The 125,823-nt window shown below is 55.7% G+C and overlaps 3 protein-coding genes, 1 long non-coding RNA gene and 4 other non-coding genes across 17 annotated transcripts; 3 read left to right on the top strand and 5 right to left on the bottom strand.

The window, feature by feature from the left end:
* Window positions 1-10,709: 10,709 nt before the first annotated feature.
* Window positions 10,710-14,472, top strand: LOC119877306. The gene is made up of 3 exons (XR_005374468.1): window positions 10,710-11,176; window positions 13,333-13,445; window positions 13,784-14,472. It is a non-coding gene; the product is annotated as an uncharacterized LOC119877306 (long non-coding RNA).
* An 11,544-nt stretch (window positions 14,473-26,016) lies between these two features.
* Window positions 26,017-39,113, top strand: TNFAIP8L1 (TNF alpha induced protein 8 like 1). Of its 4 annotated transcripts, none has more exons than XM_038567714.1 (2): window positions 26,017-26,130; window positions 36,793-39,113. In XM_038567714.1, exon 2 carries the CDS (start codon window positions 36,798-36,800, stop codon window positions 37,356-37,358), a length of 561 nt encoding a protein of 186 aa, XP_038423642.1. In that variant the 5' UTR covers window positions 26,017-26,130; window positions 36,793-36,797; the 3' UTR covers window positions 37,359-39,113. The 4 variants fall into 4 exon arrangements, with proteins under 4 accessions (XP_038423642.1, XP_038423645.1, XP_038423643.1 ...); XM_038567717.1 differs by lacking the exon at window positions 26,017-26,130 and adding an exon at window positions 34,573-34,777; XM_038567715.1 differs by lacking the exon at window positions 26,017-26,130 and adding an exon at window positions 35,454-35,767.
* On the bottom strand, window positions 37,099-37,211 carry MIR8804 (microRNA mir-8804). Its single transcript, NR_128744.1, has one exon. It is a non-coding gene; the product is annotated as a microRNA mir-8804 (primary transcript).
* A 1,578-nt stretch (window positions 39,114-40,691) lies between the features above and the next one.
* Window positions 40,692-53,182, bottom strand: MYDGF (myeloid derived growth factor). Its single transcript, XM_038567718.1, has 6 exons — window positions 52,976-53,182; window positions 51,876-51,926; window positions 45,628-45,689; window positions 43,746-43,827; window positions 42,414-42,486; window positions 40,692-41,180 (listed from the first exon to the last, which is right to left on the bottom strand). Exons 1-6 carry the CDS (start codon window positions 53,147-53,149, stop codon window positions 41,101-41,103), a joined length of 522 nt encoding a protein of 173 aa, XP_038423646.1. The 5' UTR covers window positions 53,150-53,182; the 3' UTR covers window positions 40,692-41,100.
* A 3,605-nt stretch (window positions 53,183-56,787) lies between these two features.
* Window positions 56,788-99,817, bottom strand: DPP9 (dipeptidyl peptidase 9). 7 transcript variants are annotated; one of them, XM_038567709.1, is made up of 23 exons: window positions 99,704-99,816; window positions 98,778-98,829; window positions 96,868-97,013; window positions 96,340-96,430; window positions 92,303-92,556; window positions 87,116-87,228; window positions 85,741-85,914; window positions 85,488-85,656; window positions 84,687-84,800; window positions 81,513-81,641; window positions 80,464-80,525; window positions 78,894-78,994; window positions 77,255-77,432; window positions 76,920-77,082; window positions 73,756-73,835; window positions 70,491-70,643; window positions 69,885-70,020; window positions 68,146-68,291; window positions 67,031-67,177; window positions 65,383-65,535; window positions 64,561-64,703; window positions 62,612-62,723; window positions 56,788-59,882 (listed from the first exon to the last, which is right to left on the bottom strand). In XM_038567709.1, the coding sequence occupies exons 4-23, from the start codon at window positions 96,393-96,395 to the stop codon at window positions 59,790-59,792; spliced, it is 2,676 nt and encodes an 891-aa protein (XP_038423637.1). In that variant the 5' UTR covers window positions 96,396-96,430; window positions 96,868-97,013; window positions 98,778-98,829; window positions 99,704-99,816; the 3' UTR covers window positions 56,788-59,789. The 7 variants fall into 7 exon arrangements, with proteins under 7 accessions (XP_038423637.1, XP_038423634.1, XP_038423635.1 ...); XM_038567706.1 differs by lacking the exon at window positions 96,868-97,013; XM_038567707.1 differs by lacking the exons at window positions 96,868-97,013; window positions 99,704-99,816 and adding an exon at window positions 99,073-99,091.
* Window positions 74,537-74,644, bottom strand: LOC119864827. Its single transcript, XR_005375310.1, has one exon. It is a non-coding gene; the product is annotated as a U6 spliceosomal RNA (small nuclear RNA).
* Window positions 99,818-100,127: 310 nt separating the features above from the next.
* On the top strand, window positions 100,128-100,199 carry TRNAG-UCC. Its single transcript has one exon. It is a non-coding gene; the product is annotated as a tRNA-Gly (tRNA).
* A 162-nt stretch (window positions 100,200-100,361) lies between these two features.
* On the bottom strand, window positions 100,362-100,434 carry TRNAV-CAC. Its single transcript has one exon. It is a non-coding gene; the product is annotated as a tRNA-Val (tRNA).
* Window positions 100,435-125,823: the final 25,389 nt, after the last annotated feature.

Here is a 125,823-nt window from a genome sequence, read left to right as displayed (position 1 = left end):
AGGGGTGGAATCGTGTCACCGGGTTTCGGGTCCATCCAGAAACCTGCCCTCGTCCCCAAGGCTCAGGGTCGCTCCCAGCTCGCACCCCGCCCCCCCTTCTCGGGTCCTCCGGGTTCCCCCCACCCTCCTCCCCACCCCCCCCAGTCAGCTGTGTCCGTATTTATAGCGGTGAGGACCCACGTCGCTTTACTTCCGAAAGGGATCCTGTCCCTCGCTCCTGCCTTCGGAGCCCCCACACCTGTTCCCGGCACGAGCCACGCGGCAGGGGGCGGGGCGGCCTCGCTTCTGGAGCCGCGTGGGGCAGGGGCCAGGACCCCCCCGTCCGAGGCCCCGCCCCCTCGGAGCCCCGGTCCCGGGTCCCCCGGCCTCCCCCGCCCCGAACCCCCGTCTGATCTCAAGGCCCCCTCCCTGCACACCAACCCCGAGCTGCCCGGTTCCCAGGCCCCCGAGGCCCCCCGGCCCACCCGCCGCGGTTCTCCTCTGCCCCGCGCTTCGTCCCGGCTGCGGGCGCGGGGGCTGGGCGGGCAGGGGTCCGCGGGAGGGCGTGGGAGGGCGTGGGAGGGCGGGCAGGGGTCCGCGGGAGGGCGCGGGAGGGCGGGCAGGGGTCCGCGGGAGGGCGGGGGAGGGCGGGCAGGGGTCCGCGGGAGGGCGTGGGAGGGCGCGGGAGGGCGGGCAGGGGTCCGCGGGAGGGCGTGGGAGGGCGGGCAGGGGTCCGCGGGAGGGCGTGGGAGAGCGTGGGAGGGCGGGCAGGGGTCCGCGGGAGGGCGGGGGAGGGCGGGCAGGGGTCCGCGGGAGGGCGGGGGAGGGCGGGCAGGTGTCCGCGGGAGGGCGGGGGAGGGCGGGCAGGTGTCCGCGGGAGGGCGGGGGAGGGCGGGCAGGGGTCCGCGGGAGGGCGCGGGAGGGCGGGCAGGGGTCCGCGGGAGGGCGTGGGAGGGCGGGCAGGGGTCCGCGGGAGGGCGTGGGAGGGCGTGGGAGGGCAGGCAGGGGTCCGCGGGAGGGCGGGGGAGGGCGGGCAGGGGTCCGCGGGAGGGCGCGGGAGGGCGGGCAGGGTTCTGCGGGAGGGCGCAAGAGTCCCCCCCCCTTCCCCCGCGGCCACTGGTCTCTGGGCAACACTGGCCAACCACGAGCAAGCAATGCGGCCCTGCGAGCCTGGACTGAGGCGGCGCTGCCCCCGGGAGGGGCCTTAGCTGGGGGACGGGGTCTTAGGCGGCTGGCGGACCCCGCTGCCCCCGGATGGAGAGAGGTGAGTGAGCCGGAGCCCTGGGAAGCCTTTTCTGGGCGCTGTCCCCACTGTGTCCCCTTCGGACCCCACACCCGGTTCCCTGGGGCCCCCACAACCTGACTGCTGGATTCTGCTGTGAAGCCCACACCATCCTTGGGGAAACCTCTCCCCGCCCTCCCCAGCGTTTGGAGACTAGGCCCTGGGGCAGGGGCATTTGGAGACCGAGCCCTGGGGCAGGGCTGAGGACTAGAGCCCCAGCTCTGGACCACCCCCGAGCGCGGCCCCACGGCTCTACGGCTCTACTGAGCCTCTTTCCTCGTCTACACAACACGCAGGTAGCAGGACCCATGGGCTGGATTGTTCTGTGGGTCCCGTGGCTCCCGCGAGGGAAATCAGGGAAATCAGACGCTTAGCCCGGACGGGGTCAAACTCAGGGCCGAGGTCCGGGACCAGGTCACTGCTCCAGGCCTTGGTTTCCTCCTCAATAAAATGGGGATTGTCACAGTGTGCACTTCCCCAGATGTTTTTTTTTTTTTTAATTTTTAATTATTTATGATAGTCACAGAGAGAGAAAGAGAGAGAGAGGCAGAGACACAGGCAGAGGGAGAAGCAGGCTCCATGCCCCGGGAGCCTGATGTGGGACTCGATCCCGGGTCTCCAGGATCGCGCCCTGGGCCAAAGGCAGGCGCCAAACTGCTGCGCCACCCAGGGATCCCCCCCCAGATGTTGAAGCAGGTAGTACACACACCCGCTGGCCCCTGGTGACCCCGCATCAGTGGTAGCTGTGACTTTTATTCTTCATGTTCCTTTTATTTCCCTCTTAGTTTGGGTCTTTATGGGGCTCAGAGGGGCTATGGTGGGGGTCATGTTCCCAGGGCGTCCCAGGCCCCCCGGGCTGGAGGCAGGGGTTCGGGTAGGTTTGTGTGGGACTGCTGAGTGGCCGAGCAGGCTTCCACCTCACCCCCTCCCTCCACCTGTCCCCGCAGCCCCCACGGTGGGTGCCCCTGCCAGTGGCCACCTTCCCGGAATGCATTTTCCCGATATGGGGGTCAGGAGTGCCCCATCGGAGCAGATTTGGGCGGGGGCAGGACAGAGAAGGGAAAGTGGGAACAGTGAGTTTAGACAGACCTCTCAGAATTTGATGATAAAGAGCAGAAAAACAGAGTGGTCACTGGAGAGGAACGAGAGATAAACACAAGGTTGTTTTTTTTTTTTTTTTTTTTTAAAGACGCAAAGTGTCTTGAACAGTGTAAACGCTCACCGCCGCTAAATATACTTTTATTAGATAATAATTAAAATCATTATCCTAATGACGGTTATTACCAGTTCCCGACGCTTTGGGCAAATCCCAGACGGCACCGAAGTCTGTCATTCCCTTCAGCCCACAGAGGAAGGGCTCAAAGTGACAGCAGGTGCCAGGGGCCCGAAGCCCAAGGTCTAGACCCAAGGGTGTCCATGTGGAGGCGTCGTTTCTATTTTCATGCTTTGGTGGCAAAGCCCAGGAGGCTGCCAATTCTTGCCTCTCTGACGGTGTGGAGCAGGAATGAGCCTCTCCAGGGAGGGTGAAAGCTGGAACCAGCTTCTAGAAGCTGGTCAAGTGGGGAAGGCCCCAGACCAAATCAAGGTAGGGAGCTGGGAGGTGCCAGTGGCCACCTTCCCCCCCCCCCCCACCGTCCCCACCGTGGACAGTTTGCAGGCTTGCAGGCTATGTCTGAGAGGGGCTGCTCCCATAGTTGGGTCTGAATGCTGATAGTTTCTGCCAATGCACATTTATTGAGTACCTACTGTGTGCCAGGCCTGTCTGGGGGCTCTGGGAACTCAGGGCCGGTTGTGCCAGGTATTAACGAAGAAGCTCCCAAACACGACACATACAACTGTGACCAAGAGAGTTTTAAGGAATCAGAGACTCACAAGGGGATGAGGGAGCCAGACTGAGGAAGAGACACCTGAGCCAAGAACAGAAGCATGGGCAAAGGTCCTGGGGCCACGTGCCCTGAACTAGCCCATTGTTTTCCAGTCTCAGAACCTCCTCCTCTACCCCATGTGTGAGATGGAAATAATCAGGCCTGCGTGCACTTGCGGCCACCCGTGCCCTCCCGGCATGCTCCAACGTTGCCTTTGTTAGGCTTTACCCTCCTCCTCCCCGCCCAGGGACCAGCTTGCCTAGGACATGCATTTGTGCAGGTTCACGTGGCAGGGATGGCCAGTCCACAGGTGGGCGGGGGCCCCAGTCCTGGGGGCCGGAGACCCGAGAGAGAGGAGGCAGCGGGGCCTCCTCCTGCGAAGCACAAGGTCCAGCCCTCAGGCCTTCCTTCCTCATCTAGAGCAAGGGGCCCCCCTCCCACCCGCCGTGGCCTGGCCCCCGCCCAGCGCCGACCTCGAGAACTCGAGTCCCCCCGGGGATGCGGGCAATCAATTAGAATTGGCAGCCGCTGCCTAAGTAAAAGGCTTCCTTTAAGGAGGAGGCAGGAAGAGCTGCTGCGGGCCGCAGCGGCGGACTGAGCCAGGGCTACAGGGTCCGGGCTGGGTGCAGGGGCACAGCAGGGCCAGGACGCACGGCCGTGCCTGTCCAGGGCCTCGCAGTCCCGTGGGAGTGACACACATGACACCAGGTAACCCACATGGGGTGTGATGGGAACGCACGGGCAGCAGCAGGGACCAGACAGGACATCGGGGTGGCGGGCTTCCCGGAGGAGGTGATACATAAGCTGAGCTCTGAGGGACACATAGTCGTGAGTCCTGAACGGAGAAGGGAGAAGGCACATTGCGGCTCGGTTAGGAATTATCCCGCGCCTTCTGGTTGTCTAAAGCGGCAACAACCAACTGCAGGTGACATGATCACGCTCCCCCGGAGATGTCCGTGTCCTGATCCTGGGGACCTGTGACTGGGTTACCTGACCTGGCAAAGGGAGCCTAGGCTGCGGGTGGAATTAGGGCTGCAAATCAGTTGAGGTTAAAACGGAGAGATGATCTTGGATTATCCGTGGGAGCCCAGTGTCCTCGCAGGGGTTCTTGTAGAGAGGAGCAGAGGAACCCGAGGGAAGCGATGCGAGGAAGGCGCGGGGCCTTGCTGGCTGTGAGGCAGAGGACGGAGGAGGAAGGGCCGGAGCCCAGGAAGCTTGGCCTCCAGATTCTGGAAGAGGCTCCATGGGGTTCCAGAGCCTCCTCCTGGAGGACCAGCCCTCTCCCCCACCCCCCACCCCCGGATTTCATCTGGTGAGGCCCCTGCCAGACCTCTGGCCCCAGGACCTAAAAGTACTAAATGTGTGTGGTTTGAAGTCATAACTTTGAGGCAGACCTTGGGGGCCCCTGGCTTGTTGCCGTGACGCCCCGGTGTCTGCCCCCCGTCGTCACATGGCCAAACCTCCATGTGTCCAAATCTTCCTCGCTTTTCTCAGAGACCCCACTCCCGGCTCACTGGTGCCGGAGATCCTCAGCGGATGGCACCTGCGAGGAGCCTGCTTCCACATAAGGTCTCATTCTGAGGTTTCGGGATGGGGGGGCGGGGGAGCAACAAACTTGACTTTTTGTCTGCTTCCTCCTGTGAAGTGCCAACCCCAGGAGGGCGGGAGCTCTCCGCCCTTGGATCCCACAGCGTCCCCTATGCCTGGAATACTGCCTGGCCCACAGTAGGCACTCCGTAAGTGTGCATTCGTTCGGCAAGCGGTTATGAGGCGCCCATGGTGTACGGGGCCTGCGGGCCCTGGGACTGATCCTAGGGAGCAGGCTACGGGGCCTTGGTCTTTCCACACCTTCTCTGCAAAAGGAGGAAATGTCCAATTCTTCAGTGATGCAAGGGTCGGAGGCAAAGAGTGAGGGCTGGCGAGAGCTTGACCTCTGGGTCTTCTCTGTACAGCCCTGGATATGGGGGACTGGGAGGTGGAGGGGGTGGGCAGGGTGCTTCGGCAGGAGGAGTGAGCCCCGCTAGGGGTCGGGCCAGGATTGGGGGGCAAAGGTGGATGGAAGGGGTCTCCCGCAGGAGCTGAGGACAGAGGCTGCACGAGGGGTCCTGGCTTCACTGCAGTGGCCAAGACTATCTGGGGGCCCTGTCTCCATGGGGCTCCCAGTCCTGTAGGAGTGATGGACTCAGCACCAGGGAATCACAACTTAGGATGATGAGGGTCATGATGAGGGACCCCCCCCCAGGTATTTTGGGGATGTGGGTAAGGCACCTGGCTCAGTCTGGGGATCGGGGAAAGGCTGCCCACAGAGCAAGGGTGATTGAAATTGGGACCTGAAAGCTGAGTAAGAGTAGGAAGCAGAGAGAACCTGGCCCAGGTGGGGGTTCAGCATGTACAAAGGGCCTGGGGTGAGAACCAGAGAAAAGAGTCTTTTTAAGAACTGAAGATGGAGGGGATCCCTGGGTGGCGCAGCGGTTTGGCGCCTGCCTTTGGCCCAGGGCGCGATCCTGGAGACCCGGGATCGAATCCCACATCGGGCTCCCGGTGCATGGAGCCTGCTTCTCCCTCTGCCTATGTCTCTGCCTCTCTCTCTCTCTCTCTCTCTCTCTCTCTCTGTGACTATCATAAATAAATAAAAATTAAAAAAAAAAAAAAAGAACTGAAGATGGGGTACGCCTGGGTGGCTCAGCAGTTGAGCGTCTGCCTTCCGCTCAGGTTGTGATCCCAGGTCCCATATCTGGCTCCTCGCAGTGAGCCTGCTTCTCCCTCTGCTATGTCTCTACCTCTTTCTGTGTCTCTCATGAATAAATAAATAAAATCTTAAAAAAAAATAAGAACTGAAGACAGGAATATAGTAGATATGGTGGTGAGGGTCCACTTATACAGGGGTGAGTCTGGTTTATTATTTTGAGGTCTTTTGGGGAGGTTCATATTTGCCTGGTGAATCTTTTTCTATTCTTTGACTTTTAAGCTTATCTGCATCATTCTATTTTTTTTAATGTTTTATTATGGAAAATTTCAAACATATATAAAAGTAGAGAAAATACTACAAGAATCCCCCGGCTGCTCATAATCAATGTCAACATGGATCAATTCATGACTGATCCCATTTCACCTCTTTTGGTATTACTTTGATGAAATTTCTATTTACCACACAATTTCTCCATACATAGAACAGTTTGTATCTCTAAAAGATAAGGACATTTGGTTAACAATTTAGCAATACATCCCCCCAAATCATCAAATATCCCATCAGACTTTAAATTTCCAACTATGTAAGAAATATTATACCTTTTCCTCCTACAGTTTGTTTAAGATTTTATTTATTTATTCATGAGAGGCACAGAGAGAGAGAGAGAGAGAGAGAGAGGCAGAGACACAGGCAGAGAGAGAAGCAGGCTCCATGCAGGGAGCCCGACGTGGGACTCGATCCCGGGACTCCAGGATCACACCCTGGGCCAAAGGCGGTGCCAAACCGCCGAGCCTCCCGGGCTGCCCTCCTCCTACAGTTTATTTTTTATTTATTTATTTATTTTTTTTTTTTTTTCCCTCCTACAGTTTAAAGCAGGATCCAAATAAGATCCGCACACACACAATTGGTTCATTCAAGTCTCTTTTATTCTATAGATTCCAGTCCATCTCTCTTCTTCCTCTGCAATTCACTTGTGGATGATGTAGCATTTGGTTTTAGGTGCGTGCCTTCAAAAAAACATAAGAGACGGATTTTGTTTATTTATTTTTTTCCATGTGTCCAATCTGAGAGTCTGGGTCTTCCAAGTGGTGAGTTTAGTCCACTTACATTTATTGCATTTATGGACATATTTGGATATATTTTCATCACCTTCTTTTCCTGTGTTTTCTGTGCAACATGATTTTTTTCTGTTGCTGCCTTTTTATTTCCTCTCTCACCTTCTGTTGAGTTCACTGGATTTTCTTTATTTCCTTCGTATTCCCTCTAGAGATTTGGAAATTATCCATTCTCTTCCTGTCCTCTGGGCAGTCACCCTTGTACCTTTCAACCTGCACTCTTTGTGCATCGTTGCAGAAAGTTGATCAATGTCTCTTTGTATCTACCAGCAAGACGAGGTCTAAGGATTTGTGCCCATCTCTCTCTCTCTCTCTCTCTCTCTCACACACACACACACACACACACACACACACACCTGCCTCTTCTCTGCATGCCACTCTTGTCTGGTATTTGAGTCCCACTGGGGCACCCCCAGGGATGGAGAGGAGAGTGGGGCACCCACGCGGGTATTCACTAGAATGCCAGAAGTAGAGATGGATTCTGTAGACCCTAACTCTCTGCGTGACTTTGGGAAAGCCTTGCTTTGGGCCTCAGTTTCTCCATCTGTGGGAAAGCATTATGGAGTCCCTCCTGTGCTCACACCTGGATTTTGAGCCCTCTACCGTCTCCTTCGTTTCCACCACCCAGGCAAGAACTGTGTAGGCAACTAGAATGTCATTTTGAGATGAGGGGGCTTCAGGAGCTGAAGGAGAATGCTAATGTCATTATTTACTTCACTGAGCTAAATAATCTCGGGAATTGCTCATCGGGGTCTGATAATTCGATTGGGTTTCATGCACAATTAGGTCTTCAGAGCTGAGGCATTTGTACACGAGTTCAGGGAAGAAGCCAGTCTCCCTGCCAGAGAGGCTCAAGGTGAGGGCGAGGCAGTGGCGGCCTCTGCCCCGGGCCCAGGAAAGGGTCAGATGTGCAGGCCAGCAGGAGGCCTGGATGTCCCGAAGTCGGCAGGTACAGCTGGAGCTGGAGCGGAGACCAGTCAGGTTCAACTTGTCATTGCTCGTTTATTACCTGACTTCTATTTGGAGATTTTTTTTTTTAAACCAAGTCCGAAAAAAAACAAAACAAAACAAAAAAAAACAACCAAGTCCGGAGAACAGTATCACGTAAAGACCACCTCAGCTCATGAATATAGGTGATGTGTTGTTGTTTGTTTGCCGGAGGTTTGTGTTTTTCTTCTCATGTGGAAGAATTCAGAAAGATCAATTTAAAACGGACGCCTGGGTGGCTCAGCAATTGAGCGTCTGCCTTCGGCTCAGGGTGTGACCCCGGGTCCTGGGATCGAGTCCCGTGTCAGGCCCCCTGCATGGAGTCTGCTTCTCCCTCTGCCTGTGTCTCTGCCTCTCTCTCTCTCTCTCTCTCTCTCTCTGTCTCTCATGAATAAACAATAAAATAAAAATCTAAGCCAGATTTATCCCTCCTCTGTCCATAGCCCTCCAGAGCTCCCCCCACCCTGGAGGTAAAAAACCCAAATTTTCCCCTCACCCGTGCTGCCCTGCTGGACCTGCCCTGTCCCCATCCTGTCCTCCCCGCCTCCTTCTCTCCCCCTCACTCACTTGGCTGTAGCCACATGGGCCTCCTTGCTGTTCCTCCCATATGCCAGGCCTGGTGCTGCTGCCCCAAGACCTTTGCACCAGGTGTCCTCTCTGGAATGCCCTTCCTCTAATCTTTTTGGCCTAGAGATTGGTCACCTATCCATCCTTTAGTGCCTTTGCTCTGAGTCCCTTTGGGTGGGAGATGCAGCCTTCACCCTCCCACCCAAAGCAGAGCCTCCTCTCTCCCTCTGCTCTACACAACCCTCCCCAAGCAGCTCCAGCTTCCTTCCACCCCAGCCTGGGCACCAGGGCCAGAGAGTGGTCGATGGGGGAACCCCCTGGGCATGAACACCTGCCTAGGCACCCAAAATCTCTGAAAGAATCCTGGACAGCAAATGAAACACGCATGATCCAATGTCACCGTGCGCCTCTAAGGCGGCCCCGGCTGTCCCGGATCCCTGCGCGTCTGTCTGCAGCACCCCTTATCTGTGCGTCTCTCTCCCCTCTGTCTCTGCCCCTCCCTCATCTGCCTCCCTCTCTGCCCTCCCCCATCTCCCTCCTTGTCCCCCTCTGCCCTCGCCCACGCTGCGTGGGCCCCACACCCTCTATCACCTCCCTCCATCAGCGCCCCCTCCTCCCTCTTTGCCTCTCCTCTCTCCCCTGATGGTCTGTTTCGTGCTTGTTCACAGGGATCTCAGATGTGCAAGGTGTCTCCTTCTCTGCTGAGGTGGAGTCCCCCCTCTATTTCCTCGTCCCTCCCTCCATCTGCTCCCTGCCTCCCCAGGTACTCAACTTAGAGCTGGGAGGCAGAATTGAAATGTATCCTGTGGCCTCACCTTCTCCTTTGCCTGGGGAGTGGGAGGTGGAGGGACCAGAGAGGGAAAGGAGCCTCCCCAAGGTCACACAGCAACTGGCCTGAAACCCCCTGTGCCACTCCCAGTGTCCCTGCTTGCTGTGTGACCCCCCCCACCTCAGTTCAGCTTCCTCATCTGTATGGGGACAGCAAGAGGGACACCGAACTGGGGGACAAACAAACAAGCCAGGACAGGGAAAGTGACTAAACATGTGAAAGATGGTGTCATGGAGACCTGTGTAGAAGGGGACATTCCCAGGAAGGGTGGCTGGGGGTGCACAGGCTGGGTGCTGGCAGGCAGACGGGGCGAGCTGGTCGGTCCTGCCCCAGATGGGAGTGTGGACTGTGGGGGCTGGGCAAGCCAAGAGCATTGCGTTGCCTGGCAACGAAGATGAAGCTGACAGACTGGGTCAAGACCACTGATGTCCCAGCATCAGGGGTGGGGGTGGGGGCTTTTAAGAAAGGGGGGTGGGCATTTGGGATTCCGCTGGGAGGGGCTGACATTAATTAGGGAGAGAGAGAGAGACCGAGAGAATTCATTTGTGCCACCCTTATGCAGCACCGACTGCGTGCGAGGTGATGAAAACACCAGAGTAAACAAAAGACACAAAAGTCTCTGCCCTCATGGGATTGTTATTCAGGGGGCCAGGGATGAGTAGGGTGGGCGTCGGGGAGGGGGATTTTTATTTTATTTTTTATTTATGATAGTCACAGAGAGAGAGAGAGAGGCAGAGACATAGGCAGAGGGAGAAGCAGGCTCCATGCACTGGGAGCCCGACGTGGGATTCGATGCCGGGTCTCCAGGATCGCGCCCTGGGCCAAAGGCAGGCGCCAAACCGCTGCGCCACCCAGGGATCCCGGATTTTTATTTTAGACCGAGAGTGGTCAGGGAGGGCCTCTCCGAGGAGGTGATGCTTGAACATAGGCCTGGAGGAGATGAAGGAGGAGGCCATGCAGAGAGACGGAGGAGGAGCATTCCAGGCAGAGGGCACAGTATGTGCAAAGGCTCCAAGGCAGTTACTGGATGATAAGGGATGACTATATATATATATATATATTTTTTTAATAGTAACAGGATAATATTCTAAATCCAAAATCCTCTATCACTTTTAACTGCTGCATAGTATTCCATGGCATGAGCATAAAGTAACATCCTGAATAAAGCCCTGATTCTAGAAGGGCCCTCTGAGGACGCCCACCTCCTGCTCTGTCACACCCTTGGGTAATCCCCTCCCATCTGGGTCGGCGGGGAGGGGGGCGGCCTACGACTCATTTTAACCAGTAAAAAGTAGCAGAAGTGATGGCATATTACTTCTTTTTGTTTTTTTTTAAGATTTATTTGTGTATTTATTTATTTATTTGACAGAGAGAAAAAGAGCACAAGCAGGGGGAATGGCAGGAAGGAGAGGGAGAAGCAGACTCCCCATGGAGCAGGGAGCCAGACGTGGGGCTCCATCCCAGGACCCCGGGATCATGCCCTGAGCCGAAGGCAGATGTGTCACCGACTGAGCCCCCAGATGCCCCGGAATGTTACTTCTGAAATGAAATAGGTGACAGATATTGTAACTTCTGTTTTTCTGTTTCTCTCCCTCCCTCCTCTCCCTCCATCCCCCTCCCTTCCACCTCCCCCACTTTCTCTCTCTCTCTCTCTCTCGCTCTCGCTCTCGCTCTCGCTCTCACTCTCAACTCTGCTTACCTGCCTGCCCCGATGGAGAAGTCCACCTGGCAAGAAACCAAATCCTGCCAACATGCATCGGGCCTACTTGAAGCTGAGCCTGCCCTGGTCACGCCTTCAGATGAGACCACAACCCGGTTCCTCCTGGAAGGTGGCCTTGTGAGACCCTGAAGTGGGACGCTCAGGTAAGCCACACCTGGGCTGTGGACCCACAGGAACCATGAGTAGTCACGTGTGTTGCGTGAAGCCTCTAGATTTGGGGTCATTTCTTACGCAGCCAGAGATGATAAAGGCAATAGGCAGGGTTTCTTCCTTGGGGTCTGTTTCTAGAAGGGGTGGGAGCAAGGTGGGGGGAAAGGGAGTGGCAGAGGCTTACAGGTGGGACAGGCTGGGAGGGGCTTGTCTGGGGCTCCGAGAGTAGGAGTTTGGGCTTGGGTCGCACGCAGGGTGGTGGGAGCCACGGGTGATCCTGCGGCAGTGTGGGATGGGATGAGTCTGGCTTTGGGATTGGTCTCTCTGGTGGGGGCTGTGTGGGGACTGAGCTGGCAGGGTGAGGGCAGGCCTGGCGACCCCAGGAGGCCCCCGGCCAGCAGCCTGACTCTGAGATCGGCTCTGACCACATCTGCCTCGTCCTCCAGCTACCCCCAGCTCGCCCTGCCCTGCTCCCTCTGCCGCCCGTGAAAGAGAATGGAATTGTATTTTTATAGCTTGTGTTGTTTTTCCCCGAACTGAGTTCCATGTGCACTGGGCTAAATTTAAAATCAGTTGGATGTAGGGTGATCATGTTCGCTGTCGCTCCCCCTGGGGAAAAAAAACAACCGCCTCCATTCAGGTGCTGCTTCTCTCGGGATGCTGGGCAAGGGGTGCCTCTGGCTGAGGAGCTCCAGGGCGGAGTCTGGGAAGTTCACACCTGGACCCCAGCTCCCTCCTCCCTGAAGCCTGAAGCTGACCCCTCTGTCTGAGCCAGGGGCCACCTCTGGGGTCCCCAATAACAGTGCTGGTCACACCCTGTCCTGGAACCACCCATTTATATGTTTGTCATCTCCTTGGGAGTTTCCCTTTGCTGTCCCTGTGCCTGGCACACCTCCGCTACACGTCCTAGGCCTGGCTCACCCTTTGATCTCAGCTCCAGTGTCCCCTTCCCTCGGAAGCCCTCCCTGACCACCTCAGCTCAGCAAACTGTCCACTCCCTTTCTTCTTGCATTTTTTTTTTATACATTTCCCTGGAATTCTCCTAGGCTCATGACGGCAAGTCATTAGGTACAATTACAGGAACTGGACTTTGCCCATCCCCTTTGACTTCTCAGTCGCCCTCCCCAAATAGTTCATTTACCACTCAGCAAACATGTTTTAAGTGGCTACTGCACTAGACCGTGTATTCGATGATTCCCAACCCTGTGCACGTGTTAGAACCAGCTGGGGAGCTTCTAACTCTGTCCCCCTCCCTTCCACCTGCCCACCCCTTGCAACGTGAGAGATTGGGAATTGCTGCGCCTGGAGCTGGGAGCTGGGGTCGTGATCGGAAATGTGCCACCACCGGGTAGAAGTTTCCAGGCTTCCTCCTCCCCCACAAGGCCATGCTCACTGCTGCCAGCAGGTCTTCACTGAAGCCAGCCCCTTTGCCCGACACACCCTCCCACTTCTGCCCCCAGCTATTTAAATCGTCCACAATTTTCTCTCTTCATTATAATAATGTATTTTTAATTTGGGAGAAAAAAATAAAACTGACGTGTAAAGATGAATTTAGCAGACACCTGTGTGTCTCCTAGCCAAGACGGAAGATGAAGGGTTAAGGCCTGCCCTGGTTGCTGCAGGTCCTTTTCACCTTAGAAAGGAGCCAATTAAAACCTTAGAACTAAGGGGGGAGGGGTGTCTCAATTTGAGCCCCACCTTCATGTGTGCGCACCCTTAGGCCCTCAAAGCGAGGGTTATTTCGTGCATTAAAAACGCGTGTTAAAAAAAAAAAAACGCGTGTTGGTTCGTGTACTCACGTGGTGTATAGAATTCTGCAAGTAGCTTTTTTCCTCCTCCTCAAAAAAAAAAATGCTCTTTAAATATTTTACTCATTGGAACACCTGAGTGGCTCAGTGGTTGAACAGCTGCCTTTGTCTCAGGGCGTGACCCCGGGGCCCCGGGATCGAGTCCCACATTGGACTCCAAACGGGAGCCTGCTTCTCCCTCTGCCTGTGTCTCTGCCTCTCTCTGTGTCTCTCATGAGTAAATAAGTAAATCTTTTTTAAAAAAATTAAGATTTTACTAATTTATTTAGAGTACGGGTGAGCGGGGGAGGGGCAGAGACTCCCTAAGCAGACTCCACGCTGAGCGTGGGGCCCGTTGCCAGGGCTCAACCTCCTGACCCTGAGATTCATGCACGACCCGAGTCAAAAATCAAGAACCAGACGCTTCACCTACTGCACCCTCGGCTCAACTCTGTGACCACACCCTGCCCCTCCGGTAAGTGGCTTCTCCTTTGGTCAGGGACCTTATCACCTGCCATTTCATTATGTGCTTTATTAGATAGTGTATTGTCGTCCCCATGAGGGCAGGGGACTTTTTGGTCTGTCTTTCCGCCCTGCTGTACCCTCGGTGCTCAGGACAGTGCAGGTGCACAGTGGGCACCCATGGAGCAGACGCTGCCGAGTGGGCATTGGGCTGCGATGTGGCTCTGTGGGGTCCTGACACTTCTCTTCCCCGGGGTTCCGGCCCGCGCTCCCAGGGGCGGTCTAGGCGTCCGCAGGATGGCCGTCCTTCTGGAGGCTGCACAGGAGAGCCCATTTCCTTGCTCTTTCCAGCTTCTAGAAGCTTCCTGCACCCCTTGGACTTTGCTTCCGTGATCGGTTCTTCTCAGACTCTGGTGCTCCCGCCTCCCTCCGGTAACAACCCTCATGCTGCCCGGGGGATCCACCCTCGCCTCCCCCGCTCCGGGCTCCTCATTCGATCCCATCTGCAGAGGCCCTTTAGCCGCCAAAGCTTCAGGGGATTAGGACTCCGAGGGGGAGGCTACAAGGAGACCTGGACACGGATGCATTCATTCAAGCTTCAAACGCTTATTGAGCGCCTCCTGTATGCCAAGCTGCTCTGAGCATTGGAGACACAGCGGGGAGCAAGGCAGTGGTTCTGGCCTTCGTGCAGCACAGATTGTAGGGACAGGAAACACAACCGGCAGAGCGCAGTGTCTGTGGTTGGCTGTCAGCGAGGCTCGGCCTGGGAGGGTGACAGCTCGGCGCCCGGCCCTGGACACTGGCGGCAAGCCTTGCCCACAGTGCCACACGCGCCTGGTCTCACGAAGGGCAACTTCGAGGCTGCTCAGCGGGGCATGAAATAACCTCAAGGTCCATCTGCGAAGACGCCCCTTAAATGTCATTTCCATCCTTCTCAAGTCTCCTGTGGGGGTGGGGATGGGGGGAAGCTGTGACCCCTCTCCCACCTGCCGACCCCGCCACCGGCCACAGGACCCGTGTCTGCAGCCCGCCGCAACCAGCCAGATTCAGATTAAATTGTATTTCCATCAAAAAATTAAAATTAAAGAATTAAATAAATTTTAAAAATTGTATTTTCAGTGAGCTCCCATCTACGACAAGGAGGCTGGTTTTCCGCCCATCTCTGTGGTTCAAAAAGAAAAAAAAAAGGCTTTTAAAAACCAATGCATGTATTCATGTTCCAGATGTGAGTGGGGTTCAAGGAAAATGTTAATTAAACAATCGTGGCTATAGGGAAATGTAAAAGGGAAGAAGCCATCGACACAGGATTGGGACAAGTGATCTGTCCGTTTTACAGCTGGGGACACAGACTCCGGGAAAAGGAAGGGCTTCCCATGACCACCAGCCACTGATGGACTAAAGATCTTTCTCCAGGAGGAGAGGAGAGGAGGGGAGCTGCGTGTATTCCAAACTCCCCACCCCCTCACCAATCTTTGAGCACGAGTCTCCCCCAACCTCCTCACCCTCAGCTAATGAGAGGATGATGCTCTGTGATGATATCCATGCAATAAGCTCGTGCAAAGGCCCTGGGGCAGAACCCACCTGCCAGGATGGAGAGACAGTGGGGAGACCCGTGGCTGGAGCAGATTGAGGGAGGAGGAGAGAGAGGGAGGTGGGGAGGGCAGAGATGGGACGGGGCAGGGCCTTGGGGACCACAGGGTGGATTGGGGCTTTTATTCCCAGGGAGGTGGGAGCTCTGGAGGGCCTTGGGCAGAGGAGAACAGGACCTGACTCGGAGGCTCAGTAGCCTGAAGGGGAGGGCCATGGTTGAGGGGAGACCAGTCCCGGCTCTGTGTCTCACTCGCTGTGTGTCCCCAGGCAAGGAAATTCCCTCTCTGTGGGCTCAGCTTTCTTCTCTGGTAAAGAAGGATCTCCCAACGCCTCCCTCCAGGGGCCTCGGCAGGGACTCTGAGATCACACGTGATGGTGCCCGCTGCCCTAGATTCTGGCTTTATGGTGTCAGGGCTCTGCTCACACACCCGCCCCAAGGTGGGAGGATGAGGTCAGCTGCACCCCCAGCTCAGGCCCCGATGAAGTCACTTAGAGGGGTGGGTGTGAGGACAGCCACAGAAATAGACTTCCCACCTGTGCCCTGGGCCTCTGGGAGAGGTGAGGATGAGCAAACGATGGGAACGTCACCCCTCACAGGCTGTCGGATGCCATCCCCAGCGCAGCTCGTGCTGCCCAGGAGCTCCCTCCTGCAGGAAGCCCTCCCAGATTGCCTTGACCCTTCGGGGGTTTTGCCTGAGGCTGTTGGGAGGACCTGGCAGGGGGGGGATAGCGGGGCCCCAGAGAGGGTGACAGACCAAGCTATGAGAGGGAAAGGTAGCCAGAAAGGACAGCAGAAGTGCCCAAAGGGCAAAGGAAAGTGCTGAGCCGGACAGGGAGTCAGGCAGGCGTGGGTCTGTATTTTGGCTCAGACCCTCACTGCCTTTGTGACTCTGGAGGAGTCTTTCCTGGGCTCTGCTTTCTCAAGTCTCCTTAGCAGTCGCCCCCTCAGGTGAACCCCCGGGGAGTGAATGGTTCTCTGTGCAAAGAGGTAAGGAAGCGTGGCGGGGGTAGGTGCAGCCCCGACAAAGGTGAGCGAAGATGTGAGAGAGAAGTTCTGGGTTCTGGAAGGCTCGGACCCCCTGGAGGAGAGCCCCGCCCCCCCCCCCCCCCCCCCCCCCCCCCCCCCCCGGGCTGGGACTGCTCCGAGCCATTGGGCGGATTACCCAAGAAAATCATCCCGGGGGTGCCTGGTTCACAGCGGCAGCCCCACTAGGTGCTCGTTTTACCGAAGACGACGTTGAGGCTCAGAGAGTACAAGCCATTTGTCTAGAGGAACACAGCAGGTCACCTGCAGAGCGGGGATTTGAACCCATCCAGGAAAGTCTTACTGATGGAATAAGTAAGTGATTAGGGTTCATAGTCGGGCTCAACATCCACTGGAACTCCTTGGTGGCTGCCTTTTGTGTTGGGATTAAGGCTCGGGTCCTGGGATGTCTGGGGGGCTCAGCAGCTGACTGTCTCCTTTTGGCTCAGGGCGTGACCCCGAAGTCCTGGGATCGAGTCCTCCAGCGGGCTCCCCACAGGGAGCCTGCTTCTCCCTCTGCCTGTGTCTCTGACTGTGTGTGTCTCTCAGGAATAAATAAATAAAATCTTAAAAAAAAAAAAAAGACTCAGGTCCCAATCTTCACAGTCCCTCTGGATCCTCCAACTCGAATTCCATCTCTCACCTGCCCACCAGTTGCTGTTTTCATACCTCTGAGCCTTTGCCGTGGTATATTCCCTCTTCCTGAAACACTCTCCTTCTCGTTGCCAGACTACTTCTTCCTGGAAAACTCCTATTCAACCATCAAAACCCAGGGTCCCTCCTCCATGTAGCTTGCTTTACTGGGACCCTCCCAGGTAAACTCTTTCTCCCTTCTGCTCCCTGAGCTCTGGGAACTCCCTGTGCTCTGAGCATCTGTGTAGAGCTCCGTTTCCCCAAGACCTGAGGCCCAGCTCTGGAGGATGAGGTCCCTGGGTCCCTGATCTCCCAGCACAAAGCTGGGCACTCAGAGGGCTGGCGGGGGGGGGGGGGCGCGGTTGGGGCATAAAACTGATCAAGAACCACAATCTTAAGGTTTTTTTTTTTTTTTAATTCTGTGTGAAGGGGGATCCCCGGGTGGCCCAGCGGTTGAGCACCTGCCTTGGGCTCAGGGTGTGACACCAGGGTCTGGGGATCGAGTCCCACATCAGGCTCCCTGCATGGAGCCTGCTTCTCCCTCCGCCTGTGTCTCTGCCTCTCTGTGTCTCTCGTGAATAAATAAATCTTTAAAAAATAATAATTCCGTGTGAAGCTATGGAGCTTCTTTCCTGACTCGGAGCAGCCCCTGCGCTCCACACACATAACCCCTGCACGCGTGCTGCAAGGTGCTGTGGAGGTGTCCTTGCTCAAGCCACAGAACCAGAAGCTGGAAGTCTGGGGACTTCAGGCACAGCTTGATCAAAGAGCCTGGGAACCCACTCTCGGTCTCCATCAGAACTCAGCTCCGCGGGCCCCCGCTGGCTTCTGGGGCGAGAGCACCCGCCGGTCAGACCGGCCCTGAGCACATCCCAGCTGGTGTTGCCCATCTCCGGCCTCCTTTCCTGTAGTTCTGTCTCAAGTCGCAGGGCTGGCTCCCCCGGGCTCACGCAGAGTCACATGCCGTGGCAGGTGCTCCCGGGGTGGGGTGGGGGCCCCCATCTCTGAGGCTCTCGCCAACCCCCACAGGGCTCTGCCTCGGGCGCGCTCCCTGCCTGGAGCCCACGTTCCCGGGAGCAGCCCTCTGCTCATCTGCTCGAGGGTTGGAGGAACCCCCAGCTCCCTCGCCCTTGGGCTGGAGCAGTGCTGGGGCACAGGCCACCCCATCCCCTCCTGGGGGGTCCTCAGCACAAATGATGAGCCCCAAGAGTCCTCGGTGGCAGCTGCCCCACCGGCGAACGACATGCCACGTCCTGGCTGCCTTGCCTTCCCTCGTGGTTTTCCGCTCCCCTCCCGGGGCTCAGCAGCCCCCAAGGCAAGTCAGGGCTGCAAATACCTCATCCAGGAGGTTGTGGTGTTTTTTTGTTTTTGTTTTTTTTTAGATTTTATTTATTTATTCCTGAGAGACACAGAGAGAGAGGCAGAGACACGGGCAGAGGGAGAAGCAGGCTCCCTGCGGGGAGCCCGAGGTGGGATTCGATCCCCGGACCCTGGGGTCACGCCCCAAGCCCAAGGCAGGTGCTCAACCACTGAGCCGCCTGGGCATCCTGGTTGTGGTGGTTTTAAAACACGCCCACAAATTCTGCGGACCCCCCCTCCTTCGAGAAGTGACGTCTGACTCCCCTCCTCTCTCATGCGGGGCTGGGCTGAGTGACTCATTCCCAACAGAAAACGGCAGAAGCGACAGTGGGTGACTTCGAGGTGGAAACGTGCAGGCACCGGCCTCCTCCTTGCTCTCCCGCTCCCTGTCCCGCTCATCGCCCACGCGGGGGAAGGCCGGCCACCGTGCTGGAAGGACGCTCGAGCAGCCTGTGGAGGTGCCCACGTGGCAGAGGCCTGAGCACCCCCCGCCCCCCAACAGCCGTGCGCGGGAGGCCGCTTGGAAGCACAGCTCAGACGTGGGCACATGCATGCCAGCCGCCCGAGGGCACACGCACGGGGACACATAGGCCACATCCAGCCTCGTAACTGCCCTGTCGCAGAGATGATTAATGTATTTAACAACCAAAGGGCCAGGGCATCGACTACCCGGGGCAGGGGCTTGGGGGGCAGGGTCTGGAGGTCCCAGAGGAGCACCTGGCATTGAAAGGACTTGGAATAAAGGGAAACTGCCAGGGACAGCTTTCCCTGAGCATCAAGAACGTGTTTTCTACCCCACTCTGGTGCCACCCACCCCCACCTCTCTGGCTTCCTTCACCCAGGCCTCTGTCCCTCAGCCCAAGAGGAACACCCGACCCCAGGAGGCTGCAGACCCCCACCCGCCATGGAAAGGGCTCCCGCCACATTATCCTTCCTTCCGTTGCATACACCATGGTCTGCCTCACCGCAGGACCTTTGCACATGCTGTTTCCCCATCTGGAACTCTCCTCCTGCTTCACCTCACCTACTGAAGCCCACACAGCTGATGACTCTCAGCTTTAATGCTGCCTTTCCTGAACACCCACCTCCTCATCCCCAACCACGTCGGCTCCCCCTGTTTTTTTTTAAGATTTTATGTATTTATTCATGAGAGACACAGAGAGAGAGAGAGAGAGAGAGAGAGAGAGAGGCAGAGACATGGGCAGAGGCAGAAGCAGGCTCCATGCAGGGGGCCCGATACAGGACTTGATCCCTAGACCCCGGGATCACGACCTGAGCCAAAGGCAGACACTCAACCAGTGAGCCACCCAGGCGTCCCAATCGGCTCCCCCTGTTAAAAGCACTCACAATTCCCAGTTCTTCACCTTTCTCCCTCTTTGGGGGCGATTTTAGATTTACAGAAAAGTCACAAAAAGCCAGCTCTCGACTCCTCACCCAGCTTCTCCTAATGTCAGAACCTTACACAACCACCGTATCTGTCCCAACCAAGAAGCCAACCCTGGGCACCATATGATGGATTAAAACTCCGGACGCGTCGGGATGCCTCCCGCCTGCCCACCAGGGCCCTTTCCTCTGTCCCAGGGTCCAGCACGGGGCCCCGCACGCCCGAGCCCTCGCTGCCTCTCCGGGCTGCATCATTATAACTTGTAAATGATTGCCTCGGCCCTGCTTCGTGCCCCCCCACCCCAGACTCGGCTGCACGAAGGGGCAGTTTGCTCCCAGCTGGGCCCCGGTGGCCACTGGGCACTTGGCACGAAGCTCAGTAAATTCCTATGTGGAACACGTGACGGCCCGGGGGCGGGGTGGGAGTGCCCCGGGTGGGAGAGGCCAGCCCCCCCCCCCCCCCCCGGAAGTCTCTGCGGGGGCTCCCACGGACACCTGGTGACGCGCTGCAGGTCATGGCACAGGCCCGCACGGGCTGCCCCAGCTGGTCCCCGATTGCCCTCAGCTCAGGTGGGAGGGACACGGAGGCCGGGGGCTGGGAGAAGAAACGGGCTGAGAGACAGATGGAGCCTCGGCGGAGCCCGAACCGGTGCTGCTGCGTGTGGCTCAGGAGCAGAACTGGCTCCTCCTCGGAGCAGCCATCGGGCCCCTAAACTGAGGTGTGCGAGGTGGGGCGAAGGGCTGGGGGAGCCGAGGTGTGGCAGCGCCTTGAGGACCAAGGAGAACGCTTTGTGGGCGGAGGGGGGGGCATTGCAGGCTTTGGAGCGAGCTCCCATCTGAGCGACCTCAGCAGTGTCTCAGGCTCTCCCTGAGTCCCTCTGGATCCGGGGTGGGGGGGCGGGAAGGCAGCTCCTTGGGGGTGGTGCAGTGACACGGCCCTGTGGGGAAGCAGGTGGCCTGAGGGGATCTGCCTGGAGAGACAAGGCTACCCCACCCTAGGGAGTGCCACTGGGACAGGCTTCACGGGGTACCCCCTCTTTCCCTACACCCCTTCCTCCCTGGCCTCCCAGCTCCAGTGTTGCCCACTGCTGGCTACTAGAGGAATTTCCCAATACCCTAATCTCTCTCGGGCTCTAATACCCTCCATGGCTCCCCACTGCCCTCAAAATGAAGGCTGGATTTTTATACCCAGCCTTTGCTGTCCTGAGGGTCCCTGTGGTCTGATCAGGACACACAGTTTCCTGTCGGCGTCCGGAAATTCCCAACCTCTGCACACTTGTTCGGCGGCTTCCCTTTCTGGAGCACCTTCCCTCCATCCACACGTCCGTCCTTTCCACAATGTCCTTATGCTCCTTCTCACAGCCTGGGAGCGGTGGGCCAGAGGAAGACTCTTCCCCCAAATAATAATAGCTGGTCCTCAGGGTGGGCACTCACAGCGGGTTAAGGATTTTCCTGCATCCTCTCTGCCAATTTTTGCACCTGCCCCAAAAGATAGGTATCATGGGTCTGATTTACAGATGTGGGAACAGAGGCTCAGAGAGGACCCATGGTCTGCCAAGAATAAGCCAGGAATAAAAAGGGCCCTTCTGGGATGCCTGGGTGGCTCAGTGGTTGAGCGTCAGCCTTCAGCTCAGGGTGTGCTCCCCTGTCCTGGGATCGAGTCCCACATTGGGGGTCCCTGCAGGGAGCCTGCTTCTCCCTTGGCCTGTGTCTCTGCCTCTCTCTCTCTCTCTCTCTCTCTCATGAATAAATAAAATCTTTTTAAAAAGTCTCAGGTCAGTTGTCACCTCCCCCTGGAAGTCTCCCTGGATTTCCAGTGGGGTCAAGGGACCAGCCTGGGCTTGTGCTCCCCACACAGCCCTGTCGCTGTGGAGGCGGTCCGTGGAGGCACAGGTGCCAGGGCTCTGCTGAGTTTTGCAAACCTCTGAATCTGTTGCTGCGACTGCCCCCATCTTCCAGATGATGCGCGGAGGCTCCAGGAGCCGCAGAAGGAGCTGCGGCTCAGGCCACGCCCTCGGGACCCGCCCGCACCTGTGCGCACCTGCGCGCACCTGCACGCACCTGAGCGCACCTGCGGTGGGTCCCCGCCCCCGCGCGCCTCCCACACGCGGGCGGCCGGCGTCTGCGAGCGCGACGCTCGTGCATCCTCCGCTGCGCTGCTGGGGCGGGGGAGGCGCGGGCCGAGAACCCAAGCTGCTGTCGCTCCTCCCGCCCCACCTTCCTGCTCCCTCGCTGGGGGCCCGGGCCGGGTCCGCCCCCTCCCCGCGTGGCTCCCGGGACTGCCACCCCCGTGGGGGGCCTGTGCGGGGCTAGAGCGCGGCAGGCGGGCGGGGGGCGCAGGTGGACCGCGGCCCGTGGGAGCTTTACCCGGGGCTGACGGTGTGGGGGGGCTTCTGGCCCCCGCGTCCGGTCTCCCGAGGCGCCCAGAGGTGGTGGGGAAGCCGCGGCGGGGCGGGCCTGGAGGGCTTCCTGGAGGAGGCTCGCTGCCCCCACTCACCCCACGCCCCGCCACCTGGGCCCATCGCGCAGACGCCAGGCAGGCGCCCAGACAAGTGGGTCGTTTGTTCTGGGTCGCACAGCCCAGAGGGGTGCGGGGCTTGGTCTCGGGCTGCAGGTGACGCTCGATGCCGGTAGGTGACTTGGACCTAGCACCCTGCTCCTGCATGAGATGTCAGAGGTCACGAGCCCCCGCCACCCATCCCCGGGAAAGCGGAGGAACCGCGGCCGCGGAGCACGCGCAGAGCACGCCCCCTGCCGGCAGCGGCCGGAACCCGCGCAGCCGCGACCCCGCACCCGCGGGTTCAGTGGGGAGAGGGTGCAACTCTTGATCTCAGGGTTGTGAGTTTGAGTCCCACGTTGGGTGTGGAGGTTACTTTTTTAAAGATTTTATTTATTTATTCATGATAGAGCGGGAGGCAGAGACTCAGGCAGAGGGAGAAGCAGGCTCCATGCAGGGAGCTCGATGCAGGACTCGATCTGGAGACCCCAGGATCACAACCTGAACCCAAGGCAGATGCTCAACCACTGAACCACCCGGCGTCCCTAGAGGTTAATTTAAAATAAAATCTGGGGATCCCTGGGTGGCGCAGTGGTTTGGCGCCTGCCTTTGGACCAGGGCGCGATCCTGGAGACCCAGGATTGAGTCCCACATCGGGCTCCCGGTGCATGGAGCCTGCTTTTCTCCCTCTGCCTGTGTCTCTGCCTCTTTCTCTCTCTCTCTGTGACTATCATAAATAAATAAAAATTTAAAAAATTTAAAATAAAATCTTTTTTTAAAGATTTTATTTATTTATTCATGACAGACATAGAGAGACACAGGCTCCATGCAGGGAGCCAGACGTGGGACTTGATCCCGGGTCTCCAGGGTCACACCCCGAGCTGAAGGCTGCGCTAAACCGCTGGGCCACCCGGGCTGCCCCAAAATAAAATTTAAAAAAAATTTAAAGGGACGCTTCGGTGGCTCAGCTAGTTAAGCCTCTGACTCTTGGTCTCAGCTCAGGTCTTGATCTCAGGGTTGTGGGTTTGCCCTCACTGGGCTCCGTGCTGGGCATGAAGCCTACCTTAAAAAAAATTAAAAATAAAATAAACCCAGCTTTATAAAAAAAACATGTAATTCATACACTACACATACACTACATTTGCACCTACAATTCAGCGGTTTTGGTATATTACATTATTCATTTCCTAAAATTGTGGTAAATATATAACAAAGTTTACCGTTATAACCATTTCTTGGTGTACAATTCAGGGTCATTAAGCACACTAACACTGTTGCAACCATCCTCATCATCCATCTCCAGAAATTCTCCATCATCCCCAACACAACTCTGCATTAAACACTAACCATCCTCTCCCCGGGGCCCCTGGTCACCTCTTTTTTTTTTTTTTTTAAGATTTTATGTATTTATTCATGAGAGACACAGAGAAAAAGAGAGGCAGAGACACAGGCAGAGGGAGCAGCAGGCTCCCTGCGGGACTCGAACCCAGGACTCCAGGATCATGCCCTGGACTGAAGGCGGTGCTAAACCGCTGAGCCACCCGGGCTGCCCCCCTGGTCACCTCTATTCTACTTTCTGCCTCTATGGATTCCCCTGTTCTAGATCCCTCAAGAAAGTGGAATCAAACAGCACTTGTCCTCTTACGACTGGCATCTTAAACTTATGTTTTCAGAGTTCATCCACGCGGATGAACCAGAACTTCCTTCTATGGCTGATAATATTCCAGTGTAATAATATGCCACTTTTGTGTATCTGTTCGTCTGTTGATGGACATTTGGGTTGTTCCCCACCTTTTGGCTGCTGAGAGTAGTGCTGCCTTGGACACTGTGCAAATATCTGTTCCAGTGCCTGCTTTCAGCTTCTTCAGGTAGATACCTAGGAGGGGAATTGCTGGGTCACAGGGTCATTTCGCTTTTTTAGGATCCACTGAACTTTTCCACAGTGGCTGCACTTTTTTACAATCCCACCGACGATGTACAAGCGATCTGGTTTCTTGGCATCCCTGTGGGCGCTTTATTTGTCCTCATTTGTGGACCCGTAGGCCTTCCTAACCCCATGCCACAAATGCAGACAACTGATGCTTAGAGAGGCGAACACACGCGGGGAGATCATGAAAAAGCTGGGTTTGAACCCACCTTGGTCACACTCCACCCACACCCACCCTGGACTCATAGAAGCAATTTGCTGTGGTTTGATGAGATGCTAAAAACAGTTTGCTCTGCTTCTGTGGTCTCATTAGCTACCACCCGGACCCAAAGAAGGGGTCTTCACCGTCTGGCGCAGAGGCAAGAAGCGACGGATCGCTAACAGCGGGTCTCAACGGGGTGATTCTGCCCCCTAGGGGACACTTGGCAATGATTAGAGACTTTTTTTTTTTAATTTTTTTTAAAATTTATTTATGATAGTCACAGAGAGAGAGAGAGAGAGGCAGAGACACAGGCAGAGGGAGAAGCAGGCTCCATGCACCGGGAGCCCGATGTGGGACTCGATCCCGGGTCCCCAGGATCGCGCCCTGGGCCAAAGGCAGGCGCCAAACCGCTGTGCCACCCAGGGATCCCGAGACTTTTTTTTTTTAAGTGACCACACAGGTATATGTGAGGGAGGGAAGAGTACATTGCCTTTTTTTTTTTTTTAAGATTTTATTTATTCATGAGAGACACAGAGAGAGAGGCAGAGACACAGGCAGAGGGAGAAGCAGGCTCCCAGCGAGGAGCCTGATCCGGGACTCGATCCCAGGACCCCGGGATCATGACCAGAGCCAACACCACAGGCTCAACCACTGAGCCCCCCAAGTGCCCTGAATTAGAGACATTTTTAATTGTTGGGACCTGCAGGGAGGTGGTGGTGCTGCTGGCGTCCTATGGGTGGGGGCCAGGGAGGCTGCTCAGCACCCTGCAGGGCCCAGGAAGGCCCCACAGCAGGATCTGGATGCCAATAGCGCAGAGGATACACAGCCCTGGACCCGGAAGAGGGCAGGACCTGGCTGAGGGCAAGAGGAGGTGGGACCAGCACACCTGGGCTTGAATCCTGGCCCTGCCCCGTGTGTCTGTGTGCCCTTGGGCATGTCACTGGCCCTCCCTGGGCCTCAGTTTCCCTCTCCAAAATGGGATAAAGACACGTTTCATTTATTTTTGCCTCACGAGCAAAACCCCGTGGCAGGCTTGTGTGTGCCCCGTGTGCACACAGCAGGAACTCCACAAACACTTGTTGTCTGGCCTGCTCTGGCCTCCCCTGGCCCTGGCTGGAACTGGGACCCAGAGCCGGGCTGCAGGGAGGAAACCGAGCAGCAGGGGAGCTGGGAGCCGCTCCTGGGCCCAGTTCCCAGGACTCACAGCTGCATCCTCCTGGGGGGGCCCCAGCTGGCCCAGCCACCTCACTCTCTGGCTCCTGCGTGTTCTGCTGGCTCATTCCCACGGAAATCGAGTCTGGATCTGGGAGTCCTCTGGTGGGGCTTCCAGGATCCGTCCACCCAGCGACTGTCTCAAATCTCACCTGAGAATTTACCTGAGCCCAGGAAGATTTGTCTTCAACCTTGGGTCAGATTCAGCCCATCTGGGGCTACAGGATTTTCTAAAGGGCTCTCAGGTGATTCTGATACAAAGGGTTCCTCCGGGCTGTACTTTAAGAAACACGCTTCAGCTTACGCAGGTGGGTAAACTGAGTCCCGGAGGGAGCAAAGGGGCTTGCCCAGAGCCAGAGTTGGTCTGTTTTTCCTTTGGGCTCTCTAGCCTCTTTCTCCCTGCCCCCTCCACACCGGGTCTCTGTTTTTGATTCTGGATCTCCTTCCTCTCCTTTCTTTCGCTCACGCCCCCCTCTGCCCCGCTCAACAGCGCATCCGGCCGGGTTCACCATTCCGGAGGAATCCCCCGAGCCTTTGGCCCCGCCCCAGGCCCCGCCCCCTCCCGATGGCGTGCTCCCATTGGCCTCTTCGTACGCCGCCCGCCCTGCCATTGGCTGATTCCACGCCCGCGGCCCGCCCCCCTCCGCCGGCCCCTCTGCAACCTTTCCGCGGGGGCGGGGCGGAGGGGGCGGGGCCGCGCCGGGGCGGGGCGGGGCGACGAGGGGGCGTGGCCGAGCTTCCCGCCCCGCCCCGCCCCGTCCGGTCCCTGCTCAGTCCTCCCGCGCGAGTCCCGCGGCCGCCGCAACGGCCCCTCGGAGGCGGCTGGACGGAGCCTCGACGGTCGGACCGACGGACAGGCCGCGGAGAGCAGGTGAGGGGGCGATGCCGGGGCGCCGTCCACCTGGGCGCGCCTCGGGGGCCACCTGGACGCCCTGCCTGCCTGCCCCGTGCCCCCGCGCCCCTGCCCGTCCGTAATCCTGCGTGTTTCCCTCCGTGTCCCCGGCACTCTCTTGCTCTTGGCTTAGGGGACGGCAGATTGGGTCTGAACTGCCCTCCCGAGCGTGCGGCTGTGTTCTGGGACCAGCGTGCCCCCACCCCCACGGGGACTCATGGACTCTGCCCCTTTCACCGTGCAGGGTGCCAGGTGCTGGGGCCTTCTGCCAGAGTCAGGAGGGCATTCCAGGTGGTGGGCAGCCTGGCCAGAGGTGTGGTCACGGGGATGTGTGTGGCTTCTGGCTGGTTCCAGGCTGCAGGAAGCGCCACTGCCAGGCCCACCCAGACTGGCCACCTGGGAGCTCCCCGGTGGCCTGAAGCCTTGGCCTCAGTGTTGTCGTCTGTGAATTGGGACTGTAGCTGCCGAGGTAATTGGCAGGTGACCTGACCCAGATCTGCACGCATCAGGACGTCCTCTGTCCTGGGGGCTCTCCAGGAGGAGGGACAGCCCCAGCTGCAAACAGGCCTCTGGGCTTGCTTCCCCAGCATATCTGAGTCCAGCTGGGGGACTCGGACGCCCTGGGGGGCCATGGTGGAGGGAGGGCAGTTCAGCCTAGTGGTTGGGGAGTTCAGACCCTGGAATCAGACAGATCAGCTCCTGCTCCCCCACTCCCGGGCTATCCAAAACAAGTCATTGGATTCTCTGAGCCTCATGTCCTTTTCCTTTCCTTTTTTTTTTTTTTTTTTTTTTTTAATTCATGAAAGACTGAGAGAGGCAGAGACACAGGCAGAGGGGGAAGCAGGCTCCCCACCAGGAGCCCGTTATGGGAATCAATCCCAGACCCTAGGATCGATGCCTTGAGCCAAAGGTAGATGCTCAACCGCTGAGCCACCCAGGTGTTCCTCATGTCCCTTTCCTGAATGGGAAGGGACATAACTCCTGAGGGGGTGGGTGGGGGAGAGGGCTGTTTCCAAGTTAAGTGCAAGAATGTTGGCCCTGCCTGTCTCCTCCTGGCTGTCCCTCTCTCCCCCTCCCTCACTCTGCTCCAGTCCTACCAACCTCCACCTCCCCCAACGCGCCAGACATGGTCCTGCCCCAGGGACTCCACTGCCACGCCAGGTCCGTGGGCACCAACTTTAAAGCATAACCAGTTGCTAGATGGGCTGGGCCACGGCCTGCCAGGCAAGGGCTGGGTGGCTGGGAGGAGCGGAGAGGGGCCGGCCCAGGGACGCTGTGCCTATGGAAACCAGAACAAAGAGTTGTCGCCCCAGCCACGCAAACACCTGGGCTCTGCTTCTCCCCCTTGGCAGGCCTGGTGGCCTGGGATGCTGCTAGTGGGTGAGTGCCCAGACCCCTGGGGGTGGGGCAACGGTGGTAGTGGGGGGCTTGAGCCCTGCTCTGATGAGGGTGGGAGGTCCCTAAGCAAATAGATGAGTCAGACAGGTGCAGACTGGGGGCTCTGTGGTGTCCCCTCCTGTGGTGTGGTCTTGGGCAGGTCAGATGCCCTCAGGACCTGTTCCCTCATCTGAGGCCTGGGTACAACTGGGGCCTTTCGGTTGCTTGGTGATCTGATATGGTGGGTTTGAGAGGCTTCAGCGTCCCTGTCTGTCCAAGGGGCCGGGAGAGGGTGCCTGAGGACAAAGCTCCAGCTGTTGTGGGGGAAATGTCCCCGCCCAGAGGCAGATGCTGAATAATGGCTGAGGCTTGTCTGGGTACAGCCCCAGGTGTTAGGGAGGTGGGGGAGGGTCCTAGAGATAAGCAGCACGTGCACCTCCCCTGGGGACCCCTCACCCCCACCTCCCACCGTGAGACAGCTCCCTGAGATCCCCCACCTGAGCTTTCCTGGAAGCTCCTCTGGCCAAGACCTTGGGATCCTCTAAGACTCCGTTCTCTGGGCCTCATTTTCCACTTCTGTCCAATGGGCAGGAAACATAGGTGTTCGTGCAGGAACATCATTCTGCTTAATTGTAATGGCGTGAAGGTGACGGAGAGACAGATGGATGTGGAAGTTAGCCTGGGGCATCTGGGAGGGACTCCTGAGGAGGTGACATTTGAGCTGAGGCCTGCAAGACAAGAAAAAAACAGCCATGTGGAGACCTGAAGGGAAGGGTCTTCCAGTCAGAAGACACAGCTGGTGCCAAGGCCCTGAGGCAGGCCGGGGAGGGGGGCGGCACCTGGAGTTTTGGAGGAATAGTGAGGAGGCCCATGTGATTGGAACCGAAGGAGTGAGGGGAAGAGGGTGCGGGGCAGGTCGTGTAAGATCCTGTGGGCAATGGGAAGAATTTGGGCTTTTACCCCAGAAAGGGGAGTGGTGAAGAACTGGGGGCTGAAGACCTGGGTCCTGCCGCAGGTGCTCACTGGCGCCCCCTGATGGCTTCTTCGGGGAGGACGGATAGGGAAGTGTGAGAGCAGGAGCCCGGAAGGGAGGGCCCAGGTGTGTGGGGGAGGGACTAGGAGGACTCAGGTAGGGGAGAGGGGAGCGATGGGTGCAGCTGGGGCTCACCGAGGGGCTGCGTTCCTGCCGCGGGACCCCGAAGCCTCCTCCACTTGCTGCTAAACATCTTCTGCTTGGCCTGAGCCTTTTCCGTGGGCTGTGCTCCCCCAACATTCACGCTTGGCCCCCAAGCCCCGCTTCAGTGGAAGGAAGTCTGACCATAGGTGACTGTCCCAACTCTGAGACAGGTGGCCAGACCCTGCTCGTCCTTGGGGCGGCCCCCCCAGGGCTCTGGAGAACCCAGTTTGAGACCCACTGGTGCCCCCAAGCCCCTCAGACAAGCAGGTTCCTCTCTTCCTTTCGCCACATCCAAATCGGGCACCGACTGTGAGGTCCCAGCAGTGGTTAATGAAAATGGGATGCAGGGGAGGCCCCGGTGTTGGCAGGGGGTATCCCGTGGGGGCGTTTGCTGCTGTGGCCACCCCGGGCCACCGTGGCCAGGGTTCGGAGAGGTGAGATGGAGTGGCGGTCCGGGCCCTGCTGAGCTGGTGCATCAATTATTGACACCCTTTGTGTGGGACATGAAGAATTCATGCGGTGGGGACGGGCTGCCTCGGAGGACGCCCCAGGGCTGCTGCAGCTGCTCGGCCTCGCGGAGCCACCGCTGCCTTGTCAGGAACTTTCCGGGCGGGTTGATGAACAGCCATGATTACAGATGACAGGCTATGAGCTTAGGTTATATTTAAAATGAGGGTATAGACTATTATTTGGCCATAAAAAGGAGCGAGGAGCCCACACATGTCGCCCCAGGGATGGAGCCCTAGCCCAGGACGCTGGGGGGGGTGGCGGGGAGCAGACAGGAGAGGCCCCAGGGCGTGGGAGTCCCCGGGTGGGACACGTCCGGGACGGGCTCCTGCATGGACGGGGAGGGGGCCTGGGGGGGCCGGGGGAGGGGGCTGCTGCTGTGGGATGGGGTTGCTTCTGGGGAGACAGAACAGCCTAGAACTGGACAATGGTGAGGGTTGCACAGTCTGAGTGTTGAGAGGCCACTGGGCTGTACACTTTGAAAAGCCACATTTTATGGCACGTGAATCACACGCTGATAAGACTCGGAAGAAAACAAAAGGTCATGAATGGTCAAAAATCCTAGCTTTCCCCTTTCCCTGCCATGTTTTACTACGATCTGTGCTCCCGAGGTCGTTTTCGCCCGTCGCGTGTTTGGTGGGAAGGGTGGGCGGCTGTCCCCTGGCTGTCCCCGCAGCCTCCGCTGACATCCACGCGGAAGGCTGCGCTGGCCGGGGCGCTGGGGGCCTTCCCGCCGGGGCCGGGCCACCGCTGCGCATCCGGGCCTCGTTTATTCTGCTGAGCATCTGGCCCAGGCGTTGGCCAACTTTTTCTAGGAAGGGCCCGAGAGCAAATATTCTGGGGGCCCCATGAGCCGCCCGGTGTCCCCCCCGTCTGTTCCAGGCTGGCGGCGTCGCGGGGAGACGGCAAGACTCACTGCAGGCACCTTGCGAGAATCGGTGGCCTGGGTGGCATCTGCCCCAGAGGGTCTGGGTGGCTTCTTATGTTTGCAAATTGGGTGGCACACCCCCTGGAGCTCAGGATAAACACGCGGATGTGCGTGTCAGCGTCTGTTTGCTTTTCTCTGGAGAGCGGGCGGTTTATAGGCCGATTGGGCTCGTGGGGAGCGGGATGCGGCACTGACGGGGCCCTGGGGGCTGAGGACCCCGGGGAGCAGGATTTCCTGCCCCCCCACCCCCCCGATTGCTGTCACCCCCGAGCCGGTGTGTAGAACCAGGAATGTGTGGGTTGGGGGGCCTCCCGCGGGACGGTGTCCTGGGAAGGTGCAAGGACCAGGGCTGGGAGCGGTTGCAGGCGCTGGGCTCCCGTGGGATGGGGGGCAGGGGGGTCTCCCACCCCCACCGCCAGGGCCTCCCCCTCCCGGGCCCGGGCCGCCGAGTGCGCTCGGGAATCGGTTAGTCACTCAGCAGTCACGCAGCCAGGCTCGGCCGCCGGCGCAGGGCTGGGTACTGTGCACCCCGGGCCTGGCATTGGAACCTACGTCCTGCACCAATGGGCCACACAGGGGACTGTCACAAACAGGGTGAGCGGGAGGGGACCGGGAGTGAGTGATGTGGGGTGTCGGGGAGCCCCTCGGAGCGAGCCCCCTGCTCCCGACCCCCGCAGAGCACCCTGAGTGCGGGAGCCCACTGAGCCACCGCCGGCCTGGAGGACGGGTCGCCACCGTCACCCCGGAGAGCTTGGACCGGCTGCTGGGTTTGGGGGCCGAAGGGACTGGAAAGAACAGGGTCCACAGGGCGGGGTGGACCTTTCCTGCTGCGTGCCCCTCACCTCTCGGGGGAGGCCCGGGGATGGCCCTGCCTCCCGGCTTTGCCCCCACGGGTGGAGGATGCCGGGACAGCGCAGAGGGCAGCTGCCAGGGTGTTTGGGAGCTGGAGGGGCCAAATGGGGACAAGGACAAAGTTCCTGGTCCCAAAAGGTGAAGTGGGGTTGGCAGGGGAGGTGTGCACTGGGCTCCACAGTCCTGGGGAGGGTCAGGGCACAAGCTAGCAGGGCCAAGGACTCTGTACCTGGGCACCCAATTCTCAGATGGGAGAGCTGTCCCCAAGGGCGTGGGGCCTGCCTGGGGCCCCTGTGGGGAGATGTCAGGGCTGCAGGAGGACAGGGACAGTGGCCTTCACTCTCTCGCTGCTCCCCTAACACACCAGGCGCAGTCCTGCCCCAGGGCCTTTGCACCAGCTGTTTCCTCTGCCTCACTCACCTTTCCCCCAGGCCTCGTCCTTCCTGTCCCAGCTCCGGCAGCTCCACCTCAGTGAGGCCTTCCTGACTGTCCCAGCCAAGGTCCCCTGCTGTCCCTGGCTGTCACCCCCCCACCCTTGGCCCTCATCTCTCCCTGAAACTGTCCTGTTTTTTGTGTTCACTGGTTTCTGGTGTCTCCTCCTGCCAGCAAGGAAGACGCCTCTTAGGGGGCTGCTCTGGAAATCTGGAGGGCTCTCTCTCTGCTCGCGGTGACAACAGGATGTCCCGGCGTCGGGGGCAGGGAGTGGGGACACTAGGCATCCAGCCATGAGCCTGGGGTAGCCCCTGACCCCACCACTTCCTGATGTGCCACCGGAAACAAACTGTTGAGCAGGGTTTTGCACGGTTTGAATATTCAGTGACTGTTCCAGAAATGCAAGTCCTGGTTAAGTTGAGGCAAAGGTGGCCCTTTGTGATAGGAATTGCAGCTGCTTGCTCACTGCGGCGGTGCCGCACGTGCGACCTCTGCGAGATGCACTCTATCCTCGTGCGGTGGGCGCGAGCTGCTAAGGTGGGAAGTTCTTTCTGGCCAACCATCCGTTATCAGGCACCCACTATGTGCCGGGCCAGGTAGCAGTGATTCGCGAATCCCACCCTGCGTGATCCTTTTATTTCTGTTTGTCCTACAGTTTGGGCCAAATCCTGATTTTTCAAATGTTAAATTTGTTGAGCATTGTAAATGCAAGGCATAAAAAAATGAGGCATAAAACATAAAGGGCATGGGGGTATAAAAATATATTTTTTATTAAAATATTTTATGTATTTATTCATGAGGGATACAGAGGGAAAGGCAGAGGCACAGGCAAAGGGAGAAGCAGGCCCCCTGCGGGGAACCTGATGTGGGACTCGATCCCGGGACCCTGGGGTCACGCCCTGGGCCGAAGGCAGATGCTCAACTGCTGAGCCACCCAGGCGCCCCTAAAATATCTATACTTAATGTATACATAGTGAGTGTTCAGCTTGATGACATATGACCCACATACCATAGAATTCACCGCTTTAAAGTATTCAACTTCCAGAACGTTCCCTCTCCCTAAAAAGCAACCCCACCCCATCAGGTGTCACATCCCCTCCCCCAGCCCCCAGCCCCCAGCCCCCACAAGCCTCTTTCCCGTCCATGGAGGAGCCCGTCCTGGACGTGTCACACGCACGGACTGACACCCGTGGGGCCTCCTGTGTTTGGTCCCTCCCTGAGTGTCGTGGGCTCGGGGTCCGTCCCCAGGGTGGCGTGTGGCGCCTCGCCCCTGTTGACGGCCGAGGGACGTGCCCGTGCGTGGAGCAGAGGCGTTATATTTGTCCCTTCACCGTTGATGGACACTGGGTTGATTCCAGTCTGGCCGTATGAACCATGCTGCCGTGCACGCGCGTGTACAAGTTTTTGTGTGGATCTGCGTTCTCATCTCTTTTGGGTGGCTACCTGGGAGCGGAATCGCTGGGTCACGTGGTGAGTCTGTGTGTTGGAGGAGCTGCCAAAAACTGGCTTTCACAGCAGCTGCCCCACTTCCCGTTGCCCACAGTGGGGCTGGGGCCGCGGTTTCCACCCGGCCTGGTGGGCGCTCGTGACGCCCGTTGCTGGGCCAGCAGCCACCCGTCCTGGCATGAGGCAAGGCCTTTATGGTGTTGACTGGCATTGCCCTAGCGGCCAGTGATGTTGAGCATCTTTCCAGCTGCTTGTTGGCCATTTATGCCTCCTTTGGAGAAAGATTCAAAATTTTTTATCGAGATATAATTCACATTCCATAAAATTCACCCTATGAAAGTGTACAATTAAAAAAAAAGTGTACAATTTGCTGGATTTTAGCGTAATCACAGAATTGTACGGCCAGTTAGCTTGATGGCTTTTTACATGTGTGTAGACCTAGATCAAGATGCAAAGCGTGGGATGTTCCAGACCCCTTCCCTGGTCAACCTGCCTCACACTACCACCTTTATACATTTATTTGTTTTTAAATATTTTTAAAAGATTTTATTTGAGAGAGAGAGAGAGAACGAGTAGGGGGGAGCTGCAGATGGAGAGGGAGAAGCAGACTCCCCGCTGAGCAGGGAGCCCAACGAGGGGCTCGATCCCAGGACCCTGGGATCATGACCTGAGCCAAAGGCAGACACCCAACCGACTGAACCACGCAGATGCCCCTGAAGATCTTATTGGGTGTAAGTGCATTGGGTGTAAGTAATCTTCACACCTGACATGGGGCTTAAACTCACAATCCCAATATTAAGGGTCACACGCTCTACCCACTGAGCCAGCCAGGCGCCTCTTATTTTGTGTTTAATTGATGGGTGCAGGCAGACAGTGGTGTCTGCGATGCCATTTCATTCAATTGAATGAATTGGGACCCAAATCATTGCATAATAACCAGGTGGCTTGGGTCTAGAAGGCTGGAGCCCCCCAGAAGGCAGGGACAGGATCTCTTTGGGTCATTGCAGCGTCCCCAGGGCCTGGGACAGTTGGTGCTCCATAAATGCTCACTAGTGACTGGATGAGTGTTCTAGCCCAGCCCTGGACCCTCTGCCGGGCTCCTTTAGCTTTGACGACAGTGGGACGCTCCGGCACTGGGTGGACGGGGACCCGAGCCCCTCGGCGGCTCCTGGACGGCCGTGCCCCAGAAGGGCTGGCTGACGTGGCGCAGCCTGGCCACCTCCCGGCTTGCCGGCCCTGACCTGGGCGAGTGAGCAGGAAGGAAGGAAGGCCGGGGTTTATTTTCGTCTGCGGCCTGCTCCCCCGGGATGGGAGTCATCTCCTTGTCTGCCTGCCTGGGTGGGGGGTTTCTGGCCGAACAATGGGTCGGGCGGGGGGGGGGGGGGTCATGCAGCTGGGCTGGCCCAGGTGTTAGCAGGTCTGGGGCCCGCCGGAGGGGTTAGGAGTACGGAGGCCCGGGGGGAGGCTGCAGCTGCCTCCGCCCACCCCCCCCAACCCCTGGCCTTCTGGGCGCAGGAGGGGGGGCCTGCTGGGGGCCTGGCCCCCCTCCGGAACCAACACACTCAACCAGGACTTGCAGATTGGGAGGCCAAGGCCCAGAGAGGGATGGAGCCGCCCGGGGTCACCCAGAGGCCAAGGCAGGCAGCAGGCCCCGGGCTCAGGGGGGTCCGCTTCCTCTCTGAGCCTGTTTGTCCATCTGTAAGTGGGGGAGGCTGAGCCCAGGGCCCTGGGGGGTTCCTTCCCGTGTGTGAGGTTTGTGGACATCCTTTCCCTCACACATTCAGTGAGCACTTACGGAGCGCCTGCTGTGTACCGGGCCCTGGGCTGACCACCGGAGGCGCCGTGTGAACAAGGGAGACCCAGCCCCGGCCTCCCCGTCAGGCGAGGGGGCGAACAGCGAGATCAAGGTGTGCAAGGCCAAGATGGAGCATGGCCAGGGTGCCATGGGAGCCAAGGGGCAGCTGGCCCAGCCTGGGACACCCAGGACGGCCTCCGGGAGGAGGTGACCATGACGCTGGCACTTGGATGAGCAGTTAACAGGATGAGTAATAGGGAGGTGCTGGGGCAGGGAACAGAATAGAACTTTCTAGAGAGAGTGGTGGGAAGGCATCTGGGAGGCATAGGTACTCCTTGTGCCAAGTGGCCAGCCTGAAAGTTAAATCCAGGCAGGCCACCCAGCCCCTCGCCCAGGGAGAGCTCACAGCCTGGGGGGCATTGGGGTTGGCCGCAAGCTCCAGCCCTAGGACAGAGTTAGTTTGGACTTTCCCCCACTTTGCAGATGAAGAAACTGAGGCACGGCGTAGTCGTGGTGCTTGACCAAGCGGCCAGATCTGGGAGCACGCCCTAAGTACTGGGGACCTGGCACTGAACCAGCTCCCGGCCCTCAAAAACTCGAGCCGATTTGCAGGCGTCACGTGGGGAAGGGCAGACAGGCGCGCAGAGGCAGGCCGCTGCCACCGCCGTGTGGCCTTGGGGACGTGTCTCAGCCTCTCTGAGCCTCGGTAACTTCTTCAGCAAACTGGCAGCCAGCCTGCTACCTGGCGGAAATGACGAATCGGGCACCCGCTGCCGGCCCAGGCCTGCCGCGTGGTGCTGAGTCAGCGGCACCCTGCTCTGGCCCAGGCCCCCGCGCTCCGGGGGCCCGCGTGGGAGGCACGGAGGGCGGCCCCGTTATCCCCGTGCCCACCCCGACCTCTGAGGCCAGGCCACGGGGCAGCCCCGGGGGTGGGCCTGGTCTCGGGGCGGGAGCGCTCACAAAGACGGGCTTTGTAGGGGCTCTGGGGGCTGGGTGGGCACCCACGTGGCCTTCCTGGGCTGACCGGCCTGGGGCCGTGGGTGAGGGCGGGGGGTGGGCCTCAGGCTCGCCTCGTTCACTTTCCTGACGTCTCCAGGCCACGGTAGGTGAGGAAGCAGGCCCCTCGCCTCCCCTGTGGGCCGGGCTGCTGCAGGCCAGGTGGGGAGAGGGGCCCGCTGGAGGGGGCAGGGCAGCGATGGGGGTGCCTGGGTGCCGCGTGGCCAGGGAGCTGCCCCGTCGCCGTCGGGTTGTTCATGGATGGCCTCCTAGAGGAGGTCGCAGCCAAGCCGAGCTGCGGAAATGGAACTTCGAGAAGAGGCAGGGCTAAGGGGCCGGGGCTTTGGGGGATGAATAGGAGTTTGCCAGGGAGGCTGCAGGCCCCCGAATGAGGCATGGGGCCGAGTCCTGGGAACTACGGGAGCTGCCAGCGGGCGCCCAGATGCCCGGGCGAGGAGGCAGTCGGGCACCGCAGGAAGGAGGCCGGAGGGGCGGCTTCAGAGCCCGGGCCCTCTGCAGGCGGGCCATGGAGACGGGTGAGAACACAGCCCGCAGCCGGAGGCCCGGTCACGGCGCCCGAGAGCTGGCCTGCTGTGCCAGCCCTTCCTGGGCGGGAGCTGTCCCTGGTCAGTGTCACCCTATCGGGAGGCGTCGCTGGAGCAGTGTTTCTAGAAACCTCACGCGTGGCCCCCTGGCCCAGGCGGCTGCCCACCTGACCCGTTCCATGTCCGCTGTGAACTCCAGGGGAGAGTAAGGCCGGGGGATCGGAAGTAACGGGGCTCGTCCACACTAACAGCCCCGGGGCTGGGACCCCGTCCTACTGAACTGCAGGATGGCGGCTGGGGAATGACAAGCTGGACTTGGGGGGCATGGAACCTGCCCGTGAGAACTCACCCTGAGCCCCTCCTCAGCCCACAGCGACGATGTGGCGGGTCTGGGGGGCTGGGGCCAGGGCCCGCAAGTAGTCGGCTTCAGAACGTGCTGCCCAGGTTGCACCGTTCACCATTAGGCATTAGTCACGTGTCCCTGCCCCGCCCGGGCCCTGCACCCGGCCCTGGCGCCCGGCAGGTGCTTCCCCGCAGGCCCCTGGGACCGTGGGGACTGACGCCCGTGCGCCTTTCCTCCCGGCAGGGCCGATGGACGCCTTCAGCACCAAGAGCCTGGTCCTGCAGGCCCAGAAGAAGCTCCTGAGCAAGATGGCATCCAAGGCCACCGTGGCCGTGTTCATCGACGACACGAGCAGCGAGGTGCTGGACGAGCTGTACCGCGCCACCAAGGAGTTCACCCGCAGCCGCAAGGAGGCCCAGAAGGTGCTCAAGAACCTGGTCAAAGTGGCCGTGAAGCTGGGCGTCCTGCTCCGCGGCGGGCAGCTGGGCGGCGAGGAGCTGGCGCTGCTGCAGCGCTTCCGCCACAGGGCGCGCCGCCTGGCCATGACCGCCGTCAGCTTCCACCAGGTGGACTTCACCTTCGACCGGCGCGTGCTGGCCGCCGCGCTGCACGAGTGCCGCGACCTGCTGCACCAGGCCGTGGGCGCGCACCTGACCGCCAAGTCCCACGGCCGCATCAACCACGTGTTCGGCCACTTGGCCGACTGCGACTTCCTGGCCGCGCTCTACGGGCCCGCCGAGCCCTACCGCTCGCACCTGCGCCGCATCTGCGAGGGCCTCACCAGGATGCTGGACGACGACAGCATATGACCCCGGGCCCGGGTTTCCTGCGGGGCGGGGGTGGTGGCAGTTCGAGGATCTCCCTTCTCCCATCCCACCTGGCCAAGGCCCCGGGACACGTCCCCTCGGAGAGGATGCTGATCTGCGACAGCGGCGTAAGGCCCCAGGGTCCCTTCCGCCCCAATTCCGGAGGAGCCCGGCCCGCCCCTCCAGCCACTGGATGCCTCTGAAAGCTGGCGCTCGCCACTTAACCACCTTAACGATGTTGCCTGTTCCTTCCGACAGGGTAACGATGAACCAGAAGCCAGGTAGTGTTAGGGGGTGAGCTGCATCTCCCCGCAGTCTTTGAGGTCCTAGCCCCCAGGATCTCTGAATGTGACCTTATTTGGAAATAGGGTCGTTGCAGATGTACCTAGTTAAGACAACACCACGCCGAGTTGAGCTGGGTCCCCTGGTCCTTGTAAGAAGGGGGCGTTCGGACGCAGATAAGGCCGTGTGAAGATGGGGGGGGGACGCTGCAGGGTTGTGTCTACAAGCCAGGGACCCCCCGGGACTGTCAGCAGCCTCTAGAAGCCAGAGGGACGCCTGGAGCGGCCGTCAGGAGCCAGCCCCGCTGACACCCTGACGGCTGACTCCGGCCTCCAGAACTGAGAGGGAACACATTTCTCTTGCTGCACCTGCCGAGGGGGGCAGCGGGTGCACTCGGTTCCAGCAGGGAAGGTGTGTAGGGAGCCTAGGAAAGTGCTGGGGTGGCTGCTATCGGTAAGGACGCCTCAGTGGGGTTGGAATTGCAGCCCTGACTCCCACGGGGAGGGGACAGTGTGCCCCCGACTCCGGGCTCCAGCGTAAGGCCATCTGAGATGCACGCCCACTTTAAGATTATTTCATTTGCGTTCAGTCGGCCAACTGTTTTTACGAGACCTCAGAAAGCAAACCTCAACAGATTTTGGCTTTGGGGACACCCAGAGAATGCAGGGATTCTCAAGCTCAGGGTGCAGATGGACACACGGGGTGTGAGCGTGTATTTGTGATTCTTGTCTGTCAGGAGGGCCGTGTGTTTTAGCAGGCCTGCGGCAGGTGGGCCGAGGCAGGGGTGGGAAGGTTATTCGGGGCACCCGTGGGACTGGGGAGGAGGGGCATGACATCTCCTGACGAGTTTTGCAGACCCAGGTCTGTTGGGCAAAGCTTTCACAGAGCCCTGCAGGCCTTTTTAGGCAAGACGACGGGACTGGTCAGCCCTGTCGCCCGAGGCAGCGGCATTATTCAAAAGCAAGGACACTGCGTACCAATCCAGGTGTGGAGCTCGCCTCCAACACTCGCCTGAGCCCGCACCGCCCGCTGCCCCTCTGGCCGCCGCAGTCCCCACCACACCCTTTCGCCTCTGCTGCCCCCGCTGAGCTGGCTGACGCGGCGCTACTGCCCCTGCGGCAGGACGGCCTTCCTCTGGTTTCTGCTTCCCCAAGGAAGCCAAAGTTCTCCTGCCTAGGAGCCAGCTGTCCCACCTCTGCCCCACCCCAAGGAGAACCTGCCCCCCCATCTTCTGTCAGGAGACAGATCTTCACGTTCGAGAACAAACGTGCACTCTGAGCACCCGAGAGGCCCCAGGGGCTTGGAAAGCCTCCGTCCTCAGCTTGGCACACCGAATGCATCAACGTGCGTAACACTCTGTTCTTGTGTCCTGCTGGGCTGTCCAGCCTGTCTCGACTCTTCATACGTTTGAAATTTAATTTAGAAAAACCAAAGCGCTACAGAACTATTTAAATAAAAGCACGTATCTTCCATTTGCATTATGTGGAACTAGCGATTAAATTGCTGGTGCCGCCTGACAGCTTTCCCTCGCCCTCCAGGGGCTGCTGCCTCTCCGACTGAGCTTGTGGGTAACGTCATGCGCCTGTGGTCCCTGCTGACAGGTTCAAGTCCTGTTCCCCGGGGCGCCAGGGGGGAAAGACTCACGGGCCTGCAGAGCTGGAGCTCGGCCTGTGCACGCCCAAACCAGGTTCGGTTCAGCTCCCCATCATGACTAAAGCCCCCGGGGCCAGGGTGGCTGCCTTCTTGAGTCTACCTGAAAGCTACCTAAAGACGCACACAGATGGCTGGTGTGGGCATGGGCCACTGTGTGTCCAGATGTCCTGCCACGTCCCGGGACACAGCACCCACGGGCTCTGCATCCTTGATGGGCCCCTGGGATTCAGAAGTGGTAAATGGTTCCAGGCTGACCGTCAAGGGTCGGGCCCATGTGACCCTCAGCACCCCCGGATATGACATCACTGCTGCCGTATTTCCACAGGGGGCCCCGGGCAGCCAATCACCTCCAGGGTGCTGTGGAGACACACTGGGTCCTTCAGTCCACTGAACCCCAAAGCCAGGAGCAGCAGAGGCCTCCTGGCCCTCACTGGGGTCCCTGTGCTCACCTGACCTCAAAGTGCATCCGTTCCTGAGTGGGATGAACACCGCCCCACTGTGGACGTGTGTGCCCTTGACAACTTCTCTCACTAGATGGCGTGGCATGTGCACGCGTGCTGGACAGGGAAGGCGGGCAGACTTTCCTCCCAGTATCTCCAGGGTCGCAGGGGGCTCTGAACTTGTTATGCGCTGTGAGGACAACTGTTCTTCAGGCTCCCGAGTCAGTAGCTGCCACAGGTGTGGATAGGGTGCAAGTCCCACTCCATTTCCGACACCCACTCCACTTCCGACAGGTGTGCAACCTGGAGCAGGAACCCTAACACCTGCTGCTTCTCTGACAAGTGGGATCACCGCAGGGCCCTGGTCCTTGGACTGGCACAAGGGAGGCCAGGGGAGGGAAAGGGGAGGAGAATCCCCCATCGATCCAACACAGTGATTCTGATAAGCAAGGACTCTGGTTCACAGCTGAGGGCTTCACAGTTTCTTCTCCCTTCATTTGCTTGCAAGAAGGTCCGGTCAGAGGGCAGGCCAGGGTCACACGCCCAGGCTCCACTGTGGGGAGACCAGGGCCCGTCTCAGTGGCTGGAGCATTTGGGAGTTGTATTTATTTACCTTGTTTGCCTCTGGGTGTTTGTGGTTGGAGGTGTCTCAAGTCGCCACGTGCAATCCGGCTTCAAAAAGATAAGCCAAGCCAGCCAGGTGCAAAAGAGGATTGCCTTGGAGCGCTCACCCTGTGCGGGGCCACCCGTGTGACCTGCTGGGTGCAGCCAGGCCTGCCCCACGGGCTCAGGGAGATCCAGGCCTTGGGACCCAGTGCTTCTGTGCCTGCAAGACTCCAGGTGCCTGCGGTGGCACAGGTTGGCCGTCTCCAGCAGTGAAGGCGCGTGCGGGCGGCCAGCCCCTGCTGCTGCCCCTGGGCCCCCCGCCCCGAGTACCCAGACAGGCAGGCACCAGTGCCAGTTGCCAAGTCTGTGTGGTTGCTTTTCAACCATCTTATTTAAATGTGAAAGAACATTTAATTTCTTCCCAGTTAGTCTGGAAGAAGGTCCCCTGGGAAAACTGTAAGAAAACAGTTGGCTCGGGGTCAGGGCAGCAGGATTCCTCTCCCTGGGAGTGACCTGGAGCCTGGCCTGCTCCATAGGGAGACGACGCACTGGCTTCAGAGAAGCTGTGATTCCCCCCGGGAGCCCCTTCACAGGCCCCAGCGCCTCTTTTGGCAAGAAAGACGGGCAGTGGGTCTCAGACCCTTGCTCCATGTTCTGAGAACATCAACCAGTCCCCCCTAGAAAACCAGTAACATGCCAGCTCTCCCTGGGCCCAGCTCCTTCAGCAGAGATGAGGAAGAGCCGCCCCCGGGCGGGGCTCCTGGTCACAGCTCACTGCGGGCTGCCTTGGCCACGATCACCAGCTTGGACAGCTCGGCCTTGAACGCCCCGGGCCTGTGGGACACTGCAAGAGAAGAAGCATGCGGTCAGGCCCTCGCTACTCCAGATACTCTGGGTCCTGGGCAGGGCCGGGGAGCAGTCCCCAAAGTGGACTCAACATAGTAAGGTCCCCAGTCCTGAAAGTCTTATGGGTGAGGGACCAAAGAAAAGAGAGGTTGGCAGGCCTGTTATGAGGGCAGCAGGAGGCCTCAGGAAAGTTGAGCGTGGACAAGCACTTCTGCCGCGAGGATGGGTGGGGGTCAGGGTGGAGCTGCGCACCTCCTGCTCCCACTGGCAAACTCATCTGAGGCCCCATGGCACCTTTCCAGCAGGACCTGGGAATGCGGCCCCCACCTGCAGTTCCCCAGGGGCTCAGCCCTGCCCCTCTGCTGTGCACCCTGAACTCAAGGCTCTGCTGGCCGCCCCATCTCCTGTCCTGAGAAACTCTACTTGGAACAGTCCCCACACCCCTGCGGACCTGCAGGGTGGGGCCAGGCTCCTTCCAGACCCAAGGCCCCTCCTCCCAAGAGCCCCGCTCACTGCACCCCCAACGCCATCCCCATGCCTGGTGATGCCCACAACCACAAGGATCCTTCACCTCAGGACCCCCAGGGCTCCCCGAGACATGGCTCCACTCCCACGTCCATCGTCAGAATCACTCACCACCCCCTTGCTCTCACGCAGAGAGCCTCCCACCCATCCATCTGCTCAGCAACTGCCTGGCAGGGCTGACCATGGCCCCCCAGACTTCGCAAGCATCGGAGCTGTTCCTAGTCACAGAACCCAGGATAGCCAGGCTGTGTGGATGTCACAGCCCCCTCGCCCCCTTCCAGGAGCAATCCTGCTGAGCGTCCCCAAGGGCCCCAGGAGATTTCACGCCCACAGGTCCCTGGCAGGAGTTGGCAAAGTGTGGCCTGCGCCACGAGGTAAGGGTGGTTTCTACATTTTAGATAGCTTTAACCAAAGTCAGTATTTTGTGACATGTAATTCTCCTTTCCGTGTTCATAAAACAAAGTTTTACAGGAATGCAGCCATGCCCATCCATGACCTGTGGCTTATGGCTTTGGCCCTCCCAGGTTGAGTCGTCTCAGCAGAGGCTGTCGGCCCCACAAAGTGGCAAATGTTTACCAGGGGCCCTTCACATAATCAGTTTGCAGGCGCTAGGGGCCATGACCCGGGGCGCCGGCCCTCTAATGGGGGTGCGGTCCTTCCGCGCCTGACGACCCAGGGTCCATCTCCATAGGCCTTCCTTACATACCTGCTGTCTTGGTCACTTCAAATTCCTCGCTTTTCAGAGGGACATCGCTTTCTCTTTCAAACGCAGCTTTAGACTGAAAGAGAACAAGCAGAAACTTCTCTACTTGGGAAAGAACACGATTCGGCCGCTCTTCTGCTCCGGGGCAGCACAGGCTCCAGGGACACGCTTCTGCTAAAGGAGCACGCGATGCTCTCCTACACACTAAGAGAATCCAGCAGAAGCGGTGGTTAATCCACTTAAGGGATTGTCAACTGGCTTAAAGCTCCATGCCCGCGCTGCCGATCCCCGAGGAAGCTATTTTCCCCTTCAGCGAACATATGGGAACGACACGGGCAGGGCAGTCGCTGGAATGCAATTTTTAAAAATCAGAGTTGTGTCTCTTTCAAATCAGCTAAATATGAACTCTAAAGTAACACGGGAGCCCAGAGCACCATCAGATGAGGGGTGTGGGGGTCGGCGGCGTGAGGGCTGGAGTGGCCACACTCCCCTGTCCTGTAGGCAGGCACCCGCTGGGGGGAAGGGACTCTGCAGACGTGACAAAGTCCAACAGGAGCGGACTTTCGGGAGGTCATCCTCTGTGACCTTGGTGGGCCTGATGCAATCAGTGGGAAGGGCCTTCAGAGCAGAGCCAGGCTTCTGGGAAGGAGAGGTGCCCCTAGGGGCGGTGCCCCCCCACCCCCTTGCCGAGGGGCCTGGCTCGGGCTGTGGAACCAGTTCCCCTGGGGTGAACCTAGTTCCTGGCAACAAATCTCTTAATGCCTATCCCTACGGTTCTGCTTCTTGGACTGATAAAGTAGTTTCCAATCAGTTTCTGACCCAAATGCAGATGCAGGGCCTGGGGGAGGGGCCCTGCCCTGTGGCAGGATCCTGGTGCGGGCCGTGGGGGGCCAGAGTGTGGCAGAAGGTGCTGCGGGGGCTGTGAACCCTAGGTTATGGGAGCCAGCCCCCCCCCACCCCCCCGCCCCGTGAAGAGGCTGCCTGCACTCCTGGGTCCCCTCCTGCCCTTGCTGTCAGTGCTAGTGTCCTGGGGCCCCTCCCCTCTGCTTCCTGCCGACCTTGTAGCAGGGGGCACATGTGCGAGGCTGGCAGGTGGTAGGATAGGGAGCCAGGTGTTCATCTCCTGCTCCGCCTGCCAGTCTCTAGGGGTTGGCTGGGGCTCACTCTGGGCTCGGTGCCACCCCAACCCTGGCACCTCTAGGCCCGGGGTCTGCGTGGTGTCCCATGTCCTGTCACAAAATCCTGCTTTAAGGCTTGGTGTCCATCTCCTCACTTCCCCAGCCTCCCCGCCGCTGCCCCAGGGCTGCCCCCCTTCCACACACGCCCCACACTCACGTAGGCCATGCCGTACTCGATCTCGGCGCCCCGCACCTCAGCCTTGAACTGCGTGAAGTACAGGTAGGACTTGCCCTGGGGCCTGCGAGGGAAGGGCAGGCAAGGGGGTCAGCCCTAGGCTCCTCGACATCATCTCTTCTTCCCTCTTTACTAGAACATTCTCTTGGCTCATTTACATTCGTTGCACCTTCTGAGTGCAAGCTATTCTAGGACAGGGACCTCGGGGTCACTCACTGGATGCTTTTTCCAGTGCCAAAGACATTCCAGGTTTTGTGCCAGGGACCAGGGAATGGCAACATCCCGGGGGGGCAGGAGTACAGGAGTTATCTAGGCAGAGGAGGGACAGAGCTGTCCTTGGAGAAGGGCAAAGGTCCTGTGGAGAGTACCAATGGGGGCATTTAAAGAACCACCAGGTCAGCATGGCCAGGGCAGAGAGGAGCTGTGGAGGACAACTGGTGGCAGCAAGGGGATGACTGTGTTCGCGGTGGGAGCCCCACGTGGCCACGTGCAGAGAGCAGTGCTGGGGGCAGGGGTGGGAGGCACCAGGGTGACAGGAAAGCCGTGCTTGGGGTGCCCCAGGAGGGCGGGCGGGGGGGCAGGTCGAGGGAGACTCCTAGACCTTCTAAGCCCCAGCAGCTGCCCTGGGCCTGGTCAGTGAACATCTGAAACTGGGAGAACAGGGATCCCTGGGTGGCGCAGCGGTTTGGCACCTGCCTTTGGCCCAGGGCGCGATCCTGGAGACCCGGGATCGAATCCCACATCAGGCTCCTGGTGCATGGGGCCTGCTTCTCCCTCTGCCTGTGTCTCTGCCTCTCTCTCTCTCTCTGTGACTATCATAAATAAATAAAAGTTAAAAAAAAAATGAAACTGGGAGAACAGCCCATATAGGCATGACCTCTCGCTGAGCAGGTGGCCCTGCAGTCAGCAGGGCTCTGGGACTGAGCATGGCCTGAGGCCTGTGTGGCCTGGGTCTGTCCACCAAGAGGGCTGGTGCTCATGTGCCCCATGATTAGGGCGACCCCAGGGGCTCCCTGCCTCCAGGGTGCTTCTCTCGGTGGCCAGGGGTCAGCAGACAGGGTCTCCTCTCTGCGGGGCTGGGAATGGCCCGACTGAGATGCCCTGCTCCTGGCCCCTGGGGCTCCTGCCTGCTGCCAACAAGGGCCAGTCCACGGAGTGGATGAGAATGTCCCCCAACACCGCCTAGGAAGCACCTGCTGTTTATAAAGCATCCAGCAGAAGACTGGGGTGGTGCCTACAAGTAAGATTAGAACGTGTGTGTCCTTTGAGTCCAAGTTGCTGCCACGGCCTCCAAGTGACCTGTCCCCCTATGCTGACCCCGACCCGAAGGTGGAGCCACAGCTTAGACTTCTGTGTATCCCTCAAAATGCCTGCACTATGCCAGATCCACACCCAACGCTGGAGGGCTTGGTTCCAGGCCGTGGAGCCTAGGGGAATGGGGATATGATGTGACACTGCTGCGGCGCCCACCTCCCCCCTGGGCTGGGCATCCCCTGCCCTCTGTTCCCTGTCCCTTCTCGGGTCCAGCACTCACTCATGCCGTACTCCAGGTGGTGAGGTGATGACGGCTGGGCAGGGAGGCTGAGGTTGATGACGTCAAGGAGTCCAGCCCCTGCCCCTGGTGCTGCTCCCACTGCCTGGACAGCACTCCTCACCTCCCCCCGCCCCCCAGCAGTGTCACACCTCCTCTCCCACCTGTACCTGCGTGATGTCTGCCCCAGCCTGCGCCCCTCAGGGATGCAGGACCCTGTGCTGTCTGGCCCCCTCTCCTCTGCTGCCTGGGGGTACCACGAGCAAATACCCCAGCAGACGTCATGAAGCGCCACTTCCAGTGGTGGTCCAACCGCTGGGACCCCAGGCTCACCTCCAGATGGTACAGGTGAAGTGCTGGTGGTCTTCGCTGGTCCCCAGACTCATCTGCCACTTCTGGGGAGAGAAGGAAGATACAGGTCAGCCCAGGACCTGCAGGCTCCCCGAGAGGTTCATGTCTACTTCCTTTCCTGGGCCTCCCGGCTGGAGCCAACCTCAGGGCTGGGGAGACTACTCTGCGTGACACACAGTGGCAGGTACGTGTCCTCATACATCCATCAGAACCCTCAGGGGATGCGGCACTGACCGTGAGCCTGAATGTCAGCTACAGGCTTGGAGCAGCCATGACATGGTAGCGTGGTTTCAGCGACTGTCACAAACGTCCTGCTCTAGATGGCGGCTGTCAATGACAAGGGGAGGCTGTGTGTGGGGACCCAGCGGTATATCAAAATTTGTGCCTTCTGCTCACTTATGCAGTGAATCTAAAACTGCTCTAAAAAATCAAGTCTATCAAGAAAAATAAACACTAACATTAGATATTTAGGTGTTTTTCTCTTTCAGATATATGAACGTGTTAGCTTTTTAAAAAACAAACTAAAAGGATTAAAACATTCAAAGACTTGGGACGCTGGGTGGCTCAGCTGGTTAAGCGTCTGTCTTCGGCTCCAGTCATGATCCTGGGGTCCTAGGATGGAGCCCCCCATTGGGCTCCCTGCTCAGCGGGGAGCCTGCTTCTCTTCTCCCTCTGCCCCTCCCCACCCCGCTTGCGTGCTCTCTCTCAATAAATAAAATCTTAAAAAAAAAAAACTTTTAAAGACTGACTTACTTGAGAGAAAGCACGCATGTGCTCATGAGCAGGGAGAGGGAGAGAGCATCTCAAGCAGACTCCCTGCCAAGTGTGGAGCTGGATCCCACACCCTCAGGATCATGATCTGAGCTGAAACCAAGAGTCGGAAGTTCAGCTGAGCCACCCAGGTACCCCAAAACGTTAAAACTTTTTTTTTAAGTGATCCCCGAACATACCACTACCAGTTTCTTCTCATTTTCAAAGCCTCTGAAAACCTGGCGAATGGAAACAGACAGCCACTGTGGGTTCTGGGGTGCCTCAGGCATCAGCATGATTTGCTAGTAACGTGAGAGTGTACAGTTCCCTCCCTGGAGTAATCATATACTCCTGGCACTGGTACTCTGGGTTTAACATCAGAGCCTCTTTTAATAAGAACAAAACCATTTTTAGGTTAATTACAATGGGAGTAAATGGTCACCTAGATGTTGTCTGCCTGCAGCACAGATGTGGGAAGCAGTGATTCTAGAATGACAAAGGGATGGATGAGGGCCACACCCGCGCACTCAGGTTTTTTTCCCTCCCTGTCTAAAAACACCTGTCTGTGGCTCCAAGGCCTGTGAGCACCTGGAGACAGTTTTATGCTAGGAGACAGAGGAGAGGTTTTTCTACACCTCTGAAAAAGTTTTTTTTTTAAAATATTTTATTTATTCATGAGAGACAGAGAGAGAAAGAGAGGCAGAGACACAGGCGGAGGGAGAAGCAGGCTCCATGCAGGGAGCCGGACAGGGGACTTGATCCCGAGTCTCCAGGATCACGCCCTGGACTGAAGGCGGTGCTAAACCGCTGAGCCACCTGGGCTGCCCTCTGAAAAAGTTCTTGAAAATGAGGCAAATATTTAAACGTTGTTTAAAAAATGACGAATGCAAACAAATTTAAAACCAAGAGTTTCTTAGCAATAGGGTCAACATCCCTCTGAGTGGCCTTCAGTTACATGAACTTGAGTGTGGTCTCGTGGCTGCAGGGCGTGGTGGCAGATGGTAAGGCTCAGGTTCGGGCATCAGACATTCATGTGAGATCCTGGGGCCATCCTGAACCCTCAGGGAGCTTGGCACAGATGACATGTAACTGGTAGCTGCGATTAGTTCTTATTAAGATATAAATGACAGTGGGGAAATGCGCCCGTTCTAGTGACCATTCTAGGAGCTCTGACAGATGCTTCTAGTTGCACGTCCACCACCCAATCAAGATACGCACCAATTCTCTGTCCCTGGATCCCTGGCCCCTTCCCTTTGCAGTTAACCCCTTCCTGCAAATTCCTGGTAAGTGCCGACCTCATCTCAGTCCCCAGCGTTGTGCCTTTGCAAAACTGTCACCAGAGTGGAATCAGACGGTGTGGAGTCCTCCTGGGTGTTTTCACCTAGCGTGGGGCACTGCTGCTGCCTATGCCCACAGTTCATTTATCCAAAAGCTTCACTGAAAAATATTTATATCTACAAATTCACCCATGCATAGTATACGATTCTGTGCTTTCTAGTGTATTCAGAACTCTGCAACCATTACCACCATATAGTTCCCGAACATTCCAACACCCTAGAAAGAAGCCCCATCCCTTCCCCTCCCCCAACACCCACAAGCCCCCTCCCCGTCCGTGGAGCCTGTCCTGGACGTGTCACACACATGAACTCACACACTGTGGGGCCTTCTGTGTCTGGTTCCCTCCCTGAGCGTCATGGGCTCAGGGTCTGTCCCCGGGGCAGCACGTGTGGGAGCCTTTCTCCGGTTCACGGCTGAGGGACATGCCCACATGTGGGGGATACACTGTGTGTGGCTGTTCACCTACAGGGCTGTTTCCACTCGCTGGCCACTGCGATCCTGCTGCTGTGAACGATCACATACAAGTTTTCATGCGGGTGAGTTTTCGTGACTAGTGGGTAGATGCCAGGCAGTGGAAGTGCAGGGTTATGTGGTCAGGGTATGTTTAACTTCCTAAGAAAGGGCCAGTCTGCATTCCCACCAAGCACGGCCAAGCTTTCCAGCTGCTCAGCCTGCTAGCGGGCACTGAGAAATCATGAGTAACCTTGTGCCTACTAACGCCTGACGGCACTGGCTCTCGGGTGACCCTCTGCAGAAACAAACGATTATGGAAGGAGCAAGAGAGGCTGCTCTCCCTCAGAGGCCCTGGCTCCAAGCTGTGTGAGTGGCACACCCGCACACCCACACCGGCCACAGGTCGTCCTGGGAGCCGACTGGGAGCTGGGGTTTCTCCTCTCTGATGACAGCTCTGCAGAAATGCCACCGGGGCCTCTTGGGACTTCCCTTCCAGATGCTCTGAGGGCCATCTAGTGATGCCTCCCTGTATGTCTCCAGGCAGGAGCCACAGAACGTCTCAAACCCTCCCTGCACATTTGCTGAGAACCTAGCCTGTCATTCGCCTCTGAGAAGGCAACAGGGAAGCGGCCAAAGAGCCCATGGGTTCCGGGCGCCCCATCAGGCTCCCGCAGCACCACGTGCCCCAGCAGTCAGCTACCTGTGGTCTCTGTCACCGTCCTGGATGGCTGCTGCCAGACCAAGGCTGTGCCACAACATGTCTGCTTTTCTTAGGTGACATCCTCAGGATGAACCTCCTCTTCCAAAACAAACGAATCCAGTCTCTTGCGGGAATTACGACACAATTGCTATTCCGAGACAAGGCTCCAGCCTGTAGTCGCCCCAGCCGGTGTGAATGAACTTGGCTCTCCCTCCCGCATTGCAGCAGCAGACGATCCACCTCCAAGTTTAGTCCGGGTTTGGGGTGAGGGAGGGGGGTGTATGTGCTCTCTTCAAAGCTGCTGGTGACACTGGGTTAGGAGCAGAGCAGTGGTTAGGGTTCCGTGCCCCCAGGACCTTGGTCACTTCCCAGCTAAGGGAGCCTGGGTCTCCGTGTCCTCATGTATGAAATGATGATGCCAGAACCTTATGGCCTTCTTGGGGTTGTGGAGAGGGAGAAATGAGATGTGTGCGTGGCTTAGCACAGCGCGGGGCACCTGATAAACGTCATGGTAGTGCTGCTATTCGGTTTACTGTCCCATAAATCTATCTACACAGCAGAAGAGGCATCCAAAGGCACCCACGTGAAAGAAGGTCCCGGGACTGGTTCTGGGTGCTTGGGGGAAGGCTGGACTGATGGGCTCATGACCAGGACCATCATTTGGCTTCATCGGATAATGGAGAGGACTATCTGGAGACACGGTGAGGCTTGGAGTTGTGGAAGGAAGGCGCAGACAACTGGAGGACGCCTGCTGTCCTGCCGACGGGGCAGGGCTGCTGTCCCTGGCACTGCTGCCAGGGGTCATTGCTGTTTTGCTACATTTTGTTAAAATACTGTCACCAGGAACCATTTACTTCCAAACAAGACGTATCTAAAACAAGTCACTCTTGCCCAGAGGTTTCCAACTAGGGATAATCCTGTTCCTCAGGGAACACTTGGCAATGTCTGGAAATGTTTTTGGAAGTCATGACTGGGGTGCTCCTGGCACTGAGTGGGTGGGGCCGGGGAGGCTGCTCCGGGCCCCAGCGTCTGGACAGCGGCCTCAGAGAATGGCCAGCCCCAAACTCGGATGTTAACGGGGCCGAGGAGGGAGAGAGATCCGCCCTCTGTCCATTTCAACATGCTGTCCTGAGTGGGAAGAGAGAAGGGCATAGAACTGACCTGAAGTTCTAAACACATGAGAGGTTCCCAAGCAGCCTCTGTCTCTACAACTCTACACTGTCAGGCCACACAGACTGTTCTGGAAAGAGAGCAGCATTTTCTAAAGTCTGGCTGTGGGAAAGCAAAGCACAATTAGGAACAAAAAGATCGGGGGCAGCTCCTGGGGGGCTCAGTTGGTGACATGTCTGCCCTCAGTTCAGGTCGTGATCCTGGGGTCCTGGGATGGAGTCTTGCCCTGGGCTCCCTGCTCAGTGGGGAACCTGCTTCTCCCTCTGCCCCTCCCCCTGCTCATTCTCTCTCTCTAAAAGACGAAAAAATCTTCAAAAAAAAAGATGGCTTTTACTGATTTTTATAGTGATGAATTCTTTTCATTTTTCTTTTATTCTTTCTAACAATCTTGAGCAGGAAATTCATTTGTGCATCTTCCCAAACACTTGCCGCTTCCCCTTCTGATAAGATCGGGCAACAACATCGAGACAGAACTCCACGCCAGCACTTTACTCTCAGAGGACTTCGTAATGGTGCGTCACTGCTGCGGCGGCCATCACACCACAAACCTGCCACATCACCACCACTACTATGTCTTCTCTCCCAATTCTGGAAGATGAAAGTCCAGACCAAGGTGTCCCTGGGCTGGGCTCCTTCCGAAGGCTCTAGGGCAGGACCCCTCCTGCCTCTTCTGGTTTCTGATAGCTCTGGATGTCCCTTGGCTTGTGGCCGTGCCCCTCTGCCTCCACACGCCTTTTCCTCTGTTTCTTCTCTGTCTATCGAATCTCCCCCAAGTGTCTCTTGTAAGAGTAGCTGCCACTGGATTTAGGGCCCACCTGGATAACCCAGGATGATCTCTTCAAGGCAAAATCCTGAACTTACATATGCAAATATTTTTTCTCTAAATAAGGTTACATTCAGAGATTCCAAGAATTAGGAATGTGAAACCATAACTTTCAGGGAAGGGGGGTCCCGTTCAAGTCACTACCCTGTGTGATAAATGGCCACAAATTTAGCAGTTCAACTGCCCACTAATCAGCCCTCAGTCCCCGAGGTAAATGCTGGCCATGGCGGGTCCTCCGCTCAGAGTCTCACAAGACTGGACTCAAGGTGTCAGCAGACCGCACTCACTCCCGCCTGAGGCTCAGGGTCCTCTTCCAACTCCTGTGCTTGTAGCAGAACTCAGTTCCTGTGATTGTAAAACAAGCCTTGCCACCAGCCACGGGCTGCCCTCAGGTACGAGAGGCCACCTGTGCTCCTCACCACGAGGCCCCGCACAGCCAGCAATGGGGAGTTACGCTTTTCTTATGCTTTGGATCTCTCTTATTTCCTCTCTGCCACCAGCTGCAGGAGAAAACAGCCACCAAGAAATGGGGACCTCAGTCCTACATGGGAAGGAACTGAATTCTGCCAACAACTTGAACAGGCCTGTAGATGAGAGCCCCGCCTGTTGACACCTTGATTTTGGCTTTATGAACCATGCAACTGAGCTGACTGTGGCTTCTGACTTCCAGGATTGTGAGATAACAGACGGGTGTTGTCTTAAGCTGCTTAGTTTGTCACGATTTGTCACACAGCACAGAAGGCAAATAAAATACCCGTCACAGAGGCTCATGGGCACAGCACATCCGCATCCCATGTGCCTCTTTCCATCCAGACATGTTCTCTCTGTGGAATTACAGGGGGAATCTGCCATCACTAGTTACCCAGAGCCCTATCTTTTACCGGTTAGGCAAGAATAGCTCAACGAGCATAAGTTAATGCAGGTATGTCCCACACTGTTCCCCTGAGAGCACCTCTCCGTGCCATACAAAACCATGTGGAATTTTGAACAACTCACCTCGTTGGTCCCTCCTTGAGAAGCATAGGTGAACGCGCAAGTGTATTTGTCCTGGAGGATGGAAGGTGGAAAAAAGCTTGTTAGGAGGTAATCCTTAGTGCTTTCAGCAGAGGGTCTCAGGACGTCCTTCTAAGATCCAAAATCAAGATCTGGCTTGGGGATCTCAGGGGCAGGAGGCAGAGCAAGACTCCTGGGTGACGGAGGCCAGTCCCACAAGCCCTCCTGGCCTCCCCGACAGTGAGCTCCTGACTCAGGTGGCTTCTGGGGGATGAAGACCAGGAAGGAGTAGGTCCCACAGCCTCCAAGCACGCATCCATCTAGGCACACGGACTCTGGAAGCAGGACACCAGGAGGCCCATCTGTGCTCTGCTGCGGGCCTCAGACAAGTGAACACTTTCCTTTTTTAAAAGACTTGATTTATTTATTCATGAGAGAGACACACACACACAGAGAGAGGCAGAGACACAGGCAGAGGGAGAAGCGGGCTGCCTGCAGGGAGCCCGACGCGGGACTCGATCCCGCGACCCCGGGGTCACGCCCTGAGCGGAAGGCAGACGCTCAACCGCTGAGCCTCCCAGGCGTCCCTAGTGAAGCTTCTCTGAGCCTGTCTTTTTCGTCTGCGAAATGGTCCTGGCAAACCCAGCACTTGGCTCAAGACCCGGCTGTTAGAAATTCCTCAAGAGACAGCAGCTATTGCCATGGGTTACACAGACGGGAAAACGAAGACGGAGGGGAAGGGCTTCTCCCACAGGCTGTGCTGGCCTCACACCTCCACGAAAGGAGGACCTCGAGCAGTGGAGGCCCGTCGGAGCTGCGGCGGGGCCCAAGGGCCTCCAGCCTCCCCGGCCCCGGGAGCTGGGGCCGCCTGGGCTGGGCCGGTGCGAGGAAACAGGGACTGAGGCCGCGGCCCCCGCCCCTCCGCTCCCAGTCCCCGACCCCAGGAGGCCGGGCTCTCCGAAGTCCAGCCGCCCCTCGGGAGGGCCGCGCCCCCCGAGTCCCTCCCCAGCTCAGCCTCCGCCCCCGACGGTCCGCGCCCCCTTCTCACGACCCGCCCCCAACGGCGCCACCGCTCGGGCTCCCGGGGCGGCGGCGATACGTACCCCCGGGCCCACGCTCTGGGAGAAGGAGTGCACGACGCCGCCAGGTCGCACGTCAAACGCCACGGTCGTGGGCTCGGACACAGCCCGCGCCGGCCTCAACGCCACGGCCGCCAGCAGCAACGCAGCCCACAAGCTCGCGCTCCCGCCGTCCCTCCTTGCGCTGGGCGCCGCCATCTTGGGAACGCTCCGCAGGGCCGGGGCGGCGACGGGACGCGGCGAGGGACACGTGGGGCGTCCGCTAGAGGCCACGTCGGCGGCGCCAGGCCACGTGACCTGGCGCGCCCCGCCTCCTCCACGGCTGGGCCGCCATGTTGGGGCGGGGCCTGGACTTTCAGGGAGGGGCCCTGGGGTGAGTGGTCCTGCGGTCCGTCAGTGGGGCAGTTCCTACCCCGACTGACCCTGCAGCTCTTCCAGTTAATAAACGTAGGAAGATCCGTCAGGAAGGAGGGTAATGGACGATGACCAGTGGGCAAACAGCTCATAACTGTTGCAGCCGAGATCCCTGGAAGGATCTAAAAATTAATAAACGGGACCCTCGTTTAGAATGAGTGGAGAGGCCGGCAGGGAAGGCTCTGCACCCTAGAACTTCCGGTCAGCGGCAGCCCCAACAGAAACCGCTACCTCACTGCCCTACCTGTAGGAAACAAGTTTTCCCCTGCCCAGGCAACAGCCCAGCCAATGAGAGCTCGTCACAGTCACAGCCCAGCCAATGAGACACAGCCACAGCCACATCCGCAGCCAATGAGAGATAGTCACAGTCCAGCCATTGGGAGACGGTCACAGCCCAGCCAATGAGACACAGCCACAGCCACAGCCAGCCAATGAGAGATAGTCACAGTCTAGCCATTGGGAGACAGTCACAGCCCAGCCAATGAGGCACAGCCACAGCCCAGCCAATGAGAAGCCACCACACCTGGCCCTCCTGGGTTAGGGCAGTGGACTTTTTATTACAAGCCCCTCCCACCTTCCTTGTTCCTCTGTTAAGAGAGTTGTCCTCTCCTTTGTTCTGCAGGTTTGCGTGGTTTGCTGGTCCTAAGATGCAGTTCTCTGCTATTCCTAAGTACACCTATTTTTACTGGTAAAATAACTGCAGTGTGACTATGTTAGGTTAACAGATCTAAAAATTGGTCGTGGAACGTATGATGAAACCCCGGGTATTTCCATAGTCTCACGTATCCACCCCCACCCCCACCCCCACCCCCGCAAAGACGTTCATTAGTTGTAAAGGGAAAAATAGTAATTTTACAACGAAGACACCATCTTTAGCCCAATGACCAAAGTTAATGTCACCAGTGAGACGGCAATAACATGGAGCTGCTTGCAGGTGCCCCAAAGAAGGACCTCTGCGGTGGTACCTCTGGACTCCTGCCTCAAGGGCGTGACTTCAGTCTAATTATAATAAGCAAGTATCATACAAAATCCCAAGCTGAGGGACATCCAACAAGATACCAGGGCGGTACTCTTCAGAAACGTCATGAAAGACAAAGGCTGAGGAGCCAGCACAGAATGAGGAGACCAAGACAACAAAACACAGTTTGGGATCATGGATTGGTTCCTTGTCTGAACTCAGTCTGTTATAACAATAAAAACAACAACAACAACAACAACAACAACAGACCGGGCAACTTATGAACAAACACGTTTATTTCTCACAGTTCTGGAGGCTGGAAGTTCTAGATCGAGGTGACGGTACATGTGGTGGCTGGTGAGGCCTGCCTCCTGGTTCAGGGGTAGCCCTATGCTCAGTTTCCCACTGGGGCCTCTCATAAGGGCTCTCATCCCATTCATGGGGCTCCCCACTCATGACCTCAGCCCCACCCAAGGCCCTGCCTTCCCATACCATCACATTGGACTTGGCTTTCAACGTAGGAATTTTGGAGGGATGTGTTCACAATCCTGGACCAAAAAACGGCCTCTACGTGGTTTTGTTTGCTTTTGTTTTTTAGATTTTATTTATTTATTTGAGAGACGACAGAGTGAGCAAGAGAGGGGTGAGGGGCAAAGGGAGAAGCAGACTCCTGGTTGAGCGGGGAGCTGGATGTGGGACTTGATCCCAGGACCCTGAGATCATGACCTGAGCTGAAGGCAGATGCTTTTCCGACTGAGCCACCGAGGCGCCCCCAGCCTTTACTTATTAGGTAATAAGGTTGCATTGGTGCTAATTTCCCGGCTTCAATAACCTGATTGCACCATGGTTAACATAAGATGCGAACATTAGGGGAAGCTGGGTGAAGGGTATCCCGGAACTCTGTACTATTTCTGCAGCTTTTCTGTCAGCCTAAAATTATTCCAAAATATATGAAAAAGAAAATAATCCCTACCTCAGGGAGTTGTTAGGAAAATGAACTGAGGACACGCAGGTGAAATTTCTAGAAGTAAGAATTCTTAATACTAGCTTTGGGGTGTTTTCTTTTTTGTCACAAGTTGCTTGAATTTTCAAGAAAACATCAATGGCGAGGTCTGGAGTGTCCGGAGGTAAGCTTGTTTTCCTAGTCCTTCCTGACTTCAAAGAACAGAATCCAGAAAGAAAACTGTTAGCAGCAGTGCTTGGCCACTAATTGGGGCACACGTAACCCCAAAGCTGGGCTCTATCGCAAACTTTCAGGACCTCAAATCACTCTAACCCCCTCGCATACCAAGGATGAAGGCCAATTTCAGGGAGGTCCGGAGGATCCTCCAGGAGGCTGACAGCTCCGCAAATAACCTTAACTCCAAAACTGATGCCCTTCTGCTATGGGCAGCCTATCCTAAATTGGGATACCTGCTCGCATTAAAAAATTCCGTTTTCTGAGTTGCCTGGGTGGCTCAGTGGTTGAGCATCTGCCTTTGGCTCCAGTTGTGATCCTGGGGTCATGGGATCGAGTATCTCATCAGGCTCCCCGCAGGAAGCCTGCTTCTCCCCCTGCCTATGTCTCTGCCTGTCTCACGTGAATAAGTAAATAAAATCTTTTTTAAAAAAAGAAATTTCTTTTTCCTTGCAACTACCTGCTCTGGACCATTAGAAATTGGCTCCATAAACTGGACGATCACAGCCTTATTCTGTGTTTCACACTGCATGGTTCTGTTGATGTCTCTCCCATTACCTCACCTGCTGTGTTTGACCTTCAGTCCATCACTATGAAGGATTCAATTAGTGGCCAAGCGCTGCTGCTAACAAGATATTTCAGTTGTGAGCTGTTTGGGCCTCCCACTGAAGGTAGGTAGGTCTGTGTGTGCATGTTTTCTTTTCAGACTGAGCCCAAACATCTTTTGTTTTTTCCTTTTTTGCCAAAAAAAATAAAAAAATAAAAAAAAATAAAAATAAAAAAATAAAAAAAAAACCAAAACAAAAAAAAAAAACAAAAAAAACCACACAACCCACACTGGAGAGATTAAAAAAAAAAAAAAATCATTCCAAAGATCCTGCTTTTTAATCATGATGTGAAATCTAGCAGTCCTTAAGGAAACTTAATGACATAAATATCAATAGATCTCTCTCTCTGTGTTCGGGTCGCTACAAATGGGGTGGGTGTGGGATACAACAGGATTGCATAGAGGAACTCCTTTCTCAAGAATAAACAGTTCTGGATTAGGGCTGTGGTGTTGGTTCCAGGAATCTATACAGGTGACAAAATGGAATAGACATCCACACACATCCACACTCACTGGTGAGGACATGTAAAAGCTGATAAAACCCAAATAAGGTACGGAGTCTAGTTAATTGCATTGCACTCAGTTCGGTTTCCTGATGTTGAACTAACAGTGTACTATGGTTAGGGTAAGATGGAAGCTGGGTGAAGGGCCCATGGGACTCTCTGTATTATTTTTGTGAATATGTGTCCAGAGTTTTTTTATTCATTGAAATACCATAAACATGTTTGATAGACAAATGACAGACCGAGAAGTCTCTGCACCCAATATGACACAGGCATATGGGGGTTCTTGCCAATTAGGGAAGAGATGAGCTTTTCCAACGGGAAAGCCGGCAAGCATATGCACAGGCAACCTCCAACAGTGCTGGGGACCCCCACACTCCACCAGTGGTGAAGAGTGGCCCACGTCACAGCCTGGAAGAAACAAATGCCTCCACCTGCCGCCTCTGAGACCTTGACCTTCTGCCAACAGACACTTACTGTTTTGGAGTTGCCCATCATGCATCCTCCTTCCTGTTGGCACCCCACTTCCATTTCTGGGCCTCATCGTCAGGGTAGGAATGTGACCAACTGAAGTTAGGCCAATGGATGCTGTTTCGTGACAATCTACTGAGTGAGTGAGGCAGGAGTAGAATGTCCTGATGAAGAGCTCCTGCTTTGAGACAAATGCAGGTTCTAGCTGCCAAGGCTCCTGGAGCAAACCCAGTGCCCTTTGCCACCTGTTTCTGTCCTCCTGTGACTTGTGACTAGTTTCCTCTTCCTCTTTATTTCACAGTGGTTTAACTGAAAGACATCTTATTCCCAAGACTGATTTTAAACATTCCTTCGCTGAGCTTCCTACCTGTAAGACACACGGAGATTGACGACATTGTTCAGTTTGCAATATGGATGACAAGGGGCTGATTGCCTTCATATATAAAGGGAGTCCACAATTCAATGAGGCCAATAGGTCAAAAGAAAGGTGGGCGATGATTACTAGAAAACAAGAATCTTAAAACATGAAAATATTCCCACACATGGAAGAAATGGGAGTTCAAACGACAGTGAGATGCTACCTTTGACCACTAAGATTGGCAATGATAAAAATATTTGATAGCAGGCAGTACTGGTTAAGGAATGGGGTGGGGGGGACAGGCACACTTCACCCTCCTTGGAGAAGTTTACATTGAGGTGTTCTCTTTGGAAGGCAATCCGGCAATCCTCTGTGAAACTAAAACAAGTATGCCTTTTGATAATTCTAGGAATTTACCCTATAAACTCAAACATATGTCCAAAATATGTATAAGACTATTTGTTGCCATATCACTTGTACTGGGGGTTGGTCAATTTCAGCCTGTGGGTTAAGTCTGGCCGCCTGCCCGGTTTGGTAAATAAAGTTTTATTGGCACATAGCCAAACACTCATTTACATATCATTTGTGGCTGCTTTTGAACTAGGTGGGCAGAGTTGAGTAGTTGGATTCTCAGGCTGTCTGGCCCACAACGCTGAAAATATTTACTGTCTGGCCTTTTACAAAGTAAGTTGGCTGACCCCTGATTTATACTGATTTAAACAAGAGGCTCAGAATAACCGGTTATCCCTTGATAGGTGCCTGGCCAAATAAATTCTGGCACATTCACAAGGAGGAACAGAATTCAGGTGTTAAAAACAGAGACTGGGATGTGATCACCTCTCTGGAGGGAAGGCATCTTTTCTCTATATATCCTTTTAAAAGCACTACAGTTTTATTTGTTAAGCCATTAAAAATAAAAGCGGAACTTCCCAGAGTATGGAGAGGGTGGAGGTGCCAGGAGAGGCCATCGTGCTGTTGGGAGCTTCAGTGCCAGAGTACCATCTGCTCAGGCAGCTTCCAGTCTCCCTAGGTGTCGGGTGCTAGGGCAAATGTGAAAAGGGAATGGCCTGCCCTCCTTGGTGGGCGATCCCGGATCCTGGAACCACAGAGTCAAGCCTCTGGACAAGCAGAGATACAAAGTAAAGGCAGCCAGTGCAGAGGAACCAGCCAGAAGGACATGCATCTTGGCTGATGCTGTCACCCTGAGGAAGCCTGCAGCGAGGACCGGGCCAGCCATGACATCCTGGGCTGGGTCCCTAGGGGACTGACGGGGGCTGCATCAGGTCACCGCGACGTCCTCCCTGAGGCCCTCGCAGCCCCAGTAGCTTAGGGCTCTGGCACCTCCTGGGACCCCACCAGGTCAGAGGAACCCCCACCCCCAGCCCCAGGCTTGGAAGGAACCTGAGGCAGGCGGCTGCGCTTCCATCTGGAATTGTTTACTGAGTCCACTTCTTACACGCATAATTATAAAAGAATAAGAATCGACAAAAATATTTTCTTTCCATAATATGTAGAGGTGGTTCGTTTCCGGTGGGGTGTTTTTTTTTTTTTTTTTTTTTTTTTTTTTTTCTTTTTTTGCTTCTTTTCTTTTTCTTTTTGCCCGCCCCCGGCAGAACTCTTGGCGGGAGGAACAGGGAGGAAGGATAACCCTGAGGCGGGGATGGGTCCGCTCCGAGGCGGGAGCCCCGGTGTGCGGTGTGCGTGGGGGCCGTGCGCGGGGCGGGCCGGCCGAACACTGACCCGCGGGGCTCAGGCCTGAACGCTGGGGGGCGGCGGGAGGCTGGCGGCCCTGCGCACCGCTCCCCCCACCCCCAACTGGGTGCTGGCGGGGTGGAACTCCGCGGCCCGGCAGCGGACCCCATTCTAGGTTTAGGCACCCTATGCTTTGTCTTAAATAATCATCAAAAACGCCCCCCAACAAAACACAATATGAAGTGGGCGGGTCTGGAAGGGACGGCAAACGCATGCTTCCTTGCGGCCAGGTGCGGAGGACCGGGCGCCCTGCCCAGTGTCCTCGGGCCTCCCGGGGTGCCCGGTGGGGTGGAGGCTCCAGCTCCCAGACCTCATGTAGGGGAGGGGATGGCCTGAGGAAGTGCCTCTTGGATGGGGGCCTCATCCCTCCGTCCTGGCAACTGGGAGGCAGCAGGCAAAAATCCCAGGAGCATTACAAAACTGAGAAAAGGCGTGGGGGGCAGCGAAGGCGAAGGCTGGGGGAGGGGGTGCTGTCCAGAGGGGGCGGCGGGAGGAGGCGCCGCAGGCCCTCCCGCCTGCTCCCCCAGTGGCAGCGGCGGCGGCGGCGATGGCGGCAAAGCCACTTGTGCTCTGAATGTGCAGCCCCTGCGGCGGGGGCTCAGAGGTATTCCTGTAGAAAGTGCAGCAGTGTGACTTCATAGTGCTCGCCGGACTCGGGGCAGCGGATACTGTGTCTCTCGTTGGGGTAGATCTGGGTGGACAGAGAAGGCAGGGCTGGTGGCACACAGGGACCTGCCCAAGGTGTTTGCCGCCTCCCCCATTCTAACCCCTCCCCCCCATTCTCCACCCCCTTTCCCCCATCTCCCACCCCCCAACCCCTACCCCAGGCTCAGGGCTGCTTCTGGAGGGTTGTGGAAAGAGCAGGCTCCCTGGCCGGATAGACCTGGGCTCCAAACCCCTCTGCCCCTGACTTGCTTGCTGTGTGACTGTAGGCCAGTGACCACCTCCCTGACTGCAGCCACCTTCCCTTTTGGAGAATCAGACCTCTGCAGGCCTTTTGGAGGGCTTGCCGAGCTAGTCTCTCAAACACAGCACTTGCACATACAGAATGGCACATTCAAGGGACTGTCTCTCCACCCCCCAAGCTAGGAGCCGCTGCCAAACCTGGGGAGGTACAAATCTGTGGGACCTTTGGTACTTGTTCACTGGTGCCACTTGCATTTTACCAAAAGGCTATGAGGACTACACATGCCATGGCTCCCATGACAGGCCTCCCACCCCAGGCTCTCAAAGTGTTTTCTGGGTTCTCTCTTACCCACCTGAGGGGGGTTGTCCCCAGAGAAGACAAAGGACTTGTTGGCGACACCCAAGGAATCACCCAGTCCCTGAGACCTGGCTGAGTGACATCTAGGCCCTTGGGTGATGGTGACAGGAGGTTAGGTCTTGCCTCTGACCATGAAATGAGGGCTCTGGCACCCTAGTAGGTCTCAGATAGACACTGGGGGTTCGTCGGTCAGGATTGAAAACCTGCTCCACACTCTCCCAAATTACCCGACCCCAGTCTCAAGCTGGGTGGGGCTGGCTGGTATCAGGGCTGGGGGCCCATTCCTTATCTCTTCCTGCCAGCAAGATGATTTGTGAACTAAACCATTCCTTCCTCTCCAGGCCCACAGCCACTGCCCCAGTTCACTCTGGAATACATTCAAGTGCTCAGAGGTCTCTCCTCCTCCTCCTTTGCCTTCTTTTTTTTTTTTTTTCTCCTTTGCCTTCTTTAATCCATTTTGAATGAAGCAAGTCTGCAAGGACTTTTCAGTCTGTCATCAAGACCCTGCCTCCTGGGTCCTGCTGCCCTGCAGCCTCCCAGGCCTCACTCCTCCCCACCAGCACTGCCTGGGACAGACCCTTCCCACCACTCTGGGTTCTGGCTGCCTGTTTACTTCTTCCTCCTTTTGGCTGTGAGGGCAGAGAGAGGGTCTTGAGGATCCCTGCCGTGCTCTCTGCCCTCAGCCCTCAGGTCCGGGCTGTGAATGGGCTGTGAACAAGGAGGACCTGGGGCCACCAGCCTCCCAGTCCATCTGTTCCAGGGTGGCTGGAACAAAAGGCGGGGTACGCCCCACCTCCCTCACAGGCTGCCCTGCTCCCACCCTCAGGTGTCATCTCACCTCCAAATTCTCATGGGGAGGCAGGGGTGCAGGACTCGGGGCCCGCCTTGTGTGCTAACCCTTCTCCCGAGAGAACCCATTTGGCCCTGGAAGACTCATGGCAGGTAGGAGTTATCCTGCCCGTTTCACAGATGAGGAGGAGAGGCCGAGGTTAATGGACCTACCGCCTATGGCCAGGTGCCGAGCGAGCGGCTCTCCCAGCCACCCCAGCTCAGACTGTCTCGCTCATCGGGGACATTTCAGGTTCCATCCTAGCCCTGCTCACCCTGATCTGCAGCTGCCTCTGGCCTGTTAGTGCGAAGCATGTGTGGCTGGGGGGCCTCCATCCTGCCCTGTCTGGAAAGGTCCCTGAGGTCTGTCCCTCCTGCCCTGTGACCCTCAGTTTCTCTGTCTGCTTAATGGCAACATGGTACTCCCCTGAGGACAGAGCACATGGAGGCTTCTGAGAGGCAGAAACACTGAGGCTGGCAGGATAAAATTTGTCCCTCCCACCTCTCTCACTTGGCTGGCCCCTTTCCTGCTATAGCTGACTATGGCTCACATCCCACTGGGTCCTCTGGGCCCTTGTCTAGAGGGCATCCGAAGCGAGGGGGACCAGACACCGCACCCTTTGAAGGCCCCCAGCTGCGGCCCCGCCCCCACCGCTGAGGCCTGTCCTTCATCACCAAGGCACCGCCCTTCACCTCCAGCATCTGCCCTCATGAAAGACCCACCCCTTTTTGTGGAGCCACGCCCCTTGCCCAACGCCCCACCCCTGCCCAAGGGGTCCCACCCATTGCCTGGCCTTGGCCCCCCAACTCCTCTCCCAGCTCACTCCATCCACCCTGGCCTCCTGTCTCTGGGCTGCTGCCTCCAGCACTTTCCTGTGCCTGGTGTCTACCCCCAGCCCCGCAGCCTACTACAACCGGGCTGAGCTGGATACCCCCCAACTTTCCAGCATCCTCACACTTCACCTCTTCAGGGAACCCTTCTCTGATCCTAGTCACCCTGAGATGCTCTCAGCGCCCCATACCATTCCTTCCAGGTAAATTTCTTGGCTTAAGGTAAAATAGTGTGGGCGCGATAATTTCCATAACACTGACCTCCCTCCACCAGGCTGAGCTGGGGAGGGCTGGCCTGGCCCCCAGTGTGCCCGGTGTCGAGGGCACCACCCACGATCAGTACATGATTGCTGACTGGAGGTGGGGACCCGAGGGCCTGGGGAGGGGCCTGGGGAGCCATGGAGGCAGAGGTGCGGGGAGCCTGCCTTGGGGGCCAGCGCAGAAGCAGGTGACTCCGCCCCCGCCCCCCTGCGGACTCCTGGGGAGGCGCCACCCACCTGGAGCTGGTAAGGTTTTCCTGCTCGGATCAGCTGGGAGACGAGAAAGTTTGTGTGGAAAAAGTGCACGTTCTCATCCAGGAAGCCGTGCAGGATGAGCAGGCGGTTGGGCCTGGAAGACAAAGTTGGGTGAGGGTCTGAGGCGGGACCCTCTTCTCCCGCCCAGCTCCAGCAGCAGCCAGGACAGGCAGCAGCTCAGCAACGCAGCACGCAGCACGCAGCACGGTGGAGCACGCAAAGCCTGAAGGCTGGAAGTGCCACAAGCACGTCTGGAGACTCCCTCGCTTCCTTTCAGGCAAGGAGGGGATGGAGGTGTGGGTGTGCTGTGCCATGGTATGCCGAGCTACAGAGAAGCTTCTAGAGCAGTGCTGCCCCTACCGCACTGTGGGATGAGGGAATGTTCTAGACTGGCCCTACCCAATGCAGTCACCACCATCATCACCACATGTGGCTACTGAGGACTTAAAATGTGGCCAGAATGGCCGAGGAACTGTAGTTTTTAAAAATCAGATTTTTTTTTTGTAAAGAGAGTGCACATGTGTGGGAGGAGGGGGAGGGGCAAAGGGAGGGGGGTAGAGTGAGTCTTGAGCAGGCTCCATCCCCAGCGCTGAGCTGGGGCTCCACCTCACCACCCTAGGGATCATGACTGGAACTGAAATCAAAAGTTGGAAGCTTAACCAACCCAGCCACCTCGGTGCCCCTAAAAAAGTGATTTTTCAAAATAATTTATTGAAATGAAATTCACATAAATAATCTAAAAATACCTCATTGCGGGCTCAGTGGTTGAGCATCTGCCTTTGGCTCAGGGCGTGATCCTGGGGTCCCAGGATCCAGTCCCACATCAGGCTACCCGCAGGGAGCCTGCTTCTCCCTCTGTCTATGTCTCTGCCTCTCTCTCTCTGTGTCTCTCATGAATAAATAAGTAAAATCTTTAAAAAATAATAATAATAAAATAAAAAATAAAAATAAAAATACCTCATTGCAAACTGAAGGATTTGGGGGCATTTTGTGGATTCCCAATGCTGTGTGACCACCACCTCTATCCAGTTCTAGCAAAGCCCCCTGACGTTAGCAGTCTCCCTGGCCCCCTGGCAACCAGCAGACAGTCTGTGTCTGTCTCGGCCCAGTTATTCCGTCAGTAGCTGTGAACCAGTGTGAGCTTCAATTTGGGGGTCACTATGGCTCCTGGTGCCCAGACTAGATGGCACAGGCCCAGAGTGCTGGCTTTCAAGCTTGGCTGTGTTGTGTGTGTGTGTGTGTGTGTGTGTGTGTGTGTGTGTGTATGTGTCCGTCCCCATACACACCCCCCCTCAGCATCTCCAGGGAGCCCAGGGCCACACTCCAGGTCACAGAGAACAGCTTCGCCGGGAGAGGGCCCTGGGTGGGGTCAGCATGCATGGAGGGCCCAGCACTAAAGGTGTGGCCCAGGGAAGTCCTTCACCAGATCGAGCCACACCAGAGGGTGGTGACACCGTTCTTTCCTTTAGACAAAGGGGCCCATACCAAAGGCTGACACGGGACGTCTAAGCTGGTCCCACAGACTCAGATGCTACAACCACGTGGACCTGTGCCCTGAACCATTGGATGTCAAAAGCCCACAAAAGAGGGGCTGATCAGGTTCGAGACCCAACGATGGCCCCACAGCTTATTAGGGATTGAGGGAGGCCCGCATGTGCAAAGCAGTGAGATTCTAGAGCCTTCCTTCCAACATTCCAAGGGCAGGGCACCCTGGGGGCCTGCTGCTTCCGTGAGGAGCACTGACGAGGGAGGCCTCAAGGGGGTGTGAAGTGCAGGCAGAGGGAGGCTCGGTGGCCACAGGAGTACAGCGCCAATACGGGAGGCCCAGCCTTGCAGGCGGACACAGAAAGGGCAGGGGGCAGGGGGACAGTGGCAGCAGGGAAATGGGCGTCTTGGCGACCCTGAGAGCTGAGGGCGGGTGGGGGCCTTACTCATTGGGCAGCTTCTCCACGTGCAGAGCTACAGAACCCGCCTCGTAGCCAAGCTGGTTGTTCTCCGGGACATCCATGTAGCGCTCAGTGTACCCTGTGTCGTAGGCCATCCAGACTGTGACCGGGGCGCCCGCGATGGCCACCTGAGGGCCACAGTGGACAGAGTGGGGTCAGGGAGACAGAGAGAGAGAGAGAGAGAGAGGGAGAGAGAGGGAGAGAAGGAAGCAGAGGGAGCGGAGAGGAGAGAGGAGAGAGAGAGATACACACATGAGTCAGGTCTCAGGAGCCCTCACTGGCCTGCCGGCTGTCCCGGGGCCTCCCCCGAAGGACGTGAGGAGCGGACATGCACACGGGGACTGGCAGGGGAGGGGCCCTCAGACCGTGTCCCCCGTGGATCGTGCGTTGTCGAGGGAGGGCGGGTGAGCTGAACGAGTGCGTTCAGGCCGGGCTCGGCCCCTCCCTGGTCCCACTGCCTTCCTGCCTCCTCCTCCTCATCGCCGCCCCGCGGTGCCCTGCCAGTGGGGCCGGCCTGGGGGCCCCTCCCCCGACGCTCTTCACACCATGCCCCACCTCTGCCCATCCGAGGCCGGGGTCCCGGGCTCAGCCTCCCACAGAGAGCTGCTGGCGGGGTTTTGTGCAGCCGGATGCCATCCTGGGGTCAGCAGTGGCGGGCAATGAGGAGGGGGGCTCGGCCCCATGGGGCTGCTGCGGGGAGAAACAGCCACGTGGCAAGGCCCCTGCCGAGATGCCTCTCCGGGGGGGCGGGCTCCGAGGGGCACAGGCGGGTGCCCGCAAACAGGAGGGGGACGGGGTGGGACCCACCTTGAACACTTGGGGCTTATGGATCAGCCCCATGAGCGAGAGGAAGCCTCCGTACGACCACCCGTGGATGGCAACTCGGCTCAGGTCGATGAAGCCATACTTCTCGGCCACAAACTGCAAGCCCTCCACCTGGTCCTCGATCTCCACCTGGCCCTGAGGGATGAGGCCAGGCACCTCTCAGAGGCCTCTTCCGTGTGCGAGCCCTGCTGTCCCACTTCTGTCCCTTGTATACCAAAAACAGCTCTCTGGAAGGTACCCATCTCTCCAGACCCTGTCCCAACCTGCTCTCGGGGGCAGTGGTCAGACAGGCCCAGCACCAGCCCCGCCCTGCCACCTCCTGGCTGACCCGGAGAAAGTCACATCTCCCCTCCTGGGCCTCAGTTTCCTCATCCCTAAAATAGGACGTCAACATGAATGGGACCACTTTACAGTGGGCATGAGGAGGAACCGAGGTGGTGAGTGTCCTGTACTCAGAGGCCTGGCACATGATAAGGCTCGATAAACAGCAGGTGTCATCACCGTCATCATCCTCATCACCTCCATCCTCACTATTATCACTGTCCTCCACCATCATCTCCATTCTTATCACCTCCACCATCATTGCCACCATCACCACCATCATCTCCATCTTCATCACCACCACCACCACCACCACCACCATCATGCCCATCATCACCACCATCATCCTCCACCACCACCACTACCCTCCACCATCATCATTCCCATCATCACCACCGTCTCCATTCTCATCACCTCTACCACCATCCTCCACCATCATCTCCATCACCACCACAATCATTCCCACCATCACCACCATCTCTTCTCATCACTTCCACCACCATCATCATCTCCATCCTCCTCATCACCACCACCACCATCATTCCCATCACCACCACCCTCCATCATCATCTCCACCATCACCACCATCACCACCACCACCACCACCACCATTCTCATCATCACCATCATCTGCATCCTCATCACCACCGTCTCCATCCTCACCATAACCACCACCATCATTCCCACCATCATCACCACCTCTCCTCATCACTTATACCACACCCTCCATCTTCTCCATCCGCATCACCATCACCATCTCCATCCTCGCCCACAACCACCACCGTTATTCCTGCTATCACCACTATCTCTTCTCATCACTTCTTCCACCACCCTCCACAATCATCTCCATCCTCACCACCACCACCACCATCATCTCCATCCTTACCACCACCACCACCACCACCACCATCATCTCCATCTCCATCCTCACCACCACCACCATCCTTCACCATCATCCTCATCTTCATTACCACCACCACCACCATTACCATTAGTACCACTTCTACAGCCACCAGTCCCTGTCTGTTCCAGCTGTTGGGACTTCCTGCTGATGGCACCTATACTGTTATGTCTGGCTCATCTGGGCCTCAGGCACCAGGTGGGATGTGTGGATACCTGTCTCGCCATGGGCTGTGGCTCAGAGCAGAGCATCAGAGTGGACATTTTCCTTGGTTCCAAGAGTCCGCCCTACTAATGCCTGCCATCCGGCCAGGAATGCCCTTGAGGAGGTGTTCCAGAGCTGCCCCCAAGCCCCAGGGCTCCCCTGACCATACAGGAAAGGCCCAGAGAAACTGTGAAGAGATGTTACCATTTGGTTTTTCAGGGCCCCTTCGAACCGAAGCCCTCGCTGACACGAGCCCCTGCCATCGATCACGACCACGGCATAGCCCAGGGACGCCAGCGTGTTGAGCCGCAAATACTTGATTCCTTTGAAGGAGTTATTCACCAGCTGCACCTGTAAGGGGAAAGTGAGGAGAGGACATGGAGCTTTAGGATGGGTGGCAAGGATTCCAGTGTGAGATACCAGGCAGGAGGGGCTGGATGGGCCAGAGGCAGGTGGGATGGGGCCGGGGGTCTCACAGTTTCATCAAGACTCTTGTCCTTTACTGTGAAGGCTATGCATGACCCTGGTAGGGTTCTAGCCACCTTGTAGCCTACGTCAGGCAGGGGCCCACTCTGTACCAGGTCTGTGCTTAGGATGGGCTCCCTCCTCAGCCGGGACCTCTGCCATGGGCCTGTCTGGAATTACTCCCTTATTTTTTGAGACACGTTTTGCCTCCTTTCTACTGCAGTTTTCTCTAAAAACAGATAAAAACCAGTGGTGGCAGGCAGTTGTGTTCTCGGAGTTACCTTGACTTAAAGCAGTTCCTCACTTTGGCACTACTGATGTTTGGAGACTTATCAGTCTCTGCCATGGCAGGTACTGCAGGGGGTTGACTGTCCCAGGCCCCCACTGTGGCCATGAAGACTACAAATGTCCCTGGACACCGGCAAGTGTTCCCTGGGGTACAGAATACCCCCGGGTGAGAAACTGCTATCTTAGATGGTCCCCAACCAATCTGCCTGCCTGGACCTGTCTTGTCTCCTCAGAGAACTGGGCCCAGGGTCCATGGCTTCTGCTATCCCAAGATCAGTGATCAAGGGTGACAGTGGGTCACTGCTGGGCAGGTGGACCAGATGGGATACCTGGGGGCTAGGGGAGGTTTCCCAGAGGGACAAGGGAGCATCAGCAGGGGGAAGGGAGTTGTATGAGAGGGTGGGGTGTATAGAGATTCAGAGGCAGGAGGGCTCGGACCCCAAGAACCCTGTGTGATCAGTGAGGAGGGGACCCCCCTGCTTGCATTAACCCTTCTTCTAGCCTGGATGGCACTCAAGTCTTGGCATGAAAGAAGGGGGTGTGTGGGGAGCAGGGCTGGCACCCACCTGGGGGCCTCCATACACAAAGAGGACAGTGGGGTGCTTCTTTCCTGGCTGCACAGCGTGGGGCTTGTAGATCATGCCGTAGAGCCGCACGTCTGACCGCGTGTGGAAATGGAAGATTTCCGGGGGCACGTAATCCGGGGGGCAGCCTGTAGAGACAGAATGGCTATGGCTTTTTGGGCCAGAGTGCCCCAGGGAAGCACATCTGGCTGAAACCCACAGTCCACTGCCTGGCCTTTGACTGCAGAGAGTAAACAGGAGGCACTGCCTTCTGTGCTTTCTGATGGTTTAAATCTGAATCCAAGGGCCACAAAAGTCTCTGGTCCCAGGAGTGTGTGTGTGGCAGGCTGCAGTCCCCAGCAGCCCCCCCGACACCTGCTGATCTGATCTCCTATGGGGGTGGCAATGCCTCTGGGATTTGAGTAACAGCCAGTCTTATCATCTGCTTCTGATGTTCACCTTTATTTCTGCCAAGCAATAACATTGGTTTTCCAATCATGACAGTGCAGAAGTCTTTCTTTAAGCTTATCTTGAACGTTTATTTAGGTAAATGGAGGAAGTCACTTTAAAAGAAAATTAAGTTAACTGTCAAGTGGGTTGGGAGTCACTTATACCACAACTGCCATGAGTTTTGTCTGCATCTTAACTACATGGCTTTGCTGCTGGGGCCCCAGTGTAGCCGTTGACAGTACCTAAATGACCGGGAGTGGCCAGGCGTGGCACGTAGGCCGTGTTGGCTGACTTCTTGTAGAGGTGATCTACAAACACGCCAAGACTGGGAGTGTCCGGACGTGGTGCCTCGGTCCACCTGCCTGCAAGCCCAGAGCTGGGCACCAAGACACCGCACTTCCCACCGCTGCCCTCTTGCTGGGTGCCTGGGTAAGACCCACCCTTCTCTTGGTTTTATCTGTAAAACTGGGACCAGGGTTCCCGCTCTGTCATGTCCTGTGGTGATGTGGGGAGAGTCCTAGACTGAGTGAGCTTCTGGCTGGAGATTTATACCAGGTCTCAGAGGGCGATGATGTAACAAGATGCTTTCCAGCCCACAAACGCCAGGGATTCTTATTTCCTAGAATGTTCTGGAAATCTAGCAAGTGGCAACTCTGGGGTCAGGGAAGGGTGTCCTTTTTAGTGCATGATTCCTGTGTGCCAGGCACTGTACGGAGTGTTCAGTTTTCATCCCACAGACTGCCTGCCATGGGACTGTTTCATAGAGGACACACTGAGGGAGACTAAGTGACGTGCCTATGGTTCTGGAGCCAGCAGTGGAATCTGGGGTCACCTGAGCAGAGTCCAGGCCACCCTTCAGGCTCCAGGACAAATTGGCAAGTTGCCTCTAGTTTCCTGAGGCTGTGCTCATGCCCAACCCCCCTGGCTCCTTCCACAAATGCATCGGAATATGTGCCCTGTGCAGATGCCCATGGAGACAGCTGCCCAAGGATGAGGAGAGGCCCCCTGTAGGGACTCCCTGTGTCAGGCAGCTGATCATGAACTGCATCTGTGCTGTGTCACACCGTCCTTAACCACAGCACAGGAGTTAGAGACTGTCCCAGGTGGCAGGGCCTACAGGACAGATGGGGCCACTGGGCCACTTGCTGCCTTGAAGCTGCTAGAACGGCCCCTGCTTGCCAGTGCTTTTTAACAGGGCCACACCCCATTTTACAAACAGGCAAGTGGAGGCTCCCAGGGATGGTGGGCAGGAGAGACTCGGTCAAGGTCCCCAGGGGTGCAGGGCTACTCACTGGCCGCCTCCATCATGCTGGCCCAGAAGCGGGGCTGCTTGTGCAGAGGGTCATCATCAGGGCCGCTCAGCTTATAGACGTGCACGCAGGGTGGTGTGCCCACGCTGCTGTAGTGGCTGATGAACATGTCGAAATTCTGTGGGCAGGACGGGGCGCTGAGCACTGCACGATGCGTCCTTCCTGACCTCCCAGTCTGCTTTGGCTCCTTCCGCCCCCATCACCCACAAACCTATGTACTGTCTACCCTGTGTGCTCACTTGTTTAAACTTCAATGCTCTTCTACTCACATGGGTGCTAGTACCCCCCACCATTTCACAGATAAGCAAATGGAGGCCAAGAGGAATCTGTTCCCTGGCCAGGGATCCCCCACTTCCCCCCACCCGTCACCCTCGATGGTAACTGACCAAACCAAGGTTATACCCTGATCCTTCTGATGTCAGAGCCTGCTCACGTTGCTGGTTCTACAGTGCACAGACTGCTATCAAATGCTTGCCCTGGACTGGAAGTAGCCTGGTGCACATTCGCTGCTTGACATTCTAGAATGTTCTGACAGGCTAAGGGTGGGTGCCAGAATGGTGCCATCAGGCACATCTAGAGAGTGCCCACCTGGCTCATGGAGCAGCTGTGGGAGAAGCCGGGTGTGGTAAGGCGCACGATCTCGCCTGCCGACTCATAGCTGACCACGTAGAGGTGGTGCTCCAGGGGCGTGTCCTTTGTACCTTGGAAGTACACCAGCTTCGTCTCCTCGTTGACCCAGATCTGTGGGGGCACAGGGGCTCCTCGTGAAGCAGCCCCAGGCCCGGCCTGGCATTTCCCATGCCTTTGCTCCCACAGTGGCTGGGGGAGGAGGCGGACACCCAGTGGAGGGACCCAGGCCTTTGTTCCTGTCCCCACAGGGATGGCTCAGAGTTCTGTGGCAAGATTTGATCTCTCCACTGGCTTTAGCCCACTGGCAGGAAAAGTTAGCTGGGAGAGAAGCGCTCCTCAGCCTGGGTGGGGCGGGTGCGGACGGCGATCTAGCTGCGCTCACTGCAGTTCCCCTGGTAGGACTTAAAATCAGAAGGCCAACCCCAGACAGCCCTTCTGGGAGTGCTCAGAGCTGCGAGTGCAGAGCAGAGGGCTCAGTGCCTGGGACCGAGGCTGAGGGAGGGACTGGCCTATGCTGGAGGACCCACCAGCCCCTTGCCCTTGGTCCCCAAGAGGTCAGCCCACCCTTCTGACCCGGTGCTTGGGGCTCAGAGGCGGCAACTCCCTGTGCCGGCTGCTTCTTGGGTGAACCCCCGTCACAGTGTGCGGTTATGTGATGAGCCCTCGGGAAGAACAGGAAGGAAACCTGCTCCGGGGATCAGAAGAGCCACTGCCTTTCTGGGGCCAAACTGGCTACACAGAGGTAAAACACTTAAAGAGGGTATGTTCTCTGATGCAGCAATTATGTTCCAGGGAACTGTTCCTAAGGGCTTCGCTTGAGGGGTGACTTCAAGTGGAAGGACAAACATGCTGTGTTCTTATTGTTAAACAAAAGTGATGACTTGAGGGATCCCTGGGTGGCGCAGCGGTTTAGTGCCTGCCTTTGGCCCAGGGCACGATCCTGGAGACCCAGGATCGAATCCTACATCGGGCTCCCGGTGCATGGAGCCTGCTTCTCCCTCTGCCTGTGTCTCTGCCTCTCTCTCTCTCTCTCTGTGACTATCATAAATAAATAAAAATTAAAAAAAAAATCTTAAAAAAAAAAAAAAGTGATGACTTGAGAATGTCCAAAAAGACAGACTGGCTTCAAAATTACAGCCCAGGGATCCCTGGGTGGCGCGTCGGGCTCCCGCTGCATGGAGCCTGCTTCTCCCTTTGCCTATGTCTCTGCCTCTCTCTCTCTCTCTCTCTCTGTGACTATCATAAATAAATAAAAATTAAAAAAAAAAACCACACAAAAAAACCCCCCACAAAATTACAGCCCAATTCTCTAGCTCAGTTGGAGTGTGTGACTCTTGATCTTGGGGTTGTGGGTTCGAGCCCCATGTTGAGGGCAGAGATGACTTAAGTAAATAAATAAAATTTAAGAAACAAAATAAAAAAACTCCAACATCCTGTGGAGATGTGTGCAAACAAAAACACTCTGCTGGGGTTGTCGCGGGGTTCAGCCACCTCTGACGGGAAGAGTCTTCAGGAGCCTGGAGTGGGGATATCCCTAATGTAGGGTTACCTAGAATGGTTCAGTTTGTACAACAAACGCTGATGTATCCTTTGTTGCTGTCCTTTTAAAATGAATGCAGGTTTTCTAGAAACAGAATGTTGCTGGAAAACCAACCACACACGGTCGCTTGCAGTTTTGTCACAAGGACCATGTGAGAAGATGCACACGTGGAAGGAGGCGCTCCCCAGGTGCCTGGACCCCCCCCGCCCAGGACCCCAAATAGTGCAGGTGGCTCAGAGCTGGAGGGGACATGAGAGGCCAGTCTTTCCCCTTGTAACGTTTAACATGTTGCTGTGTTGTCAATGATACTTCAGTTAAGAATTAAAAAAATTTTTTTAAATGCTGCTGTGGTTTTTTTGACTTTTGTTCTTTAATGTCTGGATAAAAACCCAGGTGTGTAAGAGCCACAAGGCCCACAGTGGTTGAGAAAGGGCAGAGTTCTAGTTGGTGGGTCTACCAGATGTTACACTGGGGGCTTCGGGTTACTCTAAGGTAGGGTCCTCATCGGGGCGGTCCTGCCCACCCCCTTCCCCGCCAGGTACATTTAGCAACATCTGGGGACATCTGTGGTTGTTATACCTGGGATGGGTGGGATGGGGAAGGCTGCTGCCATCCCACAGTGCCCGGGACGCCTAGATATGGGCAGGGCTGAGGGGGAAGAGACTGCCATGAAGATGGGATCAGAGCTCCCCGACCACCCCATCTGACAGATGAGGAACGGGAACGGGAGCACAGCTACTGAGGGGCAGGGCTAGGCTGTGGGCTCAGGGGTGCCTCTTAGCAAGAATCAACCACAGCAGAGCAAATGAGGAGGCAACCTTTAACCTTTTGGTACCCGATCCTCCGGCTCGCCTCACAAATAGGAGGTGAACGTGAAATCTAACAGAATCACATCTCACACCTTGCTTCTGTTCCAACAATTCACAGGGACATCTTTCCAAGTCAGTGACAGGGCACTCTGTCAGGTGTGGTTATGCTATACTCAACACCTGGATCTGTGCAACCTGGACATACCGAAGTCACTCCTTGAGGGCTCACTCTAGTGTTCACTGACCACTATTTCCCACTGCATAAACAGCTCTATGATACACACATGCGTGCTAACATCTCTAACGTCTGTCTTTGGTCCAGGAGGCATTTATGCTGGTGTGAGGTAGGGATCCGGAAGTCTGATTAAGAGCTCTCTCCATAAAATTTGGAATTTTGTAGAATTGGACCCTGATGAAGAAGTTTTGGTCAGATGCAAGTCCTGCCACATTTTTATGATGGTGCATTTGGGTGAGTGGAAGGTACACCGCTTGTCTCTGCAGCTGCATCCTTGTTCCCAAACCTCCCGGGGACAGACGTCAGGGCAAGCCCCAGTTGGAAGCTGCAGGGCAATCCCACGGTAGGCAAAGCGTCCCAGGGAGAGGTGGTTTCATGGAGTGGGAGAAGGCTAACGGACTGCAACAGGTGCACAGAGCAGGCCCCACTTCCCGGACTGGGGTTGTCTCCAGCTGGCCAGAACCAGAGCTCTACGGCCCAGGGCATGCTGGAGCAGTGGACGGAGCTGAGTGGAGCAGAGCAGGAGGCAGGCGCAGCCAGGAGGGAAGATAGAAGCCACAGGCACACAGGGTCTGCAGGGAAGCTGGAGTGCGCGTGCGTGCAGGGCGGGTGGGGAGGGTTGCAAAGAGATTCTGGTACCTTGGAGCCGTGCCTTGCCAAAACCTCCCATTCACCGCTAGTCAGCGCGATCTCCTCCTTGATGGGGCATTTAAATTCATCTAGAAGTAAGGAAAGGAAGAGTTGAAGGGGGCCCCAGGCAGCCGTGAAGGGGACTCAAAGACCCTGAGGCCAAACTCCATCTGAGCAAACTTGTCAGAGACCCCCAAGCCAGGCCACGTGGGAGACGAGATTGAGCTGGCCGGGCCCCAGATGTAGTATGGGGCAGGGATGCGCCCCACTGGCCATGGCGGCTGTGTGCAGGTTCCAGCGTCTCCCAGGGAAAACCAGACAGCTGCGCTTTTATTGGAAGCACCGATTTTAGAACCCTGCCGAGGCCAAACCATCCACCTTCTGGGCTCTCAACCTGTGACCTCCTAGAACATGTTAGGATTTTGGAGAACCAGAGCTTGGTCACAACACTTTGGCTGAGCAAAGGCTCAGCTGAGTTCTTATGTCAGATTTTGGATTGCTGTGTTGTTGTTGTTGTTTTTGGGTAGATCTCACTTTTGAATTTCCACCAGGTAAAGAACTACGGGCTGCCTGCTGACACACATCACAAATTTATTAAGACAGTTTACGAGTGATGGCTGTTTCATTCTGTGCACAAATGACACCAGGTTTGGCAGACATGGACTCCTGGTACAGGCATCTGGGCCCAGGGACTGGTCACAGCTGGATCTGGGAGGGTAGGAGGCTCCTCCCGTGTCCCTCACTCACATGGAGGCTGGACATGGCTGATTTGTCGCTCAGATTTTTTGTTTTAAACATGGAACGCTTCACGAAATTTGCATGTCATCCTTGCACAGAGGCCACGCTCATCTTCTCTGTACAGTTCCAGCATTAGTGTGTGTGCTCCTGAAGGGAGCACTCGTTCAAATCTGGACCGGCGCCGTTCCATCATGCCTCACAGAACGTGCAGGGTGGGGAGCAGAACCACATGTGGCCACTGGAAGAGCCCTGCTTCTGCTCGATTCTCCTGCCCCTCCGGGGGGAACCAGCTGACAGCCAGCCGCACCCTCCCTCGGTGCTCCTGACCCTCCTCCCTCTTCTCCAGGCACGCCAATGGGCTCCTTTAAAGGACTCCTGCCTTTTGGTCCAAAGTGACCAAGGTCTTGCCTTCTCGGCCGACCAACTGCCACCTAGCAGTCCCAAGCCACAGGACAGTAAGTGCCGGCTGGGAATGCCACTGGACCCGCACAGGATGGGCAGAGGCAGGAGCTCCACCCAGCGACCACCAGAGGCTGAACGAGGATGTGCCCACTGAGGTCTCCCAAGGTTAGATTAGGTGGTGCCAGCTTAGTCAGATAGAGGGAAAAGCACAACACAGAAGAGCCACAGAAAACCCACCTTGGAGATGGCCTAGCTAGCCTGTGTGGACTGCAGGACACCCCAAGACAGCAGTGACAACATCCCAAGACAGCAGTCACTCCTCTAGCTCCTTCTTACTGGACGCCTGGCAGCTCGTGGCTTCGCATGTTCCTGATCCCTGGGCTTGGCTTCCCTGGACACCACACACTCTCCAGCCTCCATGCCCCATGCTGCACAGCCTCGGGCTTGTTTGTGGGGCTGCCTCTAAAATGTGGGGCTCCCCTGGGATGATCCTGCGCTAGGGGACACTGGGCAATGTCTGGGGACATCTGGGGCTGTCACGATCACGGGTGTTCCTGGCACTGAGTGGGTGGGGGGTCAGGATGCTGCTCAATCCCCCACAGAGCCCAGGACGCCCCCACGGAGGACAAGCTGGCCCAGGGTCCGCATAGTGGGGGGAGCGCCTGAGGCATCCTGGTTTGGCTCTCAGCCCACAATGCTTCCTCGCCCAGACTCGGCCTTTTGGTGCTCCGTCCTGTCTCAAGGCTGAGATCCCATCTGTGTGAGGACGCCCAACACCCACTGCAAATGCATTCTGCTCCCTGGAACTCCAGGTGCCAGGACCTGCCCACGCAGCATGTCCACTCTCGGGCACTTCAATGTGAACACATCCAAACCCCAACTGGACATTTCCTGAAACTGTCCCTCTCAGAGTCTTTCTGCCTCACACTGACCCTCCAGAAACCTTCCAGGCACCTGTGCCTTTCTTCTTTCTCTCTCGCACCCTACAACCAGCAAACTGTGGTGACATAGAGGTCAAAGTTCATTCAGAATCGAATCCACCTGGGTTAGCCCAGCCTGCTGCCACGACCCATCCTTGTCACTCCTCCTGACCCCATCCTGTCACTTCAGCAGCCCCAGGAATGGCTTTAAGCTAATAGCAATGGAATAAAAGCCCAAGTCCTCCTTGAGGCCCCCAACCCCCTACATGACCTGCCCGGTTCCCTCTCTGCCTTCCCCTCCCCATCTCTCCTTCACTCACTCTGCTCCAGCCACAAGGGCCTCCTCACTGCTCTGCCAACACACCAGGCAGCTACTGCCCCAGGACCTTTGCACAGGCTGTGCCATTAACCTGGAATGATCTATGTGGCTAGCCGCCTCTGCTACCTGTTCCAGGTCTCTGCTCCAGAACATGTTATCCAGAGAGGTCCCTTGACCTCCAGAGCTAGAAAGAAAGCCTCTCACTCTCTAACCTATTGTCCTGTTGCATCTACCACCATGCTCATTACTCTCAATTATTTTTGGATTATTGCTCATTTCCTCCACTAGGGAGTTCCATAAGAGCAGAGATTTCTTTCCTCTTTTTGTAATTATACCCCTGACACCTAGAGCAGGGGTTGGCCACTTTTCCTATAAAGGGCCAGATAGCCAACATTTTCAGCCTTGCAAAATCTATGTCACACTTCTCAACTCTGTCATTGTGGCATGAAATCAGCCACAATCAATCCATAAATGAATGTGACCATGTGCCAATAGAACTTTATTTACAAAGACAGGTAGTGGGCTGAATTTGATCTCTGGCCGTGTTGAGCCAACCCCTGGTGTGAGACAGGCCTGGAGCATGGTAGGAGCTAAATAGATACCACTGACTGAACGGACAGTTGGCTATAACAACCCCCACCAGACCATGAATGATGTTCGGGAAAGGCTGGTTCTTTACTCTTACTGCCCCCGCCTCATGGGGCTGGTCACAGGGCGGGGTCAGTGAGCAAGCAGTGCACTGGGCCACAGACGGCCGACTGGGTGAGCAGTGGTGTTAGTCAGGCTTTGCTCACCTTCCCCAGGGCTGAGAGGCTCACTCCAGTCGTAGCCACTGGGCTTTAAGATGGCGGTGACCTTGTACAAGTGGCAGAAGCCAGTCTTGCACTCGTTGGCACGGATGAAGCAGAGCTCATCCTCTCCCTCTGACTGGGGGAAGGGATAGAAGATGTCGTGCACCTGTCCGGGAAGAAGAGAGAAGATGCATCAGAAGGTGGGGCTTTGCCAGTTGGCTGGACTCACATGGAGGGCAATCCAACCACCCCCCCAGGGACTCCGCCCTCCCTGCCCCACCCCATTGAGGATCTGGGGGCCCAGGGGGCATGCACACCCGGCATCTCCCCACCCTTACGTTGATCCACACATCGGTGACCTCCTCGTACACTACGTGCGGCTGGATGTTCCTGGGCACTGCTCTGGCGAAGGCCACCCGCTCCTCCTCGTTCTCGGTGGTGGGGATGAACAGGGCTGGAGGCAGTAGGACGAGCTGGAGCCGCTGCTGGGGCCGGTCCAGGAACATAGCCCAGGCACTGAGAGAGCAAGATGAGAGAGCAACCGAAGGCCTCAGGGCCCAGCGGGGGAGCCGGGGGACAGACGCCTCACTTCCCGAACATGTGGGACCAGAACCATCCTTCTTTTGCCACCGTTGACCAAGCAACCCCACAGCACACAAAGGTCTCCTGGCTAGCACGTGCCCTCTGGGGAGACGTGACGGGCGACAGAACTCTATAAACCAACTATTCTGGAAACATCTTGGTATCATTAGACCTTACAGCAGCATTTCAAGAACGTTTGCAATTTCTGCCAAATCCTCAGCCCGCATACGCTATTGTTTACTTCCTGTTGCTCTGAACAACAGTGTTCTGTCTTTCTTCCTTTCTTTGGGAAATAAATTATTTATTCTGTTGAACATGAATTCTTAAGGACTTGGGATGGAAGCAATCAGCAACTTAAAAAAAAAAAATCCTGTTGCGGGGCAGGGGGAGGGCACCTGGCTGGCTCAATCCGTGGAGGGTGTGACTCTTGATCTCAGGGTTGTGAGTTCAAGTCCCACACTGGTGTAGAGATTATTTAAAAAAAAATCCTGTTGGGAGCTACTTTGTCAGGTATATTCTGTCCTCAAAACAACTGCTTTGAAACAGCTTTTAAGGACTGCCTCGGGGGCTTCAGGGGTTGAGCATCTGCCTTCAGTTCAGGTCATGATCCTGGGGTCCTAGGATCGAGTCTCACATCTGGCTCTCCACAGGGAGCCTGCTTCTCCCTCTGCCTGTGTCTCTGCCTCTCTCTCTGTGTCTCTCATGAATAATATTAAAAAAAAAAAAAAGCAGAACTTTCAAAAATTGAGAAAAAAAAAGTTTCTGTACCTTTCTCAACTGTAAATGGACAACCTATTTGAAACAGAGACCTGTCAGTACTGCAGGTGGGGAAGCTGGATCTCAATATAAAGAGAGAATAATGGAAACCAAACCAGCAAATGACGCCACGGGGACATGCCAGTCCAGCCGGAGCCCACAGCCTGCCAAAGGCAAGGAGGCTCAGTCCAGGCTGCCTCGGGGATGAGTGTGTGGAGCCGGAGAAGTACGCTTTGCCTTTCAAAGGATCAGTGGGTGAACATTTCAGCTTTGTGGGCCACACAGTTTCTCTGGCAATGTCAACCCTGCCAACATAGTGTGAAAGCAGCTACAGACAATCTGTACACAAAAAAATGTGGCCATGTGCCGGTGAAACTTTATTTACGGACACTGAAACGAGGAGTTTGTATCATTTTCACGCGTGATGAAATACTCTCCTCCCTTGGATTTTGTTTACCCCTGATCATTTAAAAGCACCAAAGCTGTTCTCAGCTCGTGGGCCATACCAAAAAAGGCATCAGGCTGGATTTGGCCTGTAGGCAGTGGTCTGGGGCCCCGTTTAGAGATCTGCCCTCAATGTAGCAAAAGGGTCACACAGGAGTGACAAGGAAAGCTCCGCTTCCCGCTGGCGACACTCACTACTTGCCGTCCCGGGTCCACCCGGCCCTGGCGATGTACTCCACCTTGGGGAAGAGCACGCTGAAGGGCTGCACCAGCTCCTTCTCTCGTGTCGCCACGATCTAAAGGCAAAGCAGACTTGGGTCACACCCTGGCCTGACCACATGCTGCCCAGGAGGAGATGGCTGCTTCTGGAGGGAACACTGTGTCCCCCAAGTCTCAGGGGTGGAGTCCTGGCTCCTGGTTAACTCCCAGTGGGGCCTGATTTGGAAACAGGGTGGTCTCAGGTATAATCAGGTAAGGTGGTGCTAGAATAGGGCGGCCCCTATCCAACAAAAGGAGCGGTCCCCCTGTAATAAGGGGGAAGCGCGGACTCAGGCGCCACATAGGGAGAGTTGCCTCATGACAAAATGCAGGGAGGCAGCGGCCATCTACAGGGCGAGGAGATGGGCCGGGAGGAGACTCCTAGCCCTGCCCACACCTTGCTATCAGACTTTTAGCCTCTGGAGCCAGGAGACATACACTTCTGTCGCTTAAGCTCATGATAGCCTGCTGGCTAGAACCCAAGGGCTCTGGTCTGGGCGGTCACTGCAGTGCCAGGTGGCCTTGGGCAACGTGACTTCTGGTTGCTAAGCTGCCGGGGCATCCCGTCCAGAAAACAATGGAAGAAAAGCAGGCAGGGCCTTGGCGTGACCTACACCCACGCCCCCACGTGCCCCTACCAGCAGCTCCCAACTGCCTGGTACCACCCATGCCCACCTCAGGACCCCGCCAGTCCGACGGGCCAGGCACCACTTAAAACAGCTGGTAGGGGTTCAGCAAAGCTACCTAATGTCAGGTGTATGTGAAAATGCCAGAACATTCAGGTAAAGAGTGGAGAAGGGATTTGGTTAAGGCCTAATCATTCCCAAACCAAAACCTAACCCCCAAATCATGAAAAATAAGTGTATCTTATCTTACACTCTTTTTGAAACCTCATGTAGAAAGTCATTCTGACAAAGATTTGCAACGGTTTCCTCAGCTTGTCTGAGTTTCAAACCTCCGGCATGTGGCTGTTTCCCTTCTGAGACCTGGCAGCCCCTTGGCCCTTCTCCATCAGAGCCTTTCCGCCCTCCTGGCTGTGGGTTCCTGAGCAAGTGCTCCCTTGGTGGTGAGGACACTTGTCCTGACCCCAGGTGACCAAGAAGTAACTGGAGCACTGACAGTTCCAACGAAGCATATGTGTAGATCTGCCCAAATGTTGGGGAGGGGGAGGGGAGTAGCCGGGTCGGAGGTTGAGTCCCCCGGATGACTACCCAGGGGAGCTCTCTGTTCTGGAAACCCTTATGGGACCTTCCGCTCAAAGGTACTCATCAGCATCACCTCCTCATGTGGAGGCAGGTGAGGCCAAGCTCACCACTCATTTTCGAGACCGAGGCTCAGAGTGATGGGGCTACAGAAGCAGTGCCTTTTCGGGTTCAGCTGTTCGAGAACACCTGGCCTTGGAAAGGGGGAAAGAGGCTTGCTGATGCCGCCTAACTGTCCACCCATCTCCAACACCAACCCCAGCCCCTCCTCTCCTCATCCAGAAGCTTCTCCTGGCCACTCTCACCTTGCCCTGACTATCAGTCTGAAACTCGGCCAGCTTCAAGGCAATCTTGGGATTCTTGCTGCCTGCGGAAATGAAAAGGAGGTGAGTCCAGCAGGTGTCGCCCACGAGAGCTCAGAGCAGGGGTTGGGGTGGAGAGTGGGGTGATACCCCAGCAACATAACAAAGCCAGTGTGGGAGGGACGGGGAGGAAGGGACTGGGTGTCCAAAGGTCTCTCCGTGGGTGCGTCACCCCTCTGGCCCAGGCACAAAGTCCCTCAGACAGGCCTTTCTGACTTTGAACCTGGACCTTGTTCTTGATAGTGCCGTAACAACCATCTTTACCATTTAAGAACACAGGCCAGACCCTGTGCTGCGGCAGGAAGGCAGGTTGTGGAGAGACACAAACATCAGGAACATGCCTCCCCGCTTTTGGAGAGCTTGAAAATTGGTGGCAAAGGCAGGACACAACTACCATAAAATCATCATGATACAGAAAGGTGTCCACATGTCCCACATGACTCTGCTGAGTTCTTGAGCTGTTGGGAGCAAGGCGGCTGATTGGTTGGGATGACCAAATGGCACTTTCTAGAGGTGGGTTTGGGTCAGGCTCCAGCTATTTCTGTGATCAATCCCAACTCTAGCCTGCATGGCCCCAGCACCTGGGTGCATAGCTCAGCACCTGAGCGCCAGCTCTCCCATCTGTCCAGTGGAGGTGGAGGGGCTGACATTCCCACTTAAACCAGGGGTTGCAAATATCACTGGAAGGATCTATCTCAGGCACAGCACATAGCAGGTGCCCACCGCATGCTTCCAAGGAGGTCAGAAATAGGCTGGATTTGGCCCCTGGGTGTAATTTGTGCAGCTCACTAAGTATTTTTAAATAATTCCAAGAATGTTTAAGCCATTTCCTGGAAAAATCTGGAGATTTGCAGAGAGCAGGTACCATCAATGGTGGCACTGGTTCTGCTGCTATTGTTCTTGAGCCCAGCCCGTGTCTCTGGGTCCTGTGGGGTATCCAGGTTGGCACGTGGCTGCTCTGTGAGGCCCAGACCGGTGCCTGATGCCCTCACCTGTCCTGGGGTACCGGTAGCAGTCTGTCTTCCTTTCTTCTAGTGCGGGAGAGGGCACGTGAATGATCTCCACCTCTGACTCATCAACCTCTTCGTACAGGATCCGTAGTGTCTTACAGCCTTCTGGACCTGGGAAGGGGCAGAGGAAGCTGCTGAAGGTGCTAGGCATCCCTGCTGCCACCCCACACTCCTCTCCTGCACAGCAGGGCCCAGACAAGAGCACGAGCCTCAGGCCTGAAACCCTGGCTCTGCTGCTTAGTAGACTGTGACCCTGTCACATCTCTTCCTGGGGCTTGTTTCCTCACTCTGATGATGGGAATGAGAATTGAGCTATTCCCAGCACACAATACCATGGGAGGTGGCCCTAAGGGGTGTTACAGGCTGTGAACTATGTCCTCACTGAATTCCTGTGTTGGGAACCCCCAGAATCTCAGAATGGGGCTAGATTCAGGGAGAGGGCTTTAGAGAAATGACCAAGTTAAGATGAGGTCAGTAGAGAGGCCCTGATCCAGTCTGTCTGGTGTCCTTAAAAGAAGAGATGAAGACAGATGCTTAGAGGGACAACCACGTGAGGACACAGGGAAAAGCCGGCCACGTGCACACCAAGAGCGGCCTCAGGAGGAGCCAGGCCCGCTGAACCCTGATCTGACTTCCTGCCTCCAGGACCAGGACAGTGAATGCCTGCTGTTGAGCCGCCCCATCCGGGGCTTTGTTCTGGCGGCCCACACAGGGTAACATGGGACATGGCTCAGAAAGGCTTAGGATAAAAACCATTATGAGAAGTCCGTGAATCACGGGGTGGTGATAGTCTAGACTGGAATGTGGGGCTGGCAGCGCTTACGTCATGGGGAGGCAGCCTGTCGCCAAAGCTTCTGAGGCTGCTGAAAGGGAAAATGCGGCCCTGTGTGCAGTTTCCTGGACACTCCCCTACGACTCACCATGGATGGACCAGGGATGCCTCCAGACCCAGCAGCCCAGCCCCGCCCAGCCTGCAGGTCAGGCGGAGCACTGGAGGGGCTGAGTGGCTGGCCTGAGGCCATATGGTTTGGGACCGGCTGCTCAAACCCAGTGCCCAGGACTGCTGTGTCCATCCGCTCCGCATGGAGGATTCCTGGGCCTCAAACTTTGGCAACCAGCAAGAACATTCTTGGGTTGCCATGGTCTAAGAAAAGCCATGTTCCTCCATGTTCCTCCACAGCACAGGAGGTGACAGTGGGTGTAAGGCCTGGGAGAGGGCCACACCGGAGGGTTGATGGTGGCAGCATTCAGGGGGTGGGGGTGCGGCTTCCTAATAGGGCTTTTTGAGCCACACCAGCATTGGGAGAAAGGACCTTTGAGATCATCTAGGCCATTGGATCTCAAGCAGGGCCATCCTGTGTGGTTGTCAGAATTCAAGTGACACATCAAGCAGAGGTCAGGGACGCTGCTCCACACCCCACAGCACCCCGGACGGCCCCCAGCAGACAATGATACAGTCCCGTTGTCCAGAGTATTAAGGGAGAGACTTCCTGCTCTTGGCCAATGACCTCCTTCTATTGACCAGGACGAAGAAGCCACATGATTCAGGACTGCAGGGCACCACAGATAAATGACCTGACCCGGGGCCCTAGTTCCAGAGGCATAGGCCATAGGGGCACACACAGCATGGCAGTGCAATGAAGACCCTGGGCCAGCCAGAAGGACAGGTCACAGTGTTCTGTCCCATAACAGGCAAGCCGGCCTGGCCCTCAGAAGGATGGACAGGCCTCAGGTGCCTCTCCCATGCTGGCGACCCCTCTTTTTCCTAGGAGCCGACTTCAGTGTATGGTGCTGGCTTCTTTACAGCACAGGATTTAGTGTTTCAATTCTCTTGACGGTTAAGAACTCTAAAGTCTTCCTTTTATGTCAATTTAAGGACTAGGTGGCCGAACTAAAGGTAACAGTGCACAGCAGAGAGGGTTGACAGTGGAGGTCGCAGCCTGGTGCCCAGGAAGCACAGCTGTCACTGCCGTGTGCTTTGCCAAAGCTCACTGAAGCATGAAGACCCACAGAAAAATCAATTAGCACAAGAGGGTCTGATGCTACCGGCACAGGCCAGAAACAAGTCCCCCACCCTTAGAAGATGGGTTTGGCTTGACTAAATGCCAGAAGAGATGAGACAACCACATAGTATGCAGGCAGAGAGACAGAGATACAAAAGGACCCACTGATCTGGCTTCTTCCATAAACTGTTGACAAAACTCATCAAGAATTAAGCCATGTGTAGCTTCAACTCAGCTCTCTTGTAGCTGGAACTTTCTCCATGACAGGATTCATGATCTTCGGCACTGCTGACATTTGGGGCCAGATTGTGCTTTGTGGGCAGGGCCAACCTGGCCACAATAGGATGCTGAGCAGCACCCCTGGTTCTTCTCCACTCCATATCAGTAGCTTCCCAGTTGTGACAGCCACAAATGTCCCCAGACTTCACCCAGTGCCTGCTGGGAGCAGAACTGTCCCTGGTTAAGAACCACTGAGAAACACCCAGAAGGTCAGAACATATACACAAAGATGTTCGTTGTGGCACTGTTTACAACACAAAGCAAAACCAAAACGAAAATCCAGAAACAACCAAAGCATCCATCAGGATGGAACTAGTTAAACAAACTGTGGTCCATCCACACCCCAGGGTTCTAGTGGCATCAGAGTTCCCTGTGTGCTGACTGCAATGCACTGAAGGTTCATGCCCCCCAAATTCAAAGGTCAAATCCTGTCCCAAGGTGATGGTATGGGCAGGCAGGGCCTCTGGGAAGGGCTTAGATCATGAGGGTGGAGCCCCATGAATGGGATGAGCGCCCTTATGAGAGAGTAAGCACACAGGGAAAGGACTGTGGTCCATGAACCAGGAAGCAGGGTCTCAACAGATACTGAATCTCTGGTGCCTTGGCCTTGGATTTTTGGCCTCCAGAATCAGGAGAAATAAATGTCTGTTGCTTATCAGCCATTCGGGTCTGTGGTGTCCTGCCATAGCAGCCTAAATGGCTTGGAACACTAATATCGATAGAAAGGCTGCTGAAGTTTGTTTCAAATAAAAAGAGGAAAGAGCAGAAAAGCAGGTAGACTATAGCTCTGTTAATAAGAAGAACACACACACACACACACACACACACAAAAGAACACAGGTGAATATGCTTTCATAAATACAAAGGTGCCTACCCTCCCAGGAGGCCGCAGGGCACCACCAGTAGCCAGTGAAGCGGTCAAATTCCTCCTGGATGACAAAGGTGGCCACGCCTGCAGACCTGGGGTCATCAAGGACACTGGGTGAACCTGGATGGGGAGAGCACCAGGTTGGGTGAGGAACAAAGTGCAGAGCAGGCCTTCACCCCCAAGCACTATAGACATTCAAGGCTGGAACATCCTATAGGTGAGGGGGTCTGGTGCTCTGAGGGATTGACCCACATTCCTGGCCCCCACCCATTCGATGCCAGGAACAACCTCAAGCAGTCAAGGCAGCTAACATCTCTGGATGTGGCCAGCGTCTGAGCTACCTGGGCCGAGCAGCTCAAGTTTAGAGAGAGGGCCCTGGGGCTGTGGGATAGGATGGGGGACATGTGGAGGCCACAGCCCGTGGAAAGCTCCACCACACAGGGAATGTGGAAAACCCAGGGAGCACGTGAGGTCTGAGTTGGACCAGGCAGAGTGAAACAGGAGGGTGTGTCAGGGGGAAGGGCCTGAATGAGCAGAGAGACAGAACAAGTGGCTGGTGGGAAGACAGGCCACCGTGGCCGACTCGTGTAGAGGAAGCCCTAAGCCAGGCAGCTGGAGTTCCTGTGGGGCTGGCACAGGCCACCGTAGGACCACATGGCAAATCGTGCCAGCAGAGACCAAGAAACTGTCCACTGCTCGGGGGTAATGGAGCAGGGATGAGGGCCTCTCTAGGAGCTATGCTGGTGGCTCTGATGGCCGTTCACAAGAATGGCTGCGATAGGAGCGTGGCTCCCTGCTTGGCCTCACCTCTGTGGCAAAACGTCAGCCGCCGCTCTTCGCCGGTCTCGATGTTGGCCACCCACAGGTCATTGCTGTTGATGAAGGAGAAGAAGGCAGGGTCGGCAGGGCAGATCTTGGGGTCCATCCGGGGCCCGGTGCACTGGGTCTTGATCTCCAGGGGTTTCATGGGGGACACCTGGGGACACAGAGGCCTGGCTCAGGGGACAGGTGGCTGCCCGGCTGCCCACCCCCTCCCACTCAGCCAGTGACCAGGGCTCACCATGAAGCCATTCTTGCCCCCATCGCGACAGTGGAAGAGGCTATTGCTGGCCTGGAAGAGGAAGAGCCCGCTCTCGCTGTGGAAGTCATAGGAGGTGATGCCGAAGACCCCCAAGCGTTTCCGCTCCCGAAGGAGCTCCTCTTCCCGGGAGTAGACCCCATGGTGGGGAGTGGCCTGTGGACACACAGGGACGGGTGCTGTGTTAGCAGTGCAGCCAGGGACCCATACCCTGAGCATAAACCCTCCGGCCTGGGCATTCCTGGGCAGTGTCTGCCAATTTGCCTGTGGTCCATACTAGAGAGAACTTTCTGGGGAGCAGACCTGTTCCAGGGAGCTCCCAGGTGGCCGCAGTGGGCCTGATCCTGGAGGCCATGAGGGTGCTCAGTGGGGGGGTGACAGGGCTGGCTGACAGGTTCTGGGCTCACCGGAGAGGTCTTCCTCTCTTGGCCCATCTCTGGGCTTGCTCACATCCACGTTTCTCCACAGAGCCTCTCCAAGCCTGTCCCCTACCCACCGGCACGGAGGGCTCCCCAAGGAGTACTGTCTCCTGGTCCCCAGCACCAATCCCACAGACCCCTTCCCTCCTGCCCTGATCACCATCCCGTCCAGCCAGAACTTCCGGTGAAACTGCTCACCGGCACTCATTCCTGCTTTCTGCACATGGGGCACAGGGCAAATTCAGGACCACCTAACCACCCAAACACCTAACACTGGGGGGTCTGGGCGTGTAGACTACTGTGGACACCACACAGCCTCCCTGAGAATTCTGAATTCGACGTGGAGATGCAAGGAATGTTAACAGCATGAAACGCATTTCTTAAAAGCAGAACCTAAAGCACAATGAACCCCATGCTTGGTCGGCTTGGGGCCTACCAGGGATGGCAGAAATGAGAGCTGTCATACGGCGCAGAAAAATCCAGAATGTGCCACTACCCGTCCACCACCCCGTACTGTCACACTGCTTTTACGACCAAAAAGAAGTCAACAGAAATGGACGCAAGAGGCCCCCTTGTCCCTCACCAGCCATCTTTTCCCCCCCAGGTGAGCTGACTTTGGATGATGTTAATTATTAGCCCAGACCCCATTAATGGGCCTCGGCCTGGGGTTGGTTCCAAGTCTTTGGTGAGGCATCGAAAAGGAAGAGATGCTTCTGATAAGAGCTCTTATCAGAGCGCACACTCTTGGGCTTGAGTGGGGGGGGGGGGGCCCACACTCGTCTCCACAGGCTCTGCGCTACCTGCCAGGCTGGAGCTGCTCGGGGGCTGAGGGCCCACAGAAATGTGTGTGGCCTGGCAGCCTGGCCCTGTGCCGGCGTCCTCAGCCATGGGTGGGGCCCAGGGCAGCTCCTGCCGGAGCCCTGTAACATGCGGCTCACCTGGAAGTGATCCAGCATCTGCTTCCAGGACAGGAGCAGCAGGGCCTCTTTCCGGACCTTCCTGGGAATCTCCGAGTAGAGGAGGGAGTTCTCGCGGCTGCCATAAGGCATCCCTTGGGGGGAAGAGAGAAGAACCAGAATGGGGGACCTGGCCCAGGACAGGGAGAGGGTCTGGGGTAAGGGCCGGCCTCAGGCCAGGACCCTGGCTCCCCATGGCAGGGCCTGGCTGGTTCCACTTCGACCCTGTCCTCCCCGCGCATCCTGGCGGCATGCCCCTCCCCACGCACACTCCAACTCTGGGTGCAAGTATGTTAGCAACAGTAACGGGGTCTTCTAGCCCTGAGATGTCTGGACGGATACCTTGCCCAAAGTTACTACAGAAACAGCATGTAAGAGAACAAAGGGGAGGCCAGTGAAACCCACCTCTCAACGGGTGAGGCTCGGGTCTCAGGTGTCCTCTGTTAGAGGCTTTTCTGGAGGCCACAGACTGACACAGGGTCAGAGTCAAAGCAAACGTATGCAAGGGAGCCAGGAACTGTGTGTCTGAGCAGCCCTGCCGGCCCCACCCACTCCAGGTCAGGAGCACCTGAGTGGTGACAACCACACGTGTCCCCAGACCCCATCCGCCAATCTAAGGTAACCCTGTAGGAGAGGACAGGAGCTGCCTAGTGAGGATTCTGCGTGAACGCAGTGGGCAGGAGACAGAGAGCGCGACCCACGGCGCCCAGGACGCATCACTCGAAGAGACCTAGGCCTGTCTTGGTAGCAAATGGCCATTTCTCACATTATTCCCTCTCTCGGGTGCAACTTATCATCAAAGCTGCTGCTGCGTTCTTTGTGGCAAATAAACTTTTCCAACCACCAGTGTTTTCAACTCGACGGACGACGGCAGGGCTGCTGTTCACAGGTAAACAATGGACTATAGATGCCCCCAGTCCTGAGTTCCCCTGGGAAGAAGACTCGATGGGGCGCTGGCCTCTCTTCAGGCCCGCCTCCCCTATGCTCTCGCTCTTATGAGTGGGGGACAGGGAGACCCCAAGCTCGGTGCCTCTAGGGCTGGGGCTTGACAGGTAATGTCTGTTCCCTTTCCAGTCATCTCAACAGGCCGCCTCTCGACACAGCAATCCACACGGGTTTTCCACTTACAACAACACTGGTGAAGTAATTAGTAAAAGATCATATCTAAAGGAATATATGTTAATAAGATTTCCTTTGAAAACCTTTTTAAGGAAAAACGCAGAGGTAATGTAAATGTGCGGGTGGGCAACACTTGGGATTCCATGTCTAGGGACCCTGGACACTGTGGAGTCCCACTCTCTCACCCCAGCTAGAGGCACCAGCGTGACACTGCCTGTCCAGACTGCCCACGGGGCGTTCTTCCTTCTGAAGTTCATACAACAAATGGGGACGGGAATCTTGCAGTGCATGATCCCATTTATGTGCAATGTCCAGAACAGGCAACTTCAGAGAGACAGCACACGGACTCATGGTTGCCAGAAGCTGGGGGTGGGGGGAGAGGGACGATGCCTAATGGGTCTGGAATTTCTTTCTGGGGCGATCGAACGTTCTGGAATTAGTGAAAGTTCGACGACGACATGCATATACGAGAAACCCGAGTTGTCCACCTTTGAAAGAGTTTTAGGGTATGTGAATTAGACCTCGTTAAAGAACATTGTCATGGGGCAGTGTGGAAGGCTGGGAGGAGCTGCTGGCTGTCTGCAATACAGCAGTGTGAGCCCCTGTCCTCGGAACTCTCTGGGAGAGCCAGGGTTTTCCAAACAGGAAGTCAACAGTGTGGCCTTGCCAAGGACATTGGAGCCACATCCTCTGCCCAGCAGATTAGTAAGTGATGGCACCAAATGGCACAAACCAGAACATTCCCTGTGTTGCCCTGGCACCTGTGATGGCCAGTGACACTGGGCATGTGAGCCTAGGCTCTGACTTCTACTGTCCCTGCCTCTCCCCTGCTTTCCCTGACTAGCTCCACCCCAGCACTGGGAACAGCACCCCGACCCCCAACATCCAGCAGTGTGACAGGCGGCCTGGGTCTGCACAAGCACCATTTCTGTACCTGAGTCCTGTGGCCTCACGAAGCAGCCCGATGAGCACGTGACCTGCACTGGGCCTGGGCTCTCCTCTATGTCGTGAGGACACAGAGGCCTCTCTTCCTTCTCAGGGATTCCCCAAGTTGTCCCAGAGGCCTCTGTCCTACACGAGACACCCATTTGCAGGGGGATAAGCAAACCCACAAGGAACAGGGGAGCTGCAGTCTGAGCCCTGGAACCGGAGCTGCCACAGTCCAATCTTCCTGGCCACAGAAGCCGGCACATTCCCCTCTGTCCGTTTCTTCTGCATTGGACTTCATCGCACACATCTGAAAGGGCCTTCCCTGAGACCAGGGTGACTGGCTCCCTGTGCACAAAGTGGCAAGCCTGGTGCCCACGGAGGAGGCAGGGGCTCCCAGGGGAAGCAGAGGGGGCAGGCTGCACACTGGGCATGGCCCAAGGAGGCTGTTTCCATTCCATCCATAAACATCAGCTGGCTGCCAGGATTCCCCTGGGCGCTACACCAGCATAAAGACCTGTCATAAATACTTGGGGGCTTCAGGGATGTTTGTCCCAAGAACTTAGACACAAAGTGGAGCTTGAAGGTACCCCGAAGGTACTAAGTGATACAGATGGATTAGCTCAAGGGTAAGAAATGTCACCCCCAGAGAGGTAGGATGGCTCTGAGATGTCCTAGGAAGGTCCTGGGGTCTCTGCCAAGTCCAGAGCCCTTGGCTAGAGCTGACCCCTCCCCATTGCAGACTGCAGGGACCTACTCACCCCAACCCCAGCCACATGCACAGGCTGCAGACAAGCAGACATTGAATCCACCTGGTTCCCTCTCCCAGACATTCAGAGAGAGCTCATCCATTTCTGCTGGTTGCCGGAACCTGAAATGGGTAACCCTGGGAACATGGCAGTGGGAGGCAGGTGGGCAGGGGGCCTACATGAAGGAGACCACATGCAGAGCAGACGCCCAAGCCCCATGAATCTCCAGGTTCTCAGGGTCATGACACGAGGCCCAGGTGACTCCCTGGCACACCCCCGTGTCCTTCATATGAGGTGTCCCTAGTGGCTCAAACTAGCTCAGAGGTTTCTGTGGTTGGCTAAAAAGTGGCCCTCAAGTGCTCAGGTCCTAATCCCCAGAGCATGACTATGTTATCTTCTGCAGCAAGAGGGACTTTGCAGGGGGAATTAAGTTTGGGATCTGGAGTTGGGGAGAGTAACCTGGATTTTTCAGGTGAACCTGGAATGGAATCATGTGTCCCTCTAAGGGAGGCAGAGAGAGCTTTCAGACACACGGAAGGGGGGCCATGTGGCCCCAGCGACAAAGATGGCAGTGACACAGCCACTAGCCAAGGAGCGCTGGCAGCCACCAGAACTCGGAAGAGGCAAGGAACCAATTTTCCCCTAAAGCCTCTGGAGGGAGCTCAGTGCAGCCCTGCTGACATCTTGATTTTGGCCGGGAAAACTGATTTTGGACTTCTAGCCTCAGGAACTATGACAGAACACGTTTCTGTTGTCTTAAGCCACCCAAGTCGGTGGTGATTTGTGACAGTAGTAGCCCCAGGAAACTCTGGCAGGGGAAACAACTCCTGGTGTTGGATCACAGTACACAAGTACCCTGCCCAGGACAGCAGCCTGAGCTTGAGTTGGTGAGGGGTCCAAAGCTGTGCTAAGGGTCACAGGATTGTGGGGAAGACCAAAGCCGCAGCCACCAGTTCACGTGCCCTGGCCGCTGTGACCCCAGGAGCCACGCCCCTCCAGGTAAAAGACACCCCCCCCCCCCCCCCCCCCCCCCCCCCCCCCCCGGCCGCCAAACTCTTCTCTGTACAGTATTTTCAGCTTTGGGGGCCGTATGACCTCCGTTGTGACTACGCTCGGAAGCAGCCCTAGAAGGTACAGAAATGAACAGGTGTGGCTGGGTACCAGTAAAACTGGATTTCCGGAACAGACTATTGCCTGCTGAGCCTGTTGTTCTAGACCACTGCTCTTCTAACACCGTGGTCACCAAACCACCATGTGGTTTCCACGTGCATCTCTATGAAGAGAGTTGCTGCATCAGCTCTGGGGAGAGCCAGCCGGCATCCACGGTGGTCACTGCCAGGGCCCTCAGCGGGGGTCGGCCCTGGGCAGAGAACAACCTTCGGTCACAGGTGTGTGCCACCCCTCATTCAACACCGATGCAAGGCCTGGCCACCGCCAGCATCGTGCCGGGGCTATGGGTCTTCAGAGGCCGACCGGGCCCTGAATATCGGGTTGAGAGCTGAGGCTGCAGACCTGCCCTGGGTCACCAGTCGTGTCATGCTGCTCCCAAAGGAACATGCTCAGCACTGTTCCTGTGGGCCCTGTCAGACCCTCAGGCAAAATAAGGCAACGCCCTTCGCTTGCTCAATAACTAGGTATTCGCTGTCCACCTACCAGGAGCCAGGCCCACGTGAAGCTCACAGGGCCCTGAGGCTCTCACCACGCCGGCAGGGAGCACAAGCCTGCAATTGACTGCAGGTGGTGTAGAAATTTCTGCTCACAAGGCGCATACCACAGACGGAAGTCACCAGTAGTTCACTGGCTTATCCAGATATCTAGGGCGGGGATGGCACCATGTGGCCAGCCACCCTCTGGTGTTAAACCACAGCACACACAGTACACAATCGTGGCACCTTTCCCTTGAGCCTCGGGATCCTTCTTAGCACGTCAGCCCAAGGCGAGGACTTACCTGTGACTCCCAGTGCTAGGAGTCGTCATTCATTGATCCAACCCGGCCCTGCCCTGCCTTGCCCAGATGGTGGGGAAATGACTCAGGGGGGCAGGCCCAAGCCACCTGGTACTGGAGACAGTGTCAGCAACCCCCCTTCCCCCCTTCCCCCCTCCCCCCACAGCACTGCTGCAACAGTGGGCCGCCCTCTGCTCCGCTCACCTGCACTCCTAACCCCCACAGGGCACCTTGTGCCAGACCTTCCCTGTAAACAGATGTCCCCATGGGTGGCGTGGCCTCATGGGACAGTTTGCCCTGGGCCGGGCCCATCTTTTTGGACCTTCTAATAGAACCAGCTGGCCTCTGGAGACAAGAGAACTTAGTGTCCCAGAAACCCTGCCACGGTCAAGGGGGCCGACCAGGCCTGAGGGCACCTGGGGGGCTTACCCAGGTAGTAGAGGCGGTGGGAGTGGGGGCTCGACTCGTCCGTCTTCTGCACAAACTGGAAGTCGTGTGGAGCCTTGTTGACAATCAGGCCTGAGTTCTTGCGGCTGCCGTGGATGATGTTCCGGAGCCCGTCCCACGAGTGCTTCTGCACCTGGAAGCGGGATGCCGGGTCCTCCATCTCGACGGTGTCACCCCGGTCGGACACTGGTGCCCCTGTAGCCATGCTCTCTGTCCCCTCGGAATTCAGCGAGAAGCTACGAGTGGGAGGGGAGAGCGTGGGAAGAGGATGATACCCAAGTTTCCCTTACAAGCTGCCCCCTCATCAGACACTCCTGACCTCCCTGAGATGAGCTCCTCCCCCATGCAACTCTCCCAGTCCCCCTAAATATGTCCCAAATTATTCCATTTCTTTCCACCACCATCAACACTTCTAAGATCCAAGCCACTGCCACCTCTGATCGCAACAGTCTCACAAACAGACCCCACACATCCACTGCAAATCTGAACCTACTGTTTAACGCTCTTCCTTGGTTTTCCACAGCCCCTGGGGTAAAAACCAGTCCCTGTCACGGCCTTCAAGGCTCTCTGTCCTCTGATCCCTGCCAACTTCTTGAACCTCAACCTCCCACCCTTTATCAGTCCTCCAGCCAAAATGGCCTTCTCTCAGCTCCTCAAAACAGGCCAGACTCCTTCCCACACCAGGGCCTTTGCATGTGCTACTTCTGTTGCCTGAAACATTTTCCTCTCACTTTGCTTGACTAACTTCTAATCAGATCCTAGTGTAAGTATCTGTTGGGTCGTCAGAAACCTTCAATGACCATCTGCTCTGAGGCCGGTCTCTCCAACAGTCTATCACTCTCTCTCTCTCACACACACACACACTGCCCATCGTCCCTGCCCTCAGAGCACTCATCACAACAGCTGTTTGTTGATCGCCTGTCCCACTCACGGCAGTGTCCCTAAAACCTCATGAGGTCTCTGTCCAGCTGCCAGCAGGCATCCCACAGAGGGCTGTGGAGTGACCATCTTGCATTAACCCGCTGGGAGACACAACTCACATGCAAAGAACTGAGCATAAGGAATGAATTGGCAAAGCTCGTCACTCCAGGCCATCCAGCTTGGGTCCAGCAGGGGAAACTCTCGTGTCCCACCAAAGGGGCTCAGAGAAACAGGCAGCTGTGCACAGGCAATGTGAGAACCCCAGAGAAGGGGATGGATGCCCCTCAAGACAGCCCCTCTCTTCTCAGCCCCTGCGCAGCTATGGCCAAGGCTCCCTCCCTCCCTCCCTTCTCCCACCCTTGCTGTTCAGCACATTTCCTGACCAGACTGGACTGGCCAGGCAAATATTTGTTTTAGGGAAATCTAAACACAGCCACAGTGACCCAGTTCTGGAGCACCCGGGGTCTCTAGTGAGGCCTGCCAAAGTGAGCAGGGCAGCCTCCCCTTCCTCCGTGGGCATCAAAGGCACTAAGGCCTTGCTGGATGCTGGGACTCCTTGCGCTCTGGAATTAGCGGCTTTGCTCCAGGATTAGTGGCTTTGCTTTGCGGGTGGAGTTCGGGGTTCGCTGGTCAGAAGTGGGAGTTGCTACTGCGAGACCCAGGGGCAGGGACAGCACAAGCCAAGGGCTTTAGAGAAGCACCAGGCAGAGCTGTGCCCTCCCTTCCCAGAAGACCTTGCCCCTGCCAGTAAGTCACCCCGCCCCCCACCAAGTCACTACCATTAGAGACAGACCCCTGCCTGCTGCTTCAAGAGGCAATGGGAGAGAGACACTTCTGAGAATGGCCTCTGTGGGCCGATTTTCAGAGTCCCCTTTCCAACTCGACCCAGCATCAGATGAGTGGCAGAAATGCCTCCCTTGCTCAGTCCTATGTGACCCAGCCAGGTTGGGGGAGAGGGGTGCGGGGGAGTACACAGCAAGCCGAGGGTTCTTGCCCCCCAGCCACAGAAAGTGCATTCAGTTCAGTACTTCCTACAGTGGCTTTGAAGACACAGATCACAGGCCATCGGAGCTTTCAGGGCCCTCGGGTCCCCTAAGCCAAACCAGAGAAGACAGGAGACTAACGTTGCGTCCTGGCCCACTGCAGGGCTGTGGTTTACCTCCAGGGCAGTGCGGGGCACAGGCAGTGTCAGGCAAGGGCCAGGGCAGGGGCTGGGGCTGGGGGCAGGGCCAGGGCTGGCTGAGTGCTGCAGAACCCACATGGCTCGGAGCACTACTGGCAACAAGCCCAGAAAACCAGGCCAGGGGACTCCTCTAACAGGCCCAGCCCACCTCTCCCCCCTCAACCCCGAAGCTGCTGCCACAATTCAAGCCTTGCTCACAGCAGAAAAACAGATCATGACCTTGAGGGTTCCCAAAGGGACCCCATAAGCTAAGAGCCTAGCAGAAGCACTCACAAAATCATGTGGCTAATTTCCATAGCAAAGAACAATAAAAAAGATCTTGCCTCTGGTCACTGCAGAGAGCCCAAGGAGCAAAAATATGATCCAGGAGATGAGAAATGAAATGAAACATCGGGAGAAACTTCTAGGAAATCTTCTAGATGCGGCCAGGCAGCCTGAGCTCCCAGACAGGTCAAGGCTTGGTGCTATGCCCTGGTCCTCCAATCACCTCTCTGTTCCCCCAGAAGCAGAGAGAGACCACAAAGGAGGTGGCACGCGATGAGGAAGAGATTAAGTAAACGCTGCCCTTCCCGTCCTACCCCAGGCAGTGCTGGGCTTCTCCACTCAAGAGTTTACACAGCTGGGGAAATGAAAGTGGATTCCAAGCTACTTAGGCCAGGTCCACTGCCACTCTCCTTCTGCCAGTCAGCAAGATACCTCGCAGACCACGAGGCCACTAGCAAGCAGCCCGGGACCTCCAGTGCAGTCACGGTCAGGGCCCGAGGGGAGTTCTGTGATCTGTAAGCTGCTGCTCCAATAGCCAGGACCACTGGTCCCCCGAGGTGTCCACCAGAGACCCAAGCGGGGCCTGTGACGAGGGAAGCAGGCAGAAAGCAAGAAGGAACAGCAGAGCTCAGTGTTGGCTGCAGGTCTGGGAGCGTTTGGCTGACCGCAGGGAGTGATAAGCCAGGAAGGAAGGCAGGCGCTAAGGAGGTGAGGGGCGGGGGCCTACTGCACTCCAGGGAGGAAATGCCCGAGTGCCCCGCAGGTGGGGGTTCCCCGGAAACAAAAGGCCAGCCTCTGCCCTACAAGGGCTGCCCTTGGCACCACCTGGGCCTCCTGAGGTCGCAACCAGCCTCACAGACTTGGTGTGCAGCCCAGCCTGGCCCACTGGGGACCTAAGGCACGCAACAAGCGGGACTCGGGTCTCCCTCGCTAAGTAACCTCCTAATGCATTTACCCACCAGACACTGGGAGCGTGTGTCTGGGAAATGAATCACTGTGCTCAGTATCACACTTGTCTTCCAGAACCTCTTTTAATGCCCTTCCTGCCTGTCTGATGGCTTGTACTTGCTAAAAGCAAATGACGCCAGGAGTAGTAGACCCTGGCAGTGCAGCAGGTGGGCTCAGCGGAGGACCTGCTACGGTCTTCACCGGGCCTCAGGTGCACAAGTGTGACTACTTCCCACTGCAACCTTGACAGGTGAGCTCAGGGGTCAGCCGCATTTGGGAGGCTGGAAAGCAGGCTCAGCATCACCCCCACAAGGAAGCGGAGGGGAGTCCACATCTGTTGGACCCGAAAGCCACATCCTAAGCACCAGGTCAGGGGTTCTCAGCTAGGGCTGATCCTGCCTGAGAGGACACCGGGCAGTGTCTGGGGTAAGGCTGGCATTGATGGGGTGGAGCCAGGGGTGCTGCTCATCCCCACCAGTGCCCAGGAGGGCCCCCATGGAGAATGACTTGACCCCATGTCAGCAGTGACCAGGCCGAGAAACCCTGCACTAGCCCACACTGCCTCCTCATGCAAAACAGCCAGAACAGAGTCGGGGAAACACGGAAAGGGGCGGTGGGGGGGCAGACCTATAACACTGTCAGAAATTTGGGGAACCTCTGCTACATCCCTACAGATCAAGGCTCCCGAGACCACACCCCTTACCTTCTCCAACCTTCTGTGTTCTCGTGATCCAGGCGGAGCTTCTTAACCTTCCGCATTAACCACTCGGCCAACCTCAGGATGGTGGGGGAGCCTGCAAGCAGAGACCCCAGAGCTGCCACTCCCAGTAGTCTGGGAGGGCCCCGTCTCACCCTCCTCCTCCCCTTCCCATTTCTCCAGGCAGCCCCCCATTACTCCAGGGACACCGAATGCCAAGAGCGTTGTGACAAGGCCCTGCCTGGAAATTTGAGAGGGTTGCAGGCATTCGCCAGAAACCTGCATCTTTGTCATGCAGGTGCAGTCCTCCTAAGGCGAGAAGCCCCTGAGAAGAGGGCAGTTTCAAATGACGCCGCCACAGGACTCCAACCTTGGTGCTCACTAGAATCTGAATAATCCCAAGTTCCCCACGGTGGCCACTCTCTGATGGCCTTTCTGACCTCACCTTCTCCCCTTGCCCTTGGCCATGACCTCCAGCCACTGTGGCCTTACTCTCCTTTCCCACCTTTCCCACCTCAGAGCCTTGGCACTCACCAGTTCTGCTGCCTGAGACGCCCTCCCCTGCTTTCTGTACGTCCTGCCTCCTCTTCTCTTCCACGTCCCAGTCGCACCTCTTCAGAGGTTGTTCCTGGCACCCAGTCCAAAGTGGCTGTCCTGTCACCCTCACACACCACCTGGTCCTTTTGTACAGCAGTAAGTCTAAGACAGTGACTCTCAAGGGGGACTACTGTGTTCTCCACCCCACCTCACCCCCGGGGAACACCAGGTGATGTCTGGGGACAACTGTGGTTGTCACAACTGTGGGTGCTCCTGGTATGGAGCGAACCGAGGAGGAGGAACTCTGCATTCTTTATTTGGGGGAAAAAATTGAGTAAGATCCTTAGGCCGTCACTAGGCACTAGAATAAATCCCTGATGGGTCAGATGGTAAACCCCAGCATCTGTGAGTCACCTCCTCTCTCCCTCCCACTTATTTTTTTTTTTTAAATTTTTATTTATTATTTATGATAGTCACACACACACAGAGAGAGAGAGGCAGAGACACAGGCAGAGGGAGAAGCAGGCTCCATGCACCGGGAGCCCGACGTGGGATTCGATCCCGGGTCTCCAGGATCGCGCCCTGGGCCAAAGGGAGGCGCCAAACCGCTGCGCCACCCAGGGATCCCTCTCCCTCCCACTTAGTTCACATATTTAAGTGGTGCAACATCCTAGGACCTCAGAAGGTCAAATGATTATGGAATATAGAGTCTCTTGGGGGTCAACTGAGCCCCCCCCCCCCCCCAACCCAGTAAGTCTCAACCAGGGCTAATTCTACTCCTAGGAGCCATTCCTGGTTGTCACCACTGGGAGGCATGCTACTGGGATGTAGACCAGGGAAGGCTGCTAAGCATCCCACAGGGCACAGGATGCTCACCTCCACTCCCCACTGCAAGGAATGATCTGGCCCCAAACATCGCCAGTGCTGAGGCGGAGAACCCCTGCTCTGGGTGAGTACTCTTCACTGTGATGTCAGCTCTAGGGGGCCAGGCTCACATCTGTCCTGTTCCTTCTGTATCCCCGGAGCCCAGAACCATGCCTGGCACACATGAAGCACTTTGGGTCGAATTAACAAGTCAACAAGTCCCTGCCCTCCCCTGAATGCTGTCTAAAGTCAAAGGGAGCCCTGGCTTTGGTCGGCAACCAAACACCTTCTTGATGAGCCAAGTCCCAGGCAGGCAGGTGCTCAGAGGCTTCAAGAAAAAGAAAGCAGTGTGTGATCCCAGGACTGAGAGGAGAGACAGGAGGCTAAATGTCACCATAAGCAGCACTGGTCTCACTCTCAGGCAAGTGGTGAAAAGAGGGGCTGCGGTTGTCAGAGATGTGGGTTCAAATCCCAGCTCTGCAACTTCTCGTCTCCGTGACCTTGAGAAGCTGCTTAACCTTTTGGTTAAATTGTGCCTCAATTTCCCCTTTTATTAACATGGTCCCTATGTCTTGGGCTGCTATCACAATTCCCAGATGTGGCAGGACCCACGTGACAGCTAGTACTGCCAACGAGACAAGTCACTGAAAGTCCTGCCGCGGGGAGAACTGGACCAGGGCTCCGTTTAGAGCCAGGCTCCCCACCAAATGCTGACTGAGCGCCAGGCACCGAGTCAGGCGTAGGGGAATGCAGCCCCACCTCCGCCAGATCCGGCTACAATCCACATTCCCCCTCCTTTCCCCCACAATCTTCCAGGGGGTGTTCTTACTGGGGCAGCCGGAGGAAGATGCTGGATGGAAAGAACAGTCTCCAGAAAGGGCGCACAAAAGCCACAGCCACTGGCCTGGGTCCCAGCCAACCGCCCGGGGAGGCCAGTGACCTCAGGGTTGTAGAAAACCACTTCCTGCAGCCTTCTGTATCCCGGAGCATGCAAATGAATCCCACCGGCCCACACACCAGCCATCACGGTCACCCCAACTGACCTTCTAAAGGGTCCAGAAAGCCTCCATTCCAGCTGCAGGCGTGGGACAGGACCTGGACAGAACACACAGGCCATTAACGCAGCAGGTTAACGGAAGGGCTGGCTAACAACCGGCTCTCCTTCCACTCGGGAGTCCTGATTGCCCAGCCTGATTCTCTCTCCGTGACCAGGCTCTAGAGACCCCGGGCAGATGGCACTGTGCCCTCCGCATGCCCCGAGCTGCACCTGGGAGAAAAGCCCTCCCATCTGGCCCAGCTCTCCCGGGAACCAGCCAGGGATCGCAGCGCAGCGCAAACCTCCAGGGTTTCAGCCCCAGCTCCTGGAAAGCACGTTGGTTCTTGCCACTGAGACAAGCGACTTCCTCACGTTGGGGGGGGGGGGGGGCGGGGGGACGGGGCACTTCTGACCGCTCAGCTGCAGGCGTGGATGGGGAAGTGCGGGGGCTGGTGTGAAGCTGCGTGGGCAGGAGGCAGGGCGGCTGGACGCGCCCCGGGGCGAAGCTGAGAGCAGGGGCCGAGGGCTGCGCAGGGGCGCGGAGGGGCCGGCAGGACGCAGGTCCGGGAGCGTGTTTGCAGGGGGAGGGGACCTCCGGGGCCCGCGGGGAAGGAGAGCGCCGTGGGTGCGGCCACTCCTGTTAGGGACCCGGGCCAGGTGGCTCGGCCAGCGACGGGGCGAGCCGAGGGGGGCCCGGCCCGCGCCGGGGGCGGGGGCGGGGGGGGGGGGGAAGGGGGCCGACGAGGGCCTGGGGCCGCGGGGAAGCCGGGGCGGGACGGCTGGAGCCCGCGTGCGGTCAGCGGCAGGGCCGGGGCCGAGCGCCCCCGACAGGCCGGTCGACCGCGGGCCCAGGGTCAGGGCTGAGGTGGGGCCGGTCAATGGCGGGTTCGGGGTCGCGGCCGACGCGGGACGGGGCGCGCGGGCGCTGCTCACCGGGCTCGGGGCCGGCGCGGGGCGGCGGCCGGGCTGGGCAGGGCGTCCCGGGGCCGGAGGCGCCTCACACTAGACGCTCCATGCCCGGGACTGCGGCCCCGGAAGTGGCGGGCGCGGGGGCCAGCGGCGGCGGCGGACACGGGGGAGCCGGCGGCTCAGGCCCCTTTGACCCGGAAGTTGAGCGGCCCAGGCGGCGGCCGCCGATTGGCTACCGCCCGGGAGGTACCAAGGGGGTCTGCGGCGCTCGGGGGGGGACGCCCCGGATCGGCTCTCTCGCGGCTGGAAGCTTGGAATTTCCCTGGGGCGGCATCTTCCGGGGCAGGGAGGGACACCGGAGACGGACACCCCCGCAGGGTTTGGTATCGCCCAGGCAGACCCGTCATGCTTCTACTAATAGTGACTAGGAAGCGAGTGCTTCGCCGGAGCGTTGGTGGTATAGTGGTTAGCATAGCTGCCTTCCAAGCAGTTGACCCGGGTTCGATTCCCGGCCAACGCAGACAAGGGCGTTCCTTTTTCTGCTTTCTCTTCACCTAATTATATTTTTCTAATAAAAACGTGTGACGCGCGACAGCTAAAAGCTGCAGCACAGAACCTCGTCTACTAGCCTATGGGCGGGAATAGGCTTTGCAAATCTAGAGAGGAGGGAAAAACGCAAGCGTGTTTCCGCCCGGGATCGAACCGGGGACCTTTCGCGTGTGAGGCGAACGTGATAACCGCTACACTACGGAAACCGGTGGAGGGCGCAGGCTCCGGGGGAGGCTTATAGAGCTCAGAGCGTCTGGGATTCGCGCCCTCCCGGGGCCCTCGGCCTTCCCAGGTGCGCGCTGGAGGCGGCAGCGCGGGCAGGGAGCCCCCCTCGACCCCGAGCGGCGCCCCGATGCACCCCGCTAGCGCGTCAACGTGGGAGACCAGACTTTTCTTTTTTTGAAAGCCAGGAGGAGGACAGGCAGGTCATGGCCAAGAACTTAGGGTCCCGTTGCTGTAAAATCTGCTCCCCTCCCCTGCACCCCAAGACCAGGATTAGAGCGAGGGGAGCGAGGCAGTGGTCGCACCTGCAGACATCAAGCCCCCCCCCCCCAAAAAAAAACACCCCGCAATCATCAAGGTAAATGATATTTTAATCCAAAATACTAAAATATCCTATTTGGGGCAAAACAACTCCATAATGAACAACATATCAAAACTGTATAAATCGAGGCAGGTTTCGGCCGAGCCATCGTGGGGTCTCAGGAAAGAGCAAAAGTGTGTGTGTCCCCTCTCTACTTGCTTTAGCGGTTTTGGGGAGTTTTGTGTGTTTGTTGCTTTTAGTGTATTTTTTGAAAGGCTCTTCCTCCCACTCCCCAGAGCATCTTGGTGAAAATATTGGAACTTGAAAGTAGGTGTATTGGGATTCAGAACGTTGAGAACATATCGTAATGTTGCTTTTCTGCATCAAATGGAAACAAACACGTCAATAAATTTCAACATGGACTTGGGGGGGCGGAATTAACCACTGGAAATTAGGGAAGACACCTGCTGGGGGGTGGGGTCCTTCCACCTGGGGGCCCAGGAGAGCTGTCACAGCCGCAAAGCCTGGAGACCTTCTCTGGTGGTTTCCTGCCGCTGCTGCGACAAAGGACCTCAGACAGCGGCTGCAGAACCCCATACACTTGCTACGGCCAGTGCTGGAGACAGGTAAAGGCCAGGTGTGCGCAAGGCTGGCTCCCCGGGGAATCGCTTAGCCCGCCTCTCCCAACCTCGGGCACCCACACCACCCCAGCCCCTGGTTCTGTGGCTGCCTGTCCTCCTGCGATTGTCACCTCCTTGCCTCTCTCCCGTATGTCACTACACGGAGCCCACCCGGATTCGCCAAATAAGCTCTCTGCCTTATTGCGTCTGCAAGGTTGTTTTTCTGGGTGCGGGAGCGAGGTCCCAGACTCCGGGGGTTGGGCCGGGGACATTGGTGGACGGCATTACTCTTCCCTCCTTATTGGACATCATTCCCTAACACCCTTTTTGACCCCAGTATAGTATCTCAATCATTCACTCATTCACTCATTCGTGCATTGCACAATGATTTAATGACCACCTACTACGGGAAGGGGGACAGAGCAGAGGTTCCAGCTGTCCTGGGGGTGGTGATGAGTGAGCGCATTTGAGGGAAACTTTAGAACCTCCTCATGCCACTCCGGCCACAGCTTCCGCCCTACCTCCCTGGACACCTCCTCTCCTAGGCCCTCACCCCTCTTCCCTCCTCACCTGTACCCATCCCGGGCAGCCTCATCCTCCTTCAGGGTTCAAACTGCATCTATGCCTGGTGGACACCCACAGTCCTGACCCCACCCGGGCTTCCCCTGAGCTCTAGACTGGGGGTTCAGCTGACCCTCAATGTCCCCATACAAGGGGTGGAGGGTGTCATCGGCATCCCAAAGTTAGCATGGCCCAAATGGGGCTCCCCACCTTCCCGGAACCTGCTTGCTGTGGACTGAGCCTTCATGTCCCCCCAAATCCAGGTGTTGAAACCTACCCCCCAAGACGATGGCAGGGGAAGGTGGGGACTTGGGGAGGGGCTTAGGTCAGGGGGGAGCTCCCTGAGTGGGATGAGCGTCCTTATGAGAGGCCCTAAAGGGCTCCCTGCCCCTCCTGCCCTGTGAGCACCCGGGGGGAGGACAGTGGGCAGTGACCCAGGAGGAGGCCCTCACCAGACATGAGACCTGCTGGCGCCTTGACCTTGGACTCCGAGCCTCCAGAGCCATGAGAAATAAATGTTTGCTGTTTTTAAAAAACAGTCTGTGGTAGTTTGGCCAGACTGACGCTGCTTCTTCCTCCATCGCCCTGACGGAGCTGAGGACGGCTCCTCCTTCCTTCCAGATGCTCAGCCAGAAGCTGGGGGCTGCCCTGGGCCCCTTGCTCCCCCACTCATATCCAATCACTCAACAGATCCAATTAGCGCCGCTTTCAACACACCCCAGATCTGATCGCTTCTTCCCCACTGACTAGCCATCTTCCTGGTCCACCCCATGACCAAGCCCTGGGTGAGTCCCCTCGCTGCCCTCCCTTCTCTCCCTTTCGCTCAGCCTGCTCCAGCCACAGAGGCCTCTTCACTGTTCCTCCAACTGCCAGGCAGGGCCCTGCCCCAGGACCTTTGCACAGGCTGCACCCTCTGGCACAAGCATTGTCAGGGCTCATTACCTCTCCTCCAATTCTTGATTTCAACGTTACCTCCTCAGAGGAAACGTCCCTGAGCTCCCCCTGCCCCCACCTCGGCATCCATAAATTCCGTTTCGATCACTTCACCATGTTCTTTCAGTGGCTTATTGGTCTCGGAAACAATCCCATCTGTAGATTTGTTTGCTCGTCTCTCCTCTGTCTCCTCCACTGGAGTGTGAACTCCACCAGTGCGGGGTTTGCTTGCCTGCTTGCTTGTTTGTTTGAATCTATTTTGTTACCTATGTGTCACTATGGGGCCACACATTTCTTGAAATTATGAATGAATGAGACTTGGCTAAAGTAGAAAAGGCCTGGGAGCGGGAATGGAGTAATACAGGTGGGCTTCCCGGTGGAGGGGGAAGAGCTCAGAAAACATGTCATCTCCCTTGTGAACCTCATCAAGGCCTGAGAGCTCACTCATGTGCCAACACAAAACACAAAGAAACACAAACTCCTTTAAAATGATTTCTTGGGTCATTCAAACCCACCTGGGGCAGCCAGTGTGCTGTGTAATATCCTGCTGTTCCCTCCCTGTCTTGGGTGCGACCTCCTCAGCAAGGTCCTGCGGCCATCTGGGGGAGGCCACCATCTCAGAGAGGTGCCCAGGCCGAAAAGGACAATACTTGCTTCTTTCCACCAGGTGTCAGCAGGAACACGACCACCAGGCATCAGGCAGTGTCTACCCCCCCACCATCCCCCAACACTGCCACCCCCACTGCCCACACCACCCTCCCTTTCAGCCCCACTCTGAGCCCCAGACCCCAGCATCTTAAGGTCAGATGCTCCACTCCCCCAACATACACCCCAGCATTTGCCTGTCACCAAGCAGGCCACCACCACCGCAGGCAGGATTGCTGGCCTGTCCTACCAGGTGTCCAGCCATTCCAGGAGTTGGAGGGAGGAAGCAGAAAGGGGAAGAGAAAGAAGGGAAGCACAGAAGGATTCAGGATTTCCGATCTGGGAAACCTCTGTTGCAAAGGCCGGCTGCATCCTATGCCTTCGGATGTCTGAGAATAACATGCACGAAATAATGGAAATAGGTACTGGGAAATCTTCTAAGGAAATGTGACATGTTAAACTCACTTACTCTGCCCAACAACCCCATGCATGATACGGGCACTATTAGCAGCAGCATCCCGCTTTTAATGGTGAGGAAACTGAGGCACAGAGAGGTTAAGTAACTTGCCTGAGGTCACAAGGCTTATAGTAATGAGAGTGGAGATCCCAAGGCCTGTGATCTGGCTTCAAAGTCACCGGCATAAGACTAGGCCACCTTCTACACAGATGAAGTTCAAGGTAATCAGATCCCTGAAAAGAAAAAGAAGAAAAGAAAAGAAAAAAGAAAGGAAAAGAAAAAAGAACCTGAACCACCCATTAGAAGATCCTCCCTGAGCCTTATCAGGGTCGTGAGTATCTTAGGACACAGTAGCCTGATGGGTTTCCAGGCCAAAGAACAGAGACAGCCCAAACATGCCCCCACAATTTGGGGGAGTCATGAGATGACTGAGGGGACCCTCCGTCTTCTGAGCTGGGGCGATTTGGGTCGGGGGATGTCCTACCCCACCTTTACAGAGATCACAATCCGAAGAGGGTACAAACAGATTTAAACGTGTCCGAGCGTTTGCGTGGAACATCCCTGGAAGGAATCAGTGAAATGGGTCGCAAGAGTGGCTGGCTTTTGGGGCGAGCACAGGGGTCGGGGGCAGGGGGGCGGGGGGGAACCGACTTTCCACTCACTCACTTTTATGCAAGTTGAGTTTCCAACGTGCAGAAAAACGTGTAGGGCAATAGAATGATGGCTTTAACACAACACTCTCACCTTTTTTTTTTTTTTTACAACACATTTAGATAAAGCCTGGTGCACACACACACCCCCAGTTTGGCAGCGCTAGGGAGAGAGCAGAGGGAATGTGCTCACAGAGAGAACCCTGCTCTGAGGCATTACGGTTTTAAAAGAGTGAACAACACGTGGGGCTGGGTTTTCTCCCTTGCGTGGGCGGACCCGGGAAAGTATTCACGCCCAGGAAAGTGCTGGAATCCAATAGGAGACACCCCTGGGGTAGCTGCTCGCTATCCCCAGACTACACTGCCCTGCACAGCGGTGAAATTCAAGGGAAAGAAGATAAATGAAAGGCCATTGGGCCTTTCCACATGGATGGGAGAAAAGCTTCTCTTAGTCCCTTCGGTCCTGTCCAATTTTTTTTTTTAATTTTATTTATTTATGATAGTCAGAGAGAGAGGCAGAGACACAGGCAGAGGGAGAAGCAGGCTCCATGCACCGGGAGCCCGACGTAGGATTCGATCCCGGGTCTCCAGAATCGCGCCCTGGACCAAAGGCAGGCGCCAAACCGCTGCGCCACCCAGGGATCCCTCCTGTCCAATTTTTGATGAACCAAGTGTTAATTTCTTAATTGAGACCCATTAAAAATACTAAGAACACGAGGTGTTTGCTTCGAGGTGTTTAAAGGACACATTGAGACATTTGTGATGTAGTCATATGCCCTGTGAGCTGGCACTTTTTCGATGAAAGATTAGTAAAGAAATAATGATAGATTATTTAAATGAACAGATTAGTTAACAGATTAGTTAAATAATTCTGGTTAAGGTGCCGGGTCCCGAACTAGGTGCTTAATCACTTCTTAACCATAACTGACCCGATGGGAGTCAAGATCCTCCTAATGCCTGTTTTACAGATCAAGAGAGTGAGGCTCAAAAACAAAAAAAGAGAGTGAGGCTCAGAGTCAGGCTCAATTGTTCATAAACAATCTCACTCGCTTCACCCCCACACCGGTCCCTGCAACGGTGCTATTTCAATAATTGGAATTTCTAATATGAACACTTTAAAATTAAATTATTTGTTTCTTCAGTGTCAGAACAACAATAATTCTGTTTATTGTCAATACCACGGTGGCACTTTTTTGACTCCTCCAGGCGGTTTGGACCTACTGAAGACCCTCTGGACGCTGGGCAATCTTCTGATGGATATTGTCCCTACAACAGCACTCTGAGGGTCCCATTTTTTTTTAAGATTTTATTTATTTATTCATGAGGGACACAGGGAGAGGGAGAAGCAGGCTCCCTGCGGGGAGCCCGATGCAGGCCTGGATCCCAGGACCCTGGGATCATGACCCGAGCCAAAGGCAGACGCTCAACCACTGAGCCACCCAGGCGCCCTGTGAGGGTCCCATTTTGCAGGTGGAGAAACCGAGGCCCAAAGAGACGAGTCACATGATTGGCTAGCTGGGAGTGGGGCTTCTCATCCTGGCACTCTGCTTCCAGACCTCCCATTTCTAAACCTCCCCACAGTTAACCCAGTGCCCGTAAGTACAGAAATCAGTCGAGAAATGATGACAGAGTCGGCTTGTTATTTCTGCCCTGGGGATACAGGGATGGTAGGTAGAGGCAGAAGCTGCTGCGGGGTTGGCAGAGGCTGCAGAGGAGAGAGACTGGGGGACTTGCACTCCCTGCCTCCTTCCTTCCACCGCTGCCCCTGCATCTCGAGGCCATTGCATTGTTCAGGAATGTTCTTAGCTCCTCACAATCAAGCCAGCATAGTGTGAAGGCTCAATGGAGGGAGAGATGGGAATCAGAGGAGGAGAGATGGCGAGACTTGAGAAAGCTCTTACTCCCACCTCTGCGAATCTGCTGGACTTTCCCCCGGGACTGAGTTTCTCAGTCCCCCGACACTTCGTGCCACAGATGGAACACCCGAGTCCCCTGACGCTCACCTAGAGTCCACGACAAAGAGGAATCTGCCACCCAACCATCTGCAGGGCTGAAACACCAGGAGACAACTCCCACTATAAATCTTTCACTGAATAATGGGGTTCTTCCACTGCGTGCTCTCCATGCACCAGACCTACTCCTTGCCCAGCTCACTCCTGGAGGGTCTATAACAAAGAGCACCAAGGCTTCAACAAGCACAGCTTGTCTGCAGCCACCTGTGATATCAGGCAAGCTGGGTCCTATCCCGACCTTGGTTCTCTCATCTGAAAAATGAGGGTCACGAAACCACCTGCCTCCTGAGCCGTACATGGGCAGTGATGCTGGAGAGGCACACAGGTGGGGCCAGCGGGCCCCAGCTCACGTCTCAGCCTTGCCACTCACTTAACTGCACTGTGACAGGAGATCAGCTTCCGTCCCTCTCTGTGCTTCCAGGCTGGTGTGAAGGGTTTAACCAGTTCATCCTCATAAACAGCTGGTGAACCGAGCCTCATGTGCCAACTTAGCTGGGCCATGGGGCACCCCATATCTGGTGAGCCCTTAGCTCCTTCCTACATCCTCTCTGCTCCCTCCGCTCACCCCAACAACAGCCCTCCCCGACAAGCATAGCTCTGCAGACCAAGTCCTCCTTTCGGAGCATGGCAGCTCGGCCAGCGGGACCCTGATCTCCCAAGAACAAGCCCCCCAAACCCCATCACAAAATTTGACCTTGAATCTGGGGCTGAGTAAAGAGGCTGAGTGGGAGAGGAAGGCAGGGCGACCAGAGGGAGGGATGGCACTGATTGGTGTCTCAGGGCATTGGGGAGGGTCGGCTTGAGCAGGGGACACAGGGGGACACCAGTCCTGTAACCTCTTCCTAGAAGGTTATAGGAGCCATAAAGGGGGCCCCTGGGCCTTTCTGCTCTTTGGTGCCCTCTGCTGGAAGGGGGGAAGGGCGTCCTGCAAGGGGCGGGGGCCGCTGAGACAAAGCAGGGTAGGGGTCTGCTCCTCAGCTCCAGCCGTGTCCCCAGGCTGAATTAGACCAAATGACAGCAGCCAGTCCTTCAGGACAGCGGGCTCCGTGCATTGTTTCCGGAGTGAGCTGGCGGCCCGGAGGGGGTGGAGGGCTGGGGGGGGGGCCTCTCTCTCCACAATGGAGCCCCCCACCCCCAGCTCACAAGGAGGGAGGCAGGGGAGCTGCGCCCAGCCGGCTGAGCCGAGCTCCAATGAATTCAGCTCCACGAAAGCCAATTAAAGCCGGCAGGGGGTCCAATGGGAGACTAGAGGAAGAAGGGGGGGCACCCCGTGAGCCTGGCTGGGGGGAGACACACGATGGGGGCATCTGGACGTCCTCCCCCCAACGCAGAAGGGGCAAAGTTCTGTCCCTGGACCCCCGGCTGCTCCCACCAAGTCCTGATTAGGAAGATAGGGAAGCCAGGGAGACCCAGAGGGTGACGGGGATAAAAAGCACCCCCTCACCCGGGCCCCTTGGTCACCCAGAATGCTGAAGAGGTGGCTGGGTCTCCTTGACCAGCAGGGTCAGTGGGTCTGTCCCTTGGTCAGCCACTACTCATGGGGTCCACTCCAGGAAGGAAGGTTGGGAGTGGGAAGGACCCTCCCTGGGGAAAGCAGGCCATGCCTCCTGGAAGCCTTCCAGAAAGGCGGCAGGCCCTTTGCTGGGGATTCTCCAAGGGCAGGGTGCCCTCCCCTCAGTCTTCCCCTCTCTGGGCTCCACCTCTGAGACCTCCTTCCCTTTGGCCTCAGACTCCCCCTCTCTGAGCCCCCTCTCACCTGCTGAGTGCCCTCCACCCCTCCTCCTCTTGAGACCTCTTAGCCCCCCAGACCTGGGATTGGGGCTGAAAGTCCTCAACAGGGCTTGGCTTGAGAGGCTTCATGATTCTTACCCAGCCAGGTTTCTGGGATTTGGAGGGGAAAGGGCTCCCATTCATCCCCCTTCTTAGCAGTAGAACAGGGGGTTTGTGGGTCTAAGTCACATTTTGTGGGTGACATGGGATGGGGACTGCAATTTGGGACCACTCTGTGGCTATCAGCTGTGGGTGGGTACACCTGGGGATTTGGTGCATGGGGGTGGGGAGCACAGCTTGTGAATGAGTATGTGTGAGCCCACTCACAGGAGCTGCCATCTGCACACACACACACACACACACACACACACACACTTTTGCCCACAGCATTGTTGGCTAGGGAAACCCAAAGACTCAATGATGAGAGACAGATTTGGGGAAAGTTGAGAAGTTGAGAGCAGACACCTGTGTAACAAGAAGCAGCCCTGTGAACATGTGGAGGTGGGAGAAGCAGGTGCAAAGGCCCTGAGGCAGAAACAAGCTGGCTGGCAGGACAGAGGCCAAGTGATGGGAATGGTGAGTGGGGAGGCCCAAGAGATGAGTAGGGTCTGAGCCGTGGGGTGGCACACATGGCTTAAGAGGTCAGTCTCTGGAGCCACACTACCTGGCTTCAAAGTCAGCTGGCTAAATTCGGCTTCAAGTGACTTACATGCTCCATGCCTCATTTTCCCCACCTGTAAAATGGGTATTAAAGAGTATCTGCCTCCAAAGGTGTCAGGAGGGAGGAGGGGTCAATACAGACAGACTCCTTGCAGCAGACCAAGTACCTGGCGTATAGTGAGTGCTCACCGCACGTTGGCTGCTGGTGCCGTCATCATCATTATCATGGGTTTGATTTTCACGGTGGTGGGACTCATGAAAAGATTTTAGGTGAGGAGGACAGGATCAGATTTGTCATTTGAAAGACTTCCTTGGAGCCCTCTGGGGAGCCCAGAATGTTCCGTGCAAGCAGCTGGATGGTGTTGTTACACCATCTACGCACATGTAGAAACTCATTGAACTGAGCACACAAGACTAGTTCACTTCACCGTGTGCAAGCAGTGTCTCAATCAAAAATAAAGAAATAGGGGCGCCTGGGAGGCTCAGTGGTTGAGCGTCTGCCTTTGGCTCAGGGCGTCCTGGGATCGAGTCCTGTGTCGGGCTCCCCGCAGGGAGCCTGCTTCACCCTCTGCCTGTGTCTCTGCCTCTCTCTGTGTGTCTCTGTTGAATAAATAAATAAATAAAATCTTAAATAAAAATAAATACCGGGAAAGTCCCCTTCTGGGGACTGCATGAAAGACGGCAGGGGGAGATGGGACAAGTTTCTTTGAACCCCTCCTCCCATGTCACTGCCCCTCTTGGCCATCTTTATGTCCCCATCCTGAGCTTGCCAGGCATCCAAAGCGTCAGAAACTCTCAGCACAGAGGCCTGGAAGGCTGAAGCCCTGAAGACTGGCTCCTTCCCTGGCTGTGTTGCCGATGAGCCACTGTGCACACTCCCAGTGTCTCCGCCAGCTCTGCAGCCCTAGCCTGGGCACTTGGCCTCATCGGGGCCAGAGGAGCTAGCATGGGGCCCTCACAGCCCTGGCTATGAAGGAGATGCAAGGCGGGACCTCCTTCCTGCTCTTGTGAGTCTGAAAGGGTAACTTTATGTAGCAGGTTCAGTGTGTGCCCCCCAAATTCACGGCCACCTGGAACCTCCATGTGTGACCTGGTTTGGGAATAGGGTCTTGGCCTGTGTCATTAGTTGAGATGAGGTCATCCTGGATGTAAGGTGGGCCCTGGATCCAATGACTGGTGCCCTCCCAAGCAGAGGAGAGGACCAGGAAGGAGACACACAGAAGGGGAAGATAAGATGGAAGCAGAGGTTGGGGGATGCATCTACAAATTGAGGAACTCACAGGATTTCAGGCTGCCACCAGAAGTGCAGAGAAAGGCCTGGGTCGCTTTCTCCCCTAAGCCTCCAGAAGGAACCAAACCTGCCCCACACCTTGATTTAGCACTTCTGGCCTCCAGGACCACGAGAGAAGGAATGTCTATGACTTTAACCTTCCGAGTTTGGGGTGCTTTGTTACAGCAGCTACAGGAAACAAGTGCACCCCATGTTACTTTAGCCCCAAAGTCGAGATACCTGTAGAAGCTTTAGGAAGTATAGAAAGCCATGCCTGCCCCACAGCGCCGTGCTCCAGACTCAGACAGACAAACTGCAGAAAGTGCTTGGCTCTGAGGATGCCACAGAAGCTCAGCTGGCAGGAAAAACGAAAAGTCCACAGGTGACAGGGGTGACACAGCTCTGCATCACGTGTCATACTTCTTAGACATACATTTTAGCTGTCGTTATCACCCATAATCAGAAGAAAATAGCAGTCACTTGTAATTGTACTCCCTGCTGGTAACTTTTTGGTGAACCTCTGTGTAGATTAAAAAAAAAAGAAAGAAAGAAAATAAAAATGTATTCGGGCACCATGTGAGGGCTATTTGAATGAACCAGTTGTGTAAAAATGTTGATGAGCCCTGACAGGTTATTCCATTGACATTGAGTGATTATTGCTAGTTTTTTTGTTTGTTTGTTTGTTTTTACAGAGTTGTGATGATGTCGGTATTATACTTTTTAAGAAGAGTCCTTATCATTGGAGACTATTAAAATATTTGCAAACAAGGGGCACCAGGGTGCTCAGCAGGGTGAAGCATCTGCCTTTGGGTGAGGTCATGATCCCAGGGTCCTGGGACCCAGCCTCACATAGGTCAGGCTCCCTGCTTTGCCTGCTTCTCCCTCTCCCTCTGTCCCACCCTCCCCCGCTTGTGCTTTCTGTCTCTCTCTCAAATAAATAAACAAAACCTTTTTGAAAAATGAAAATTAATTAATTAATAAATATTTGTGAATGAGATGTCATGTCTGGGTTGGTTTACCAGACAGGGACTCAGGGCCATATGAAATCATATGGGGACTCACTGTTCTGATTTTTTCCCTTTGTGTATGTTTGCAAGTTCCCATAATCCATTGATTATAAAACCCTATGACCCAGCCATTCGACTCCTAGATACTTGCCTCAGAGAAAAGGGAATTTGTATTCATGTAAAGGCTTGTTTTGCATGAATGTTCATAGCAGCTTTGTTTGGAATCAACCGCTGTATAATAGACTGTATCTGGTCTTTGTCCCAGGTTCCTGAGACATAACCTCTAACTCCCTGACGTCTCCCCAGTGATAGGAGTGTCTGGTTTTCACCCAGGGACTGGGCCACACCTGAGTTTATGCAAAGGAGAGGACTCAGGATGAGGGCTGCTCATGCAGGAAGCACCAAGCATTTGGTTAGATGTCAGCCTGACCTTGAGGAGTTGGGAATGCTGCAGATTGAGCTCAATCTCATGGATCCAATTGGATCAGTCCGAAGTATGAAATGAAACATCAATAAAAATTGGATGCCTGGGTGGCTCAGGTGGTTAAGTGTCTGCCTTCAGCTCTGGTCATGATCCCCGGAGTCCTGGGATCAAGCTCTACATGGAGGCAGGCTGGGAGGCCCTGCTCAGCAGGGAGTCTGCTTCTCCCTCTGCCCCTCCCCCTGCTCATTCTCTCTCTCTCCCTCTCTCTCTCTCTCTCAAATAAATAAATAAAATCTTGTAAAACAAAACAAAACTCTGGATGCCAAAGCTCTGTGGAGCTTCCTAGTAGGTGGACACATCTGAATTGATGACAGCGTAGTTGGAGGCTGTGCCCTTAGCTTATGAGGTCTGCAATAAATCCAAGTGGTTAGTGTCCGAATTTGTAGTATATCTCACACACATGTGCGCACATACACACACATACACTGGAAATGACCCAGATGTCATTTCAGGTGAATGGATAAACTGTGGTATGTGCACACAATGAAATACTACTAGTCAATTAAGGAGTCAACTGTACCTCCACATAACAGCATGCATGAATCTCACATAGTTATGCTGAGTGATATAAGACTGTGTATCTCTAATGAATAAATTTTTTTAAATCTTAAAAAATATGCACAGTCCCGGTGGCTCAGTGGTTTAGAGCAGCCTTCAGCCCAGGGCATGATCCTAGAGACTCCCTACCTGGAGTCTGCTTCTCCCTCTGCCTGTGTCTCTGCCTCTCTCTCTCTCTCTCTCTCTCTGTCTATCATAAATAAATAAATAAATAAATAAATAAATAAATAAATAAAATCTTAAAAAAATAAAAAACAACAGGGTGCCTAGGTGGCTCAATTGGTTGGGCATCTGCCTTTGGCTCAGGTCATGATCCAGAGTCCTGGGATGGAGCTCCACATTGGGCTCCCTGCTCAATGGGGAGCCTGCTTCTCCCTTTCCCTCTGCCTGCCGCTCCCCCTGCTTGTGCTCTCTCTCTCTCTGTCAAATAAATAAATAAATAAAATCTTTAAAAAACAAAACAAAAAAAAAACAAAGACAAATCAGCCAATCCTGAGCCCACACTCCCAACACCTCCCTTGTGGGGGTCTCACCCCAGGGTCGATATCTATTGGCTGAAGCTCGACAACTAGGAACAGCTTCTCCGTCCCAGAGCCCACTGAAGTTATTCCAACCTGCCAGTACTAAACCTGCTAACCCTGCCTTACCCTCTTCTTTCTGTGGAAGCCACAAACAAGCCTCTTGCCTAGTCCCACCCCCACCGCCTCCTGACTGCCCTGGTGCTTCCCCAGGTGGCCCTGTGTGGGGCAGCAAGCCTCTGCCTTTTGGAAACTCTTTGCAAGGGCAGTTAATCTGTTGGCCTTAATATGCCTCAAATTTTCTCTTAATACACTATATTTTATTATTTTTTTAAGATTTTATTTATTTATCCATGAAAGACACAGAGAGAGAGAAAGAGAGAGAGAGAGAGAGAGGCAGAGACACAGGCAGAGGGAGAAGCATGCTCCATGCAGGGAGCCCGACGTGGGACTTGATTCATGGATTCCGGGATCACACCCCGGGCCTAAGGGAGGCACCCAACCGCTGAGCCACCCAGGGATCCCCAGTACAGTGTATTTTAAACACACACCGGGGAAACGCCTCGGTGAGTAGGGAAACCACTCAGTGGTTGAGTGTCTGCCTTTGGTTCAGGGTGTGATGCCAGGGTCCTGGGATCGAGTCCCACATCGGGCTCCCCACAGGGAGCCTGCTTTTCCCTCTGCCTATGTCTCTGCCTCTCTCTCTGTATCTCTCATGAATAAATAAAATCTTTTAAAAAATAAAAAATAAAACACACACACCTGCAGAAGTTCTCCCACACATGTGTGCAGCTGTGGTGCAGCTGTATGCAAGATGTCCTTCTGGCATCATTCAAAAGCCACCAAAATGCTCTCTAATAGGGAACTGGCTAAATCAATGATACATCTGAATTCTGGAATGTTGGGGAAAAAAAAGTAAGATCTGTGAAATAGGGAGCTGGAGGTACTCACTAAATGGGTCTGGAAAAATCTTCAAGCTGGATTGCTAAGTTTAAAAAAAAAAAAAAAAAAAAAGCAAAAAGCAGGGCACAGATCCTGCAGAGACATAGAGCAGGCCCAAAGCATGTTACCTTTTATGTAAAAGGATGGCATGGCCATATGTTTGACAGTTACTAAGAGGCTTAAAAGTTCTCACCACAGGGGGAAACTTGGTAAGTTTGTGAGGTGAGAGATGTTACCTAAAGTTTCTGTGGTTGTTATGTTACAATATATACAAATATGGAGTCGTTAGGTGGTACACTTAAGACTAATTCACTGTTGGGACGGCCTGGGTGGCTCAACAGTTGGGTGCCTGCCTTCGGCTCAGGGCGTCATCCTGGGGTGTCAGGATCGAGTCCCACATCGGGCTTCCTACATGGAGCCTCCTTCTCCCTCTGCCTCTCTCTGTGTGTCTCTCATGAATAATTAATTAATTAATTAATACAGTGTTATGTCAATTATATCTCAATAAAATGGGGGGAGCAAAGGGTATTACACACACATACATCTCCCCAAAAAAGGATATGAAGAGTAAGAATATGTTTTTCTTGGGGTGCCTAGCTGGCTGTATCAGTAGAGCATGCGACTCTTGGTCTTGGGGTCATGAATTCAAGCTCCTTGTTGGGCATAGAGCTTAAAAAAGGTTTTTAAGAGAATAGGTTTGGGGGCAGCTGGGTGGTTCAGCAGTTTAGTGCCTGCCTTCAGCCCAGGGTGTGATCCTGGAGACCGGGGATCGAGTCCCGCATCGGGCTCCTTGTGGGGAGCCTGCTTCTCCCTCTGCCTGTGTCTCTGCCTCTCTCTCTCTCTGTTTATTTCACGAATAAATAAATAAAATCTTAGAGAGAGAGAATAGGTTTGGAGCCCCCAGGTGGCTCAGTATGTTGAGCATCTGCCTTCAGCTCAGGTCATGATCTCGGGGTCCTGGGATAGAGGCCCATGTCAGGCTCCCTGCTCAGTGGGGAGTGTGCTTCTCCCTCTGTCCTTTACCCCCCCGCTCATTCTCTCTCTTTCAAATAAATAAATGAAATCTTTTTTTAAAAGTATACCTTCTAAAAATATTCTTTGTTATAGATTATATAAGATATACATATTCTATACATGTTCTATATGTATACATTATATAATCTCTATAAATAGTATAATACATAGCAATGTGCATCGATTATGTATCACATAATACACACATGCACACCAAAAACATGTATTTGTATATGTATATCTGCCTTAATACAACTAAAATCTCAGAAGACAAAAGAAACCAGTAACAGTGGTGGCACTGGGAGAGGCATTTGGGTGACCAGGGAGACGCTTCTCAACATAAACTCTTTTGTGCCTTTGGAATTTGGTTCCATGTGCGTGCATTACTTATGCAAAAATAGATCTTATTTCTAAAAAGAAAGAGCGGTAGATTTATACGCGCTGATTTGGAGTAATGTGGGAGATCGGTTCAATGAAAAATCAGTGAAATGACACTGAGTAAAGCAAATCTGGAGGAGGGAAGGAGGGATGGGCGGGGAGGAGGGAGAGACAGAGAGGGAGGCCCAGAGCAGGTTCCATCAGAAAATGTCCACCGCTCTGTTTACTGCATCCGGTCTGTCTGGAAAGTTGCTAGTGGGGACACAGGGGACTCTGGCTCCTTAGTAAATGGGGTGCCTGGGTGGCTCAGTGGTTGAGCATCTCAGGTCCTGATCCAGGGTCCTGGGATCGAGTCCTGCATCGAGCTCCCCACAGGGAGCCTGCTTCTCCCTCTGCCTGTGTCTCTGCCTCTCTCTCTGTGTCTCTCATGAATAAATAAATAAAAATTTTAAAAAAGATTTAAAAAATATTAGGGCCTTAAATGAGAGAATATGGTGACCTTATGGCTAATCTATCCCCCCGGAATGTTCCAAATCTTTGCTAATGAATATCTGTTGCTTCTGTAAACAGTGTTTATGGGGTTTGTAGGGTCCCCTGCAAGAGTCACTGGGTAACACCAACCACACCACGCATGTGTGGGTTTCCATTCCCCTGAGTGGGTGCCCACCATTTATTGGCAGTTTGTGGATGTCCTTTGGAGATACCGTCTATTCAAGTTGTTTGCTTTCTGAAGTCTTTCTTCTTTAAATTGCTCCTTTTCTCCATCCCTTTAAAGTTCCCAAGCACCCCACCTGGCAAGGAATCTTTTCCTCCCCACTTTACAGATGAGGACACAGGCCCAGCGTCTCACCTGGAGTCACAGAAAGAGAACAAGTCACAGCCAGGACTGGATGCCAGGTTGGCGTGACCCTTGTGACAGGACCAGGATTGAGGATGGAAGGGCTCCTGGGTGGGTGCCCCACCCACGGAGGAGGGATGCAGGGGCGTCTATTCCAGCTCAGCCCAGAAGGCAGCCCCCAAGGCTTGGAGAGACATGGACAGGGAAATGGGGAACACATCTCTGGGCAGGCAGAGGCTGGTCAGCAGGGCACACCCCTCCCTAGACCAGCCTCACTCCTAGCTGCCCCCCAACGTCCACCCCGTGTGTACACAGAGGCACACACCCGTGTGTTAACTCGCGGGCGATCCTGGCACGCGGGCAAAGGCACACAGGCAAACACAGGCACACGCAGGCAGCCACATGCACGCGCAAACACACCCAGCCATGCACAAACACACACACTCCGCTTCTTATTCTTCTAAATCAAAGCTTAGGTCAGGTTCCAGCTCAGGCAAGTGGCCTCCCTGCCTCCTCCTGGCTGGGCCTCCAGAGCACTAGTGCAACCGTGTGTGTGTGTGTGTGTGTGTGTGTGTGTGTGTGTGTGTGAGAGAGAGAGAGAGAGAGAGAGAGAGAGAGAAACAGAAAGAGATGGCATAAGACCACAGCAGAGGACAGAGAAACCCAGGGACGGAGACAGACAGCAGCAGGCGGTGGGGGGGGGGGGGATGGAGAGGACGGGAGGCCCTCCCTCTGTTCCCTGGCTGAGCTGGCCTCCTACTGCAGTCCTCAAAATAGGCCCTTGAGATGAGGACTGTTTTGACTGATTTTTCCAGAAGAGAAGGTGGAGGCTTGGAGAGGCCAAGCCCAATACTACCGCTGTGACCTGGGGTCCCTTTGCAAATCAGAGGCTGGGGTCTAGACCATTAGCTCTGCTGGGTTGGGCTGCACACCTTCGTTTTGATTTCTTTTAAGTGGTTTCATATAAAAATCCAGACCATCAGCTTCTCCGGAAAAATATTGGCAGATCAGGCCAGGCTGGGCTTGCTTTCCTGCTAGGTGACCGGCTGCTGGGCCGGCCGTTGTTGCGCGTGTCGTTTGTGATTGTCACATCCATCCCTGTGCGTGCCTGTGTGTTCATGAGCCTGAGTCTGTGTGTGTTTCTATGACAAGTTGTGCCTGAGTACGGGTGTGAGTGCGTGTATGAAGGTGAATTCACGACCCACACATGTTGGTGACCCACACATGTTGGTACGCGGTAGCCACATCCTAGGGGGGCATTTGTAAAGCCTGGGAGCGTGCGTGTGACAGTGTGTTCATTTGGGGAGTGCTTGCCCTCTTAGTTTCTTGTGTGTCCCTGTATCGTGAGGGTGAAGTCCAGTTTGCTTGTACTCTGGGGTGTCAGGATCCCTTGGAACTGTGCTGAGTGTGAGTGTGGTGTGTGTGTGTGTGCTCTGATCTGAGTGTCTGTGGCTGTAGCTGAGGACTCTGTGCCTGTGTCCTGGTGTGTGGCTGTGTTGAAGAGATCTGTGAGTATGTGTGCACGCGCGTGTGCACGTGAGCATATGTGCCCATGTGTGCATGAGTGTGGATATGTATACACATATCTGTAAGCATGGACATGGACATGTGTCCCCATGTGTGCCTGTGACATGTGCCCATAACCACATGTGTGGACATGTGTTTATGTGTTAGGTCTGCATGAGTGTATGCACGTGGGTTTACATGAGTGTGGACTGAGACGTGTCCTTGTCTGTGACTGCAGGTGTGCTTGGCTGAGCTTGTGTCTGGTGTGTGTTGCATCACTGGGCCAGTCCTGTACAAAACACCTTTGCACGTGCTCTCAAGGACTCCTCCCGGTAGGGCTGTGCCCATGGCCCTCTGCCTGCACGTTTGTGGCTCCGGGGGTGCACCTGTGTGATGCTGTGACACAGTGTGTGTCCCAGGAACCTGTCTGAGCTGCAGAAGGTTGCCTGTGACCTCAGGCATGTGTCCCTCTGAGGTGACCCTGAGTGGGAATGTGGGGGTGGTGCTCTCTGAGGTGTGCAAGTGTTTGTGCAAGGGGGCCCCGCTCCTGGGGTCCAGTCCAGCCTCCTAGCCCCTCTCAAACAGCTCAGTGCATTTTCCCAGGACGCCCTGGGCCTGCAGTGGAGATGCATCCCCCTCCCATCTCACCCCCTCCCTCTTCCTCACCGGCCTCCTCACTACCCCCCCTTCCCATCCTCCCCCACTCCCCTCTCTCCTTCTCCCTCCTCTCTTCCCACTCTCAGCTCAGCGAGGAAAGCAGTGGGGAGAAGTGGCCGCAGGCTGCCATCAGCTCCAATAGGCTTAAGTGGCCCATTTCCTGGGCTGGCTGGCACCCTCCGAAGACACCATTAGGGTAATGAGCTCTCAGCCCCTCCCAGCCCCAGTGCCAGGCAACCAAGGAGGGGGTGTCCCAGGCCCACTGGGCTGCTTCCCTTCAGTCTGCACATAAAGGGGAGCAGGGAGCCGGGAGGGAGAGCCCCAGAGATGCACGTGGGGGCAGAGAGCCAGAGCCAGAGCTAGAGAGAGACAGAGACTCAGAGACTCAAAAGGACAAAGACGGAGAGAGATGGAGTCAGAGAAAATGAGAGAGCCACAACAAAAGTCCAGGAAGGAGGGGTAGGGAATGAGACAGAAAAGAAGGTATGATAGACCAGGTGGCAGTGGGAGTGGGGCGGGGAGAGGAGAGAGAGACAATCCCCCCCCCCCACACACACACACGCGCACCGAACAAGGTGGAGGACAATGTCTTTCATATATATATATATGAGATTATTTCTCCCTCTGATTCCCTTCCAAATATATATATATATATATATATTTTTTTTTTTTAAGATTTCATTTATTTATTCATGAGAGACACACACACACAGAGGCAGAGACACAAGCAGAGGGAGAAGCGGGCTCCATGCAGGGAGCCCAATGTGGGACTCGATCCCTGGACTGCAGGATCACACCCTGGGCTGGAGGCAGGCACCAAAACCTCTGAGTTACCCAGGGATCCCCATATTTTTAAAATATTTTATTTTTAAGCGACCTCTACACCCAACACGGGGCTCGAACCTACAATCCCCAGATGGAGTCGCATGCTCCACCAACTGAGCCAGCCACACACCCCAAGACATTGTCTTTTGTAACCTAATCTCCAAAGTGACGATCATCACCTCTGTGTGGCGCATGTGTGGGTCTCACAGAAGGACCCTGACTCAGGGAGGGAGGAGCCTACCCAAGGTGTAAATCCCAAGGGGTGGGGGTCGTTGGGGTCCACATTGGAGGTTGGCCACCACATCCACTGACCCGGACTTGAGTTCCCTCCTCTGAGGCTTGGCCTCACCAGCATCCATAACATAGTAAAGATATGCTAATTTCCCAGGGCACCAGGGAGGGTCTCCTATTTTTTAAAAAGATTTATTTATTTATTTGAGACAGAGAGAGAGAGAGAGAGAGCAGAGAGAGGAGCAGAGGGGAGGGAGAAATAATCTCAAGAAGACTCCCTCGGAGCGCAGAACCCAACACAGGGCTCCATCCCCGGACCCTGAGATCACAACCTGAGCTGAAACCAAGACTTGGACGCTTAACCAATTGAGCCACCCGGGTGCCCCCAGAGTCTCTTCATCTTGAGCCAGTTCTCTGGGGGTCTGCAAAAGGGTACTAGCACGCTTTAGGGATCTTGTGGTTATACATGAAGGGAACTCCGTTCAAACCGCCTTGAAAAAATATGTATTTAACAGAAGGCACTTGCTAGCTTATGGAAGTGGGAAGTGCAGGCTTATGCTGGCTTCAGACATGGCTGGATCCAGGGGCTCAACTATGATCCCCTCTCTCTTTTAACTCTCCATGCGGTCACCAGTTCCCCTAGCAACTCCAGTGGACACAGAGAATCTCTCCCATCAGATCCAATGAGAAAGTCCCAGGGAAGTCTTTGATTGGCTCAGCATGGATCACATGCCCATCCCTGCACCCATCCCCGTGGCCAACCGGATGGGATACTCTGACTGGCCAGACTGGATTGCATGTCCCACCCTGTGGTCCTGAGAGCGAAGAGCACCTTAAATAACAGCCCCCCTCCCCATCCCAAACCAGATGTCACTAAAAAAAAAAAAGAAAAAAAAAAGAAAGAAAAGAAAGAAAAAAGAACTTTCCAGTCAACCCTTGACATGCTACCAATTATGAAGCTTACCCTCTTTCATAGACGTTCAACAAATGTATGGTTTAGAGTCAACGAATGAAGTGTGGTATTGCTCTCCCCGTTTCACAGGTGAGAAAGGTGAGGCACAGAAAGGGTAAGTTGCTCTCTGATAGTCACACAGCCAGGACACAGATGAGCCAAGGTTTGAGCCCGGACCGTGTCGTCTGGAGCCCCTGTGTCATCCTCCTGTTCAAAGTTCTCTTGGCCCACGGCCTCCACATGAATGGCTTGTGCATCTCAGGACACAGACATCTTTTTACAGCTTTCCCGTGGCCGCAATGCTCAGAAAACGTTCCGTATTCCCAAAGCTTGTTGTAATATTATCAAGTGTGCTTCCCTTGACACTGAAGTGGTTTTCGCTTGGAGAGTCCCCAGGAGCGCCTACGTGGTCTGGCGGCCAAAGACATTTCTTGGACTTTTTTTTTTTTTTTTCTGGAAGCTTCTCTGGATTTGAGGCATTATACTATAGTGTTTAAATACACTCAGTGTAGAGCCACAGTGTCTAGGATCAAATCTTTTCCTCCACTGCTTCCGAGCTGTGGATCCTTGGAAGATATACTTGAACTCTCTGTGTTCAGTTTTCCTCTCATGCCAAATGGAGTTGTTGTGAGGGTTAAATTAATTAAATCATATCAAATCTTAGAACAGTGCCAATATCCATTAGCATCTGACGTAGTTTGCCTTGGCTAGCATCCTAGTATTTTTTTTCCTCTGGTGTGAGTTTTATTTCTAGAGAACGCCCCCTCTGCCCCCCATCCCCTAAGTTAACCATCAATGCCATCCACTACACATTCCGGTCATTCTCCTGGGTAGAATTGGACTTCCCTGCGCCCCGGGAAGTCAGATGGGGGCCATGAGATTTGCTCTGACCCATTAAGTGTGAGCTGAAGTGACGGGTCCCCCTCCTGATGGAAACTTTTAACACAGCTTGTCATAATGCCTCTTTCCTTCAGCTACTGAAGTGACTGGCCAAGTTTGAGGTAGTGGGGGCTCCATCACCCCATGCGTGTAGGAGGAGTACATGTAGAGTCCTCAGCCAAACTACAAGAGAGGGACCAGCATAAGCAAGAGACACATCCTGGGGTTTGGAGCCACTGAAATTTGGGGGATGCTTGTTACTGCGTGTAACCTTCACTTTCCCTAACTGATACACCCCCTTGGTTTCTGAGATCTCATTGCTCCCACCACAGACACAACCAGAGATTTCGTATGACCTCGTCTGGTACGACAGAGTTAAACCATCGGCATGTCTGCACCTAGGACAATGGAGGTGATTTTTGTGCCCCATGACCTTGACAAAACCAGTCACTGTGTGCTCTTTGTTCAAAAATTCAGATATTGAGTCAAAGTCTTGAAAAAAAAATTGTCCGTGCCACAGTCTCCCCTGATTATCTGTACATTTGCCATCCTTTCTCAGAACTGGCTCTTCCCAGACCAGTGACATTTTAAAGCTCTGCCTCTCAACTATCTTGGCGATGACTCATTTTTTATTCCTATTCTAGGAGCAATCCTGCACACAGAGAAATCTTCTCCCATTCCCTCCCACACCTTTCCCCTCCCCCTCCCCCAGCCACCAGCAGGAAAAGAGCTTCATATGGCATCACTGTGTGGGCCAGCCCTCTGTCCCTGATGGGCTAACTCAGTTTACCTTGCTGCGATTCAATTTTTTTTTTTTAAGGGCCATTCCAGCTCTGCTGTTCCATGTGGCTCCAGTATTATTGCTTTTTTGCTTTGGTCGAGGTGGGAACCCGAGGTCATGGAAAATATCTTCTTTCAACGAAACTCTTTGCTTCATTCTGTATAAAACAGCCATCCGTGCAGACTTCGCCTTCCTTACCTCAACAGCTACGACTGTCTGGGTTGCAAGTGACAGAAAACCCATCTCCAACAGATTTAAGTCATCAACAACTGCCAACCACAAAAGCAGCAAAAATGGATTTCTCTGCCCTGCCTTTTGATGCTCCCCCCCCAAATGGTACCTGGACCCTCAAGCCTCTGTTCTCACTGTAACGCTGTGCTCACCAAGATACATATTACGCATGTGGCAGAAACACAGCCTCTGCACAGACTGTTGCACGACCTATAGTCCATTAAAGTAGTCTAATTGCGCCCAGAGCTCAGCTGCAGGGGATTCTGGGAACTGTAGTTTCTAGGCTTTCGTTCCCCAGCCGCGCCCCAAGTAGGAGAGAGATCCCAGCCTGTGGGCCTCCACACAAGGGGATGTGACCGGCTTAGACCTTTCAGCCCAGCCCAGTCGCCCTTCAAATGCAGCTGCGTGAATGAGCCCAAGCAAGAGTCACCCAGCCAAACCACAGAATCATGACAAGTAATAAGGTGTTGTGGTTTTAGCTTTTAAGCTCTGGAGGTGGTTTGTTACTCAGCAATAGGTAACTGATACATTATTGACTTGTTGAGAGAATGCCTTTGAATGAACTAATTGGTCCTTTTTTTTTTTAAAAAAGGTTTTTACTTATTTATTAGAGACACAGAGAGAGGCAGAGACACAGGCAGAGGGAGAAGCAGGCTCCCCACAAGAGCCCGATGCGGGACTCAATCCCAGATCCCGGGATCACACCCTGAGCTAAAGGCAGATGCTTAACTGCTGAGCCATCCAGGCATCCCTTGACTGGTCCTTTTAAGCAAGCAGACACTGGCTTCATTGAGGCCAAAGATGCTGAAACAGTTTCTCTCTGTCTCTCTGGATTTCTCTCTGTCTCTCTTTCTCTCTGTCCCTGTCTCTGCCTGTCTCTCTCTATTCTCCCTGGCCTCTGTCTCTCTCCCTCCCTGCCTCTTCTGTCTGCATCTGTGTCTCTGCCTCCCTCCCTACCTCTGCCCCCTGCAAGCTTGGAACCCTGGGGTTTGAGGAGAACCCCCGTTGAGGCAGGTGGTCAGACAACCTGACACCCAGGGGGATTAGCTGCTCTGCCCCTCACTCTCCACCCCCACCCCCCACCCCCACCCCTGTGCCCCAAGGGATTTGATGCCCCAGCCTTTTTCACTCCACCTTGATTAAATTTCCTCATCTTCACCTGTGAAGTCTCACGCATTCACTGTTCATGGTAGCTGGTCCTGGGCTTCACTCTGCACATGTTCCCAGTCCCCTCCAGGTCCTCCTGGGTCACCAGACGGCCACATGCTGGATAGCACTGCTGCACCTGCCTGGGTCGCAGCATCTGAGCTTCTGCCCCCACCCCAACACACACACACACACACACACACACACACACAGCACCTGGATCTCCATTCTCCATCTGGGAGACTTGGGGCATCAACCTGTTCTTGGTTAAAATTGTACTTTAAAAAAATCATAGGTTGGCTGCTCACATTTTCCCCCTTTTCTCCTGCTTGTTTTGAGGAGACACAAACGTGTGAAATTCGTGTTTCTCATCCCCAGATTTTTTTAACCTTTTATTTTTTAAATAATTATAGGCTCCACAGGAAGTTGCAAAAATAGCACAGCCATCTCTTGTACCCTCTCCCTGCTCTCCCCCATAGTAGCATCTTACATAACTCTAGCACATTCTCAAAATCAGGAAATTGACATTGGTACAATACTAGACAATTTTTACTTTAAGTTCCCCTTGTGCATATATACCTAAATATGTGTCTACACACTTCTGGAGTTGCACATACATGACCTACTCGTGTACCCATGAAGATACGCCTGCATCCAGGCCCAAGAGTTGCTCACACACAGCATTGTGTACACATATATGTACAGGCAGATTCAAATGCATGCAGATATGCACAGTCACACCCTCAGATGCATGTGGACAGGTGCACACAGCTAATCTCACAACTGTATGGAAAGGGGCACTTAAACACACATGGGACTCATCATGTGTCCACACCTAGCTTTGAATACCTATGTAGAAGCCACACACATGTAGTGACATCCATGCACCACACACACACACATACATTCAGACACCTAAACAAATACGCACGCACACACACACACATACCATGCAAATATACACACACACATGCAGCGTTCCACATATGCTAACCCATGCTGGAAAAATCCACACAATGAGTTATTATTAATATCATCAGTGCCCCCCCAATCATACTGGTCACCATGGTTTCAGGAGGATGTTGCCCACATTTGCCAGTTTCTCTGTTGCTCCCCTGCCCTTTCTCTGTCTCTCCCCTCCCATCCTCTCCCTTCTCTCTGTCTCTGTCTCTCTCAGTGTGTGAAGAAAACATTTGCTGCTTTGCTCTAAGTTCTTCTGGCTTTGAATTTAATCAGTAGAGAAAGATATTGAATGTTCTGGAAGGGAAAAGAAATAAAGCTGTACTGGGGCCCACAAGTATAACCCTCACAGACTCCTCTCCAGGCTCTGCCCTAATTCTGGCGTCAGAGGAAGGGATCCTGGTGATGGTGGGCGGGGGGGCTACTTAGGGCTGCTCTCGGAGGCCCCAGAGCAGGTGCTCAGGCTGTTAGGCCCCCCTAGCCCCTCACCCTGCCTGTCCCTCTGCAGTATTTTTTGATACTCTGAGTTTTTCCTTTAGCCCAGCCTCTCAGCCCCTTCCCACCTAGCCTCTCGACTCCTCCTCATCCCCCTTCCACTAACAGAGACCTCAGTGCATCCAAATCTGAACTCATGGTCCATCCCCTATAAACCTAACCCTCGTTAAAGCTCACCAGCCTCTCTCTTCACAGGCCAGAATCATGGGAGTCCCCTTGATACTTCTTTGGCTTCCAACCCACGTTCCACCTCCCCACACCTGGCTTAGTCTCAGCTGGATCTTCCCAGTGACATTTCTAGCCAGGATCCTTCTCACTCACTTTGCTCCACACAGGTCTGGTTGCACCCAGTATGGGCCACATTGCCTCGCACCCCAGGGCCTTTCCACATGCCATGCCCACCTCCAGTGGTACTCTCCTCACTGAGTCTCTTAGTTGTGCCAATGCATTCTTCAGTCTCAGCTGAGGAAGCTTGTCACCTCAGCTGAGGAAGCCTGCCCTGTTCACTTGGTAAGTGCTCACTCATGTCGCCCTATACTTTTTTCCAACTACCTGTGTTAAGATGCTTTCTTGTTTAGTGTTTATCTTTTGTGTTCTAGATTATGAGCCCCACGAGGACAGGGACATTTGTCTATCTTGTTCATTGCTCATTCAGAACAATGTCTGGCACACTGCAGGTGCTCAATAAATGTTTGCTGATTGTGCAAATGGATAAAGGAATTTCCAACCATCAGGTTATGCCACCAACAGAAAAATGAGTCAGATAGGGCCCAGGCATCTGATGTGATTAGAACAGAAAACAGAGGGGATGGAGATGGTCTTACTTGTTTTAAAAATGGGTTTTATGGTTAAGGACAGAGTGAGCTCATCTTTTATAGAATGAAGTTCATGAACATGGGTTTGCATCCATACAGAAAAAGTTCTGATAGGGTGTGCTCCAAACTGTCAAGACAGATTGCACTGGGTGATGGGACTAACTAGAACATTTACTTTTCCTCTTCATGTTTCTCTTTACCTTTATTCACAAATTGCATTGGGCTTCATAATGAGGTTATCAACAGCCTTGCAGTTGGAGGTGATAGACAACTTGTC

Source organism: Canis lupus, chromosome 20 (assembly GCF_011100685.1).
Source record: "Canis lupus familiaris isolate Mischka breed German Shepherd chromosome 20, alternate assembly UU_Cfam_GSD_1.0, whole genome shotgun sequence".
Classification (NCBI taxonomy): Eukaryota; Metazoa; Chordata; class Mammalia; order Carnivora; family Canidae; genus Canis; species Canis lupus.
The sequence above is the reverse complement of the archived record's forward strand: the minus strand, read 5'-3'. Positions and strand labels throughout refer to the sequence as shown.

What these genes read in the sequence shown, in the direction of transcription:
- TNFAIP8L1 (XM_038567714.1), top strand. Translation starts at nt 36,798, where the DNA reads ATGGACGCCTTCAGCACCAAGAGCCTGGTCCTGCAGGCCCAGAAGAAG.
- MYDGF (XM_038567718.1), bottom strand. Translation starts at nt 53,149, where the DNA reads ATGGCGGCGCCCAGCGCAAGGAGGGACGGCGGGAGCGCGAGCTTGTGG. An exon ending in CCCAGAGCGTGGGCCCGGGG is followed by an intron (nt 51,927 to 52,975) that starts GTACGTATCGCC and finishes TCCATCCTCCAG; the next exon opens with GACAAATACACTTGCGCGTT. An exon ending in TGAAGTGACCAAGACAGCAG is followed by an intron (nt 41,181 to 42,413) that starts GTATGTAAGGAA and finishes CTTCTCTTGCAG; the next exon opens with TGTCCCACAGGCCCGGGGCG.
- DPP9 (XM_038567709.1), bottom strand. Translation starts at nt 96,395, where the DNA reads ATGCGGAAGGTTAAGAAGCTCCGCCTGGATCACGAGAACACAGAAGGT. An exon ending in GCTGACGTTTTGCCACAGAG is followed by an intron (nt 84,801 to 85,487) that starts GTGAGGCCAAGC and finishes CTCCCCATCCAG; the next exon opens with GTTCACCCAGTGTCCTTGAT. An exon ending in TGGACCCGGGACGGCAAGTA is followed by an intron (nt 77,433 to 78,893) that starts GTGAGTGTCGCC and finishes TTGCTCTCTCAG; the next exon opens with TGCCTGGGCTATGTTCCTGG.